Below are 144,179 nucleotides of genomic sequence, written 5' to 3' on the forward strand. Positions count from 1 at the left end.
TCCACAGAGCCAAGATGTTGGGGTCTCAAGTATAAAATCAGCTATGTTGCCTGGAAATTTTAAAGCCCCCTATTCATAAATTGTTCTTTCCTGATAAAAAATATGAATAGAAGGCAATATAATAATAATTAAGCAAGTGTTTTTCCAATGGATGAGCCCTCTTTGTATGAATGTCTCTGTTTGGTAGGGAGATAATTGATCAAGATAGATAGATAGATAGATTGATTATATATTAGGTTTTTTTTTCTGCATGGGTAAGTGCTACTAGATGACGGAAGATAAGACTTTAAAAAAGGAGGTATATCCACATTTTGCTTAAAAAATATTTTTATCCTAAGAGCGCAGGTTTATTCCTTTCCATCTTCTGAATAACGTGGTGCTGTATATATTCATATTTAAATATTTACCTAGAAATATTCAGTAAGATGTTTTATTTGATCCCATAAATTTCAGTTATCTTAAATTTGAGACTTCCATATGAAATCGTTCCTATGGCTGCTATCTCTTCTGAAAACTCAAAATATTCCATCTGTATTTTCATAATACTGAAGAACATGGACAAAAGTAAATTTGATAAACGCTAATCTTCCTATTCCTTGTTTTATCCTGTTAATCCAAGATAAACAACCTTCACTTTTAGCATAAAATCACTTCTTTGCATGGAAGTTTTAAAAGTAAGCAACTTACCAATAATATAGCGTGCATTGTATAAAATTACTTCCAATCTTCCATTATGCCAGTTAATGGAGAAAATGCTTCATAAAATGAGAAATGAAATTTTATCATTGCACTGGCCTTTTCAGCATCATTGCCACCCATGATTCCACTATACCAATTATTTTTTCATAGTAGGTTTACATGAAGAAAAACTTGTCCTTCTGAAGCATGATAATTATTCATAATCCAAGATCTAGAGTTTGCAAATTCACTAAGTACTGGAGGAATGTTCTATATTTGTATTTATTGAAATTAATCTTTGCCTATGTCATTCTATTTTTATTTATAAAAATTAACGATGGCTGAGGCTGAAGTTCCATTTGGTCCAAGAGTTGTTTTCCAATAACATGTAATGCTTTTTAAATACAAAGGTCAGAACATAAACAAAATAATTATTACTTGCCCCCAGCATATTATCAAATGCTTCTTTACAGGGGGGTTCCATTTAGAGATTTGTGCTTTTATCAATGGATAATAGCCATTCAACTTTTATGGCAATGATTCATCTATAATATTTTAGATACAGATTTAGCATATTAAGAAGCAATATATTTTCTAGGCTCAACTGTGTTACAGCTTTGTAATGTATTTCACTAACAAATTTGAGGCAAAATTTTCCCAGTATATTTCTGAACATTTACATTAGAATGTCAGTGGCTATTAATTCCTGTTCATGTCAGTTGAAGCTATATCCAAAATGTTTTATATTGTTCTAAGCAAGTGCCTTTTGGTTTAAAAATGGCCCGTACAGTTTCTTTGCTACGTTGCATATGTACTAAATGTATTGAAATAAACATGTCCTGATGAATGTAGATCATACCTTAATTGAACAGACTGTGCATGCGTGCACACACACACACACACACACACACACACACATACATGTATATATAATATTCAAGATACAAAAGGAAAGTATTCTGCTGCTAATGTATGTCCTGCTAATGTATGTCCTGCTGGACAGGACTTTTCAACACAAAGTGAAGATTTAACTTTTTTAATAAAATGGTTACCATAAACTGAACTGATTGTTCAGTTACAATCCTGTCTTTCATTTTCTGTTTTCAAAATTGAATGCTATTTATGGTGTAAGCAAATCCAGTAACTAGTGTTATCAGTAACAGCTGATTAATTGTCAGAAGCATAAAGAATACTTTTGTTTTTGTTTTCCATTGATCTTCAAGACTATTTGTGCTTAAGATGAGAAAAAAAACAATCACAATAAATATGTACAGACCGTATTAATTTGATCTAAAAACTGTATATTGGGCAAGCAGTATATGGATATTTATATGCAGAGATATGTTTTTTTAAAAAATTGCACACTAACTTTCATAGCAATGTTATATGTTAGCTTAATGTTAGCTTAATAAACATTTTAAAACAAATGCCTGATTTGATGCCTGTTTCATTGCAGATTTAGTTTTCACCATTTTAAATAAGCAATTATTATAAGGTAAGTCATCATACATTGTAATTTCAATTAATTGTTAAAAAGCCTAATATGCATATGAAGTTAAGTAAATATTTCCACTTTATATCATATGAACATACAAGCATTCTAAAAATGTATTTTTATCTCCTGCTTATATTTTTCTGTGTGTAACCCTTTCCAGTAATTCTTTGACAAGGGTAGTTGGACCATGCCAAACCGAATGAAGAAACTGAAAGCTGTAAGACAGCTACGTCCTTTTGAAGGCTGTCCATAGCTTTCTGCGCATGAGTACAGCCAGTGGAAGTATTCATGCACGCACTTTGGACTTGCAGTTAAGCTGCTATACTGTCAGGGTTGCAGTCATCTTTTCTTTACATTCTTTACAAAGAATGCAGCTGCTTTAATACTTTTTGAGTATGCTTCACTTGTGCCAACACATTTTGCAGAGTATTTCTCTCGAATGCTTTTCAGAAACTTATTGCATATTAAGGTCTGCAATAAAATTCTAATAACATTCAGCTGAATACAAATGGAATTGGTGATGCCAAGTAGTGTACTGTGCTCAAACAATTATGTGTAAAATTTTCCTGGTACTAATCAACATTGCAAAATCAGGGATCCAAGCAGCCAAGACTGGTCTATGCCGTCTGTTCTCTAGTTTTATGCACTTGGGATAATCCATGGATAAAATGTTTTTATATTTTATTGATACTTCTTCAAAACAAGATTGTTTCAAAATAGATTTATTGATCAAGCATTTTATTCTTCAAGAGCACAACAGACAGTACTAGATATCCTTTTTATGATTGCTGTCCTTTTGATATTTTATGGAATCTGGAAAGTTTAGGGAAATATCCAGAGAGTCTGATCATTTAAATGTAGAACCAGTGTGTAGAGGAAAAGTTAGTTGTTTGAATTTAGACACTGCTTTGGTTGACTACACATTTTACATGTCAAATTGTTCTAGTGTTTTTCTTATCCGGATTCCAAATGTTTTGTCTGGTGTACAGAAATACTGTAGGATTAACCCATCAATGATATTCATAGGATATGCAAGCTAATGGAATCAAATGTCTTATCCCTGCAATTAGCTGCAGTAACATAGATTTCATCACAGAAGTATATGAAGTGTATGTCACAAAATGTATTATGTAATAAATTCCTTTCTTGTTAGAATTTTGAGCAATAGCTGGATTAACTTTGAAGCAATGTAACCCAAGATATTTTAGTCCTATTTCACTTTCCAGGTCACTCCAATGTTTTACACGCATAAGCTGAGAGGTCTTTTAATAGCTGTATGGGAAAGTGCCACAAATTAATAAAGCTTAGCTGTACTATATTCAGGTTGTTCAGAAAAATGGTTGAAGTATTCAGAGTACTGTACTATAATGTTTAATATTAAATGTACATATAACATTTGACATGTCACATTCCAAAAATGTAAATAGTGTGATCGAATGCATCCTACTGTCTTTAATGCCTACAACAAAATATTTTCATATGCTACATTGTGCTTGTTCCAATGTATTCTACTGTCTTAATACCTACAACAAATACTTTCATATGCTACATTGTGCTTGGAGTTCTCTCTGCAGGCATATCCAACTCCATGATAGGAAATTATGTCTCCATCAAACTATATATTGTATTAAAGTTTTCAGCCTCTCAAAAAAGGGTGTGAATGGTTATTTTATTATTATTTCATCATAGGTTCAGTTGCTTTAACTCCACTTTTTTTAAATAAATAATTTTTATTAAATGTTTTGATCTTTAAAAACAATAGGGAAGACACAGCAAAGAAAAAAAACACAATAGGACAAAACAAAACGCAGAACATACATAACAATATACAGTAATTTTATAGCTTTCTCTATCAGCTTTCCTTCTTAGCTTTTATAATTCTCCCTTCTGCATTGCCTTCCTCTCAGTATAACCTTGTCCTATAATTTAACAAACATAGTATTAACACTTATAATAGTATTCATTATTTATATCTCCATATATTTGTATTCTCTATTTTCCGTCTTGGCTTCTGTTTTCTAGCCACTTGTTCATTTTATCCCATATTTTATAGAAGTCTGATTCTTCTCTTTTAGTTCTATTGTCATTTTATCCATTTCTGCGCATTCGAGTATTTTCCTGATTGTAGCTTCATCTGAGGATGTATTGATTTTTTCCCAATTTTATAAAAATACGTGCTAATAATTATTGGAATCAATTCAAACTTCAAATCTTGTGGCTTTTCCACTTAATATCTGAATTGAGCAGGCTTTAGAAAAGCCTACATTATTAACGTTGAAACAGGCCACAGCTTAGATCTGCAGGAAAAAAATTCTAAGCTACAACCAAGGAATATTTTAAAGATGAGTGACCTGCTACTTTGGCAGCATTTTTTACATTAACCAGGTTGTTTATGCTGACTTCATCAAACATAGACAGGCAACTGAATGCCTGTTCCTTTGCAAGGATACCTTTTACTCTTACCTGCTTAATGTGAGCTAGTTGCTCGTACCCTTCTCCTTTGCCCAATTTATTCAGTCTGACTCAAGGAGTTTGAGTTTGAACAATGCCCTGCACTCCTTCAGGTTTGTTTTATCCATTGTAAAGACAAAGCAAAGCATGACCAGACTGTCAGATGAAACTGCAAACCTTTGGATTGCTTGCATTCTGTTCGTACAGGTAGTCCTCGACTTACAACAGTTTATTTAGTGACTGTTCAAAGTTACGCTGGCACTAAAAAAAGTGACATGACCGTTTTTCACAGTTATGAACTTTGCAGCATGGTCACGTGATCCAAATTCAGATGCTTGGCAATTGGTTCATACTTATGATCGTTGCTGCATCCCAATGTCATGTGATCACCAATTGCGACCCTCTGACAAAGTCAATGGGGAAGCCAGATTCACTTAACTGGATTACTAACATAACAACTGCAGTGATTAACTTAACAAATGTGGTAAGAAAGGCCTTAAAATGGAGCAAAACTCACTTAACTGTCTCACTTAACAACTGAAATTTTGGGCTCCGCTGTTGTCATAAGTCGAGGACTACCTGTACTTAACTACTACTCATCTAAGGATTGCTGATTCTACCTGTACGGGGATGAGGCCTGTGATGAGATGAAAGAGACAAAGCCAGCTGAGTTCTGGCGCTCATTTGCCACCATACTCGAGATGGAAGCAAATTGGCTCAGCTGCCTGAGGATCATGGGGAAACGAGACACGACACCAAAGTCTGAGCTGAGCAGACCTGCCTTTTTTGCCACACCTGGAGGGTGATGAGGGTGGGTGGGTGGGAGAATCCTGCAATTTCAGGGAAAGGGCCTTCCATTGGAAAGTGGTTGCACCTGTGAGCAGCTCAGCTTTATGGAAGCCAGGCTTCGTGTTAAGAAGATCCCAGAGGTGCTTTTTTTCCCCCAGAAGCAACTGGACTTTCTCTCTTCTTTGAAGACATTTTGCTTCTCATCCATTCTTTACATCTGAAGAAGCTTCTTGGATAAGAAGTGAAATGTCTTCAAAGAAAAACCATGCCACCTGAAAAAAGCACTTTTGGGACAATCATGACCTGGATGACTGAGAATCTCCATAGACACTAAGAAGACAATTTGGGCTGAACACTCTTTGAATGGTTGGGAGTAGGAATGGATTTCCAGAAAAATTGCAGAATATAGGAACTAGGAGCACTACTCTGGTGACCCTGAGGACACAGATAAACCTCCAAGTGTCCCAACCACCCTCTAAAAGGATGCAAATGACCAGCTGTCTGCAATTAATATAAATCTTTCCATTCCCCACCATTCAGTCACAGCTGAAGAAGCTTCTTGGATGAGAAGTGAAACGTCTTCAAAGAAAAACCAAAAAGTCCGGTTCTTGCCTCTTTGTTTAAAAAAAGCACCTTTGGGACAACCACGACCTGGATGACTGAGAATCTCTATAGACTAAGACGACGAAGTACCTTTACTTCAGAACCAAGGAACCGGCTTTTTGAAGGGGACGCCCGGCTTGTTTGGTTTTGCAAATGTCTTAAGGAAATTGAGGAAAACGCGGCACGAAACCTCGCTTGCCTTTTCTCCCTCGTTGCTTACCCCCCGCCCGGCCCTGCCTCCGTTGCCGCCCTCTGACGTTTTGGCTTCGGCTCCCAAGGAAAGTTGGCTAAAGCTGTGAGGTTGCCGTGGAGACGAAGAGCCGCCAGTCGGTTGCATTGACTTTTCCTGGAGAGCTGAACTTGCTCCAGAAAGGTAAAAGAGTTTCGGTCCTTTTCTGTGCCTGCCACTGCCTTTCCCTTCCCTACGCCGTCCCTTCGTGGTGTTGAGCGACCAAGAAAGCGCTCCAAGAAAACAGCTCCCTCCTTGCGGTTAATCGCGAGACAAGCCTGCTTCTGCTCTCTCTGTAAGAACTCATTGACGTCCGTGCCGAGAAAGTTGTGTCGTTAGCAACTGTTAACAAAACGAACCCTCTCTGAATCCATTTTCTCGTGCTGGGTTTAAACAACCCCACTCGTCCATCATCACCCGTGATTAACAAACCTCAAACAAACCGCAAAGGAAAAATGGAGGGTGCAAAATGCGCACGGTTTACCACAAACAAAATTATAAGCCACTTTAAAGACTGAAGGGACTGGCCCGGTGCTGTAGCTTAAATGTAGCTTAACTACTGTGGTTTGTAGGCCAAGGGTCGTGCATTTGCATCTGTGGGAGCCCAGCTTTCTAGTAATTGTGTTGCAGTGATTCAATTTGTGTCTTGTAACCTTTTCCCCCCCTGCAAGAGACCTTAAAAATATAATTTATGGTCGGGGCTGAAGTACTTGGGAATGAAATAAGAAAGGGTCTGATTGCAGGATCAATCCTGATGGAAAGATTTAAAAGTGGATCATCATTTAACTAGATTGGTATTAATTTATTGCTTTAAATTAGCCTGATTTGACTTGTAAACCTTCCTCTCTTTAAAAGACATATTCATTTTGTTTGATAGAGGATCAGCAGAAATGGAGACAAATTACAATACAATACAATACAATAGTAGAGTTGGAAGGGACCTTGGAGGTCTTCTAGTCCAACCCCCTGCCTAGGCAGGAAACCCTATACCGTTCCAGACAAATGGCTATCCAACATCTTCTTAAAGACTTCCAGTGTTGGGGCATTCACAACTTCTGGAGGCAAGCTGTTCCACTGATTAATTGTTCTAACTGTCAGGAAGTTTCTCCTCAGTTCTAAGTTGCTTCTCTCCTTGATTAGTTTCCACCCATTGCTTCTTGTTCTGTCCACAGGTGCCTTGGAGAATAGCTTGACTCCCTCTTCTTTGTGGCAACCCCTGAGATATTGGAACACTGCTATCATGTCTCCCCTAGTCCTTCTTTCTCTTAAGCTAGACATACCTAGTTCCTGCAACCGTTCTTCATATGTTTTAGTCTCCAGTCCCCTAATCATCTTTGTTGCTCTTCTCTGCACTCTTTCTAGAGTCTCCACATCTTTTTTACATCGTGGCGACCAGAACTGAATGCAGTATTCCAAGTGTGGCCTTACCAAGGCATTATAAAGTGGTATTAACACTTCACGTGATCTTGATTCTATCCCTCTGTTGATGCAGCCTAGAACTGTGTTGGCTTTTTTGGCAGCTGCTGCACACTGCTGGCTCATATTTAAATGGTTGTCCACTAGAACTCCAAGATCCCTCTCACAGTTACTACTATTGAGCACGGTACCACCTATACTGTACCTGTGCATTCCGTTTTTGTTGCCTAAATGTAGAACCTTACTCTTTTCACCATTGAATTTCATTTTATTAAATAGTGCCCAATGTTCAAGTTTGTCAAGATCCTTCTGTATCTTAAGCCTATCTTCTGGAGTGTTGGCTATTCCTGCCAGCTTGGAGTCATCTGCAAATTTGATGAGTTCCCCATTTATTCCCTCAAAATTAAATTTTGAAAAAAAATTGCAACAGCAGGGTAGTATAAAATATCAGTACTATAAGGGACTGGCTTAACTTCTTAAATTACCAATAAATTTAAAGTGAATAATCTTGCATTATTTTTAGTAAAATGAAAGATTTTTGATAGGGTTATTGGCTTTTAACAAAACATCTATAGTGAAAATGTCCAGAATGCAAATTGGGAGCATTTGTATATGTCCAATTAAAGCAACAACAGCAACAACAACTTATTCTCTTGTATTGTTGAAAGAAATGTCCTTCTGGGTTCGGCTCCAAGTGGGGAAAAAGACACTGGAGACATGGAGGCTGCTTGGAAAGATGGTTTAATGGTGGACAGGACCACATGGCTTGAGTCCTGAACAGAAAAGGTGATCACATGCTTCAATGTTGGGAAGAAGAAGAGAAGGAAGGACAGATGCTGGTTTTATGCCCTCTCTGGCCTTTGATCTTGAACTTGTCTTCTGATTGGTTGTCAAACTCCCATGGGGCCATGCAGAGGCAACTCTCTAGGCTGCGTTTTGAATCCAGGTTTGGTTGAGTTCTCAGATGCCATGTGGTGAGTTGGGTAAAGGGCCAATATTATCATGCCTTAATCCCATCCCCCTGGAGCTGAAGGGGAGACTCTTTATTATGTAAAGGGACTGGCTTGGCCTTCTTAATGGTCCATTGACAAAGTGGGTGGAGGCAGGAAGCTACAGGGAGCTATTCTCAATTTAAAACATGTTTCTTCCTTTTCACACCCAGGGAAATATAATATTCTGCCTTTTCAATACTTCCTACGATATTTCATTTTTCTGGGAGAGGGCTGGGTCATAATTTTCCACAGTACTTACTAAGGAGAAAGCCTGTGGAACTCATTGGAAGTTTCTTCTCAATAGATATAGAATTTTACTCTGTTTATTCAGTTTATATTACCACTTCCTTTTAAAGAAAATATCAAATATTCCAAAGGGACATTCATAAATTTATTGCATAATGAAACCATTTCTGCAAAGCTGCTAGTGGTTGGACATGATTGGAGATGAAGAGTGACAGATTGGAACCTGGCACATTCATAATCAGTTTCTTATTTGGGCAAAAAAACTCAAGTGATAATTTTGCGTCAGTCATTTAGCAATATCTCCCCATCCATAAAAGCCACCATGGCATTATTTTAAAAAATACTAATTTGGGGCAGATGGGTTACAACTTCAATTCGAAAATGTACATTTTATAAAATGGGGGAAATCATCTTCTGATTTTATTTTTTATTATTTTAATTATTTTGTGAACAATGGATTTCCAATGATAACTTTTATTAATGAAAGGATTTTTTTGATTGCTGGAGTAAAGTGGCTTATTTTCTGCTCTTGTCAGTCATGTCCAAGTCTCAGAGATTGCCGGAACAAGACCCTGCAATTTTCTTGGCAAGATTTTTCAGAAGCCTGAGAGAAAGTGATTGGCCCAAAGTCAAGTGATTGGCCCAAAGTCATCCACCTGCCTTTGTGTCCAGAATGAGACTAGAAGTTACAGTCTTTTGATTTCTATCCTGATGCCTTAACCACTACTACACCAACTGGTTCTTATTGAGTATATTTCTAATACACTGTATATACCACTATATAGATGGTGACATATGAGTATTGTATGTTGAATTCTAGAAATCCTACTGAATTATATGGAATGGCTTGAGAAAACTTTGGTAAAACTAGACTTTTGTGAAATGCCTAGTTTTTGGACAAAATGTTCCAAAACTGACTGATACTGTCTTTATCAATGGCAGGGAATGTTGCATATGGGCATGGGTTGTATGCCAAGGTGGTGGTTGCAACTGTGCAATGAAAACCCTGCCCATTTTTTTACAAGAATCAGGATGTACGTAAAAATCCATGGTTATCATATGATTGTGGTCATCATCCTGACTTTTGACTCCCCCTCCCCAAATTCCTGATTCTGAATGAATGTGATGGAAGGGGATTTTTCTCTTAGATGACTTTGATAAATAAATGTACATGATTTGGCCATTAAGGACTTAGAATTAGGTGGGTTAGTTGATACTTTTGTAGGGGAAAAAATCTGTTTCTTTCAAATGTGAGTTTCAGTTCATACATAGACATGGCAAGGGAGTGAATATAACAGAATAGCAGAGTTGGAAGGGTTCTTGGAGGTCTTCTAGCCCAACTCCATCCTCATGCAGGAGACCCTATACCATTCCAGACAAATATAGATTTAAAGCATGGTTGATTTAACTGTTTTGAGAAAATTAGTGAAGGATTCAACAGTGATGAGAAATTATGACCATAGAACAGGTATTTCTTTAGGAAAAATTTGCCTTTGTACAAAATGGGATTAAATTAGAATGACTGCAGAAAATGAAAGGATAAATCATTTCTACTTTTTAAGTCAAAATTTTTTAAAAGACAGATTAACCTCCCAGATGGAAAGGAAATAGATTTAGAAGCTGTTTAACATAGGTGAAAAGCATTATTTTACATAATGCCATGGAAGTCTGATAAATTAATTTGGAGTATGAAAACGACTGCTTGCTGGCATGATGTAATAAAAAGAAATTGTGTATGAGAAAAACATGTGCATAGAAGATTGATTGTTGGGAGCTAACAAGAAGCCTCCAAAGGAATGGCATTGAAAATAAAAAGGGGAAATAATTTGAATTTGAAGTGACAGAATTCTGGAATAAGTATATTAGAGATTGTAGTGATAGGTCAAAGAGAAGAGTTGACATAAATATTAATGTTCTGAGGAAAAATCTTTAAAATATTTTTAAGTGCTGTGAGAATCTAGAACTATTGTGAAGCTTGGTTGATGCAACTTGAAAAAAATTATTGGAATTTTTTTTTAATGCAGTGGTTGCACAATTTACTTAATATCTGGTAAGGATTGTAGCTTGGGCTCAAGGATTAGAAGATGCTGCTGATTTTTTTTTTAATATAGAGGGGAAGAATAGTAAGGATGGATACAGAATTACATGGGGGTACTTTAAAACACCCATAACAGTGTTATCATTATTTTACCTTCTTTGACATCCTTCCTCCCCACCCCCATGAATGCTTTGCAAATAGGTAAAAATAAAGTACAATAGAGGCTAAAATTCCCTGTTGCACATCATTGGCTTATCCAGAGCATCGCATCAAAATGGTTGTCTGAGAACTCTAGAAATATAGAAAACTGATGGCAGAAAAAGACCTAGCAGCCCATCAGGACTGCCCTTTGAGGGGGGGTTGGTTGTCTTATTTTATTATTTATTATTGTTTTTATTTTAGTATTTATTTTTCTAATTTTTATCAGATGATTGATGTGTGTTTATCCCAAGCATATTTAAACTCAGTTACTGATGATTGTCCCACTGAAAATTAGTTCCAAGCTTCCACTACTCTTTCTCTAAGTAATACTTTCTAACGTTACTTTTAAGCTTCTATCTATCCTGTCCCTGTAAGAATTAAGTACAGTATAAGAGTAAAACTTTTTTTTAACAAATCAAAAGAAATACAACTTTATAAGTTACATTTTATTTTATTTCATTTTGCTTTTAGAAATGGAAAATACATCACTATGCATAGAATCTGAATACATCAAGAATCTTCAACAGCAAATTTATTTCCTTGAATTGGAAGCTAAGTTTCTATATCCTATGCATTTCTGAGTATGGTTAACTAAAACATACGACTTAAAGAATTATAGGGGTAGGATATTCAAAAGATTGTTTGTAACTTTGGACTCAGATATTTTGTTAATGTGGAACCGAATGAGAATTGCTCAGTTATTTTCTATTTAAAATTTTATTTAAAGTTATTCAGTTGATATTTCATCCTTTTGCCTTAACATTTTGTTATTACTCGGGAGCAGACTAAAAAAGCAATTAATACTCAGCCTCTCCTTGCATGTGAAATGGAACATATGCTACAAAACCTACAGGTAATTTTTATCTCTGTTTGACAACTAATGGCAAAGTAATTCTTTGCATATTTACTTATACTTAGTGGGTTAGTAATAGAGGAAAGTGAAAGGACTAATCTATTGTGAATTGAGGACTTGCTAACAAAAATGAAAACACAAGGAAAACAGGAGACTAACTACCAACTAATGCATTTGAAATATATGTACAGGTGCTCAACTTATGACCAGTCACTTAGTGGACCATTCAAAGTTAATGGAACTCTAAAACATACATATAATCCACTTCTGAGGTTATGATGTGACCACATTTTAGATGCTTGGCAACTGCCCCACATTTAGAGTTGTTTGCAGTGCCTTGTGATCACATGACCACTATGGTATTTTTTTTCCTGGAAGCTGGTATTTACATTTTGTTGTTGGAAAAAACCCACCATAGTGAACAATGAGTTTGCTTAATGTTGCACGTGGTTAACAACCACCACAAAAAAGGTTGTAAAATTGAGTCTAGTTATTTGATGATCCAACTTGTCTGTCAGAACTTACAACTGGAATTGCTAGGCTCAATTACAGTCAAAAGTCAAAGATTCCCATATGAAAATATTTTTCAATATTTTTCAATATTACAGGAAGTCTGAAATCCAGTTTATTAGAACATGTATTTAAAATGAACTCAGCTTCTCTGTTATTTCAGTGTAACTATAATTTTATAACTATAACTCACTGTATTTTTATTGTTCTGTAGACAATGCAGTGTAAGGCTGATAACCTTGATCTGGAGCTGAAGCGAAAGAAAGGTGGTTTAAACATTTTGATGATGGAAAGAAATCAACTTAATAATCAAATCAGTATGGCCAATGGTAATCATTTTTTCAGCATTATCAAAATTATCTAGATTTTCCCATGGTACTATTTTTTGGATTTTTTTGTTGACTTCTAATTTTGGTGTGTGTGTGTGTGAAGGGCTCAGAAAATTTTATTCCAAATCATTTTCAGTGCAAAATAATCTCCAAACTCCCTACTAAAAGGAGGAAAAAAGGTGTTGCATATGTCCAGCTATGGTATTGTTCTTTTGAAATAATAAAGAATAAGAAACTTTACTAAAACCATTCAAGATACTTAAACCTCTAATAAATTCTAATAATTACTGTGCTTGGGGGGAAATTCTTTTTTAGATAATAGTACTATAATCATTATTTTCTCTGTAAGATGTGCAGCATCGTGAATTTATCACCAAGGCATAGCCTTAGTAAAGACATACTAAAGATTATTTTAAAGAACTACTGGCAATATTTTCAATATCTTTCATATGCTTATGCTATTTAGCAAATAGAAACAATTATTTAAGCAGACAAGAAAGCCAAACAGCAAATATAGAAGGAAAGACAGACGAAGACAGATTTTTAATTTCATTCTAAATTCATAATGAATATAGCTTATTGAAACTGTTGACTGCTGACAATGCCCATTTTAAAAAAGCCAAATAATATTTCAGTTAAGCTTCAGGTGACACTTTTTTTTTCAAAATAGCACCATCCTGTGGTAAATTTGTATATTATTGCTGCAAATGGTATCTTCAGGAGATAGTAGTATGTTTTCTTTCTTACTTTCAATTAGGCAGACCAAATTCTAAAAGAAAATATGGATATGTTGAATAAGGATTGTAAATTAGTCTTCAAAGGGCAGTTCAAATACATGAAGTGGAGATGAACTAAAATCTGCTCCCTTGATCTCTAAATAATACAGTCTTGTTTGTTGAGTCTTTGGGTTTAGAAAAGATAGAGCCTTATTAATGCTTTCCACTAGAGGGTGCTTAGACAGAATGAATCTAGGAGAAAATCAGGTGTTACTATCAATTGTATACGGTATGTCAATTTCAGGAGAAATGGAGAAAAGTAGCGTTCTAAGTAGTGGCATTGTACAGACTTCTGTTGTAAATCAGTAGTTGTTACAGTAAATCTGAAATACTTATTTAACCATGATTTATTAACTAATCCACAATTATCAGAACTTAGATATCATTCCAAGATACAAATAGGCAAACCAAATGATAACTTGGTATGATATATAGATACTATATAAGACAGCAGATGAATAGCAGCTCTCATTCACTAGCACATTGGCCACCAGCCCTTGCTTACCTAAAGACACTTAAAAAGAGATGGAACTAAATCACATTTAGGGTATTAATATTACAGAGAACAAAATCTTCTATTTTGTTGATATTGTTGAGTCACCAATAGGTTCTGGCCTGTTAATACAGAAAATTTGCATCAAATAACCTCGTGGTTTCCATAGTTTACCAATTATCCACAAACCAGCATGTATGAATCATTGGTTAAAACCACCACAGTTATTTTTCAGATGTTATAGGACCTTTGTTTTTTGCTGAAGCAGTCTACCATAACCATCCCCATGACATCAATCAGACAAAACATCCAGCTTAGTTGTTTATTTCCCTATGAATAGATAAAATAGATAATGCACAAAATAAATTATTTATTCATGACAAAATGTCCTTTTCCTCATTTTTCCTTGGATTCTATATCTAATTTTGTGCTAAAGGTTTTGAAGTTCTGAGTTAATTTAATCTAATTTTAATCTACAACTATGTTAATTTGATCACAACCGAAGTGAGCTTTTTATTAAAAGTATGAAAAGCATTAATTATCTCATGCTGGCAAGAATTTCATTATAAATTCTACTTTCAGAGCAGTATTTAAAAGAGAAACAGGGTTTGATAGATGAAATCAGACAATGGAAGAGAAAGAAAGCAGAGAAAGATGAGCAAATCTCTGTAAAACAATTTGAGATCTCATATGCTAAGCAGGAACTGGAAGAACAACAAATGAATCTGAAAAACAAAGAACAAACTATCCTTATGCTAAAAACAAAGGTATTGGTTATTTTATAGTTTATCACATTCTAATATGATTGATCTCTTTTTTTCTAAAAACAGTAATATATACACAGAATTATAGAGCTGGAAGACTTTAATTTATATTTCATTTGTCTAATAAGTGGATGCATTCATAATGGCCATCATTGTTTCTGTACATCGGTCAAGCGCTATGAGGCTGGCAAACTTGGGAAACAGGAACCAATTGGATTTCTGAAAAAATGTTTATGGCTAATAGAATAATGTCATGAGGAGTGGGATGCTGGGATGCTGAGGGAGCAAGCTGGACTATTTCAATAGCAATGGGCAGAGTGAGATATGATGGAGATCTGAGTGTGAATCTCAGACACTGGTTTTGCTGTTTGTTGGTGTGTTGTCCAGTTCTTGGCTTCTTATGTGGCAGACAATCAGATCCTAGAGTTCTGCTATTGTTTTTGAATGCCAGGTTGGTATATAACAAAAGCAAAAAAAAAACATTCCTTGGGTAGGATTCCTTCTATTTCATGTCATCAATGTTCAGAGACACTTTTTGACTAGGGAAGAAAAATTCCTCTAAACACACAAAGTTCCTTTACAGTCTTCTAAGACAATTAAGAAAAGACTTTCCTTGCAAAGCCATTGAAAGCAAATTCTGACATCAGTTGTGGTCCATCATATTCTATTGTTGCCACATTTTTCGTCCCCTGTATAAACAAGTCTATTCTTCCATTACTGCAAGTCATGGAACAAATGTTTTGAGAACTGTGACAAGAGAAGCAATATATATTCTGTTAAGTATTAAGTATTTTGCATATGTTAAGTACCTTGAATGCATGAAGTTTCCACCAAGGTCCTCTACTACCAGCAGGAACTCATTTAAATATGATTGACCAAAGGCCCTGCTGGACAGACCTTCACTATAGGTTCTACACTATAAAAGGGCTGCTGCTGGACAGAACCTTCACTGGATTGTAGGTAGCAGTCACTGAATAAAGACTGTTGTTAATGAGCCTGAGTCTGCCTTCTCCGTTCACCCGCCTTTTGTAAGACACTAATGGCCTCTTGAACACTCCCAATTCTTTCTCCAAATCATCATTAAGAGAGTTGTTAGAAGACAAAATCTTTTAATGCCTTGATAAATCAGATAGCATAAAATTTGTAGTATGCAAGAGCGCCTAGGATCTATGGTAGATCATATTACCTTATTTTCTAACCTGAACTGGGCATGTAATATCAAACATATCTTTTTGTGGAGTTTTATATAAACAAACAAGAACATGATCCTGTATTTTTCTCTCTCATTTTCAGGGTATCTCAGAGTTGTTATCCTGGAAAGACAGATAGCAATATGATGAAATCTATCTAGAAATTCCTGTTAAAAAGATCCTTCCTTCCTTCCCTCCCCCCCTCCCTCCTTTGGAAAAGTTATTTGTAAATATTTGAAAAACAAAAAAGCAAGAATTTCAAAGTTTAAGTTTAGATATATGACTAATTATTTCATGAATCTTGTTCTGTGATAAAATGACCCTCAACTATTTTTGAATTACAATTCTGTAAAATATTTATATGCTACCACATGTTATATTTAAATCAAGGGGACGCAACAGTTGGAGCAGCAAAAGGCAATGGAGTTGCAGCTTTCTGAAAAGAAAAAAGAATTCTTGGAAATGCAGTCTGCTGTACATGAAATGGAAGAAAAAATCCTTAAGAAAACAGCAGCAATGCATGATCAAATTGCTCGTGAATTACGGTACTAATTAATGAATTTTGGAGAAAATGAAGGCTAGATAAACTAATACCATATTCAACCTTGCAAGTATTTATAACTGGTGCGATCCCCTACTTAAATTGTTAATTTGTTATAGTATTAGTGCTAGAAGCACAGAAAAAATATTCATTCATAGTTCCTCCCAATAGATTTAGCATATTGAGGTTTTGTCTGGAGGCTTGACTAGGAAACTATGGTAAATGTTTGAAATGAAATCTTTTCAAGTAGAACCCTATAATTACAGAATTCTGTGCTGAGACTATCATGCTTTACATTTTTTTTAATGGTATTTATATGACTGGCAGAGGCACTGTTTCACGGGAGCTTTGAATCTGATTATATTATGTTCTAATTATTAATCTTCCATGAAGCTCTGTTACTTTATTTATTTTATTTTTGATTCCGATGTGCCTTTTTAAGTAATTCTGTGCATGTGTGGGGCCTATGGCATCAGAATGATAGCAAACTGTGGAAATTGTATTTTTTTTATTACTCTAGGAATGAGATATCTTTTCTGCACCATCAAATTCGTGAACGAGAGCTATTGGCAGAACAGGACCGTCTCTTACGAAGTAAAATAGCCGATGATTATGCAACTTTGACCAAGGAAAATAATCTCTTGCAATCCAGGTTTATGGAACTTGTCAAACAAACAAACATTGTAAGAAAAATATTAATCTCATCCACAATAAGAACATACATATTTAGTTGACAGTATGTGAGGAAATATACGGGCTTCTACTGGTTTTGATTTTTTTTAAGTGTGCTTTTTTATCTACCATCTGTATTCCAGTAAAATATATATTAATATAGGCTGTTCTATTTCTTGCTACAAATAGGCCAGTTGAATATTCATTCTCCCTTTTCCTCTCAAGGGACAAAATTTTGCCTACATTTTTTATATATTTGTGTCATGCCAATGATATTAATGCTTAAATAATTCTCTATTATAAAAATAAAGCAAAATATAGTAACTTTTAAATAAAAAGAAAGTCATGCTCAGAATGATCTAAACCCCATGATACAAGAAGAGCTGGTTAAGAATATGGGATGACTTGTATACATTTGAAGTGGCCTTGTATGTTTTCAAAAGACAGAAATCCTAAACTAGGATCTCAGTGAGAAGACTATTACACAGGATGAAGAATGCTCTCTTCTTTATTAATTAGTGTTAATTAGGAACTGTAGCGTAGATAAAGACTAGATGGGCCTGCCTAATGGAGGAACTGAGTTAAAGTTAATGTCGTTTCTCACATTCATACATTTCACTTTTGAAAAGGAAAAATCTTATCAGTGCATCTCCTGATGACATAATATATCACATTTTGGTTAGTGTCACCTTTTTTAAAACACTCTTTTGGTCAAATTCTGCCAAATACTTTCCTGAGCACAGTTAACAAATGTATTTTATTCAATTTGCATAACTGGCCATTTCAGATCAGTAAAATTAATCACCTTGTGGATTATTTATTAACTTTTTCTATATATACCCAAACATTTCTAATCAGCAGGGATTATTGTGCTGTTGTTGCAAATATTAAACAACTTACATAGCCATTCTATTACAAAACCAGATCTTTATTTTTATGTTTCTCCAAGCGCAGCAGCAGCAATCGTACTTTTTTAAAAAAGCATTTAGACTTTTTCCCACTATTTTGGGGGGCACTAGCATTTATAACATTTATTTCATTATTTGATATTTTATTATAATTATCATGTAAATGTTGAAAATACTGATTCCAGCATTCTCTCACTTCAATTTCATCTTCAATTATTTCATCATGTTATTTTCAATGTCATTTACTTTACTGGAAGCTCCTTTAGCCTTTCACTTCTTTTTTTTTTATTTCCATCAAAATTACTCTGCATTTTGTTTGCCTCTTCTACTCTTGACTCTCTTTGATTACATTCTTTGAAACTATATTTTTCTTTATAAACACATGATGCAGTATTGTACTTATTAATTTAAGCTTTCATCCTAACTTTTTGCATTACCCTGTTTCCCCGAAAATAAGACCTCCCCAGATAATAAGCCCAATCAGACTTTTGAACACATGTGCTAAAATAAGCCTTCCCCCGAAAATAAGCCCTCCCCAAAAATATTGCAACACAGCAGCAGCCATGAGGTGACCACGCTCACCGCCTCTTGTACCTCAAAAATAATAAGACCTCCCCGAAAATAAGGCCAAGCACTTATTTCAGGGGGGGGGATTCCGAAGAAAATAAGATCCAGTCTTATTTTGGGGGAAACACGGTAGGTGTCCTTTTATATGCATATATTTTATGATTTTATAGGTTTTGTTCATACACATCTTCCACCAAAATGGCCTTTCTCACATTTAGAAGTCCTTTGTATCATTTTGCCATGAATAAACAATATCTGAATATATTTATGATTGAACTATTCAGAAGAATCCAAACTCTTTCATTATCCTCATTTATTCTTGGATTTCTAAATGGTTCAATCACTTTTTATTCTCTCGCCATCAATGCATATCACCCATCTCTTTTTTTCTGGATTGCCATTCATTTCTTTATCTAACTTCATCTTACATAGAAAATTGCCTGCTGCAGGGCTTCATTATTTTATATAGCTCTAAATATCTTGGGTTGACGGTGTGCTTTTTAAAAATGTACATGTTTCCTTTGAAACTTCATGAATAGCTCAAATTTCCTTATTGTAGGAAAGAGTTCTCAAGGAAGAGATGTATACAACCCATTCAACGAGCATTGCTCAATTTCTGACAGTGAAAGATCAGGAAGAGCAACTGCAACTTGAGATTAAGACACACCAAGACCTTCTGGACCAAGAAATTAGCACCTTCCAGGAACTTGAAGATAAGGTTGAATGACTAAATAAAACATTGTTATATTGGCTGTTAAAAAATATCAAAATCACTATTAGACCAGTCAAATACCGCAACATGTTGATGATCTTGTGTAGGACTTAAAATACAACTTTATGCAACTACCAATCAATTCCTTACTTATTTGTGTAGAATCACAGGAATCATGCCTTGTGTCTTTAGTAATACTTCAGTGTGATGGGAAATGGCTGCCTGATATTTTGCTGCTACCAGATAAATGGCTATTATGTTAAATTATCACTAATTGGATGTGTTATAAAACAGACCAGTTTGAACTTAATGATTAACAAATCAGATCCTTATTCTATATTTACAGGTATAATGGTAGTACAGGAACATGATGCATACTAGTTAAGTACTTAAAGATAAAGTGTAAAGATAACTCAGCACTTAGTCCAGTGACAGTCTGTGCACATCAAATCCTGTACTAGCTGCTTCGTCATCCAGGTTCATTTTTAAACAAAATCCTTTTAAAGCAATTAGAAACATTTGCAGAGAATAACAGATGGGTGCAACTGAGTCAAAACATTCACTCCCCACTGCTGATTTTTCCTTTGCTTTTGTGTTATAAAGAATCCAGATGCTTGAAAACATCTAGTTCTCCTCTAAGGTTCAACCTCAAGCCAATATTCTTTACAGATTGCTTGTTTCTGATACTTAGTCAGTAATTTTTGATCTTCAGAAGGTCCATTATACTCAAGGTCAATATTCAAGCCCTTTGATGGAATGGTTCCTCATTCCAAAAGGCAGGCCTTCTGAGAGCATCACAGATATAGGGAAATTGCTTATCCAAGTTTTTTATTGATTTTTCTCTGGATGTTCCCTTATATTTTCTTGCTCTCTTGTAGTGATGTACCTCAACTAAACAATTATAGCATTTTTATATTTGTATGTCTTTCTTTTAAATATCTGCTCCCTGGTTTTTATTGTTTATGATTGCTGATTGATTCTAGATTAGCATGTTAGAAAAAAGAAGCACTACTGTTGATTTAAATATCGCTACATTGAATAGCCGAATAGCTGAAGTTAGAGCTATGCTAGAAAAAGAAGAACAAGACAACATTGAACTAAAAAGAGAGAATTCTCTGCTAATTGATTTTGCATCTAATCTAAAAAAACAGGTGATTTCTTTTATCATTTGTGTAAGAAAATTGTGGGTAATAAAGAACATCTGTAATCAAACTAGAATGCTTCTATGGAAATACTGTTCTTACATGTACATGTGCATGCACATATATGTATACACTTGCATTCACATGTACACACTATTTATAAATAATCTGGATATGTTGTGGCATGAGATATTTTATACCAATTCCACTTAAGAAACTATAGGAAGTAGATAATGGTATGTTGAAATTGCATGAAAATACTGAAATCACAGAGGAATTAATGAAGGAGCTATTATTATGTCAAATATTTCACAGTCTGCCCAAAAAGATAAAGGTATGAGTGCTTAAAAATAAAACTGGTATTTTGTATTGTATTTTAAACTTTTGTATTGATTCATATTTCATCCTTTTATCAAAATTAAATTTACCTGCAAATGTAATCTCTTTTCTTATGCTAGTCAATTGAAGAATAGAGCTATGCTTTGCTTTTTTGAGGTCTTCCTCTGAATCTGGGTTTTTGAAAACATCTAAAGTAACCTAGTTAAGTAAGCCTTCTGTAATTCTCATGAAAGTACTGAGAAAATATTTCACTGGGTTTGCAGATTTTTAAATGAGTATATGACAAAAGGGAGAAGAATAGAAGGATAAATTATAATTTGATATTAATTTATGAGAAGTTTACTTATTACAATAGGACCCAAGTACCCATTTAAGTTAAATATGCTGTTTATTAATGGAATTATAGCCAGGATCATCTCTTCTTTTTTAAAAAAAAAAATAGCATTTAAGGATCAGGGTTAATTTGAGGGATAAGAAAATAACCTTTTCCACAACATCTGACGGTATTATTCATCAGTTTAGCTCTTTCCCCTTGTTCTAATAGGCAGAGTTTGATTTCATATATACACGTATTGGAGTACAAATCTAACCCTAGATAAAATCCTGTCTTTTCCATTATTGCAAAATACTTTGGGAGAAATTCATAGGATACTTTGTATAAGTTACGACAGAACATAACAACTGACAGAACCTTTCCTCTTATACTGTTTATTTGCTGAAAATCATATATTATAATGCTGTTGTTGTATCACAAAAAGTGCTATTTGCAGTAAGAATAGCTGCATTTGAAGCAAATAGCAACTTAAAGACCGAATAATTAAGAAATATAGTGCAATCACTGTATGCCTTTTCCTTTGGCTAATAAAGTAGTTTGGCTTTAAGAACAATATCTTTTTACATAATTTTCACATTTTTCTATCTTCAGCTTGCTGGAAAAGAAAACAGTCTACTGGAGGCATCAAATAAGATGCTGGGCCTGGATGAAGCAATTTCAGCTTTAAAAATGAAGCATACATTACATCAATCTCTTCAATCAGAAAAATGGGACAAAATCTCCAAAATGGCAAATTCCATGATGAAACTCAGCAATTCAATGGTGAATATTATTGACAGAATAGGAAAAGAATAATTGAGATGTATTAATGAGCTTTGATTTCATATGAGAAATGTTGAATTATGTATGATTTCATAAAACCTTGAACCATGTCAATTTAATCATGTTAAATATTAATCAGGACTGTACATAGAAGGAAGATGCAGTGGTATATGGGAATGACTTTGGAAGATAGGAGGTTATATTGTACTGTATGTATGTGTGTGTGTGTGTGTGTGTGTGTGCATTTGTTTTTGTAGATTGTATGTATGTATATATATATATGTATGTGTCTACACACACACACACACACACACACACACACACACACACTTAGGAAAAACACTTTTCGGGCTGTGAAGACGACAAACACAACAACCATTACCAAAATAGGAAAGAAAACATCATCGAACCCAGCATCCACAACAAGATCCCTGTCAAGTCAACATTCAATAGATAGCATGCTTGGTGTGGAGAGATCAAGTTCCATGCTAAATATGCATACCATGCAGATGCTGCTGCTCATGATACAGGAAACTATGACAAAGACCCAGGAGTTGATAGTGAGAAATCATGAGGTGATAAAAAATGAGATGGAAGAAATGAAAGATGTCCAAAAAAGGGATGATAAAATAGGAAATACTCAACAAACAATAATCAAGATTGAACAGATAATACAAACGGTGGAAATAAAAGCGGAGCAGAAATAAAAATGGAAGCAATGGAACAAAAACTCATCCCTGCCAATAGGGAAGAGACCATCGTCTTTCTAGAAATGGAAAAGGCAGCCTTCTTCCTAAGGTTCCAGAATATAATCAAAGACAAGGAAGAGGATCTTGTTAGGATTATGACAGAACTACTAGCAGATACGCTACAGAAACATTAATGTGATATGCAAGGAGATATTGATGAGATATACAAAATACATACAAACTACAGAAGACACAGATTGCCAAGAGAGTTGTGAGGTTCACCAACAAGAGTTGAAGTATATAAAAGAACAAGGGATGAATCTATGATATATAAAGGGAGAGAAACAAACTCTAAGGCAGATACCCAGGAGCATCAGGGAACAAATAAGACATTGTCAATTTCTAACCTCGCAACTGATTAAGTACAACGTGATGTTTAGATGGCTCATCCCGGAAGGAATTATGGTTACATGGCAGGACAAAACAATTAAGATTGATACACTCGAAAAAACATACACATTTTTTGAGCATCACTTTACCACAGATGAAGAGCAAAAGAGTAGGGAACAAATAGAAAGTAAGGAATCAAGAGGATAGCAACCAGAAGAAAAAGAAGCAGATCGAGAAGAAAGAACAAGACTGGAAAAGGAATGAGTTGAATGAGAGGATGCAAGAACAAAAAAAAAATACAGAGAGAGACAAGGACTGAGACCTATATATAAATAACAAGATGGGTAAGGAAATCGAGGTGCTCTCAATCAATATTAATGGATTGAACTCCCCTGCAAAAAGTAAACAAACGTGATAAAACTACAAAGACTGAGTATGGACATAGTCTGCTTCCAAGAAGTTCACATTAAGAAACAATATGGTAATATATTAGAACATCCAAAAATCAGAAAGCTTTACATATCCTTAGCACAGGGGCATGGCAAATTTTAGAAGGGATTCTTTCTAGTTTGTTTAGATGTAAAGAGAAGGAGGGGTGATATATGTTCAGATTAACAAGATTCTGTAAATGTAACATTACAGTAAAGATGGAGTTAGTATTTCTGGGTATGCTTCTTGTCTGGACTAACCTTTGATTAAATGATTGTGTGTTATCTGGTCTTAAGTGTATCATGTTGAGATTCTTTTTTATAGTGATGGTGATTTCTTTCGTTGAAGATGTTTTGCACTTCTTGCAATACAGTATGTATGTGTGTGTGTGTGTGTATATAATCACACATCACGCATATACCGTATTTTTTCGGAGTATAAGACGCACCTTTTTTCCTCTAAAAAGAAACTGAAAATCACTGAATACAGCATTTTTTGCCTCCCAAAGCCTTGTCCCTTCACCAAATTGGTCGTGCATACCCTTATGGAGGCTTTCAGAGAGCTCCTGGGGGCTGGGGAGGGCAGAAATGAGCCCCCAGCAGCACTCTATAAACCTCCATAAGGCTATGCATGCTTTCGTGAAAAACAGGCCATTTTTGCTCATTTTTGGCTATCCCAACCCCCAGCACTCTGCAAGCCCCTCCAAGGCTATTCATGCCTTTTTTTAAAAGGGGGGGGGGCGTTTTTGGAAGGTTTGCAGAGTGCAAACACTTTTTTTTCTTTTTGGAAAGCTCTTTAACTGATTGATGAGAATTACATTGATCAAGTGCTGTGCCAGCAGAAACACCTACCTCTCTATTTCTCTCTATCTCGCTATCTCTCTCCCTCCCTCCCTCCCTACTCTCTCTCTCCCTATCTATCCACTGTATTTCTCTCTCTTTCTATTTCTCTCTCTATTCCTCTACCTACCTACCTACCTACACTCTATCTCTCTTTATCTCTATTTCTCTCTCTCTCTATCCCTTTATCTACCTACCTACCTAACTACTCTCTCTCCCTACCTATCTACTGTATTTCTCTCTATCCCTCTATCTACCTACCTACTTTTTTAAAAAAAATGCCTCTTCAAAACCTTGGTGCATCTTATATTCCGGTGCGTCAGACTCCCGAAAAATACAGTATATATGGTGTAGCATACAGGTTGATCAGATATTTTCTGTTTGTACTTCTTTAAAATAAATAAAGATTTATACTGCATTGTTCAAAACATGTCAAAGTATGGTCCTTAGTATCCAGATGGCTGCCACACTGCTAGGGTTTTAAAGAGCTTTGAAGACCTGACTGTTTATTTGGGCCTTTGGCAAAAATAATTGTGTTGTGTTGGTCCAATTCTTTTGTTCTTGTCTTCTGCTCTCTTGTTATTTTTAAGTTGCCTTTGTTTCTGTGTGTTATGTTTCTAAATAAATTTCTAAGTCTTTGCACTATGTTGCAATCACGTTTTCAATGAATCTTCCACAGTTGGTAATTTGCATCTCATTTCTAAGTATGGGAAACATCCACAACCTTTCTTTCTAAAATAATTTGCACATCATTTCTCTTTTGTGGCACAGAGGAAACTACTAACTATAAAAAGGGTCCACTCATCCAAGAAAGCCATTCATAATTCATAGGTAAATTCAGATTTAAAGCTAACCATTTCAGATGCCTAAAGTGAAGAACATTGGCTAGCTTAGAAAAAAAGAAGCTATGAAAAGAAAAATTATGACACCATATAAAGTTTGTAACTTGTTCTTTAACCTACTTGATCTTAGCTTTAAAAGTATTTGACTGTACAAAAGAAGTTAGAGGCCATATTTAAGGCAAACACTTATGCTATACTTACAAGATACCAATACAGTTAACTATGTACTACCAATACTACACTATAGTTTATATTTAGTAAACTGTAATATAGCATACTTGTTTGGGCGTTAGCATGATCCATCAATCCAGCCACTGTAGTTTTGTGAACCATGTTTTAGTATGATTTAGTATTAATAAGCTACCTAATTAATCATTTAATACTTACTGCATGTATGAACATCTGTTCCTTATATTCTGTTCAGCTGCTGAATCCCAATGGCCTAGATAGAAATTGATTTCTAGAAAGAGCTTAGATATACAATTTATGAAAAGGCAAGGCAATAACATTTGGGTATTTTTGCTGAAGAACTGCCACAGAGCAAGGAGGTAACTACATGCAAACAACAGCAGCAGCAGCAAATAAAACTTCAAACTGCCTAACAGATTTAAGATTGAAATAGCAGTAGCAATTCATATAACTGAGCAAGAGAAAGCTCCATGGAACAAAACTGCTCACTAAGCTCTTGAGTAGGTAAAGGCAGTGTTGAATTTAGATTTGGTGAGCCCCTTGTTAAAAAAGTCACACCATAAATGTGTGTGTCAAACTAGAACTTGTCATCCCCCCCCCCAATTGAAAACATGTACCTAATGTGAAAAATACAATTTTTTTCTGGGATCTGCTCTCAAAAGTTCTGTTCGTTGTAATCTCGAAATCAAGAGAGAATTTGGTCTCAAAATATTTATTGCAGTACACCTAAAAAGCCACGCGACATTGTACAAGCCAAACAAAAACCCCAACTCAACATTGAAATGTTGTGAGGCCCTTCAGATTGCAACATCCTAAATTGCAGTTTGCTTAGTTCATGCCTAAATCCGGCATCGGGTAAAGGAAGAAAAACAGATTTGCTTTCGAGAAACGCGTGACGATTTCCTCTGCCCCCCCCCCCCCAAAAAGCGTCCGCACAGGAAAAAAAAAACAATAAAATCCCAGAGGTCTTGTGGCGGAGCGGGCAAAAGGCCGACAGGTGGCGCTGCCTCATAGCACGGGCAAACGCGCCGAAGCCGGAGCCGCAGATGATCACCAGAAGCAGCAATCGCGGCGTTGAAGCGGGCGCGTTTTAGAAGCGGATCCCTCCGCTGGGTCTTCTCCGTGGCAAAGCGCTGCCGGTGAAGTGCCGGCGGGACGATGGAAACACAGGCGCAAGGTGCGTGGCTTAGCTGGTCCTACTGGGGAAGCCGCGCGCGTTTGTTTACATTCTTCTTGTCAGAGATTTCCAGCCTCTCTGTCGTCCGTCCGTCCCCTCCGCATTCGCTTTCCGCCTGGTGTTGTTTTTCGGAGGGAGGAGTGGGTGGCAACCCTCACCCAAAGCTTAGACCTCTTACTCTGGTTGCAATAAGCAGAGAAAGTTCTGAAAACAACTTTCCTCTTGCAAAACAATCGTAATCGATGAGAGAGAAAGACGCGGAGTTGTCGAATAAATCATTGCTTCTTTTCTGTGGCTCTTCGAAGGTTCGGAAGTAGAACCCGCTTCTTGTTTTAAGGTACATTTGGGGGGGGGGGGTGAGGTCCCTTGAATAGCTTAGTGCTGGGGATTTTTTAAAAGAAAGTTGAGAGTCCCGCAAGGCTCCGTCGGTTGCTCATGCCAAAGAACTACTAGCTTGAACCATAAGCAGTCCACTGATGGAAAAAAAAAACCTTGGAACTTGTTCTTCTGGGTCTCCTTCAGTCCAACCTAATGCCAGTTTTTTCGGCAGCAAGGACACGCTCTCGTTTGGCGCCGTGCAGCAGAAGCCCAAAGCCCTAAAATGGGGTGCTCCGTTACTTTTAAATCTCCCGTCAAGAGGCGCAGCCTGGTCAATACTGATTCTAATTCTTTGCTAATTAGATCCGATCGAAGCACTGAAAGGGCCATGGCAAAGCGCTGAGGACGCTCTCTCCCGTTGCAGTTTTCCCCTGAAAAGGCTCCGCGTATTCTTAAAACGTGCATTCAAATACAATCAAAGTTAATAAAACAACTCATTTTCTTCTTTATCACTTCGCGTTGTTGGGTTTTTTTTTGTCAGTTGCAAAGCAAAGCTCCTTTGTTGAGTTGGTGAATAGAATGCGACCCATTGTTTACCTAAGGTAAGGCTTTCTATGAGCATAGGAAAGGCCCTTACTTTAAAATTACCCTTTAAGTCTCCCCCACCCCATAATACCCCATGCATTATGGACTACAGCTTTGGTGTATTAAAGACAATTGTTTCCATAAGAGGTACTTACAACACTGTCTCTTAAGGAGTTTTGCTTGGATTGCGGAGTAACAGGTTTGGCAATAGAAAGTAAATGCCAGAATATCTCTTAAACTCTTTGTTCCTTGAACTGCTTGCTTCTTTTTGGTCAATGAACTTTATGAACCAGAGCTTACATTATTTGCTTTTTCTGTTTACATCCCTAATTTCATGCATTTTGTTCATAAATGCCTCTTATTATTGGAGAGAGATCTAGTTAAATTAGAGCTCTTCCATGGAGCATTTGTTTCGTAATGACCCCTGTCCTATTATAGAGACTATAATCTTCTTCTTGTGACTTCATTAGTTACATCAATATCACTTTCCAAACCTAAGAAATCATAGAGGAAGGCTTTTTATATGACTCTATTTTAAAGAGTGCGGTTCAGAAAATTTTAGCCAGTGCCAATTGCCATTTTGCATACATGCTTGAATATTTCTGAAAGAAACTAATTGTATAATGGTTTGCCAACTAATTTATTATAGGGATAATTTTACACTGCCATCTTGTGAGTAAAAAAATGAACATTGGAAACAAGTTTGCAAAACAAGAGAAGTTGTTTTAAGTGAATACATTCCCTCATTATTGCTTAGTTTTAATAAAGGGATTGAATGTAATTTTGCATAATATCACTGTTGAATAATTATTTATATTTCTACCAAGGGCTCGTTGTGCTGAGTGAGATTTCTTTTCAAGTAAAACATGCATTGCATCAAACTGAAAAAGTACCATTGATGCAGTTTAAACATGAATGTTTTGATAATGCATGTAATCTCAAATAATTGAAAAAAACTTGTTTCACTGTGTTTACCTCAGAGTCATTGTTAGTTGCAACTGTCAGCTTTCTAAAACTCATGGATTTGAGTGGGACTTGCTGGGAGAACATGCTTTGGGTGCAAACTTCTCAAATCAATCTTAGACTGTGATGTATAAACTGACATGATAGTGATCATCCAGAAAAAATCAGTTGCTAGTTTCTGGATGGGGTGGAGCCAGCATCTGGGTTCTGGATCCTCTAGAAAAGCCAGAGCCATTTTTTGGGCGCCTTCTCTCTGACAGGTTCAAAAAGCTTTTCCTCTCAAAATATTCACAGGTATGAGAGAGATTTGTGAGTGATCACACTTTTATTTTGGAGTTCTTCTCTGTGTGGCATTTAATTGATATTTATTAAGCTAAATAACTGATGATTAGGATACCTTCAGTTCACTTTTCTAATAGAAAGTTGCCAAAATGATTTCAATAGTTAAACTTTGTTGTGAAGGATTACCCAGAAATCATTTAATGCTTGTGCTGGCTGCTAATATGCTTCCCACACATTATGAGGTGTTAATGTAAAGCCTATAAAAGATTCTTTAAGGTTTATTGTTTTGAGTTATGAAAAGGTTGCAAGGAAAAGAAAACATTGTACAGTTCAGTGCCTCCTGAGGGAATAAGCATTTTGAAGCACCAGGCATTCTTCTGAAATCTTTTATAGAGTGTTGTGAAGGATTTTGAATAGTGATGAAAAGATTTTGAGCTGTGGGTTCTCAGTTTCTTGAATAATTCTTATTCAGACTTAACCATAATGGTATTTGGTTATCATTTTCACTTTCTACTCACTTAATATATGATATCCATCTAATATTGGAGGGTACTTCCAGAATAAAATAGCTTCCTTGCAAAAGATCATTAGAAATGGGTTCCAACATGTAATGAGTATATCTGCCTTTCCAGGAGTTGAATGTTCAGAACTCCTAATAGTCTATTTTTTAAAAAAACAGAATCAATAATTGAACAAACATTATTATTGATAATAGAGTTCAGAAGAACTGACTGATTTGGAAGGTGCATTGCTTAGAGAAGGGTGTCAAACAAAGTGGCATCACGTCATCACCTGTTGTATTGCAATTCCCCCCCCCCCTTTGCTAAACCGGGGGTGGGCCGGTCTCCTGTTTAGTGAAGGGTACGTGATCCACGAGTTTAACACCCCTGGCTTAGATGAAATAGTAGGAATACACATAACTTGCTGAGTCCAAGTTGATAACCTTTTGCATTGGTGACAAAGTTATCCAGATGAAAAAAAATCATCCACTCTTTTTAAGTATTAATAGCAATTGTCAAGGAACATTCAATCTATTGAATATAGTTTATGTTTTTAGGACAAATATACAAAGAGAGAACGAGAGAGATTACATCTCTAAATAATGTTAATTTAAGTAGAAAGGAATGTGGATTACAATCTCCAGAGTACATTACCAAATGGCAAAATATTGGTGGTGGTGGGGGATGTCCAAAGGGAGCAATTTTCTTGAACTTAGAAATTGTGTTTCTTAGGAATATATTAAAAACAGGTCATATTTCTTTTCTTCTATCCAGAGAGATCCTCTGATCAGACTGGAAAAATCAAGATGTCCCAAAGATGCTTTTTCAAGAGGCAACTAGACTTGCTTTTCTTCTAAGACTTTTCGCTTTTTATCCAAGAAGCTTCTTGAATAAGAAGCGAAAGGTCTTCAAATAAAAACAAAGTCCAACTGCTTCTTCAAAAAGTACCTTTGGGACAAGCATGACCTGGATCACTGAGATAGACAAAAATCAAGATTGCAGCCTCAACTATACAATCAGAGATCCACCCTTTTTACATACATACATGTAAATGTAGATAAACCATAACTTGGAATGCATGTAAAAAGGGAACAGGGCTTTGGATTGCATGGGTGTGACAGCTATCTTGAGTTTTTTAACACCATCCCTGTGGATACCCCTTCTCCACCCTCAATTAGTGACAAGTATTGGGCAGTGCTGCTATATGCCAGTGATTCAGCATTTCTGTCATTTATCCAAGTGGGCTTAGGAGAATTCTACAAGCTTTAATGGAATATTGTGCTTCATTACACTCAATGACTCCAAAACCACCACTATCCTCTTCTTGGGAGACCTAGTTGCATTAACCTCAGTGGTAAATCAGAAATAATCAATCTGAACAAGTTCCGGTTTTTAAATATCTTTGGCATAATTTCCCAACTTCCAGAAGCTAGAAGGAACAAATCAGATCCATCTTTGCCAAAGCTAACAGCAGTGTTAAGGCAATTCTAGGCTTTTTCCATTGTAAAGTGGGTAGATGCATGCTTGCCACCGCTGAGTTTTTAAAAGCTAAAATTATATCCCACATGTCCTACAGTCCTCCTATGCACATTTACAGTGAACTACAAGCCCCAAGACATTGTTCAGTCTTAAGTTTTTATGAGCACTTTTCCAAGCCCCCATGCTGGGTCTCAAATGCCTTAATCTGCATGGAAAGCTTTTGGAGGCGAGAGGCCACAGTTGCCTCCTCTTTTATGAGCTTTAACTTTTTGTTCTCTAATGGCTCACTGACCCTGTTAATTTTCCTTGATGAATTTTCATCAAGGTGGAAAGTGAAAACTCTTAGCTGACTTGTGTGGTTACAGCCTGTCTTTTTTCTACTTTCCCTGGATTTAAAGAAATCTGCCATGAAAAAGCTCTTGGAAAGTTTTCAATATCATGTGGCAGAGGGATTTGCGCACTTTAGCCAATCACCCAGTAGTAGGTTTCATTCCAAAACTACTTTATATTTCCAACAGCTTATTCATCCTTATTTATCCAGCACACTGCAGAGTGTTTACTTTTTCTCATTACAATGCTTTACCTTCTGCTGTACTAGAAGGAAGGTTCGTTCAGTAGAATCCCACTCACTAAGAAATGCAGCCCTTGTAACTTATATTTTCTTTTGTAATAATGTATGTCCTGGTAAATGGCAGAAGTCTTCATTTCCTGCTTGCAAAGAACCAAGAAGGAACCTATTGATTAATATGAGAAACAAAATGCTAGATTACAATGGACGCTGGCCTAATCCAGTATAGTTTATATTTGTAGACAAAATTATTGTGCATCTAAAACCTATTAGTGCTGAGTGAAATATAATAAAAAATACTATGTTTCTTTCTTATTTATTTGATGTATACCTCCATTCTTACCAATGAATAATACTCAAGGCAGCTAGCAGTAAAAAAAAGCCAAAAAACAAAAAAAATGCCTAATTAAATTTTGGATTCTTGTATTTCATAGAAAAATGTGAACTGATTATGTTTAAATCATTTCTGTTAACCTAGCTCATATGCTGTTTAATGTTTACTTCATTGGTTCAGCAAGCTTTGCCTAATTAGAACACAGTCCTGATCAGCTACATTACTTAGGGCCTTAGACCGGGTTGCGCCTTTGCGATCTCTCCTGTGGCAGCGACCCACCCGAGCTCCTTGGTATACCGAGGAGTTGAGGGTGATGAAGTGCCATAGGAGACGTCTAGAGAGCAGGTGGAGGTCCTCACACTCCGAATCTGATTGAACACAGGTAAGAGCCTATTTACGGACCTACCTTGTGGCATTGAGAGCGGCCAAACGTAGATATTGTGCCACTCTTATTGCGTCCGCTGATAACCACCCTGCCGCCCTGTTTAGGGTGACCCGCTCCCTCTTATCGCAGAGGACGCAGGGGGCACCCTTGCAGGGCAGAGCAGAGGAATTTGGGGAATATCTGCAGGACAAAGTCGCTCAGATCCGGAGCGGATGGGCCCCCTTCAGTGGACCAGACGGGCCGTCAACAGTGAGTCCTGTGAGACCATTCTGGGAGGAGTTTGATTCTGTTGCCCCCGAAGATTTGGACAGGTTGCGTGGACGGCTGCGACCCACCACATGTTTAATGGACCCGTGTCCCTCCTGGTTGGTACTGGGATCTTGGAAGGTGACTCGAGGCTGGCTTCTGGGCCTAGTGAATGCCTCATTGGGTGAGGGATCCTTACCAACTGCCTTGAAGGAGGCGGTGGTGAGGCCCTTACTTAAGAGGCCTTCACTTGACCCAACGGAGCTAGCTAATTATCGTCCAGTCTCCAACCTTCCCTTTTTAGCGAAGGTTGTCGAGAATGTGGTGGCGCAGCAGTTTCCACAACACCTTGACGAATCCGATTATCTAGACTCACGCCAGTCCGGCTTCCGACCCGGGCACAGCACGGAGACAGCCTTGGTCGCGTTGGTCGATGATCTCTGGAGGGCCAGAGATAGAGGTTGTTCCTCTATCCTGGTCCTATTAGACCTCTCGGCGGCTTTTGATACCATCGACCATGGTATCCTATTGCGCCGGTTGGAGGGGATAGGAGTCGGAGGTACCGTTTTGCGATGGTTCGGCTCCTACCTCTCCGACCGGAAGCAATGTGTGTTGACAGGGGGGCAGAGGTCGACCCTGAGGCCACTCACTTGTGGGGTGCCACAGGGGTCGGTCCTCTCGCCTCTCCTGTTCAACACATATGTGAAGCCGCTGGGTGAGATCATCCGTGGTTTGGGGGTTGAGTACCACCTGTACGCTGATGATACTCAGCTGTACATTTCAACCCCAAACCACCCCAACGAGGCTGTCGAAGTGATGTCCCGGTGTTTGGAAGCCGTCGGGGTCTGGATGGGGGACAACAGACTCAAACTCAACCCCTCCAAGACTGAGTGGCTGTGGCTACCGGCACCTCGGTTCAGCCAGCTGATTCCATCGCTGGCCATAGGGGGCGAACAATTGCCCCCTGTGGAACGGGCGCGCAATTTGGGCGTCCTCCTTGATGCCCGGCTGTCAATGGATGACCATGTGGCAGCCGTGGCAAGGGGGGCGTTCCACCAGGTTCACCTGGTGCGCCAATTGCGCCCCCTTCTGGACCGGGATGCCCTGCGCACGGTCACTCATGCGCTGGTGACGTCCCGCCTGGACTACTGCAACGCTCTCTACATGGGGCTGCACTTGGGACGCGCCCGGAGACTGCAGTTAGTTCAGAACGCAGCCGCGCGGGCTGTGATGGGGAGTACTAGGTACTCCCACGTAACACCTCTCCTGCGCGAGCTGCACTGGCTACCTGTGGTTTTTCGGGTGCGTTTCAAGGTCTTGATTACCATCTTTAAAGCGCTCCATGGCACAGGACCTAGTTACTTGCGGGATCGCATCCTCCCACACACATCCCTGCGGCCAATTCGCTCACACAGGGAGGGGCTTCTCCTGGTGCCGTCCACTAGGCAATGCCAGCGGGCGACACCAAGGAGTAGGGCCTTCTCTGTGATGGGCCCAACCCTCTGGAATGACCTCCCCCCCGACATCAGAACCACCACTGACTTCCGCTCCTTCCGGCAAAAATTGAAGACTCACCTGTTCCGATTAGCGGGCCTGGCATAATTACAACTGCTACCTCCTGGTAGACGTACTATTAACTGGTTATTTTAGGGGTATTGTTTTTAATTTAATTTGTGTGTTTCTTAGGGGTTTTAAAATTATATTTATATATACTGGCTAACTGTACAGTTCTTTTAACTCTATTTTTAACCTCCTCCATATTTAACTGTACATATTTAATTTTTCTATTTATTGTATTTTGATGTATTCTTTGCATGGACTGTACACCGCCCCGAGTCCCTTTTGGGAGAGGGGGCGGTCTAGAAGCACAGTAAATAAATAAATAAATAAATTACTGTGTGGTTTCTCTAAGCAACCAATAAATTTAGTAACAAGTCTCAAACTCCTTTGTCTATTTTTACTTGATTAAATTATTTGGATGCCATCAAGTTGGGCCCAGCCATTGGCAACTGTAAGAATCAATATCCATCATCTCAACCTGATCTGAAAACCTGTAGCTCTTCTAAGGGATAACACTGATCTCTTGATCCCACCCACACTTGTTGTCTTTCCTTTCTTCTACTTCCAAATCATACTTCTACTTCATCATACATTTGCATTACTTGCCCCCAAATTAGTTTCTGCATGCTACTCATCACTTCAAGGGATCAGTCAGTCTTTATTTAATCCAGGACTGATTGGTGGGTTCTTTTAGTAACTATTAATCCATTATTGAAAGCATCTGGGTTCCTTTTCTTTCTAAATACACAGCTTTTACAACTATCCATTGTTAGTGGGAAAATATTCCTTCATCTTCATTTTATCATCCTGATCTTTGTCATAGAAATATTCTTCTTGCATAATTTTGTTCACATTTACTGGTAGCTATTCCTGATCCAAGAAGACAATGCTGTCACTTCTTTGCCATGAACTACAGAGCTATTGCAAAAAAACCTGGGTAACTGGTAGATGGCAGCAGAGAGATGGAGATCAATTTGGGTTTACTCCTTCCCTCCTATGGATAATAGCACCATGAAGCCAGTTTGTTTCTATCCTTAGAAGTAAGAACTGACGTATCTTAATATTGACTCTTCTCTCCCAAAAATCTGTGTTCTGACAATCAATTGTGTTCTCTTTTAATTGTTCTTAAGAGCTGGTTCCATTTATATAGTTACTATTAGTCTGCTTGATCAGTTATAGGGAATTCGTCTTCTCACTGTTCTCAGTGTCTGGTTTATCATTGAAATAAAGTGGTGTTGACCAGAAAAAAGTGTTTTCAGAAGCATGATGTTGCTACATCCCTTTTAATATTAAACAACCATGCAGTAGCAGTTTGCTTTACAAGATCTATATTACTTTAAGGAGCAGAACAAGAAGTACAGTAACTTTGTATGATGTTGTTGCATATAATGACAGGAAATGATGTAATTGGCTTTAATTAACTTCCCTTAAGGTTGACATTTCAACCAGAATACACAAAGAAATGTGAAGGCATTTCGTACCAGTAACTACCTGAACTGAAAAGCTCTTTGGAAATTACACAGATGCTCTGTTTCCTTCCAAAGTTCCTTTGTTATTTCTTTTGAATATATTTTGTGCCATTTAAATCATCATAAGGTCTAAATTAATGAGCTGTACAAAGTAATGATTATGAGGGAAGGTTGTATATGTGATGTAGAAAAAATGAATTTTAGATCTGGCAGCAAGGAACTGAACATATGTTAGCTGGTCAGCATGTACTGTTCTCTGCAGAAAATTTGGATCCGATATATTACAGCATGTCTATAATCCTTTAAGCTTCATAAATTTTCACCATATCTCAAGAACCTTTGGTTCTATTTTTAAAATTATATTCAAGCCATCTATTATAAACTCTTCTTTATAATAAAGATGTCCAGTACATCGTCTTGAGTAAAGTAAGTCATAAAGTTAAATGAGTTGACAATCTATATGGAAAACTGGATATGAGAATTCTAAGAATAAGTCTTACCAGAGTTTGAGAATAATTACTGAATAGTCTTGAACAGCCTAATATATTTCAGATTGGTCACGGTCTCTATTAACACAAGGAGCATATACTGCACTGTAAATTACTTAAATTGCTTCTATTCATGTTATAAATTTACTTCCAGAAATCTGGATTTACATGCCTATTTATACTTTTAAGATTTATACACTAATGATTATTCCTTACAGCTAGACCTTGACTGACATCACCTCATTTACTGACCATTCAAAGTTCCAACAGCACTGGAAAAAGTGACGTGACCTTTTTCACATTTATGACCATTACCGTTTCCTCCCATGTGATCACCTTTTGTGACCTTATGGCTAGCAAACTCAATGGGGAAGCCAAATTCACTTAATAACCATGTTACTAACTTAACAACTGCAGTGATTCACTTAACAACTATGGTCAAGAAAGGTCATAAAATGGGGCAAAACTCACTTAACAAATGTCTCACTTAGCATCAGAAATTTTGGGTTCAGTTGTATCAGTAAGATGAGGACTACCTGTATTTGTGTTATCTTTGTGTCTCCTCATTATCACTTGTCCAGGGAGACCCAGGAATCAAGGTTTCTTTGAAGGAGCCCTTATGTTTTCACTCTTCTCTGTGTTATTTTCAAAGGTCTATTAGAAAAACAAACATTCCATGAGACAGATGAAGACACCATCACTGATGTTGATTTGACCAATGTGATTTCTGAAGAAGAGCGAGAAGAATTAAAAATTGAAGTAATCAAGGTAATTTTATTCGATCTTTATACATCATTTTAAATAAAAATATTCTATTTTTTTTAAGAATTCATTGCTTTTACTATTTTTTCACTTTTTATTATTTTTGGTCACTTGGTTGTGTGCAATTTCTGGATTATAATTACAAGCAGACCTGGTTAAAACAGAGTATTTGGATCATTAGGGTTTAGATTCAGGTCTGGATATGGGATCAAAATTGCAGTGGTTGCTCTTATCAAAGTTTATTGATAAACTTTGGTGCAACTGAGATAGAGCTATGTGGTTATCCCAATCCTCTTGGACACGATTAATCATGATATCGTCCTCCTAGATTATCTGTCAGAAAACGGGAGCTATTGTTAGTGGACCAGAGGAATGCCGTTGATATAGTTTACTTGGACTTCAGTAAGGCTTTTGATAAGGTAGACCATAACCTACTACTAGATAAAGTAGAAGAATGTGGGTTAGACAGCATCACCACCAGATGGATTGGTAACTGGCTGACCAACCGCACTCAACGTGTAGTTCTCAATGGAACTGCATCTACATGGAGGGAAGTATGCAATGGAGTACCCCAAGGCTCTGTTTTAGGCCCAGTACTCTTCAACATCTTCATCAATGATTTGGATGAGGGAATAAATGGGGAACTCATCAAATTTGCAGATGATACCAAGCTGGCAGGAATAGCCAACACTCCAGAAGATAGGCTTAAGATACAGAAGGATCTTGACAAACTTGAACATTGGGCACTATCTAATAAAATGAAATTCAATGGTGAAAAGAGTAAGGTTCTACATTTAGGCAACAAAAACGGAATGCACAGGTACAGTATAGGTGATACCTTACTCAGTAGTAGTAACTGTGAAAGGGATCTTGGAGTCCTAGTGGACAACCATTTAAATATGAGCCAGCAGTGTGCAGCAGCTGCCAAAAAAGCCAACACAGTTCTAGGCTGCATCAACAGAGGGATAGAATCAAGATCACGTGAAGTGTTAATACCACTTTATAATGCCTTGGTAAGGCCACACTTGGAATACTGCATTCAGTTCTGGTCGCCACGATGTAAAAAAGATGTGGAGACTCTAGAAAGAGTGCAGAGAAGAGCAACAAAGATGATTAGGGGACTGGAGACTAAAACATATGAAGAACGGTTGCAGGAACTGGGTATATTTAGCTTAAGAGAAAGAAGGACTAGGGGAGACATGATAGCATTATTCCAATATCTCAGAGGTTGCCACAAAGAAGAGGGAGTCAAACTATTCTCCAAAGCACCTGAGGGTAGAACAAGAAGCAATGGGTGGAAACTAATCAAGGAGAGAAGCAACTTAGAACTGAGGAGAAATTTCCTGACAGTGAGAACAATTAATCAGTGGAACAGCTTGCCTCCAGAAGTTGTGAATGCCCCAACACTGGAAGTCTTTAAGAAGATGTTGGATAGCTATTTGTCTGAAACGGTATAGGGTTTCCTGCCTAGGCAGGGGGTTGGACTAGAAGACCTCCAAGGTCCCTTCCAACTCTACTATTGTATTATTATTGTATTATTGTTCTTCAGTTGCCTACTTAAAAGTTCAGTTGGTCAGATTCAGCATATGTTTTGGTGGGGTGACACACAGTAGTTGGAGGAACCAGGTTTATCCATTCCTGGTCACTTGGTTATGTGTATCTGTATATTATTTATAAAATTGAGTCAAAATCAAAGAATTGTATGTTTAGCTCTATAAGATTTTATTCCCCAATGTTTTCTTCTCACCGATGTGAGGTGAGGTTAAGGCCTTTATCCTCAAAGCACATACCGCAGTGCAAATCATTTTGTAGTCTTCGTGATTGTGGAATCTAGGTCAATTCTGATCTTAGAACATTTATAACATTCAGATGCCATACTAGTTCATTGTTTCAGAGAAGTGCCTTGGAGATTTGCCTTCAGAAATACTTGAAACTTCTCCAAGTTTACTAATTTTCTGAAGAGTGAATGAATTTTTGCTTGTTTAGATTAGCGGTTACCCTTCCATTGGAAGCAATGGACATCTTGGTTCTCTGCACCTTTGCAAATAGTCAGTAGTTTAAGACATTTATTAAACATGATTACATTCTCCAAAAGTAATAAACACTGTAAATATTATACTCATACCAGATACTCTGTCTCCCCACCAACTGTACCATATTATAACACATTAAGTTGGGGCTACCAGATCAGGTTACAGAAATTAAATGACAAGCAGATTGCACCCTGAAGTTATTGCTCCAAGCTAGTGCTCATCTGGATTTTTGCAGGTCAGACTCGTAGATCTGGTTAAGCAGAATTCCTATCTATACCAGCTAGTTTTATTAAAACCCTAAATTTTGCATCCCATTCTTTCTCAGCTTAGATCTTTTTAAGACGCCTTCTTCTAACCATGCTGGTTTATAATGCATGAGCCAATTTTTTAATTGTTTATATAGACTGTCTTACCTAAATTCCCCAAACATCATTTCAAGAGACATGTGTATAAAGATCCCTGTATATAACAATCCATAGCTCACTAGTGCATGATTTCTGGATGTTTATAGAATATTTCCTTTAAATACATCAGTGATCAGCCTTTTTTCCCCCTCGATAGTTTAGGGCGGGTGTCAAACTTAAGGCCCGGGGCCCGGATCTGGCCCATGGGGTATTTAGATTTGGCCCATGGGGCCACCTTGGAAACAGAGAAGGACCGGCCCACAGTGCCTCTGCCAGCGAAAACGGAGCTTGGGAGCCTTTTTTTGCTGGCAGAGCCCTCGGCTCACCGCAGGCACCCCCTGGTTGGCCACACCTACCCAAGGTCAAACACAACCCTGATGCGGCCCTCAGTGTAATCGGGTTTGACACCCCTGGTTTAGGAGTTCCAAGACTATGGGTCCCTACCCTTTCGCCCCTAAATTAAGATTTTCATTGCTGAAATTCGCCATATTATGATGCATACTTTTAAAAATTATAATAAGCTATTTGACCACATCATTTCTGTATGAGTAGTCATATTCATTAATTTTGGAATTCTTTAAGTGAATATAAAAGCAATATATATTTGGTAGGTATCCAATTATTTGGCCTTATTGTACTTAAGGAAAGAGTGGTACTTAAAATTAATGGGCATGAAAAACAAGGAGTAATGATCCAAGCTTTTCCTTTGATTTATTTCTTATATGCAGCTAGAGGATGAAATTGCAACTTTACGCCAGGTTTTAGCAGCCAAAGAGAAGCACCTTGTGGAAATAAAGCAAAAGCTGGGCATCAATCTGATGAATGAGCTGAAGCAGAACTTCAGCAAAAGCTGGCATGATGTGCAAACTACTACTGCGTGAGTGCAAATTCACTCTCTTCTTTCCTGTAGCTATATAACTTGCATAGACATTCAATGAATACATCGTAGATAGATGGGCTTTTCTGAGTCCAAAGAGGTCTATATTTTAAAGACAGTACCAACAATTTAATGGATAGGAAATAAAAAAAATCACCATGAGATATTGCTTGCATCACTATTCAGTTTTTGCATTACGTCTCTACAAAGAAGCTAGTTTCATATACACTTTTGTAAAGCATGAGAGGCACCCAATTGATACACCAGACTTTGTTTTTCTTCAATTAGTCTTTATTAATTATAATGACCTATTGAAGTTTCTAGATTCATGAGCAGGTAAAGCATTTCCTTCTGCCTCTAAATGGTTTCAAACCTTTAATCAGCTACCCCAGTATTCATAATTTTAAAAAAAACAATTCATGCACCTCAAAACTTCTCTCTTCAAATTACTATTTTAGAAATGTTCATCGCAAATGTTAATATTCTGCAAACACTTAACTGCAGTACAAATAGTAAGGTTTAAATATGTTACATTCTTAGTTTCCTATTTAATCTAATCATCCACTTTCCATCACAAGATATAATTCTGATGATTAGTTTATTGTTGCCTAGAAACTTTTAAATGGATTAAGGCTCAGTTATTTAAGACTTTGAAATTAATTGAAAGGATCCTTCCTCGTGGGAGAACTTTCCTGCTTGCACACTGAGACTAATAAAATGATTTGAAAAGTTGGACACAAGAGGGCACTAGATGGCTATCTTGAAATAAGTGTCTGATATATGCATGTAAGAAGTTTTTAAATTATTCAATTTTATAGCAGAATCAGAAGATGTTATTGAAGAGGAACAATTCTGTTTCTTAAAACTGAAGTTGACTTAGAAGTGCATTTAAAAATTACAGCCTATGGGAAAAGGATGGAAATAATGGTTTACAAATTAAATTGGATGATGACTTAACATTACAAAAAGATAGACACCTAAAAAATCAGAAGAGTGTTGTGGAATACTATCCTATACTGGATTTGCAAAATGGTTTTGTTGACGTTATTCCTTAAAATTGGGAGTGGATTGATCAAAATTCATTAGAAGGAAACACAGCTGCCTAATTCTCAATGTTTATTTCTAGAGGTTCTGATCCAAATGTTTTTACTTATTTCAGGTTGCTTTCTAAATGTTTGAGTCATTGACAGTTATTTTGGGGTGCCCATTGACATAATCATGATCAAAGGGCACTCCATAATCACAGAGGATAAAGGTAATACAAACAAGACACTTTAGCAGGTTCTTTGTATTATTATTATTTGTTAGTATTCAATCCTGTTTCTCTTAATGATATACTTTTTAATTTCACTTTATTATTTTATTTCTCCATTCTTCTAGGTCACAGTTTTCATTTTAAGACTTAATAGAAAAAAAGAAATATATTGAATTTAATTATAATCAATGAACTGCATTTTACTGGGTTTGGTAAACCAACTGTATATAAATGCAAATAGATTGATGCCATCTGCTTGCTCAGTATTTTTACAAAGGGTCAGAGTAAAACAAAGAACAGTAGTAATAGTGTTTTAGTATGAGGGATGAGGTGGCTCAGTGGCTAAGATGCTGAGCTTGTCAATGAAGTCGGCAGTTCACTGGTTTGAATCCCTAGTGCTGTGCAATGGAGTGAGCTCCCGTTACTTGTTTCAGCTTCTGCCAACTTAGCAGTTCAAAAGCATGTAAAAATGCAAGTAGAAAAATAGGAGCCACCTTTGGTGGGAAGGTAAAAGCATTCCGTGCACCTTCGGTGTTTAGTCATGCCGGCCACATGACCACGGAGACGTCTTCGGACAGTGCTGGCTCTTTGGCTTTGAAACAGAGATGAGCATAGACCCCTAGAGTCAGGAACGACTAGCACATATGTGCGAAGGGAACTTTTACCTTTACCTTTATGAGCATATAAATTGTGAGATATGAATGAGCATACTCAGCAAATATAATTGACTAAAACTGACCTGCTGGTTTCTAGATTTTAAACAGTTTTGCAGCTGTACTGAAAAATGGAAACACAGAAAATTAAAGCATAACCTATAAACCAGTCGTGTAAATTTAAGAGGATTGTGATATGCATTGTGTGGGCTGTTTTAAGAGGAAAAGCAGAATTCCTTTCAATGTGAATCTGTTCAATCAACTCGGCAGTTAGTCAGCTGTAACTGAAATGGCTATTGGTGTTTTTTTTCCTATTGTAGTTGACATTTTAATTTTGAAATGATCAATGCAATAATCTTGATTAGCCATCAAATTTCCTAGCTATGTGCTAATTGTCACATTTTGGCATTCACTTTGCATACAAACAGAGATTCAGTTTGTTTGGTGAAAAACTTTTATCTCTATCTAACAAACTATGTGATAACTAGCACTAAATGACAATGATACAAAGGTAATCAAATCCAAGTCTGTTCTAACCAAGTTAACACCATCACCGTTACCCCACCCAGCTCCACCCACAACTCCATCCAGATGACACCCACCCACCATCACCAATCACCATGACCCACACCTCCAGCCACAGCCCCACTCAGTGTCATCATAGCCTCTTTCCTGATTAGCCACATCCGAGCAAAGAGTTACAGCAGAGTAGGCAGTAGCACCCGAAGTAGAAGAGCCACATGCAGCTACAGGCTCACTCCACATCAGAGAGGCAACATCAACGTCGCAGCGTTGAATGGTGGGCATGGTGATGGACAGGGTCCCTTGGATGGCAGCCTGAGGGCTGACAATAATTTTAACCAGTATAATGCTTTACCCATCTGTACAACACAGATCAATCTGGCTGATGTGCATCATTCCAATGAACTCTGATGGCCTGCCATGTACCTAGTGATACTTGGGGATGCATGATGTTGCTCACTCTTCAACCATTCACAAATTGCAGTATAAGACAGTAGAATTGTAGACTGTTTCTCTTTAGCTAAGTAATCACATTTTTACTGCCCTCCCCACTTCATTCATCAATATGTAATGGATAACTATCAACTAACATATTAAGGAAACTTAAGTTGTATATTATTTTAGTCAAAGGTCGTGAATCTCCTAAGGAAGTTGATGTTTAAGCTTCTTGATCTTTCTAGTTTAGAGCATATCTAGTAAAGATTGTAAGCTTTGAAAACCACTTGATAGTGTTTTGGAACGTGGGAGCAGAAGCACAGTGCTCTTAAATCTCTTAAAACAGTACTGTCTTTTTCAGTTTCCTGTGTGATTCTCAAAAAAGAATGTGGATGCTTTAATAAGTGACTCGTTAAAGCATTTATATCTTCATTGCAATTCATTAAAGTGATTATATTATTTTTGAAACTTGCATGGAAGAGCTGCTGTTAGCAATTTCAAACAATGCACAGCCATATTTAGGAGCATCATCATAATTTGAAAGAATGACTAACCCATTTTAGACATAGATACAACTCGTTCACCCTTTTTGTAACCCAGTTTGCACTTTGGCTCTCAATTCCTGTAATAGAATGTTGGCTTCTTGCTTTCAGTTTATGATATGCTGATACCTTAAGGGCACAAAAATGAATCTTGTTCTTAATTAGGATTGCTATTTACGCTACACTAGGTATAAGAAGACTCAAGAAACTCTAACTCAAGCAGGGCAAAAGGCCACAGCAGCTATCAACAATGTTGGAACAGTTATCAGCAAAAAGTTTGGAGATATGAGGTATGCCAGTATGGATTTAATTTAAAGGATGAAATTTAGTTCTTCCTGGTTATTCTTCAATTTACTAGCTTTGCAAAATTGAATCATAGTTAAATTAGCTTTCATTTTTCTTGTTTTATCGTAAAGTAAATTGCTACTTTATTAAGATACATTTCTGATTTAACTCCTAGAAAATTGGCAATGGAAACAAAGACCTTAAGTCCAGTTTGCTAATTCTTAGTAGTATATTTGTAGTTGGGCCACAAAAATTATATTAGCTTAATACTTTTCATGGATGGAATCTTAGAGGACAAGTATTTTGAAGAATAACTATTTATGGTGATTCTCAATCATCTAGGTCATGATTGTCCCAAAGGTGCTTTTTCAAAAGACAACTGGAGTTCAGTTCTGTCTTCAGTGCTTCAGAACTGAAGATGCTTCTTGGATGAGAAGTGAAACATCTTCAAGGAAAAAGCTAAGTCCATTGCCTTTAAAAAAAGCACCTTTGGCATGAAGAATAATGTTTACCTCCAAACTTTTAGAAATGCCACGTATAGTGATAACTGCACACATTCCTAAGCAATTAGAATGTTAGACCTTGTAAAATCGTCAGTATCTTCATCATTTTCACTGAACTGCTCCATGGTAGATCTTTTCAGTCAGAGTTGTCTTTCATAGAAAATCAGGTTTGATTATTAGACATTTTAAGGTTGAGCTGACTGATGAATCGCAAGGTGATCTGTTGCAGATTTATAAGCTTGTTAGGCAACTAGTTTTAATTTTGTATTTGCTTTGTTATTTATTGCCAAGGTTTTAGCAGTTTGGTAGGAATGAGGTGAAAGGCATTGGAGATAGGTCCGAGATGAAAGGATTAACAGCCTTTTTCAAAGAGATAGTTCCTAATTTTCAAAACAATAGCTGGCAGTAAAGCAAGTTGCCCAGGGCTTGATCTATATATTGCAAGTTATCTACCATCATCTTAAATGGGACATCCTATGTTGACTTTAATTTATATTGTTGGATCTGAGACTTCTCCAATTCAGTATTGAGGGTTGACACTTCTTCATCTTCAGCTCAAACAAAGCCAGTCTTGGGTAATTTTTGCCCATATTAGCTGTTGATTTTGCCCTAAATATGTGTGTTTCCCCCCACTTGAAAAAGAATTATTTGAATGATATAATATCTCTAATATAATTCCAACTAATAGTAGATACATTTTACCGTGGTTATTTGCCACTTGATAAATAATGTAGCACAAAATAGTTGTGTCTAATTTGTTCATAAAAAATAATAATGGAGATCTGATATTAATAGCAAGCTTTGAAAAAGTAAAGATAAATATGTCACATTAAAAGAATACATAAATATTCTTATATTAATGATAAAACTTTTTATAGCATCAGGTTCAGGAAATGATTTATTATATGCCATCAAATCAGTGTTGATTCTTAGTGATCACATAGTTTGATTTTCTCCATGTTTATCTCATCAGGGACTTAAGTTGATTCATTTTAAATCATCACTGTTTTCTGTTTCATTAGTTGACATAATTTAAGCCACTGAATTATATGTGCCAAATGTGCTGTCCAGCAAGTAAGCTCTGTCATTGAATGCTTTCATTTCTCACAGTGGAATTGGCTTGAAATTATCTTGCAAGTCCTGCTGAATTCCTGTTGGAAGCACAGCCAGATGTAGTTGATTAATTAATTCATTAATTAATCTAAGGTTTCTGTGCCATTCCATTCTAAATTGGCTCTGAGACAACAAATCTTGGTGATCCTAACTTATCCCATGCTTTTAATTTCACTTAATTTTATGCATACTTAACTGAAACTAACTGGTTCACCTATATATTTATGTTGCATATGTTGCAACTTATTTGATGTATAGATACAATATTGTTGATTTAAGGGATGACAATGCATCCTGAGCTAAGACATTCTTCTTTTGGTATTTAATTACCAGAGCTGATGATGATAATAATGGTCTATTAAATTTCTGCTCTCTAAAAGAGCTATGTTTAAGGAGTATTAAATTATTCTGAACATTGCAAACTCCAATGAAACAGACACAAATTATATGTAATGTTACAGTTTGACTCCTAGCCCCCTCTGGGAAAAAGTTTGCAAAATCATGTTCTTATTAGAAACATATTTGAGATTGCAAATATTGATAGTTATAGGATTGTATAAAGCATTGGAAAGGGGAGCTAAGCAGAATTCTACAAATTAGGTATCACTTTTCAAAGTCTGAAAGCATCTGGGTGGTACATTGACCCTGGTTGGAACGGATGGAAGAGTATTCATTCATTCATTCATTCAGCTGGTGCTTTGCATGTACTAACATACTTCATGAAGCAACATTTTCACATGCTTTCTGGTCATGAACAAATACTGTAAATATTGTTCAATCTCTCTTGGCACTGAATAGACTATGTTGGGTTTTGAAAGCACTTCCATAGCTATATACCCATGCTTAATTCTTCCTGATTTTTCCTTATGCTGCTGATCCAGGTCACATTCCCTTGGGTAAGGTTACTATATGTTGCTACTACTTCTTGTTTTCTCTCTGTCTCTCAGTTTCTTATTTGTAAGCCATCAATTGTGCATCAAGGAAACTTTGAAATTATATTTAGAATGCCATATATATCAATGGATAAACCAAGAATTTTAGATGGCAAAATACACCCCAAAAATTGCTTTGGCTTATCTGTGGATAGACTTATCCATGAGTATATGTAGTAATACTTTTTAAAACACACCATATTTCCCATACATACCTGTGGATAAATCCACCTGCAGATAAACATATCCTAACTTTTTGAACCAAAATACCATGAAAAATGCAAGTTGGCTTACTTGGTACATACATACTGTAAATATTTGGCAGTGTTTCTTCTTATAACAATGCTTTCCCTCCTTTAAGGAGAGAGGTTATTATTTATTTATTTATTTATTTATTTTATTGAACTTATTAGTCGCCCCCTCTCCCCACAGGGACTCGGGGCGACGTACAGAGCAATAATCAAGATAGCACCATAAAATCGTGCAGAGGAGGTAAAAATAAGTCCATAAATAAGCATACTTACAAAGTTTAAAACCCCAAAAATATTAAAAACAAAATTTCCCATTGTAAAATGACCTGGGGTGGCAAGATAGTAACGTTATGCCAGGCCGGCTTGACAAAACAGGTAGGTCTTCAGCTTATTGCTTTAACTAAAATATTTTTTTCAATATATAGCTAGATTAAACAGTATAGATATTGCTAAGGACTGGAAAAATATCTGCAAACATTATTGAGGAAGTTGCTAATATGATATGATACTTATGAAAATGTAAAACTTTAAACTATAGGTAGCACTTCCAAAGTAAACAGGCATGTATTGGTCTAAGTATAAATATCCATGATGCTCTCAATTATAGCTTGGCACTTTCCAGCTGCTGAAAGCTGGTTTCTTTCTGAAAAATGGAAACAATTGAGTTAGCTCTAAATCTGTCCTGTTTCCCATTTTTAGAATATTTATGAGCAGGATGTGGCCAAATTGTATTGATTTGAATAGGAGGTAGCTTTGTCTTCTGTCTGCTCCTTATTGTTGCAGTGTTTTTTTAAAAGAGGGTTAGACACAAGAAGTGTTTCCCCTTCCTCCTTCTCCTCTTCCTCTTCCTCCCCTTTGACAAAAGACTACATGAACTTTCATAGATATAAGTAAAAATCCAGGTAGCAAGGTCTTTAAAATAGAGCCCTTTTAGAGACAGGAGTTTTACTTTTCAGTCCCCTAAAAGACTGTATTTATTAAAGGCAAGCATTAACCGAAGAACTATTCATCTTATCTTAGAAGTAATGCATTATCAACCTTAACCAACTGAATGCAAGTGAATAAAGTATTTCCTGGTTTAGAACTATTGCTCTTCTTCTCGTTAGTATCTTAATCATTCCCTTCCTTCCTGCTGTTGTTATTGACAGTCCCTAAACTACTCCTGATAGGCACAATTAGAATGTTATACTGTACTAACCCCATCTAGCTGTAGTCCATCAATTAAAGCCAAATGAAGTAGATTTAAAGTGTCACCACGGAAGATCTTCCATTAGAATCTGACAGTGGAGTGTTATATTTTAGCGAGATTCCAAAGTAGCATTTCATCAGTGAGAGTGCTCTTAGAATATAAACTACAATAGTCTACTGCTAGATGCGATTAATGTGAAATCAATATAGCTGCAAACCTGTAATTGCTGTGTATTTTCTCTTTTTTTTTTCATGCTTTTGCAAAGCAGGTATTCTATCCGTCATTCCATGAGTATGCCTGCTATGAGGTAACTATGGTTATATATCCAATGGTATTGTAATTAGAAAAATATTTAATCCTACAACTTTTATATTGAATATTAGAAATGTTTTGCATAATTGTATTTTCCATTTTTTCCTGATACTTTTTTATTTTTTTATTTTTTAAAAGATTTTTTTTGGTTTTTAAACATTTATAGGGAAAGGTTAAAAAGTTACATAGAAAATTTTGGCAGCTCCCGTGCTAGTGGTAGAAATCCCCCCAAATCTCACAATTTTTACAATGTTAAAAATAACGTATAAAAGATAAGCATAAACAGAATCTTGTTTTACATTATGTCAACCATATGTTCAATCATCTCTTTCTTTGTCACTTTCTAGTATATCAACAATTACCATAGTATTTCAAATACATTTATTTTTGTGACCTGAGCCTTTTCGATATTGCTCCCTCCTCCCTGTCCCCAGATGGAGCCACACACACCCCTTCATATCTTGCACATTACTACCTTTTTCACCACCTCCCCTATTTTTGTCCTCTAGGAGAGAACTATGTTTTTTAACGAAGGCTTCTGCCTCCTCCACTGTATTAATTCTAATTCTATTTCTCTCGCAAAAAATCAACATTCCCTCTGGCAATAACCATCTAAACCAAACTCCTTTATTGTATAATTTCTTTGATAAGGAGGAATACTTCCTCCTTTTTTCCCTTATTTTTTTCAGAATTTGCTTAAGAATGGTGATTTCTTTATCTTTATATTTTAATGGTCCCTCCCTTTAGGCCCCTAGCACCTCATCCCTCGTGGTCCTCCTAAGAAACTTAACATGTACCTCCCTTGGAACATTGTGTGTTCTAGCATATGCTGAATTAATCCTATAAACCAGATCCATATCCCACCACAACTGTTCTTTATTTCTCTTAATATATTCTGCTAAAATTGTACTCATAATATCCTTAAGATCTTCATTTTCTGTCTCTGGTAGGTTCTGGAATCTGAGAAAAAAGGACATTCTTTCAAGTTCTATTTTTGCCATAAAATTTTCCAGTTCTAAATTTCCCTTCCGGACTGCCTTAACCTCCTCCCCCAATCCAGCTGCCCCCTCCTCCAACACCCCAATTCTTTGTTTATTTTCTGTTATATGATGTTGTATACCTCTGAGTTAATCTTTGAGATCTGTCACCTCTTTTTTCAACTCATTTTGACCCCTCATAATTTCCTGAAACATTTGGTTAACAGATAGTTCTTTTGAGCTCTCTCCAGTCCCTTCTTGGTGTAACAATGAAGTAATTTTCATCTGTTGCATGCTTGGGCTGGAGGTGGCAGAAGCAGGCACCGAGAATGACTTGCCCATTGGTGGTTTTTTGGGCCCCATTTATCTGCTTTCAGGGATGATAAGTCTTTTACAAAGAAAATGGCGTCAGAGGAGCGCGCAGCTATGCCAGTCCAAGGCGGCAGGCAAATCCAAAAATGAAAAGTTAGTTCTTCACAGTTCCAAGGCACAGAGGTAAACCAGAAAGAGGAAAAGTCAAATAGTCAAAATTAATCAGGAAGCCCACGTAACAGGAGAGGTCCAGAGCACCTTCAGAGGGGGTATTAAGACAATTACCAGAGATTTTTTTTTCCAAAGGTAGTTTCAAAAGGCAGACTTCATTTATAAGTACGAAGACGGAGGGGCGCCATCTTGGCTCCTCCTTTTGCAGGGAGAAGAACAAGGAGTTCCATAAAGTTTTTTCCTTTTAAGTCTTTCTCACATAGTTAGTACAAGTGGCAGGTCAGCCTTTATTCTCTCTCCATTCCGATATAGAGAGAGATAGTTCAAATGCCGCTTTGTCTGGGGGGCTGGGTAAAGAGAAACAAACACCCCCCTCTAATCTTTCAGTTTCAAATGGATTGAACAAAAACTTACAATAGTCTGCTGCTTATCTGTTAACGATGATTAAGGAGATTAGGGCGGATCTCTCCCCACCGGCACTTCAGCCGCTCTTCTTTCGCTTAACTCTTTCCTACCGGAGCCCATTCGGCGAAAGGACAGACATCCAGCAGCTGTTTCATGCCCCCCCCCCTCTGCTCCCCGGCTCCTGGGGCGAGGCTGGAAACACCCCCGCCGGCTGCCGCCGACTCTGGGGGATTTCAGCAAGTCGCCCTGTGGCAGGAGACCCCTCCAGGGCCCCCTGTGCTCCTAAAAGGAGCCCACCGGGGAGACGAGCAGCGGACAACACGTCCATCACCTACAGGAACTGGAAGTGATCTGCTGATACATTTTTGATTAAAGAGAATGTGTCAGGCTTGGAGTCATTAAGATACCCTCTTGTTTAGCTGAGATAGAAACTTATTTGCAAAGGAGTATTTTTATTTTATTTATTTATTATTCGTATTTATAGACCGCCCCCTCTCCCGAAAGGGACTCCGGGCGGTGTACAGTCACTAAAATGCGTTATAAAATACATACATAAAACAGTTAAATAATTAAATATGTAGGTGGAGGAGGTTACAAGACTGTATATAGAATAATAAATATAGTACATTAAAAACTCTAATAACCCAAGAGTTAAAATATTACCCAAAATTACCCATTAAAATATATCCATCGGGAGGTAAAAACTAAGAATGTGCCAGGCCAGCTAATCGAAACAGGTGAGTCTTTAATTTTTGACGGAAGGAACGGAAGTCAGTGGTAGTTCTAATGTCGGGGCGGAGGTCATTCCAGAGGGTTGGGCCCATCACAGAGAAGGTCCTACCCCTAGGTGTCGCCCGCTGGCACTGCCTAGTGGACGGCACCAGTAGTAGTCCCTCCCTGTGAGAGCGGATTGGTCGTAGGGATGTGTGCGGGAGGATACGATCCCGCAGGTAACTGGGTCCTGTGCCATGGAGCGCTTTAAAGATGGTAATCAATACCTTGAAACGCACCCGAAAAACCACAGGTAGCCAGTGCAGCTCGCGCAGGAGAGGTGTCACATGGGAGTATCTTGAGCTCCCCATAATCACCCGCGCGGCTGCGTTCTGAACTAGCTGTAGTCTTCGGATGCGTCCCAAGGGAAGCCCCATGTAGAGGGCATTGCAGTAGTCCAGGCGAGACGTCACCAGCGCATGAGTGACCGTGCGTAGGGCATCCCGGTCCAGTAGGGGGCGCAATTGACGCACCAGGCGAACCTGGTGGAACGCCCCCCTTGCCACGGCTGCCACATGGTCATCCATAGACAGCCGGGCATCTAGGAGGATGCCCAAATTGCGCGCCCGCTCCACAGGGGGGAGTTGTTCACCCCCTATGGCCAGCGATGGAATTAGCTGGCTGAACCGGGGTGCCGGTAGCCACAGCCACTCAGTCTTGGAGGGGTTGAGTTTGAGTCTGTTGTCCCCCATCCAGACCCCGACGGCTTCCAAACACCGGGTCATCACTTCGACAGCCTCGTTGGGGTGGTTTGGGGTTGAGATGTACAGCTGCGTATCATCAGCGTACAGATGGTATTCAACCCCAAAACCACGGATGATCTCCCCCAGCGGCTTCACATATGCGTTGAACAGGAGGGGCGAGAGGACCGACCCCTGCGGCACCCCACAAGAGAGTGGCCTCAGGGTCGACCTCTGCCCCCCTGTCAACACACATTGCGTCCGGTCAGAGAGGTAGGAGCCAAACCACCGTAGAACGGTGCCTCCGACTCCCATCCCCCCCAGCCGGCGCAATAGGATACCATGGTCGATGGTATCAAAAGCCGCTGAGAGGTCTAATAGGACCAGGATAGAGGAACAACCTCTATCTCTGGCCCTCCAGAGATCATCAACCAACGCGACCAAGGCTGTCTCCGTGCTGTGCCCGGGTCGGAAACCGGACTGGCGTGAGTCTAGATATTCGGATTCGTCGAGGTGTCGCGGAAATTGCTGCGCCACCACATTCTCAACAACCTTCGCCAAAAAGGGAAGGTTGGAGACTGGACGGTAATTAGCTAGTTCCATTGGGTCCAGTGAAGGCTTCTTGAGCAGGGGCCTCACCACCGCCTCTTTCAAGGCGGTTGGCAAGGATCCCTCACCCAACGAAGCATTCACCAGGCCCAGAAGCCAGCCTCGTGTCGTCTCCCAGGATGCCAGTACCAGCCAGGAGGGACACGGGTCCATTGAACATGTGGTGGGTCGCAGCCGTCCACGTAACCTGTCCAAATCCTCGGGGGCAACAGAGTCAAACTCCTCCCAGAGTGGCCTCACAAGACTCGCTGTTGACGGCTCATCCGGTCCACTGAAGGGGGCCCATCCGCTCCGGATCTGAGCGACTTTGTCCTGCAGATTTGCACTGAGTAGTAGCAGTAATTGATGGAGAATGGAAAACATCCCTTATTTTAGCAGTGCCTGAAAACAAAAATGTTTGAAAACATTTGTACTCAATGTATGTTGCATTTAAAGAAAATGGGACACATCCTTGAGGGGAAGGGCAGATATTACATTTTCTATCTTATTCTTTATTCTCAAACTTTCTAAGGCCAAAGTCCCAGTCAGATCATTTTAATTCAGAAACAAACTTGATTCTAATTCCTGGCTAGAGTGTCTGTGTCTCAGTTTCATCTACTAACATTGCCTACATGCCACAGTACTTTCATATCAACAATCTAATTCTACCAGAACAATGCCAGAAGTGAATGCTCTGCAAAAAGGATTTGAATCAATTTTAAACACTTTGTTATTTTGTACCATTGAATTAAAGCTTCTTTCATGGCATCAGCCTTCCAACTGAAGTGTTTGTTCCTGTGCAAAGAATAGAAAAACAGTACCCTCTGAATATCTCCAATACAGACTCTCAGTCCAAACCAAATTCCCATAGATTTGTGTCAAGATCTTCCTTCTTCTTGAAGAATGATATCTGGAATAATAGGGCCATAAAGAACTTGTATGGTGATGTGGGCTAAATAGATGTCCGAGTATTGCAGAATAATTCATGTATGTCATTCTTGGTGCCCCATGTAAGCATACTGCACTTTTCTTCTAAATGGGGTACTTTAAACTTTTAAATATTGACTAAGGAAATGAACAAGATTAAGTACTAACAAATACTGCTCTTTGTTTTATCCTTTTAAGGAATTCTCCTACATTCAAATCCTTTGAAGAAAAGGTCGAGACTACTGTTACGAGCATTAAGGTAGGGATAAGAACAAAGGGAAAAGGGATTAGGAGAGCCAGGTAAACCCTAAGAAAAACCTTGTGAAAAGTTGCTCTGTTAAGTCATTGTTAGCACTTGTGTTATAAGCAAACTAGATGTTCATAGGGTTCCTTCTGTGAAATCCCAGTGCATTTTTAATCCCCGAGGGTTTTTTTATCAGTTGAAATCCTTGGTTCAGGAGCAAGCCATATTTTCAATAGAACTTAGATCAACAGAACTTAGTTCAATAGAACTCAGTTCTTAGTTCAATACAACTCAGATCTATGGCCAGGTCATGCACATTTTTTCCCCAGGGTTCCTGGTAATTTCTGTTACTCAGATAGGTTCCTTGTTTCCCCATGGTATTATTTTTTCCAAAATGTAACATTAGATCTCTGTGAAGGAAAGCGGATGAATTCATAACCAACTTTGCATTTAAGAGCTATCTTGAATCAAGGAACTTCTGTACTGCACTTCAAAATACCTAATTTTTGATACAAATGGTCACAATTATATCACACAAAGCTTGCCTATTTGTCGACACGAATAAGCTCCTAATAAATTTTTGCTCTGGCACAAGCTTCTTGCATATTAAACAAGTCCTGCCTCACTTGCTGCTTTGTGAGCAGGGTCAATCAAAAGATAGAATGAGTTACTATGCAAGGTTGCCAAATAGTTCATGGTATGGAAGTGAAAATATGTAAACAGTCCAGAGGGACAAAGATGAAATTATTGATTTTACCAAAAAATATAATGGTTTTGTTCTTTCCAGACAAAAGTTGGAGGTACACCTCACCCTGGAGGAAACTTTGAAGAAGTTCTTAGCTCTGCGGCCAATGCCAGTGCTAGGAGTCCCATTGCGGGCAGCCGACTTTCTGAAACTGAAGAAGAGCTCCATTGCTAGGTGAGGGTTTCTTTGCCCTGCTGTTTGCATGACTGATACATAAAATGTTTCTTTTCTCTCCCCGGCTGAGTATGAAGTTGTAGGACTGCATTGAGAATATATCTAGATAATAGACAGTACTAAGCAGAAAAATCAGCTGGGCTGCAACCAAATGGCAGCTATTGCTGCAGAAGTAACTGCTAGCTGTCCTTCTATATTACCCATTTTAATCTATTTATGCTCATAAGTGATTTTACATTGTAACTGCTATACAATTGTGTCAACTTTTAAAATGGCATGTATTATCTTAAGGATTTTGTCCATGCATGTTTTAGAATGAATTTCAGAAAATAAGCTGATATTATTATTGTTCAAGCTATTACCTATTCTATTTCTCTTGGTATAAACAATGCTGTTTTTGCCTGTTCTTGGTGTATGTGCCTGTTTCGGATTGTTAAAAGAAAACCAACCTCTTCATTATTATATGTGCCATTGGGATAAGGATTGGAACATGTTTTTAGTACAAAGTAGTGAGGAAATAATAAAAGAAAAAAAAAGATAATTTTGGAATTGTCAACCAGTAAAAAAGTTGGTGTATATAAACAGTTCCAATTTCCTTGCAAACATGTGGAGATTTAATCTGATAACAATCTGAGCCAGATTATATTCATTCTTGCCTGCAATTGTTTGAATTGTACGGTAATAACATTTTTCTCTTTTCAGTTGGAGTAAAATAAGTGTGCCTATCTAAAAGACCCGAGCATATTTATACTTTTTAAAGAAAATACTTAAAATTTCGTTTCTTACTTTAGGGCTGGACCTTTAAACTATATTAAATAAATATAATAAATCTTGTAATTTATGACTTCTAAACCTGGTAAAAAACTGATATCTAAAAAATATGGAGCTCAATTAAATTTATGCAGCATTAACCAATTTGATTTGTTTGTGTTTATTTATAAGTTATGTAGAGTATGACACAAACAGTTTTTTTTCCCGTTTCACTTTTGTCTCCCTATCTTGCTGGGTTATGTGGTTCATTTAAAGAAGGTTACTGTTTCTATTGCAAATGTTCAGGGAAGCAGACCAAAAAGCTGACACATGGTTTAATCATTTGGGTTTTCGTGTTTGAAATTCAGTAACTGGAATTGCCCAAATGGTGAACGTGTTTTCTCACTTAATACAGACTTTTGCTGTGCAGAGTCTTAAGATTAAAGTAACAAAGTGGTTCATACTATGTCCAATTTTAATTTGTTGCTGAATATTCTAGGTACTAGTTGCTTCCTATAAAACTCCAATCATGCTTTTAAAGCAGCCACTTTAATTTTTTTACTCCAATGCTTTAAAAAATCTTTGCCTTCCTATCCCATATCACAGCCTCATTCATTTCACAGCCTACATTTTCTACAAATTATTTGATAAACCAACAGTCTTTATGTGTATTATACCACAAGATCATACACACACAGAGATGTTCAAATCATAAAATAATTTATTTTAGATCCAGCTAAGCACATTTCAAACGTGATTCAAGTTGGAAGACCACTGTTTTCCGCAGCTATATTTGCATTTCTTTCTTTATTTATCGAAGATACAAGCTGGACTATTTCTGGATGACTAAATTTTCCTGCAGAAAAAAGATTTTAGTTAGTTTACATACTCTTCAAATAGGCTAAGTGCAAGATTATGGCAGCAACTCTGGTAACTATAATTTTCTCTACAAGAACTGTGTTTCTACATTATGTAAGCTTTAATATTTGGTACTTATTTGTTTGCCTAGACTGGTTCCATTTTCTAAGCTGAGGTATTTCATCCTAAAATTACAATAAAGCTTGGAATGTTAGAAAAAAATGCTAGGCAGCTATGTTGTGTTATTGCCTTAATCTGCCACCCGAAATCAGATCAGATGAGAGGGGGAGAAAGTCCATAACACATCAACACAATTGGCTGAGCTTTTAAATGTCTTTTGCCTTTGAAATCAACATCACAGAGAGCTACACAAATTGATAGCTTTCTTGTTAGCCTTCCAAAATACAAGTAGACAAGCCAAAGTCATGGAAAACAAGGGCACCAACCATCAGAGAAATGGTTGTTGGCAGCAGCTTGTGTCTTTGAAAAATTCTAACTAGAATGTCTTGCAACTTCATGTCAAAGACTTTAATGGATGGATCCATTTCCTGAAGGACAAGATCCTACAACCAAAATTGAATTTCTTGGAAAATGTACAAGTAGCTAGACTTCTACAAGATTTAGGCTATGAATAACCCTCTGACCCTGATAGGTTTTCAGAGGCCAAAACAACAAGTCTTTTTTCCAGTCAGCAAAAGGGAGCAGCCCCCAAAAGGACAGTCCAACTCCTTCCCTTTTCCATCTTGGTGCTATTAGCTTCTAGTTTGAGAAATTTTGATACCAGAACACTTTGAAGGGGCGATCATGGGGATCCCAGTCATCTGCTTTAAATTAATATCATATCTTTATTTTATGAAGTGTATGACAATGTTACATTAGCTGGGAGACTACAATGCTAATACATACTAGTAGTTTGGCTGCCTAAGACTGCTGGCCCTGTTTGGTTCACACTCGTGCACTTTCCAAGCTGCGCCACAAGGGACGAGCTAGCTCTGCACCAGAAAGAAAGTCGAACGGCATCCTGCAGTGTCATCCCTCAGTAAAGAAGCATTTATTTTGTCTCATGAGTCATAAACATAAACTTGTTTAAAGGAAAGGATATTTACCAGCAGTAGTATCATAAAAGTCTTGTAATCTCCCAGGTCTTTTCTCTAACTCTTCATACTCTAAAGCTTGAATAATCATTTCACATTGGTCCAGCTGTTTTACAAATTTTGCTTCTGCAGTAGACTGATGTTCATATTCCTGAAGAAAATTATATAATGGAAAAGGAGTTCATTCTGTCACACTGGGGTCTGTAAGTCATTCCCAGCATTACTTTTTCTAGCAACTCAGACATGTAGAAACAAATGCAGGTTCTGCATTGTTCATTTTCTGATCTAAGAGACTCTAAACTATATATTCTCTTCCTTCACACATCTAAACATACCCTCCCAATGCAAAGGTTAAGTTTGAGTTCCAGAACAATCAAGGTGACCTACACAGAATGTTCCTTCTATGCAGCGGCTTCTAAGGACTACAGTGCCCACTCACTGGGTTACTCAAAGCATTTCTTTCCTCCCTTCTGGTACTTTTCCAGCAGAGTGCATTTCTTCCCTTAGTACACATGGAAACTATGCGCTTTGAGAACTCTCTTTCGTTGCTAGAGAGATACCTTGCTACATCTTTGTTAAAATTGTAATTCTCCACATGCAGCATAAGAAATCTTACTAAACAAATGTGGCCTGTTTTGAGTGAATCTTAAGTTTATTCATCCACATGCATACTGTTTAACAGATACACAATGCCATTGCTCTTCCCAAGCCATCAGTACTGTGGGATATTGCCTCACCTGAATAATGGGCTAAATGAGAAGGAACAAGCTCAAGTTAAATCCAGAGAAACTAGAGGTATAGATGGTAAGGAGAAAGCTTTACTTTGGGACTGAGCTGTAGCTTTTTCTGAATGAAACTGCACTCCAGAAAGAACACATTTGCATCTTTTGAATGATTCTTGACCTCTAGTGGTCATTTGCAGATTGTGGCTATGATTTGCATGTTTACTTTTCTAAGCCAGTTTATGTCTGGGATACAATCTGACCAAACTATTGTATTGTGCTTTAATAAGGGCTGCTCTTGAAAAGTGTCTGAAATTGCAAAGTAAAGCATTACAAGTAATCCTTGACCTATGAGCACAATTGGGCCTAGAACTTTCATCGTTAACAGATAACAGTCACTAAGTGAGACAGCCCAATTTTACGATATTTTTTGCTGTGGTCATTAAGGAAATAGGAATAGCACTTAGACCTATACACTGCTTAAGCAAACCAGGCTTCCCCCATTGACTCTGCTTGTTATGATCCCTGGGAAGGTTGTAAATGGCAATCATGTGACCCCAGGATACTGCAATTGTCAAATACATGCCAGTTGCCAAGCATCCAAATTTCTATTACCTGACCGCAGGGATGCTGCAATGGTAAGTTGGAAGATGGTTGTAAGTCGTTTTTTTTCAACACCATCATAACTTTGAATGGTCAGTAAATAAATAGTTGTAACTTGAGGACTATATATACATGATGCCTATGATGAAAGATCTGCACTGTTAACCATTTTAATGACTACAAAATGGTTTGTTAATTAAAATTAACAAAGCTTGGCAAAAGATAAGTTCTCTCCCCCTGCCCCCTCCTCTTTCTGTAGGGAATATATGCATATAATTTAAAATGTTCTTTTAACCTTGTGTATTTTACTTTTTTCTCAGCTTTTAAAATTACTAATTGTTTGTATTCTATCCTTCCTAAGCTTCTCTATAACTCAAAGATTTGGTTGATTGAAACAAGGGTATAATTTCAATAATAAATAATCTTTATGAAAAGGATTCTGCTCCCTATTATCCACTACACACATTATTTCATGAAATACATTATTTCCTCAAATTAAAACAAACATATTCTAATACAAACATAAGAACATAATTCACTTTCTGAGGCTGTTAAGCAAAAAACGAAGAAAGAGGTCACTTTAATGGACAAGGTACTACTGATCATGTTAAGTATGTATACTTCAAATTGCTAACCACTTCCTAACTCCCAATATCATGGATCATAGTTGCATGACAATTACCCTGAATCTTCTAATGAGCAGTAGAGGTTTTTTTTAATTGATGGTGGCTTTCATGCAAAAATATTTTAACATGTTTTTTTTTTTAGAAAAAAAAATCTGTGAATAATTTTATTTGCTGAAAACTTACTTCCCAGAGTTCATAAATCTCTTTTCCCATATCCTCTGACAGCAATCTGGTCAAATGTTTCATAGCTTCCTAAAAAGAAAGAAAGAAAAAACAAAACAAGATCTTATTGAAATGCTAACAAATGCCTTTATCCTATTCTCTACTTGTGGACATCAATAAGAGCCATAGTCTATTGCATTGCTATTCAAATTGGTAAGACCAGGGGATGTTAGCTTGGTTTTTTTTTAATCACAAGTAGTCACTGATGTACAACCAATTGCTTGGTGGTCTTTCATAGTTACAATGGACCTACCTGGTGTACTTATGACTTGGTTATGAAATTCCAACAGCTGTCTGACTCTGCAAATGACCACGTATACAGTTATTTGCAGCACTTGTCTTTATGATGACGCGATCATGTCTTTATGATGGTTCTGAAAACTGGCATTCACTTCTAGCCGCTAGGGAACCATTGGTTTGCTTAATGACCACCACAAAAAAGGTCACAAAATCAAGTCCAGCATGTGCTTGACAGTTAAGAAGCACCACAATTTATAACTGCTGGGCTGAGTCATTATGGTTGTAACTGAAGGACTAGTAGATTAGAATCCTACCTTTACCCGTAAATGTACAACAACCCACCATAATTGTTGAAAATAAACACAAATAGTTTAACAATCAAAAGTTCTATACCAGAAAGATGTTCTAAAAGTGTTTTTTAATGTTATTTTGGAATGTCAGTTCAGGGAAAGCTGCTACAGACAATCACACTACTCCCATCTCCATTCTGACCTTTTCTTGCCGATGTTTCTCTTCTTTGGAAATATTGTCAGCAGGAGCAATGTCACCAACTATGCATTCAGCCATATCATGAACCAAAGCTAATCGAATGCACCTGCAAGGAAAATATGTATAAAGATATGCAACAGAGAAGCACCACCAGCAAAATTTACTCTGAATATTAGTGAATCGTATATAGATCTCCAACAAAACATCTCTTCATATACGTTAATGAAATAAAAAACTTTGTCATACCAAGCTTCATAAATAGAGCTTTTAACAGTAGTCTTTGTTCCCAAAACACCAGTAATAATAATAATTTTAAAAATCCATTCTTTGATTAATGCAACCATTTGTAACAACATTTTGAGGGCCTAAAAACAAAAACCCTCACTTTGAAACTGATTAAGGTCTGGCCAGTTTCAAATAGGAAAACTAGCTAGTCAAGAGGGTTCTAATCTATTAAATAAGGACAGCAACTAACCAGTAACCTTCAGTGTCTCTGTCATGTGTTACCTTAGTGACCATTCTGCTTCTAATTTTAAGGAACAGATTGTGATAACTAAACAAGAAGGGGATGTAGTTTTGGGGTACTGAATTTCAGTAGCAGCACTGGCCCTTGGGAGTGGCTTCCCTCTGGATCTTCCACTTTTAACTGCATTTTAGAAGCTGAAAATTGAGCTCTTCTGGAGAGTATTTGGAATGACACTTGGATTTGGGAAGCTTTGGATTTGTATCATTTAGAATTATTGCTATTCTATTATTTTATTAAAACATATTATTTTAATGACGACTTATAACGAAATGTGGGAATAACCTTGAAGAAAGGGGGAAAGAATACTGATTAAGAAATAATCAGACAGGACAGGCATCTGAAGACATTGCCATGATTATGTGGCCAAGGGTGCACTGAACTGCAAGAAACCGTTACCTTTCCATTGAAGTGGTACCTATTTATCTACTTGCATTTGCATGCTCTCAAACTGCTAGGTGGGCAGAAGCTGGGGCAAATAATGGGAGCTCACCCAGTCATGCAATACTTGGATCTTGAACCCAGGCTGTCAATTTTCCAGCTGATAAACTCAAAGTCTTTAACAGATGAGCCACTGTGTCCCCATGTGATGTAATATAAATGTAATCAATCAATTAATCTGCCCTTATATTGCAAACAATGCTCATTTTTAAAGAGAACTAAAACATCATGAATTCTGCCTTATTTCAGTTATGCAGATCTAAAAATGTAATCCAACATGCATCCCATTTTAACACAAAGCCAATGTGATCAAATATGACCAGCTTTTGGGAAGGAGCATTTTAACAATAGCCACAAGACATAGTGCAACCATCAGCATGATTGGTGGCATTCATTTGAACAATTAGTGCTATTTCACAAGTAGGCTTCAATTGGTGCGGAGTGCAGTGTCACGGGCAATTCTTGGGGTCCCTAAGATGACTCATGTTACATCACTGATCCGTGATCACTACTGGCTGCCGGTTTGTTTCTGGGTACAATTCAAGGTTTTGGTTATTACTTTTAAAGCCCTGTGTGGCATGGGCCCAGATTACTTAAGGAACCATTTCATCCACTGGGATTGGTCCACCCCATCCACACTGGCAGAGGAGGCATGCTGCAGGCCCTATTTGTCAAGGAATTTCAGCTGGTGGGGTCCAGGAGAAGAGTCTTCTTTGCCAGGCTTCTGTCCTTTGGAACATCTTACCCCAAGATGAGATTGGCTCCTAGTTTTTTGTATTTCTGCAGGAGTCTGAAGACCTGGCTCTGCCATATGGCTTGGGACTCTAACAGGAGAGCATCACTTTGGAGGTGGTGGTTGAATTAAGAGGCAATTTAAAAGGCCTGTTCCTTCCCGCACCATTTTTTAACAATATTTTATCTTGTTTGGGATTTCTATTTTTACTGTTTTAAAGATATTTCTTAGGATTTTAATGTTTTAATGTTGGAAACCAACCAGAGTCATTTCCTTACAATGTGGGTGGTAAATAAATTCAATAAATATAAATTAAATTTGTTTAATTAATTTTAAAGTCCACTCACCTATCTTTATTAAGAGTTTTATCTTCAGTAACCATAGCCATAATTGCCATTCTGTACATGTGATCTGAGACACTTTCTGGATTGTTTACCTTTCTGTATACCCAGCCGGTCCGAGGTACTCTCTGGTTTCAAAAAAGGAAACAGAAAAGCCAGATCGAGAATTAGACCTACGGTCCAGGTAGCATGTTCATCTATTGTACCTCAGAAATATTTTGAAAAAATATTTACTGATAATTTTTTTTCACACACAAGTAAAAAGAAGGACCCGGTCATGTTGTTTTCAATATTATACAAGTACAATTAGGCGAAACCTGGCTCAAAAACAGTTCCTTCTATGAGAGGGACCTTAGAATCCTAGTAGATGATCACTTAAATATGAGCTGGGGGGGGGGGTAGCCAATACAATTCTATGTTGAATAAACAGAAGCATAGAATCAAAACCATGTGAAGCATTAGCACTGTTTAATAAAACGTTAGTAAGCCACACCTGGAATATTGCATCCAGTTTAGGTCACCACATTACAAAAAAGGTGTTGAGACTTTGGGGAAAGTGCAAAGAAAAGCAACTAAGATGATCAAAGGCCTAGAGACTAAAACATGAAGAATAGTTGCAGGATTTGGGTTTAGCTAGTTTAGAGAAAAGAAGGAGTGACATGATAGCAATATTGGATGGAAACTATTCAAGGAAAGCAGCAACCTGGGATTGAGGAAAAACTTCCTAACAGTGTGGAACAATTAACCAATGGAATAGCTTGCCTTCAGAAATTGTGGGTGCTTTATCACTGGAAATTTTAAAGAAGAAACTGGACAGTCACTTGTCTGAAATGGTATAAGATCTGCTTGAGTAGGGGGTTGGATTAGAAGACCTCCAAGGTTCCGTCCAATCAGTTCTATTCTGACTGATTGATTTGGCAACTTCATAAAAACATCTATGCAGGTCTTTTTTCACCACAACTCAATTATATTCAATTTATATAGCAGCAATCTCACAATAGCAATGCTGGGTAGCTCATAACTTTAAAAACAATGCAATCACGAAATATAAATCATAAGCAACAGCTGAGGTGTCCAAGCAGCCTAAAAAGATAATAGAAGAATAGAATAGAATAGAATAGAATAGAATAGAATAGAATAAAATAGAATAGAATTCTTTATTGGCCAAGTGTGATTGGACATACAAGGAATTTGTCTTTGGTGCATATGCTCTCAGTGTACATAAAAAGACAAGATACATTCATCAACAATCATAATGTACAACACTTAATGATAGTCATAGGGTACTAATAAGCAATCAGGAAACAACCAATATGAATATAAATAGTAAGGATACAAGCAACAAAGTTACAGTCATGCAGTCATAAGCTATGTTCCCTCTGAACTGCGTGGGTACGCGGCCGCGCACGTGGCAACAAAACACCATGCAGCAGTTTTCAACAGACGCGCAGTGGTTTTTGTAGTAGCTGAGAGAAGGAGTATGGGGGTTGGGAGAAGGCATGGGATGGGCTCCCAGCAGTGGCTGCTCGAATTTGCCATTTGTGCGCGTGAGAGAGAGAGGGAGGGAGAGCGCGAGCGTGTGTATCCCTCCTTCCTTCAGCCCAACACTCTCGCTGGCATCCCAGCCAGACGAGAGGGACTGCAGAGGGTCTCCTCGAGTCTAGGGCAGCAAGTCATTTGATGGGAAACTTGCCTCTTGGAAGGAATGACCCGGCTTGGCTCCCGCTTCGCCTCTCCTGCCTCTTCGCTTCTCTGTTCAGTTGTTAGGCGGCAGATAGAAAGGGGGAGCCAAGCCGGGTCATTCCTTCCAAGAGGCAAGTTTCCCATCGAATGACTTGCTGCCCTAGACTTGGGGAGACCCTCTGCAGTCCCTCTCGTCTGGCCAAGATGCCAGCGAGAGTGTTGGGATGAAGGAAGGAGGGTCTCTCTCTCTCTCCAATTAGCTGGTGAGCAGACTTAGCACTTTGTTAAGTTTGTTTCTCTCTATGTTGTGTATATAACATGTCTCCATGGATGCAATTGTGCAAGTATTTTTTTTCCTCTTTAAAAGAATTTTTGGATTTCTCCTCACCAAACCTTTAAGACTGAAAGAGTTAGAGTTAAAATATAAAGAGATTGTCAATCGCCATACTGTTAGATTGATAGGCAATTATGGACTATCTTGATTATATCCTCTTTAGAAAGAATATGCTACTGTATGGTTGACAAAAAGATCAAACTTCATTCCATGGAAACCCAACAAAGTTCATAGGGAGGGTTTCTTTCTACGATGGGCTTCTTGGGTCAACAGTGAATATCAAAAATGTAGGTAGAAAATTAAGCAGACAATAGGCAATTACAAAAAGGGAAGCCAACTTTCTGAATTGTTTCTTTGCACTTAGTGACTTATAAATAGACTAATGTTCTGAAAACCTGACCTAAATTACTATATATTTTAAATAGCTGTAAAGCTATGCTGAAAAAGTTGTTCTCAAGGTATTGTGATAAATTCAATAAAAATAAGGGAATTCTTTATGAACTTAAGGAGAAATGAGAGTATTGCATAGTAAATGGACAAATAAAATTACCAATCAAAGAGAATATTTGCACCTCAGGGTTGAAATGAGACGTTTTCTCTTACTCTTTCCTCTTCCTCTCTTCTCTCTCTCTCATCCTCTTTCTCCTTCTTTTCCATTCTTCCTTCACTTTCTCTCTCCTCTCTTCTCTCTCCTCTTTCCTCTGTCTCTCTCATCCTCTTTCTCTTTGTCTCTCTTCTCTTTCTCTCTCCTTCTTTTCCATTCTTCTGTCACTTTCTCTCCTTCTCCCTTCTCTCTCCTCTTTGACTCTTTCTGTTTCTCTCACCCTCTTTCTCTTTGTCTCTCTTTCTCTCTCCTTCTTTTCCACTCTTCTGTCACTTTCTCTCTCCTTCTCTGTCTCTTTCTGTCTCTCTTCCCTCGTTTTTCTTCCTCTCTTCCTCTCTCCCACTCTTTTATCACTTTCTCTCTACCGCCCAATCTGTCCCCATACTTATCTTCGACTGATCATGTTTGCAATAATTTACCTTTTCTAAATAGGCGCAGTTCTCTTACCGGACCCCTCGCTCACTCAAACACACACATACACAAAACCATTTTTCTCCATTCCAATTTGGATACGATAAATCAATTGCTCTGTGAAACATCTGTGAAAAAAATTCAGGTGCCCAGGCATGAAAATGTGCCGCTCAAACACTATACTTTTCCGCCCACACTGAAAAAAAATTAGAGGGAACATTGGTCATAAGTGGGAGGAGATGGGACGAGAAGACTAATAGTAATAGTAACGCAGCCTTAGTGAATTGTTTGACAATGGTGAGAGATTAATAATAACCACATCATGGGCTCTAAGTAACACTCTAACTCTCATGCCCAGAACCCATTCATGTCAAAACACCTTTAAATACACAAGTGGCTTGGCCTCCAGAAAAATTACATTATTGAATGAATTAGATCTGGGAAGAGCCAGGTTCAAATCCATCACCAGCCATGGAAATTCACCGAGTGGGCAAAGCCAGTTATGTCTCTCAGCCTAATCTGTCATATTAAAGGTGGCCATGGGGAAAAAAACTAGATTAGAGGCTGCCTTGGACAACAGTTTGAGCGAGCAGATTAAAAGCGGAATGGCAATATCCTTCCTATCTTTCTTCGTTTTAATTGCCGTTATTGCCATTTCCCGTTCCGAGCCGTTCAAGAGTGCTGGGAAGCCATGGCGAATTTGATGAAGAACTAAAATCTTAAACCCGAAATAAACGAATGTATTTCGGGTGCTTGGATACCACGACTCGCCTTCCAACAGGCACGGAAGGCCACGGATAAGCCGATCCTTTCCTCCGCAGGAACGCTCGGGTCGCCTGGCTGGGATGGCAGCCTTGTAAGCCCTTCCCGAGGCCCCGCTTATCGTGCGCGTCCTACGCCCCAAAGACTCGGCTTCGGATCCACGAAGAGCGGAGAGGGGCTTCCGAAAGGAGCCGGAATGAGTGAGCCAGGTCCGCGGAGGGACGGCAAACGAAGCCGGCAACGAAAGCCCAGCACGAGCGGGGAGAACCACCTCCATCTAAAATCCACCCACCCACCCAACCCGCCCCGCCCCGCTCGTTCCGCCCGGATTTCCCACCTTCAGCTGCCCCACCAACTTCAGAAACTGTAGCAAATTCCCCATCGCGTCCGCGACAACAGAGTCGGACCGCAGCAACGACAGCCAGCGGCCGAGAAAGAGGCGGGATCCGCTCGCCGTTTAGCCGCGATTTCCGGCCGCTTGCTTCAATCCGCTGGCCGCTGACTTTGTTCCTTGCCACGCCTCGTTGCTTGACTCCGCCTTCTCCTTCGTCAACGAAAGTGGCTCGCGGGAGCCCGTTTCCTTTACGTACGTGCTACGTGCGTTGCGTACATAACGGCAATGAAAAAAACAACTGCAGGAGGAAGGCAACTGGACTTTCTTGTTTTTTCTTTGAAGACGTTTCGCTTCTCATCCAAGAAGCCTCTTCAGCTCTGACAGGATAATGTGGAATGGAAGGATTTATATTCCTTGCAGACAGCTGGTCATTTGTATCCTCCTTTTAGGATCGTTGAAGCACTTGGAGGTTTATCTGTGTCGTCAGAGTCACTTGAGTAGTGCTCCTGGTTCCTATAATCTGCAATTATTTTTTCTCTGGAAATCCATTCCTACTCCCACACCATTCCAAGAGTGTTCATCCCAAATTGTATAGCAAAAGTCTAAGGTGACCGTGAGTACACAGCTAAACCTCCAAGTGCTCCAACAACCCTCTAAAAGGATGCAGATGACCAGCTGTCTGGAAGGAAAATAAATCCTTCTATTCCTCACCATCCAGTCAGAGCTGAAGAAGCTTCTTGGATGAGACACGAAATGTCTTCAAAGAAAAAAAGAAAAGAAAAGTCCTGATAAAGCATCTTTGGGGCAACCATGACCAGGATGATTTAGATTCTCTACAGAGTACTGCAGGAGGAAATATTTTTAGGGTCCTCATGTTAAAACTAGAAAGCATGGATTGCTTCGCTGCTGTTTATGTAAAAACCACAAGCAATTGCATTTTGGCAACATGCTAGGTGGTAAAGAGAGTCAGTTTGGTGTCGTGGTTAAGGAATTGGGCTACAAAATGAAAAACCTTGAGTTTTAAGCCAGCCTTAGGCTGGGTGATGGGCCCATCATTTTCTTCTCAGCCCTAGGAAGCAGGCAATGGCAAATCATTTCTGAAAACAATCTTGCCAAAGTAAACTTATCCAAAAAGTTGTCAGGAGTCAAAAATTAGCTTGAAAGCACAAGCACACACGGGCCATGATGAACAATTTCAAACCAATTGCCTCAGTTTACAAGACACAGTAAACCACCAAAACTACAATCAGAAAAAAATCCCATCTTTCCACCTTGTAGTGGTGATTCAAAATGGGAAGTTGCATTTTTTCAATCTTAGAATTTAGAATAACTTTATCGTCACTTTATACACTAATTGGCATTAAAATGAAATTTCATTGCATACAGCTCTCAAAGGGTCACCACCTCCAATATACACTATATAAAGATGCAAAACAAATGAATACATAAATACAAAATTATGCATATACCCACATATATTACATGACACAGAATCACATAAAACAACACAATCTTCTCTTAAGTTCCTCTCAATTGTTGTTAAGCCCCAGAATTCTATGCATGTTAACTTTGAAGAAGCCTATTTCTGGGGTGAAGAGTAATGATTCAACTCGTTTTCCAACATCCTTGGTGCTAGGAAATAGAATCCAATACTTGGATAGCTGCAATAAGAAAGAATCATGCAACACTTTAAAAGAATAACGATTTTACTCTGTTATATGCATTTGTCAATTCTAGTTGGTTGATTGCAGTTGTTCAGCAAAACAAGATTATAGTCGGCTGGGGATCTTTTCACAGCTTCCAATACTGTCAGCCATGCATTAGCATTGGATTTGGAGCTTAGGAGTTGGCACTGCCCTGCAATTATACTTCTTCCTCTGCGGCTGGTTCCAACTGGAGACCTAGGTTTCTCCTGTGTGGGTGGCATACTTTCCTTGATAGGAAAAAGGTCAATTCTGCCGGGCCGTGTCGTTAGATATTTGGTTATGGGAATGGAAACTTGGGGCATCTAACATTGAATGAGCTGCCCCCGGAGCTTCGCATAATCCCTGATCTCCGGTCCTTCCGCCGCGCCCTAAAATGTTGGCTTTTCCAGCCAGCCGGCCTGGCCTGTTAATTTTAACTCATTTTAAAATTTATTGTCTTATAAATTCGGTTTGTTTGTTTTTTGGGATATGTATTTAATTTCTTTTTAACTTGGGATGTGTGTTTTTTAATGTTGTACGCCGCCCTGAGTCCTTTGGGAGAAGGGCAGCATATAAATCCAATAAAAACAAACAAAAACAAAATTGAAGATTTAGCAGACTTATGTGTACCAACTGATCCTCTGGGCTGGAGAAACGGGGGATGGAGAGAGACTGAACTGAATCCATTGAACTCTACCAATAGAATACTCTGCCAGAGAGATTCATTTACAAAATCCCATAGACATCTCTTAGGGGTTTGTGTGTGTAATTCCCCATATTAAAGATTCTCTGATAGACGAAAAGGTCACTATTACTGTATGTTTTCCTCTCAAAAGGGAAAGATATAACCTGTGGATACGATAGAATAGCCAAGAGTGAGAGAGGATTTTGAGATGTTGTAGTAGCAAAAATTGCAGAATTGGGGAAAGTGAAAAGAACATATTTTGCAAGGCATCAGTGTGTAAGAAAAATAGGAAATCATTTTATTTGTATCAAAAAGGTAGGATAAATATCAATCCATAGCAGACAGCGTTCACATGTAGTCACCCATCCAGATAGAAACCAAAGCCTTTCCAGCTTAGCAATTGGGACATAGCATGCTTGCTGCCAGAGAGCTACAGATAGAACTAGGGAAGGCACCTTGCTTTTACCTCTTTCACTCGATTACAATTGCAGTTTCACTTTCTCCACTCAGATTAGAGCTTTGCAATCAATTCCCTCTGCTTGCCCTTTCAATTCATTACCCCATTTCACTCCACTTCACCTGCCTTCACCCACATACAACAATTTCACAACAAAAGTAACAGCCACCACACACCCAATCTCCCACCCACATGCCCAGAAACAACCACTCACACTGCCACCTAAACTACCCTTCTCTTAGCAAACAAGAAACTGTTGCTGTAAATATAGTCTTACTTGCATGTTCATGGTAAAACTGATCACCCTCCTTGGATTCAATCAGAAATCAATTGTGTTGCCCAGCTACAGAAAGCAAGATAGCAAACCTAAGGCAAAACAGGATGCGTGAAGCAACTTAAAAATAAAAAAAAAAGTTTTAAGACAATATATATTGGTATTTGGATTCTATTGATTTCTGATTCTGCACTTTATGATGTAATATGGTATCTCCCCAAAACAAAGGGTCTTTTTTAGTCCTCGGAGGCTTCAGGGAAGCCGCCTGAAGGTCCCTGAAGTCTCTGGAGGGCTTAAATCGACCCTACTAGCAAACCAGAAGTCTGTTTCCAAACTTCCTGTTTGCCCATAGGGCCGTTTTTTTGCGCTCCGGAGGCTTCCTTCCCCATCTTTTCGCCCTCCCCAGGCTCCTATAAAGCCTCTGAAGCCTGGGGAGGGCGAAAAATGGCTTTAAAAAAGACTGAACTTTTGTGATCTCCTTTTGCAATCTTTTGACAAACAAAGTTAATGGGAAAGCCAGATCCACTTAACAACCGGGATACTAGCTTATCAACTGCAGTGATTCACTTAACAACTGTGGCAAGAAAGGTCATAAAATGGGGCAAAACTTACTTAACAAATGTTTCACTTAACCAAAAAGTTTTTGGGCTCAATTGTGGTCGTAAGGCGAGGACTAACTGTATTGAATTATACCGAATAAAATGATTGACATTTATCATATCAAAGGTGAACATTTAAAATGATGCCCCCCCCACACACACACACCTTATATATTTACTAGGGATGACTGAAAAAAAAGAGACAGGTAATTTAAATTCTAGTATATCTTGCAATACACTTAGTGCTTTCCAGTGCAAAGATACAATTGAGAATAGAAGAATTAACCTGCCTGAATTATCTGGCCTTCTGTTATGGAAAGAAAAACTGTAAATATTTTCAAACAACTATAAATCATAAATGTTTCTCAATAAACTGTTGCTGTAAATATAGTCTTACTTGCATGTTCATGGTAAAACTGATCACCTTCTTTGGATTCAATCAGAAATCAATTGTGTTGCCCAGCTACAGAAAGCAAGATAGCAAACCTAATGCAAAACAGGATGCATGAAGCAACTTAAAAATAAAAATAAAAGGTTTTTTGACAATATGTATTGGTATTTGGGATTCTATCGATTTCTGATTCTGCACTTTATGATGTAATATGGTATCTCCCCAAAAGAAGGACTATTTGTTTTTCTCACATTATTTATATTTAAAATGGGAAAGTCATCTAGGAATTGTGCACAATGCAACAAAAGAGCACTTTGCCCCCAGTGTCTTCTAAAGAAAAAGCTTATTCTCAATTCAAAATTGTTTTCCTTTTGGGTAAAGGCAGTAATATATAATTTCCTTCACCATCAACAAGAAGGTAAAAATAAAAACAAGATAGGACATCCCTAATTCTCAATAACCTGGGACAGACAGCAACAAGGTTCCTCTTTTTAAGGGGCCAAACTTGCAAGCCCAGCCATTTATGAGGATGTCCCTGAGATTTCATGCATGAATTGGTCCAGCAGAATTTTCCACTGGCAGCTGCAGTTCGGGCCTGCCCCCAGTCTCACAGCATAGGGGGAAAAGCAGGGACTGTTTCAGCAGAGCAACAATCAGCAAATCGAGTAGACCTTATTCCCATTTAGCTTGGCCTCTGTAGGCAAATAGCTTCGCTGAAATTGAAAAAGCGCTGGAACTAAAGCGCCCTCTGGATTTCCTTTAGCAACGGCGGCGACGGCAGAGAATCTTTTGGTCGGCAAAAACCCGTTGGCTAATTCTGGCTGAAAGCGCCTCCTCTCTGAAGGAAACGGCATCGCTTCTAGATAGAATAGAATAGAAATGGGTGGGAGGAGATGAGGAGTCTGTCTTTGAGCTCTTGTAACAACAAATTTAGCTAAATCTGGGGGGAAAGAGCCACGACACAGACTCATCCCTTTTGCAAGATGTTGGAGGGTATGAAAAATTGGCTCAAATCATTTTCTTTGTTTCCAAAAGAGGGAGATATAGTATCCGCTTTTGTGTAATTCCTTGCAAACCAGCACTCGCATGTAGTCACTCACGCTTCATGCCAGAGAGCTACGGATAGAGCTAGGAGTGGAGTCTTGCTTTTACCACTTTCACTCGATTATAATTGCAGCTTCACTTTTTCTGATTCAGGCTTCACAATGAATTCTCCGTGCTTTCTTGTTAGTTTCACAGCTACATTTCACTCCCTTCACCTCCTCACCTGCCTTCACCCACATCCAACACATCCAGACAAAAAACACCAGCTGCCATCCACCCAAACCCTCCACCCACATGCCCAGGAACAACCACTAACACTGCCACCTAAACTACTTTGCTCTTAGCAAAAAAAGTTCAGGCATAACTTCCTGCTGCCCAAACAGAAAACACAACCTTTTGCACCTGCACTTTCCTTTTCCTCCTCTTATCTTGGTCTCCAGCACAGCAAGGCTCCACCTGGGCTGCTCCACTCCCTTGCACAGAAGGGCAGCAGAAATGAGAAAAAACAGCAAGAAACCCTCTCACCTCCACCAAATTAATTGCCGCCCCTGTGCCAGAAAGGGTTGCCTCTTTTTGCAAAGAAAACAACACAGTACCACTGTTAGATATTAGCATATATCGAGGCAAGTCTCCTCTCTGGTCCGCTGCTACAGCGGGAAACAGATATTGTTCTGATTGGTCGAGGGGCGTACCCGATCCCTATAAAAGGGGAACCTTCCGACCACAGAGCAAGCTGGATCACTACTACTATTAATAAAGAGCTGATAAGTCACTCCGTGTCCGTAGTCTGTTCTCTCGTTGCCCCGATCTAACATTGGCGCCGAAGGTGGGATCGAGAGACAGATAGGACGAAGAACGCTACCTCCAGAATCTCCGGATTTGATCCAGCCTAGGAATTCGGCAGAAATTCCGGCAGCCATCTCAGGTCACCGCAGCGCGGCAAATTCAAACGAGAGAAGATGGCGATGCACACTCCCCCCGCTCCATTCGACCCAGCGAACGACGAATGGGAAGCCTTCATGATTCGTTTCGAGTGTTTTCTCGAAGCGAACGAATACACGGGGATCACCGACGCCCGGAAGAAAAACATCTTCCTCGGCTACTGCGGAAAAGAAGTCTTCAACACGGCCAGAGACCTCACCACGCCTACTCCAATACAGGCAGTATCGTGGACGGCGTTGCAACAGGCTCTACAAACTCATTACGCGCCAAAACCTTCCCGCCATGTTTGCCGCAAGGAATTCAACACGCGGAACCAGAAGGCGGGAGAATCCATCAATCAATATGTTGCAGCCCTGCGTAAAGCAGCAACTCACTGCGAGTTCAGGGATCTGGACGAGCACATCTTAGCGCAGCTCATCTGTGGGTTAAGAGACATTTCACTACAAAAGAAGCTGTTGGCAAACCCGAATTTAACCCTACAGATAGCGCTAAACGAAGCAAGAGCGTCAGAGTCAGCAGAGAAATCATCGGTAACCATACAACGAGGTTTCAGCGTAAACCAGCCAGCACCAAGGCAGACCAGAGTGCACTACGAGGACACAAGCCCCGACTACAAGGATCCCGAGTTCGAGGACAGTCACCTGATGCAGAGCAGTCACTTGAGGCCTGGGGGGGAGACCCGGATCCCGTTTGCCGCCCTGCGCAAGCTGCGGAGGGAATCACCCCAGGTCTACTTGTAGGTTCAGGAACGTTGTTTGTTCGCACTGCAACAAACTTGGGCACATCGCACGAGTGTGCCGGAGCGGAGTCCCTGCCTCAGGCAGCCACCCATGTACCGCCAACAGAAGCCCAACCCAGGGGCTTGGCGGAATCAAAAAGGGCCCCCAGAGAGAAATCCACAAGTGTTTACCCAGAGAGAAAGTTCCCAAAGAGCTGAGCGAGCGTATCCCCAGAGAGATTACTCACAAGGAGCTGAGTGAACGTATCCCCAGAGAGACTACACGCAAAGAGCTGAGAGAGCGTTCTATCAAGACGCTCAACGAGAGTATTTTCAGGATATAGATGGTGAGATAGAGTTGACCCAGAGAGAGGAGTTATCTCACCACGATAAATCAGGTCCGCCCCAAGCGGCCCAAAAGGATGAGAGTCACAGTCCTCTTGGAGGGCTCACCTTGCGAGCTAGAAGTTGACACAGGATCAACCCTGACGATCATTTCATGGGCATCCATGAAACAGGCTATCCCTAGCCTCAGAAAGAGCCAACTACGCGCTCCAGACGTCCTGCTACGAGACTACCAGGGGAACCAAGTCCCCATCGTGGGCCAAGGCACATTCCAGATCCGTTTCAAGGACATCGTAGCCCAGCTGCCCGTAACCATCGCCAGCGTGCCATTACAGAACCTTCTGGGGCTTGATTGGTTTGAAGCCCTGGGGTTAGAAGTCACCGGAATCAACGCCGTGGAAAACAGCAGCGCTGAACAGATTTTTAAGGAGTTCGAGGATGTGTTCAGCCCCGGTCTTGGTAAGTATGTGGGTAAACCGATATCATTCAATTTAGACCCCAAAGTGGCGCCAATCCGACTTAAACCGAGACGAGTGCCTTTTGCACTCCGCCCAAAAATAGATAAGGAAATAGATAAGTTAGTGGAGCAAGGAATCCTTGAACCGGTGGATCACGCGCGCTGGGAAACACCCATCGTGACCCCAGTCAAACCAGACGGGTCAGTCCGCATCTGCGCGGACTATAAATGCACAATTAATGTCGCGCTACAACAGAGCGCATATCCTGTGCCTGTAGTCCAGCACTTATTGCACTCGTTGGGGCCAGGAAAGGTATTTGCTAAATTAGACATGGCACAAGCTTACCAGCAACTGCCAGTTGATAGCGCCACAGCGGAGGCCCAAACTATAGTGACGCATAGAGGAGCATTCAAATGTAACCGGCTACAATTCGGTGTGAGTATTGCCCCAGGATTGTTCCAGAGCGTCATGGAACGACTTTTGCAAGGGATACCGGGAGTCGTCCCCTATTTTGACGACATCTTGGTGTCCGCTGCAAACGAGGAGCAATTAAATAAAAGAGTCAGAACTGTTTTGGCCAGAATCAGAGAAAAGGGTCTCTGCCTCAAAAAGGAAAAATGCCAAATTAACGTGCCTAGCGTAGAATTCCTGGGTTATAGAATCGATGGTCAGGGAATACACCCCACTTCAAAGAAAATTAAGGCGATCCAGGACGCCCCCACACCACGAAATCAGACCGAGTTGCAGGCCTTCCTCGGACTATTTAACTTCTACAGCGTTTTTCTGAGGCAGAAGGCGACCGTTGCTGAGCCACTACACCGTTTACTCCAGAGGAACACACCATGGAAATGGGGACGATCCGAAGCTGCAGCTTTCGCCGGGGTAAAGCGCCTGCTCACCACTGACTCACTGCTTGTCCAATACAGCCAGACCCTACCGCTGGTATTGACCTGCGACGCATCACCCTTCGGAGTTTGAGCAGTCCTCAGCCACAGGATGCCCGACGGAAAAGAAGCACCCATCGCCTTCTACTCCAGGACTCTTTCATCGGCCGAAAGGAATTACAGCCAAATGGACAGGGAAGCGCTGGCTGCTGTAGCTGGAGTAAAACGTTTCCATGAATACCTCTACGGCCGCGATTTTGAACTGATTACGGATCACAAACCGCTGTTGGGACTTTTGGCGGGAAACCGCCCCACTCCAGTCTCCCTTTCTCCACGCATGACCAGGTGGACTGTTTTCCTGGCTGCGTACTCATACAAATTGATTCATCGACCGGGCTCCACTCTCGGACACGCAGACGCACTCAGCCGTTGCCCATTACCTGACATTCTGCCAGACCCCACTCCAGAAGTACCGGTATTGCTCATTGACTGTTTGGACTCAGGACCGGTTTCTTCATACGACGTTGCAAGGTTCTCCTCTAAAGACAATTTAATAAAGCAAGTTCAAACTTGGGTTTGGAGGGGGTGGCCGAAGGGAAACGTGGGCCCGGAATTCAAAGTGTTTTGGTCAAAACGGGACGAACTCTCAGTGTTACAAGGTTGCTTATTGTGGGGGGATCGAGTTGTTATTCCGTATGCTTTACGTAGGAATGTATTAGATGCTTTACATGTGGGTCATCCGGGGATTGTTAGGATGAAGGCGTTAGCAAGAAGTTACGTTTGGTGGCCAAACATGGACAAAGAAATAGAGGAGTGGGTGGCCACTTGCGACCCATGCCAGGAATCGAGACCAGCACCCCCGGAAGCGCCCGCCACAGAATGGGAGAAACCTAAAGCACCCTGGTCGCGAATACACATCGACTTTGCAGGGCCATTCCAAGGTCAGACTTTCCTTATAGTTGTGGATGCATACTCAAAATGGCTAGAAGTAGTCCTAATGACTTCAACCACGGCAGAGACAGTCATTAAGGTTCTACGGCGACTTTTCGCCACCCATGGCCTGCCCGACCTCCTGGTCTCCGATAACGGGCCCCAGTTCACGGCCATGCAGTTTGAGACATATCTAGCAGGTCAGGGAATTCGGCACGCCCTCGTCGCACCATTCCATCCGGCATCAAATGGACAGGCGGAGAGAATGGTGCGATTCGCAAAAGAGGCCCTCGCTAGGATGGGTCCAGGTGATTGGCAAACACGCATTGACCATTACCTCTTAATTCAGCATATTACCCCTAGCGCAACGACGGGTAGGAGCCCCGCTGAACTACTCATGGGCCGCCGTTTACGGTCTCACCTGGACCGTCTTCACCCAAATTACTCTGCCACAGCTCCTCCAGACTCCACAAGCAAAATTCGGTCTTTTAGCATAGGGGATTCCGTATACGCCCACAACTATGCAGGGGGAACATTGTGGATGCCGGCAAAGATCATTGGCATCACGGGTCCACGATTGTATCTGCTGGAGCTGGAAGATGGGCGGAACTGGAAAAGGCACATCGATCAACTTCGGGGTCGCCTAGCACACTCAGACCTTCGAAACGAAGACGAGATTTTCCTGCCTACAGAAAGTCAGCCACGCGAGAGCCCCATCATAGAAAACTACGACACCTGCGAACCAAGCTCGGAACAAGAAAGCAAGCACGAAGCAGAGCAACCCCCAGACAACGCAACCGAGCAGACTCCGGAACGCCCCAGCTACGAGGGCACGAAACTTTCAGAACGTGGAACAGGAAAAGCATCCGATCCTGCAACCACTTCTGACCAACCAGAACTACGACGCTCCTCCCGAGTAAGGCAACCCCCAACATACCTAAAAGACTATGTTACCTACCGCAACGTTCCGTCTAGGAGGGGAGGGGTGTTAGATATTAGCATATATCGAGGCAAGTCTCCTCTCTGGTCCGCTGCTACAGCGGGAAACAGGTATCGTTCTGATTGGTCGAGGGGCGTACCCGATCCCTATAAAAGGGGAACCCTCCGACCACAGAGCAAGCTGGATCACTACTACTATTAATAAAGAGCTGATAAGTCACTCCGTGTCCGTAGTCTGTTCTCTCGTTGCCCCGATCTAACAACCACAAACTTCATATTAATTTCCCCCCACCCCCGTGCCATAAAAGGGTTCCCCCTTTTTGTAGAGAATCCATAGCACACAGCACACACATGCAGTCGCCCTTCCAAATTGTGGCTGAATCTTTAGCAGCTTCAGCAGTGGACATGCTCTGCTCTGCTACTATTGAGCTATAGGAAGAGCCAGCGTTGCTGCTCTCTCTTTGGCTATTTCACTCCCTTCACTAAGGACATACTTAGTCTGCTTAATGGTTAATACACCACTGACTGCTAATATTAAAAAGGAGCCACTATGGACCCTGGTCATTCAGGCTATTCAGGCCCTTACATACTGGTGGTTCCTGGAGGCTGTGAAGGTTTTCAATGGTGCTCTACAAAACAGAGGTTTGGCCCACCTGGATCCAGAATTATCATCTTTGACTCTCAATGGTTTAGCCTTCCTCAAAATAGACCTGCTATATAATTTGGGGTTATGGGAATGGGAACTTGGCCATCTTAACATTGAAGGGCTTCTGCAAAGATTAGCAAGTGTATGTGGACCAAATGATACTCTGGGCTGGAGAACGGAACCTACTGAATCCCAGCAAAGGAATTCTCTGCCAGAGATATTCCTTTATGAAATCCCATAGACACTTTTTAAAGGGTTTGTGTCCATAATTCCCCAAGATTCTCTGATACAGGCAAAGGACATTATTACTGTATGTTTCCCACTCCAAAGGGAAAGATATTATCTATGGATACGATAGAGTAGAAAAGGGGGGGGGGGATTTTGAGGTCTTGTAATAGCAAAGAATGCAGAATTGGAGAGAGAGAGCTGCGAAAAAATCACATCCGATTTTGCAAGACATCAGTGTGTAAGAAAAATAGGAAATCATTTTATTTGTATCAAAAAGGTGGGATAAGTACCAATGTTGTGAATCCTCCATAGCAGACAGCGTTCACATGTAGTCACCCATTCAAATAGAAACCAAAGCCTCTCCAGCTTAGCAATGGGGACATAGCATGCTTGCTGCCAGAGAGCTACAAATAGAATTGGGGGAGGGGCCATGCTTTTACCTCTTTCACTCGATTACAATTGCAGTTTCACTTCTTCCTCCAGTTGGACCTTTGCGATCATTTCTTTCTGCTTACTCATTCAATTCATTACCCCATTTCACTCTGCTTCAGCGCCTCAAACCACCTGCCTTCTCCCACATCCAAAAATTTCACAACAAAAGCAACAGTCGCCACACATCCAACCTCCCACCAGGAACACTGCCACCTAAACTACCCTTCTCTTAGCAAACAAACTGCAGGCATAATGTGCTGCTGCCCAAACAAAAACACAAACTTTGGGACTTGCACCTCCTTTCCCCCTGCCCCTCTTACCTGGGTCTCAAACACAGCAAGCCTCCACCTGCTCTCTGACCTGTCCCACTCCCTTGCACCGAAGGGCAGCAGAGATGAGGAAATGAGGAAAAACAGCAAGGTACCCCCTCACCTCCATCAAATTAATTGCTGCCCCGTGCCAAAAAGGTTTTTCCCTTTTTGTAGTGAAAACAACTCAGATACTCCCTCAGAACCGCAAACTTCAAATCAATTCCCCCCTCCGTGCCAGAAAGGGTTGCCCTCTCTATTTGTAGAGAAAATAACAGGATACTCCCTCACCTCCACAAACATCAAATTCATTTTTCTCCCCCTGCAAAAAAAGGGTTGCCCCTTTTTGTAGAGAATCCATAGCACCCAACATACGCGTGCAGCCGCCCATCCAAACTGTGGCCCAAGCTTTACCAGCTTAGTCAGCAGACATGCTACGCTCTGCTGTATTGAGCTATAGAAAGAGCCGGTGTTGTTCCTCTCTCTTTAGCTATTTCACTCCCTTCAAATGAAATCATTTCATTCTTTCTCCCCCTGCATGTTTTCATCTTCCAAAAATTTCATATCTAGAAAAAACACCTTTCTTTCAATAACATCATCAAGCCACAAACACCGCTTAAACTGCCACACGTTGTACAAATAATAGTAGGACGACTATGACAAAAGAAAGCAAATACCGCATAGCTCTGATCGGAATAGGTGTATCCGGGGCCACCCCAAAACAACTGGAGCAACACCCGAATACCATCTGCCTTGACAAAATTACAACCACACAATTCTAAAAGGAAGCTTTGCTTTGAATAGCTTACATTTGGTGAAGATTCCTTTAAAAACTACAAAACAATATCTCTCTGCCTATTTCAGATCCTTGGGAAGGTCTTGACAGGTGGATAAAAATGACAAGTGCGGTTTGAACATAGGGATGACTCTGCAAATAACCATAACAATACATTAATATCCTGTAATCATTATCACAATTACCTCAATCAAACATCCAGGATTAATATCAGTAGATACACCAGTACCGTTATGGCCAACCCATGGCACGTGTGCCCGAAGTGGCCCACGCGGCCATGTCGCCTGGCATGCGTGGCATCGCCTGTTCCTCTTCAGGGTTTCTGGTGCGCATGCGTGCGCAACACTCAGTTGGCTTTCCTATGTGTAACAGTGCTGGAAATTGGAAGAGCTTGTCTTCTGTTTTCCGGCGTGAGCATGCATGCCTGCCAGCTGATCGTCGCATGCACAGGTGCACCAGTAACCGGAAGGCTAGCTGACCGCCATGCATGCCAAAAACCAGAAGTTCATTTTCTGGTGCGCACGTGCCCCCTGGGCAGCTCTTCTTCTGGGTTGCGGCCCAGACAAGTGCACACAGAACCACGCTCCCTTTTCATCACTCTGTACTGAAAAGGTTTGCCATCACTGCACCAGTACATACTGGTATCATTTGGATTCTTCGCTGTCCAGCTCCTTGCAATGCTGATCTGTCAAATTCTGGGAGTTGAAGTCCACTCACCTTAAACTTTCTGAGGTTGAGAAGCATTGAAATAATATATCGGGACAGTAAATATAAAGATCAAAGATATGATGCTGAATTATGTTCTGCAATTAATAAATGTATGAACGTATTTTAGTATGTGTTACTATTTTTCTATTCTCTTCTTTTCCAACAATAGCTGACATCATCGAGGGACACTTTTAATTTTTTCTATCCATTGGATAGCCAGTTTATTTGTTCATTTATTTAACAAATTTATATAGTCACCCAATCACAGATAGGTGACTCTGGGTGACTTACAACATTAAAATGGCGACAAATTAAGTCAACCACATTTAGTTTCATATTTTGTTTGCTTGTTTGTTATGTTGTTGCTGTTGCGGCTGCTGCTGCTGCAATGGATTGTGAGGCTTGTTTGAAAAAAAAAATCAATTTTCTATTGTGCAACCAACATGTGCTGAGAACATAGTGCTGGAGAACCTCTGCTCCAGAGAAGCTCTTGTACTCTGAGGGAAGCCCTAGCAGGCCTTCAGACAACCTCCTGGCCTTCCAGAACAAAGGTTGGATTGACTCTGGGCTGAGGAAAGTGATACAGTTTGGGAGTTTTGAACTCTGGATTTTATAGTTCCATTGGGAGTTTCATCTTCAGCTGGCTATGACTTGGGCCCAGATACAGTCATGGCTGGCCTATTTAAACCCAGAAGTGTTGTTGGTCAATAAGACCAAACCTATTCAAAGACCAATAACATTAAAGGAGAATATTTGTACCTCAGGGTTGAAATGATGGGTCTGTCGTGCTCTCTGAGCTTGTTTCTTGCAGACATTCCACTAGCCTAACTAGTTTAGTTTAGCACTGATGATGTTACCTAATTAGAGTAATGAAACGACAGCAAAAAAAAAAAAAAAAGACAAGCAAGCACAGAGAGCACCAATTTTAATTCCATTGATTTCCAAGGCTATAGTTTAGGTCTATCACAACCAATTGTGCATGATATCACTTGAAAAAAACTAAAAAGTCCTAAGTGAAAGCTATTATACTTTGGAACCTTTCTGTTCATTTTTCTGCAAAGGGCCTCTGGATTTGATTCCAAAACTCTACATTGGTGTGCCCACCCTGGAGAAATATTTATTTCATATTCTTTCTTGTTCGGTGAAGCGGAGCAAAATGGGGTAATGAATAGAATGAATAAGCAGAAAGAAATGATTGCAAAGCTACAATCTGAGTGGAGGAACTGAAACTGCAATTGTAATCCAGTGAAAGAGGTAAAAGCAAGACACTTCTCTCAGATATATCTGTAGCTCTCTGGCGGCAAGCATGCTGTGTCCCCATTGCTAAGCTGGAAAGGCTTAGGCTTCTATCTGGATGGGTGACTACATGTGAATGCTGTCTGCTACACACCCATTCTCCATCTTTTTCAACCAAAGAAAATGATTTTTTCTTACCCTCAACATATTGGAAAAGGGATGCATCTCTTTCAATGGTCTTTTTTCCAAGATTAAGGCAAAGTTTGCCATTACAAGAACTCAAAGGCTTCCCCTCCACCCCCACCCTCCCCCCGTAGCTATTCTATCCAGGGGCGATGCCTTTCCATTCTGAGAGGGGGCGCTCTTGAGCAGAATTTGCCAAGGGGTTTTGACCAACCAAGGGATCTTTTGCTGCTGCTGTTGCAGCCGCTGAAGACGATCGACTTCCAAGAGCGCTTTAGTTCTAACTAGCTTTCAATTACAGCCAAGCCATTTGCCGACAAAGGCTGAGATAAATGGGAATAAGGCCCGCTCTATTTACTGATTGTTGCTCTGCCTAAAACAGCCCTGCTTTTACCTCTATCCTTTCTTGAAGCAGGAGACAACTTTGAGGTTGAACTGCAGCTGCCAATGGGAAATTCTGCTGGACCGATTGATTCATTTAGGAAATCCCAGGAAGGTATATGCGTGTGTGTAAATCCTCATATTCGAGATCTTCAATAAAAGAAAGGGACCTATCCTTAAGAATCTGAGAATTTGCAGATTCCAGATTCCAACTAAGTAACACGAGGCCTTTCTATCAAATTGTGACATGGAATCCTTCTTGCTGTGGCTGATTGACTGCACATAGGTATTTTGTGTTGCCTATGGAGATTCTCAGTCATCCAGGTCATGGTTGTCCCAAAGATGTTTTTTTCCCCAAGAGGCAACTGGACTTTCTGGTTTTTCTTTGAAGACGTTTCGCTTCTCATTCAAAAGCTTCTTGGATGAGAAGCGATAGGTCTTTAAAGAAAAAAACAGAAAGTCAAGTTGCCTCTTGAAAAAAAATAAGAACCTTTGGATATTTTGTGTAGCTTTTTGACTTGGATTGGCTGGCTGCTTTTTGCTCTGCTGTGTGAGACTTACGGAAGGAAATGTCACAAATATGGTCCAAGCATGCAGCTGAATGAAGTCTTTTGTCATAAGAGGCCAAACTAAGTTTGGGAAGGGAAGGGAAGGAAAAATTGTCTCAAGCATCTTCTTGAGAAGTGTAATGATTGGTTTGATTTGTGAAGTTTCAGTAGATCAGACTGATACTTATTAAGTTATTTGTGGTGATAAAAATAATCAGAAGAGAAGAAACGTTAAAGGCATTTCTCTTTCTTTTCCCTTCCTTGTCAGCTGACACACACTGAATAAAAATGGATTGTCTCTTCTGTACGCGGAGGAAATTTCTTGTTCATTTGAATCACTTGATTTTGTCTTTGGACAGGCGATCACACAGAAGTAATGTCTTCTCTTTATTCTGTTCATTTTAAGAGACCGGTATGGCCATCCATCTTATATATGACATTACTGGGTGGGTAAATAACCATCACATATAGAAACCAACAATGGCAATGATACTAACCAGTTTTACCCTAATCTAATTTTTGTAGAAGAACCAATTTCCAATCAGAAGAACCAATGGTGCTCTACCTCATGCCTAACAAAAAAGTAGAGGTTTGGCCCATCTGGATCCAAAATTGTCATCTTTGACTCTCAACACTTTAGCCCTCCCCCAGATAATTATAGGAATATAATTTGGGATCCTTCCTAGACTCACAATTCTGGCTCAGGGAGCAGATGGTAGCTATGGCTTGGGGGCTTTGCACAAATCCTTCTTGTGCATCAGTTGTGCCATTTAGGTTTAGAGTTTTATTTTTAAAATGAATTACTATTAATGTAAAGAATTAAGAATCCCTGAGTTTAAGGGAGGTCAAGAAAGAATATGAAATAAATATTTCTCCAGGGTGGGCACACCAATGTAAAACTTTGGAATCAAATCCAGAGCCCCATTGCAGAAAAATGAACAGAAAAGTTCCAAAGTACAATAGCTTTCACTTTGGACTTTTTAGTTTTTTTCAAGTGATATCATGCACAATTGGTTGTGATAGACCTAAACTATAGCCTTGGAAATCAATGGAATTAAAATTAGTTGTGAGGGGTCCTTAGTGCCCTCTGAGCTTGCTTGTCTTTCTTTTTCTTTTTTTTTCTTTTGCTGTCGTTTTATTACTCTAACTAGGTAACATCATCAGTGCTAGACTAAACTTAAGGAAAGCTCCCTTTCTTTTATTGCAGATCTCGAACATGAGGATTTACACACACACATATACCTTCCTGGGATTTCCTAAATGAATCAATCGGTCCAGCAGAATTTCCCATTGGCAGCTGCAGTTCAACCTCAAAGTTGTCTCCTGCTTCAAGAAAGGATAGAGGTAAAAGCAGGGCTGTTTTAGGCAGAGCAACAATCAGTAAATAGAGCGGGCCTTATTCCCATTTATCTCAGCCTTTGTCGGCAAATGGCTTGGCTGTAATTGAAAGCTAGTTAGAACTAAAGCGCTCTTGGAAGTCGATCGTCTTCAGCGGCTGCAACAGCAGCAGCAAAAGATCCCTTGGTTGGTCAAAACCCCTTGGCAAATTCTGCTCAAGAGCGCCCCCTCTCAGAATGGAAAGGCATCGCCCCTGGATAGAATAGCTACGGGGGGAGGGTGGGGGTGGAGGGGAAGCCTTTGAGTTCTTGTAATGGCAAACTTTGCCTTAATCTTGGAAAAAAGACCATTGAAAGAGATGCATCCCTTTTCCAATATGTTGAGGGTAAGAAAAAATCATTTTCTTTGGTTGAAAAAGATGGAGAATGGGTGTGTAGCAGACAGCATTCACATGTAGTCACCCATCCAGATAGAAGCCTAAGCCTTTCCAGCTTAGCAATGGGGACACAGCATGCTTGCCGCCAGAGAGCTACAGATATATCTGAGAGAAGTGTCTTGCTTTTACCTCTTTCACTGGATTACAATTGCAGTTTCAGTTCCTCCACTCAGATTGTAGCTTTGCAATCATTTCTTTCTGCTTATTCATTCTATTCATTACCCCATTTTGCTCCGCTTCACCGAACAAGAAAGAATATGAAATAAATATTTCTCCAGGGTGGGCACACCAATGTAGAGTTTTGGAATCAAATCCAGAGGCCCTTTGCAGAAAAATGAACAGAAAGGTTCCAAAGTATAATAGCTTTCACTTAGGACTTTTTAGTTTTTTTCAAGTGATATCATGCACAATTGGTTGTGATAGACCTAAACTATAGCCTTGGAAATCAATGGAATTAAAATTGGTGCTCTCTGTGCTTGCTTGTCTTTTTTTTTTTTTTTTGCTGTCGTTTCATTACTCTAATTAGGTAACATCATCAGTGCTAAACTAAACTAGTTAGGCTAGTGGAATGTCTGCAAGAAACAAGCTCAGAGAGCACGACAGACCCATCATTTCAACCCTGAGGTACAAATATTCTCCTTTAATGTTATTGGTCTTTGAATAGGTTTGGTCTTATTGACCAACAACACTTCTGGGTTTAAATAGGCCAGCCATGACTGTATCTGGGCCCAAGTCATAGCCAGCTGAAGATGAAACTCCCAATGGAACTATAAAATCCAGAGTTCAAAACTCCCAAACTGTATCACTTTCCTCAGCCCAGAGTCAATCCAACCTTTGTTCTGGAAGGCCAGGAGGTTGTCTGAAGGCCTGCTAGGGCTTCCCTCAGAGTACAAGAGCTTCTCTGGAGCAGAGGTTCTCCAGCACTATGTTCTCAGCACATGTTGGTTGCACAATAGAAAATTGATTTTTTTTTTCAAACAAGCCTCACAATCCATTGCAGCAGCAGCAGCCGCAACAGCAACAACATAACAAACAAGCAAACAAAATATGAAACTAAATGTGGTTGACTTAATTTGTCGCCATTTTAATGTTGTAAGTCACCCAGAGTCACCTATCTGTGATTGGGTGACTATATAAATTTGTTAAATAAATGAACAAATAAACTGGCTATCCAATGGATAGAAAAAATTAAAAGTGTCCCTCGATGATGTCAGCTATTGTTGGAAAAGAAGAGAATAGAAAAATAGTAACACATACTAAAATACGTTCATACATTTATTAATTGCAGAACATAATTCAGCATCATATCTTTGATCTTTATATTTACTGTCCCGATATATTATTTCAATGCTTCTCAACCTCAGAAAGTTTAAGGTGAGTGGACTTCAACTCCCAGAATTTGACAGATCAGCATTGCAAGGAGCTGGACAGCGAAGAATCCAAATGATACCAGTATGTACTGGTGCAGTGATGGCAAACCTTTTCAGTACAGAGTGATGAAAAGGGAGCGTGGTTCTGTGTGCACTTGTCTGGGCCGCAACCCAGAAGAAGAGCTGCCCAGGGGGCACGTGCGCACCAGAAAATGAACTTCTGGTTTTTGGCATGCATGGCGGTCAGCTAGCCTTCCGGTTACTGGTGCACCTGTGCATGCGACGATCAGCTGGCAGGCATGCATGCTCACGCCGGAAAACAGAAGACAAGCTCTTCCAATTTCCAGCACTGTTACACATAGGAAAGCCAACTGAGTGTTGCGCACGCATGCGCACCAGAAACCCTGAAGAGGAACAGGCGATGCCACGCATGCCAGGCGACATGGCCGCGTGGGCCACTTCGGGCACACGTGCCATGGGTTGGCCATAACGGTACTGGTGTATCTACTGATATTAATCCTGGATGTTTGATTGAGGTAATTGTGATAATGATTACAGGATATTAATGTATTGTTATGGTTATTTGCAGAGTCATCCCTATGTTCAAACTGCACTTGTCATTTTTATCCACCTGTCAAGACCTTCCCAAGGATCTGAAATAGGCAGAGAGATATTGTTTTGTAGTTTTTAAAGGAATCTTCACCAAATGTAAGCTATTCAAAGCAAAGCTTCCTTTTAGAATTGTGTGGTTGTAATTTTGTCAAGGCAGATGGTATTCGGGTGTTGCTCCAGTTGTTTTGGGGTGGCCCCGGATACACCTATTCCGATCAGAGCTATGCGGTATTTGCTTTCTTTTGTCATAGTCGTCCTACTATTATTTGTACAACGTGTGGCAGTTTAAGCGGTGTTTGTGGCTTGATGATGTTATTGAAAGAAAGGTGTTTTTTCTAGATATGAAATTTTTGGAAGATGAAAACATGCAGGGGGAGAAAGAATGAAATGATTTCATTTGAAGGGAGTGAAATAGCTAAAGAGAGAGGAACAACACCGGCTCTTTCTATAGCTCAATACAGCAGAGCGTAGCATGTCCGCTGACTAAGCTGGTAAAGCTTGGGCCACAGTTTGGATGGGCGGCTGCACGCGTATGTTGGGTGCTATGGATTCTCTACAAAAAGGGGCAACCCTTTTTTTGCAGGGGCAGAAAAATGAATTTGAAGTTTGTGGAGGTGAGGGAGTATCCTGTTGTTTTCTCTACAAATAGAAAAGGCAACCCTTTCTGGCACGGAGGGGGGAATTGATTTGAAGTTTGCGGTTCTAAGGGAGTATCTGTGTTGTTTTCACTACAAAAAGGGAGAAGACTTCTTGGCAATTAATTTGGTGGAGGTGAGGGGGTACCTTGCTGTTTTTCCTCATCTCTGCTGCCCTTCGGTGCAAGGGAGTGGGACAGGTCAGAGAGCAGGTGGAGGCTTGCTGTGTTTGAGACCCAGGTAAGAGGGGCAGGGGAAAAGGAGGTTCAAGTCCCAAAGGTTGTGTTTTTGTTTGGGCAGCAGCACATTATGCCTGCAGTTTGTTTGCTAAGAGAAGGGTAGTTTAGGTGGCAGTGTTCCTGGTGGGAGGTTGGATGCAGTGGCGTAGCGTGGGGGGTGCAGGGGGGGCCGGACGCACCGGGCGCAACATCTGGGGGGGGCGCCCTGACTCGTCCCGCGCCGCCCTTTGCCGGACTGTGGCCGCCTCTTTCCGCGCCCAGCTCGGCCCGCGAACTAAGCTCCCCGGCCCCGGCCCGCCCAGGCCCCTCCTGCGCACCGCCTACCTCCCAGTGGAGCCGCCAAGACCGGCCGCGCCGCCCCCGCGGGAGCCGGAGAGCGGCGCTGTGCTCCGTCTGCCCGCCGCTGCAACGCCACCGCGTCCTCCCGCTCTGCCTGGAGCGCCCCGGGGAGCCGGCGCCTTCCCGAAGTCCCTGGTGCGCCTCCCACCCCCGCAGCACCTGCTTCCCTTCAGTCAAGCCTTTTCCCGCTGCCCTGTCGAGCTCCTCCTCGGGAGGAAGGCAGGAGGCCAGCATGGAGAGCCTCACTTGACTGATGCCGACCCAGGGGCAGCTGCAGTCGGGCCACCCTCGGGTTAGGGGGCGCAAATTACTTGCCCCGGGTGCTGACAACCCACACTACGCCACTGGTTGGATGTGTGGCGACTGTTGCTTTTGTTGTGAAATTGTTGGATGTGGGAGAAGGCAGGTGGTTTGAGGCGCTGAAGCGGAGTGAAATGGGGTAATGAATTGAATGAGTAAGCAGAAAGAAATGATCGCAAAGCTCCAATCAGAGGAAGAAGTGAAACTGCAATTGCAATCGAGTGAAAGAGGTAAAAGCATGGCCCCTCCCACAACTCTATCTTTAGCTCTCTGGCAGCAAGCATGCTATGTCCCCATTGCTAAGCTGGAGAGGCTTTGGTTTCTATCTGGATGGTGACTACATGTGAACGCTGTCTGCTATGGAGGATTCACAACATTGGTACTTATCCCACCTTTTTGATACAAATAAAATGATTTCCTATTTTTCTTACCCACTGATGCCATGCAAAATCGCATATGATTTTTTCGCAGCTCTCTCTCCCCAATTCTGCATTCTTTGCTATTACAATACCTCAAAATCCTCCCCCCCCCTCACTTTTCTATTCTATCGTATCCGTAGACAATATCTTTCCCTTTGGAGTGGGAAACATACAGTAATAATGTCCTTTGCCTGTATCAGAGAATTTTGGGGAATTATGGACACAAACCCTTTAAAAAGTGTCTATGGGATTTCATAAAGGAATATTTCTGGCAGAGAATTCCTTTGCTGGGATTCAGTAGGTTCCGTTCTCCAGCCCAGAGTATCATTTGGTCCACATACACTTGCTAATCTTTGCAGAAGCCCTTCAATGTTAGATGGCCAAATTCCCACTCCCATAACCAAATGCTCAACAACACACACTGCTGGCAGAATTATCTCTTTTCTTATCATACTCCCCCCACAGGGGGAACTGGGTCTCCAATTGGAACCAGCCACAGGGATCTATGCAAAGAAAAAGAAATATGAATAAGATCATAAACAGAATTGGGTTTCATTTTGTGATTGCTTTGCTTAACAACCAAGTTGCTGGTCACAATTGTGGTTGCTAAAAGACAATTACCTGTACATTACAGTAGTCCAGCTGTAAAGGTATCAAGGCATCAATGGCTGAGCAAGGCCTCCCAGTCCAGAAATGGCACAACTGATGCATAAGAGGGATTTGTGCAAAGCCCCCAAGCCATAGCTGTCATCTGCTCCCCAAGCAAGAATTGTGTGTCCAAGAGTAACCCCAAATTATATACCAGGTCTATCTGGAGGAAGGCTAAACCATTGAGAGTCAAAGATGATAATTCTGGATCCAGGTGGGCCAAACCTCTGTTTTGTAGAGCACCATTGAAAACCTTCACAGCCTCCAGGAACCACCAGTATGTAAGGGCCTGAATAGCCTGAATGACCAGGGTCCATAGTGGCTCCTTTTTAATATTAGCAGTCAGTGGTGTATTAACCATTAAGCAGACTAAGTATGTCCTTAGTGAAGGGAGTGAAATAGCTAAAGAGAGAGCAGCAACGCTGGCTCTTCCTATAGCTCAATAGTAGCAGAGTAGAGCATGTCCGCTGCTGAAGCTGCTAAAGCTTCAGCCACAGTTTGGAAGGGTGACTGCATGTGTGTGCTGTGTGCTATGGATTCTCTAAAAGGGCAACCCTTTTATGGCACAGGGGTGGGGGGTGGGGGACAATTAATATGAAGTTTGTGGTACTGTGTTGTTTTCTTTGCAAAAAGAGGTGACCCTTTCTGGCACATTAATTTGGTGGAGGTGAGGGGGTTCCTTGCTGTTTCTCCTCATTTCTGCTGCCCTTCTGTGCAAGGGAGTGGAGCAGCCCAGGTGGAGCCTTGCTGTGTTGGAGACCAAGGTAAAAGGAAGAAAAGGAAGGTGCAGGTGCAAAAGGTGGTGTTTTCTGTTTGGGCAGCAGGAAGTTATGCCTGCACTTTTTTTGCTAAGAGAAAAGTAGTTTAGGTGGTAGTGTTAGTGGTTGTTCCTGGGCATGTGGGTGGAGGGTTTGGGTGGATGGCAGCTGGTGTTTTTAGTCTGGATGTGTTGGATGTGGGTGAAGGCAGGTGAGGAGGTGAAGGGAGTGAAATGTAGCTGTGAAACGAACAACAAAGCACGGGGAATTCATTGTGAAACCTGAATCAGAAAAAGTGAAGCTGCAATTGTAATCGAGTGAAAGTGGTAAAAGCAAGACTCCACTCCTAGCTCTATCCGTAGCTCTCTGGCATGAAGCGTGAGTGACTTCATGTGAGTGCTGGTTTGCAAGGAATTACACAAAAGCAGATACTATATCTCCCTCTTTTGGAAACAAAGAAAATGATTCGAGCCAATTTTTCTTACCCTCCAACATCTTGCAAAAGGGATGTGTCTGTGTCGCGGCTCTTTTCCCCCAGATTTAGCTAAATTTGCTGTTACAAGAGCTCAAAGACAGGTTCCTCATCTCCTCCCACCCCTTTCTATTCTATTCTATCTAGAAGCGATGCATTTTCCTTCAGAGAGGAGGCGCTTTCAGCCAGAATTAGCCAACATGTTTTGGCCGACCAAGGGATTCTCTGCCTGTTAGATATTAGCATATATCGCAGCAAGTCTCCTCTCTGGTCCGCCGCTACGGCGGAAAACAGGTATCGTTCTGATTGGTCGAGAGGCGTACCCGATTCCTATAAAAGGGGAACCCTCCGGCCACAGAGCAAGCTGGATCACTACTACTACTAATAAAGAGCTGATAAGTCACTACGTGTCCGCAGTCTGTTCTCTCGTTGCCCGAATCCAACACTGCCGCCGCCACTGACGTTGCTAAAGGAAATCCAGAGGGCACTTTAGTTCTAGCGCTTTTTCAACTTCAGCGAAGCTATTTGCCTACAGAGGCCGAGCTAAATGGGAATAAGGTCTACTCAATTTGCTGATTGTTGCTGTGTCTGAAACAGCCCCTGCTTTTCCCCCTATGCTGTGAGACTGGTGGCAGGCCCGAACTGCAGCTGGCAGTGGAAAATTCTGCTGGACCAATTCATGTATGAAATCTCAGGGACATCCTCATAAATGGCTGGGCTTGCAAGTTTGGCCCCTTAAAAGGAGGAACCTTGTTCCTGTCTGTTCCAGGTTATTGAGAATTAGGGATGTCCTATCTTGTTTTTATTTTTATCTTCTTGTTGATAGTGAAGGAAATTATATATTACTGCCTTTACCCAAAAGGAAAACAATTTTGAATTGAGAATAAACTTTCTCTTTAGAAGAGACTGGGGGAAAAGTGCTCTTTTGTTGCATTGTGCACAATTCCTAGATGACTTTCCCATTTTAAATATAAATAATATGAGAAAAACAAATAGTCTTTCTTTTGGGGAGATACCATATTACATCATAAAGTGCAGAATCACAAATCGATAGAATCCCAAAACACCAATACATATTGTCATAAAACTTTGCTTTTATTTCTAAGTTGCTTCATGCATCCTGTTTTGCCTTAGGTTTGCTATCTTGCTTTCTGTAGCTGGGCAACACAATTGATTTCTGATTGAATCCAAAGAAGGTGATCAGTTTTACCATGAACATGTAAGTAAGACCATATTTACAGCAACAGTTTCTTGAGAAACATTTATGGTTTATAGTTGTTTGAAAATATTTAGTCTTCCTTTCCATAACAGAAGGCCAGATAATTCAGGCAGGTTAATTCTTCTATTCAAATTGTATCTTTGCATTGGAAAGCACTAAGTTTATTGCAAGATATACTAGAATTTAAATTACCTGTCTCTTTTCTTTCAGTCATCCCTAGTAAACATATAAGGTGTGGGGAGGCATATTTTATATGTACACCCTTGATATGATAAATGTCAAACCATTTTATTCTGTATAATTCAATACAGTTAGTCCTTGCCTTACGACCACAATTGAGCCCAAAATTTCTTTTGTTAAGGGAAACATTTGTTAAGTGAATTTTGCCCCATTTTATGGCCTTTCTTGCCACAGTTGTTAAGTGGATCTGGCTTCCCCATTATCTTTGCTTGTCAAAAGATTACAAAAGGAGATCACATGACCTTGGGTTACAGCAATGGTCATAAGTATGAACCAGTTGCCAAGCATCTGAATTTTGATCACATGATCATGGGGATGCTGCAAAGGTCATAACTGTGAAAAATGGCCATAAGTCACTTCTTTCAATACTGTTTTAACTTTGAACAGTCACTAAATGAAGTGTTGTAAGTCAAGGACTAGTTGTATAAATGAACAATTTTGAGGTTAAGGATCTTTTTCTCCTTTTATTTAAAAATGCAGAAAGGGCTTTGCAGCACGGCAGCTGTTAGATAGGGCAACGAGAAGGCAGACTCATGTTTAACGCAACAACAGCTCTTTATTGCAACAGTCAAGTCTGTACAATCCAGCAGCAGTTAGGTCTGACAGCTCTCCTTTTATAGGGAGCTGTCAGACCTATCAACCAATCAGATTAAACCTCTGTTCCCGCCTGAACAGAGGACTGGAGTGGAAACCTCGGTAGCTTGTGTTAATATCTAACAGCAGCCATTTTGCATTTCTTTCCTAATGGATTTACTGGAAAATTACAGCTGTAACACATTTCTTTTAGCTCCTGAACAGCCATGCTCTCTAAAGCTAATTAGTTCTTAATTTGTAATTGATTATGCTTGTCTGTGTATTTTCCTGGTGTCATACTTTCATTCTGTGATACCTGAATGAATTTCTTAAGACAGAAATGTCGGGGGGGGGGGGGGGGCGTGCGTATGGGGGGGAAGTCACATGGTGGCTTCTGAGGAAGGTATGGTGAACAAAAGGCAGATTTGTCAAAACAGAGCCGATAAATATGGCAAAGACGAAGGAAACATTGAATAGACCAGTTCCTTGGAACTTCTCCAGATAAAAGAGAGGATGGGAGATCGCCCACATATGCTCTGGATGACAGCTCCTTACAAGGGGAATGCAGGACAGTGGACCATCTTGCTTGCAATTGTGGCAGAGACTTCTAAAAAACTTTATATTTGCAAGCCTCACTTTCTAGCCACTTTTGGAAATTGCTTATTAACTGTTTCTAAGATATTACACAGTTTTGGAATGAAAAATTTAAAAATGCCAGGTGATTCTACCTTCAGACCCGAATGAAATCTAATGTTCATTTTAAGTTTGGGGATTTAAAAATCTGCAAATAAATAGCAAAAACTTAAATAAGATTTTGATCTTAGAAAGCTATAAACAGGTTGAGAGTCCAGATAAAATTGAAAAATTGAAGCTTACAATAAAATTTTGGAATCAATTATAAAGTAAATAGTAATGGTCTCATGGTATATAGAGCTTGTCTGGTGTTTTTTTAAGGCATAACATAGATTAATAATTTTGTGATTTCAAAAACTGGACACTAGAGGGAACTAAAGATTTTAGGTAGAGGAAAGATATACAGGCTTGCAAGATGGTACAAAAAGTTGTGACAATAAAGTTACTGAAGGATAATTTTGAAGAATGGAATCAGAAAATAGCCACAATCAAGTATTAATAATGATGTATACTTCTATGGATAATCCAAAAGATGTTGAAGAAATGTAGGACAAATTTTATCTGACAAGATAGATATGATATCAAAAGAAGGTTTACAACTGACAAGCCAAGAAAATTATTTAGAAAAGGATGTTTCACTGGATCTACAAAAGAAATTGGCTGAGTTTTTTAAAATTTAGAAGGGGAATACAAATGACTAAGAGAGTGGCCTGCATATGTTTTTTCCAACAGCATTTACAAAAGAGGCTTGTTAAAACCATGAAGAAAACTGTGCAATAGGATAAAGCAGAAAGGAAGAAGAATAAAATCCTACAACAGAATTTGAATGAATTAAAGATTAAAATTTAGGAGGAGGATAAAGTTGGTTTATTTAATCACTGTTAAAATCATATATGTTGTTACTTCCGGTTACCCTTTATGGAGCATCTGCTATAATAATAATAATAATAATATTGAATTTATTAGCCGCTCCCTTTCCAAGCAGGACTCGGGGCGGCGTACACTAGAAACATATAAAACATAACACATGTGTACAAACACATAAACATACATATATACAAAGACATACATGCTGACACTAGGACAGAAAAGATAATATGTTATGGATTTGTTTCAAGATAAAAGATGGGATATTGGATGAAGGGGTAAATGTTTGTAATCTTAGTAAGGGATCAGAATAACTAAATTTGTTTATACTTGTGATGAAGATTGGAAGTCATTTTTTAATATATTTCTTTTTCTTTTCTTTTCTTCTAACTTTTCTCTTTTTCCTTGCACTTTTTACTCCTTTCTATTCTGTTTTAAGTTCCGTTATATTTTATATATTATGTATTATATTTTGCTGTTATAATTAAATATTAAAAATAATATTTATATCAAAGCATTATACAATAAATAACATTTTATTTATTATATTTGTTATTATAAAACAATATATAAATAAATATTTTATTTATGTTATATATTTTATTATACATATACATTCAAGCAGGTGGCAGCCACAACCATGCCAGTAAAATCATTCCGATTGAGAGCTTAGCTAGCGTATTATTTTTGGTGGTTGTTTTGTTTTAAGAACTTGGGACAGCTAGAAAAAAAATAGGAAGTAACAGAAAACTGCTATTTTAGACTTTCTGAAACACAGCTAGCAAACACGACTAAGTGAAGCATTGTTAAACTTGATAAAATGCCAATATTCTTGATTTGCTAAAGGATGGTATATATGTTGCAGGCTACAAGCAAATGATCGGAGGACAAACCTGTAAAAAAATATTTTTGAAACACAGCTGAGCTGCTGCCTTACAAAGACCATTGACCCATGCCCGTAAATCATACTTGTAAGGTCATTTCCTTCCCTGATTAGATTTTAAAAAGGCAACCAATATAAATATATCCACAACAAGGAGATTTCCTTTGGTGCTTTCTTTTCCATAGTAAATGACAAATTCTTAAAAAAAAAGGGGGGGGGGAATTGTAGATTTCCATGTCAGCTATTGAAACAGCTAAATTACAACAAAAGGACATTTTCAATAAAGAATATTCATTCTCCACCCCCACCCCACTAAATTTTGTCATACAACAGTGGTCTTATTATACTCTTATACCCCTTTCTCTTCTATTACAGATAGGATGTTTTTTAATGCAGATTTATGAATAAAAGCAAATTCTAATAGCATCCTCCTGAATTAAAAAAATTAAGCCCAGCTAGATGGCACCACCTAACCAACTTTGATAGATTTTGCAAAGCTAAGTATCCCTAACTCTGGCTTATTTGTGGATGGAAAGGGGGGGGGGGGGATAGAATACTGGCTAAGACATGGAAATTGAACACAGCAAGGAACTGGATTGGCTTCTGAAATCTGTGTCTGAAATTCATTCTTATATGGAGAAGGACAGGAGGTCCATATTTTCTTCTGTGTTAATATGCTGGCTTTGTCTTTGTGCTGTATCCTTGTGTTGAATCTCCAACCCTACATTTGACCCCACCCAACTTTTATTCCAATCAGACTGGATACATTGACATACCCACACCCACACCGTATGCAACTACCCATCAGATCCAGCCTATTTTTGAACTTGGATTTTCTATTCCCAGCTTCTCTCATGATTCTATACTGGTTTGGTTACCCCATTGATGTCCATTTGTCTGTAAGTCTGTCCATTTTAAGCTTCTTCCCATAACTTCTGTTCTATATTCTGATGAATTAACGAGAAAGAATAAAACCATCCTAGAGAAAGGCAGTACCAGATTGTTGCCAAGGAAAGATATCTAGAAGTTCCCAGGAGTCAACAAAGACTTTATTTGTAATAGGTAGCTGAAGTTGACAACTGGTAATATATTTCTTCATAGCAACCATACATTTAAGTATTAGTTTCTGTGCTGATATCAAACTAATAGATAAACAACCAAGAGACATAGCTATTGTTTACTTGCAACAATATTCTTGTATTTCCCACATGGCATATCTCTTTCCTATTTAGATCAAATGAAGGCTCAGGCACTGGAGAAGAAATCACACAACGTGAAAGTGAAGGGCTTTGGAAGACAATGTAAAAATAAATTCATAATTCAAGTAGGTTAAGATTGATTATAGACATCATTACTCCTTACCTGTGATTTTGATGGATTACATACCCTGTATCCCATATAACAAATTCAACAGCAATGGATGATCTTCTTGGGAGAAATACTATCTTTCTGCTAAATGATCTGTCTGTGTTTGTATGTGTCTGTGTGGAATCACTCTTGGCAGATAATGTTCTGAAAGCATCTGTAACCCATAAAAATTAAATTTTCTGCCCAGGTTGCAGAGAGCACAGTGGAACGTACTGTAATCTGCAGGTACAGAGAATTTCTGTTTCAATTTCATATGAAAATAATTAAAAACACTCTTATCAGCATTCATCAGCAATAAAATGGCAATGTTTTTGTATGTTACAGTCAAACAGATGATGATATGATATATATTCCCAGCAGCTAATAGAAAATCATCTGGAAAAATATTTCTTGAATGTGTTAAGATCTTCTCTTGCTTTGAATTTCTAACCAACATAAAGGAAAGAAGTGTATGAATCACAAAGTATCCTCAAGTTGTCCTAGATTCCAGAACAACTTTTTTAGAGGGAAAAGCTTTTGACTGTTCAGAATATAAGAACTTTGTAAAAATATTGGAATAACCCTCCGAGAAAATATCCACACAGTACCACACTGAAATGTCTGTTTCAAAATCCTAAGGCATTCCAAATAGACTTACAAATAAGCAAACGATTAAACACAACAAACGTGTGCTATACTAAGTTATTTTTCTGTGCCTGTCATGGTTCCTACTGCCACCTTACAATACCTGATCAATAGAATCCACTAAGGTCCCTAACTTTAAAATGATCAATATTGTTTTGAGTCTTCAATGTCATTGTAAAGAAAATTTAGCTTCTTTAAACCCAGTAAGCCAGTGGTGGATTGCCATTTTTTTTCTACAGGTTTGAGTGTACTCCTGCATGCGTGTGACTTCTGTGCATGCGTGTGACTTCTGTGCAGCGTCGGCTGGGTGGGCGGAGCCTCCCGCCGCCGCTACTACCAGTTCGCCTAATCCGGGCCGAACTGGGAGCAACTCAACTCTGCAATAAGCCCTTCCAGTTTGCTGCCTTCTTCCCCAGCAAAGGGGTATCACACAATTTGTAAGCGTTCTTTTTCTTTCTGAAAAGTTCCTTAATATGCCAGATTTTTCTTCCTACACATGCAGATCCAAGTATATTTTAGAAGACTGCTGGCCGACAAATGATTTCACCAAAAGGAATTTATATTTTGATAAACTGGCACGTAGAAGACCTGCGTTACAGACAGCCTCAAGTACTAACAAGTCACAGTGGTGACATTAGGAAGATTATAGCAATGCTTTAAGAATGATTCAATGTGAATCATATTCATTGCGTAGTACTTAACATATGGGGCAAAAAAAAAAGCACAAGATTCAAGCTGAAGAGCTTTTCAGTGGTGTTAATTGTTGCTGAAGATAACAGAAACTGGCTGACCTTTAGGCAAACTATTGACCTATCATGAAATATCTTTCTTCAGTTGATTCCTGGTTTTAGGAGTGAGACTTTCTACAAATCATGTCAATATATTTCTTAAATTAGTTCTTAAATGAAATAAAAATCAGTTTGTGGTAGTGGTTGAGGTAATGGTCTAGAAACCTGGAGAATGTGAGTTCTAGTCCTGCCTTACTAGCTATGAAAACCAGTTGGATGACTTTGGGCCAGTCACTCCTTCTCAGCCCAGCCCACTTCACAGGATGGTTGTTGTGAAGAAAATAGGAGGCGGAAGGAGTATTAGATACATTCACTGCCTTGAGTTACTTCTGAAGTAATAAAGATGGGATAAAAATTTAATAAATGAATGAATAAACAAATAAATGATGGTGATGATAGACATAAACATGTTGGATTGATTATGTTATATGGAACTAGTTTCCAAGCAAAATGTTTTCTGATTTGACAGGGCTCTTCTAATTTGCTTATCTTGGTTCATTTGCAAGGAACTGTGTTACTAAAAATGTAACTCACACTGAGCAACATCTAATCCTTTATATGGTGTAAGAAATAGAAGTCCCCTGATTCGCAATTCAGTAGTGTCTCATGTTATGTATTACAATAACAGTTGATTTTCTACAAACATTGAAATCAATTTAAGTTCAATTTGATAGGGTACAACACCAGTAAAGTCATTTAGAATGGTCATAGTTTGCTAAGTTACTTTTTTACAAATAAAGGAAAGAAAAAGAAAAGGATCGCAAAGCCCTCTCTGCAGTTAAGGCTGTGTATTCGGAAATGCATTTGAATATGTAACATGATTGCTTTAGAAGTGGCAAAGAGGTACAAACATCTCTTGCGACCTTGCTATCTCCAGCAGACTGGGATCCCTTCCAGCAACTGTTAGGGAATGTGGCATTACACCAATGGCTAATTTAGCAAAGTTCAACTATAGTGCAATTGGAGGTCTTAACATGAGCTATAAGTCAGTATAGTGGTGTGGGAAGCTCCCCCCTCCCCAGAAGAATGAAATATTTTGGGAAATATTAAAAAGGCAGAATATTATATTTCTTTATATTATATTTAAAGACAGAAAGCAGACTTGGTCTTTCTTAATAGCCCTACCCAGCAGACATTTCTTGCCCATGAAGAAAGACTTGTCCATCTTATCTACAAAACAAAAGACCTTCAGCTCCAGGTGATGGGATTAAGAACAGGACATGATCCTTCAGGACATAATAAGATTAATCCACTACCGTTTAGCAGAAGGCACCGAACTCACTACATTGCACAATCTCCTAAGGGCATTTCAGACATTGCACAACCCACTAGCAGCATCTCTGAAAGTTATAAAAATCCATCTACTCATCAAACCAATTGGTCAGCTCAGTGGTGTATTAACCATTAAGCAAACTAAGCATGCGCTTAGGGCACCAGGCCCAAAGGGGGCACCACAAAGTTGAGAAAGAAAAAGCAACAACAATGAAGATTGGTACAGTATGTACAAAGGTGGGGGCCACCAAGATTTGTCAGTGCTTAGGGCACCAGCGAGCCTTAATCCACCACTGGGTCAGCTGCACCAGAACCACAAACTCTGGTGGTTATGTTCATCAATAAATGGACCTTCCTTTCCAATCAGCCTCCAGCCTCTATGTTGTTTCCAGCATGTTTCTCCCAGTTGGAACTGAACCGGATGGATATTTCCTCCCATACCAGGAAAGAGAATTGCCAGGTTATCAACAGAACTCTTCTAATGTTCTCAAGCATCTTTTTTTCTAAGGACAAAATTATGTGTTATTTTTTAAAATAAAAAGCTCGGGGGGATAGAAGTATATTTTCTTACTTGCTCCCTTTCAGTAAAGGGAGCAAGCAATATATACTAGAAGATTGTGCTTTAAAAACATCTTTACATTCTCCCCTACCCCTCTTTGGGGGGTGGGTGGGCTGGAGAATGGTAGCTTTATTTATTTAGTGGATTTGTACAGTCGTCCATCTCATAACCAAGATTCTGGAAGCTAACAATATTTTTTTGAAAAAAAGATAAAAACATATACCAAAAAATAAAGTTCGTTCATAACAACTATGGAAAGTATCACCATCCAGAGGATGATCCTGACTTCCTGACTCTATTCCCATAAGGGAGGTCATGAGTCATGCAAATATTCTAATCAACTAACCTTAAATATTAGCTTGGAGGAGACTAGCAGCAATGGATCCATTTGGGACAAAATGTAATCCATTGGGTCCTTTCTGGTGTTTGAAAAGGGATAAAAGGGATAAAAGGATGAGCAAGTGGAACACTTGCTTTCCATTTCTGGGACAGGAATTATATTCTAGAGTAACGCAGTGAAGATAAGTTGATCAAGGCATCCTAAATCTCTCTTCTTTGCAACTTTCCAAAACCAAATGGAGGAGGTAAAAAAAAGGGGGGCGAAAGATTGGGGTGGGTACGTCCCCTTCCAGCTCTGTCCATAACGGTGCTGATCAAGATGGTATTATCACACATGTTCAAGTGTGAAAGACTTGATCTCTGATTGATTGGAGTTTTGGTGATTGGGCATATTGAGGTAAGACAGCTCATTGGATCATGTAAACACAAGTAACTTTCCTGCCTTATATTGTACAATACTTTTGTGAAACTATAAATTATATAATGAGTTCAATCGGTAGACAAATACTACATATTATAACACAGAGAGCCATTTTGATATACTGGTTAAGGCACCAGACTAGCTATCAGGAGACAAAGAGTTCTAGTCCCATCCTAGGCATGAAAGCAGTTGGGTGACTTTAGGCAAGTCACTTTCTCTCATCCTAACCCATCTCACAGGGATGTTGTTGTAGAGAAAGTAGGGGGAGGAAAAATACAATTCACCATGAGTTATTTAAGTAGTAAAGGGGAAATATAAATTAGATAAATAATTGTTAAATCCAGGTTCTTAAGCTATGCTCCTTGTGAAATGTTCAATAAGTCATGTCAAATGCCACCAAACCAACCAGCCTGAAAGCAGCAGGTTTTAACCTACTCAGGTTCACCATAGAAAAGATGGTGAAATGTAATCGAGTTGCTTAAAATACAATTGAAATTTTGTTTTAATATTCTGAGACTATGTAGTGTTCCATATTATAAAATACATGTTTGATCAATCTCCCATTCCACTACTAGAAAGAGATCTGTTCTTTTTTTCCTTTTTAAAATTTGGTTAATTTCTTTTCTAAAATGTAAGTCATTGTTTAAATTAAACCTTTTGCTCTTTGAGAAAAATCTTACATTTATCTTTGCACTGAAGTTAGCTATCACTTGTCACAATGGGAAAACATCACAAAGCCCACTAAGGATTATTATGAGAGTTCTACCATGTTTTGTTTTTCCCTTTCTCTGATCTTTCAACTTGGAATGTCTTGAGAACATCGCTATCTTAACTGTTGAGTCCAGTCAGGAGCAAATCAGGACTGAAACACTTCTTTGAACTCTTTTGTTGACAAAACAAGACTTGTTGTAATTTTCTCTTTCTCTGATTATCAAGAACAAGGTCTTCTTTCCTGTCTTCTTTCTGGCTTTTGAAGTAGTCAGAAACCATAGACTGTGCTTAATGAGCTTGCACTGTTGAAGTTATTTTTATTAACTTTGTTACAGTGCAGCATCTTTTCTATGCTGCTACATTCTGTGTTATGTGAGAGTGTCCATGTTTATTTGTAACTCTTTCCTCCTCCTATGAGATGTGTGAACTATATATGGCCTGGGAAATATGTGGCACTGTTGGTATTTTTAAACTGTTCTGGCCTCCGGTTTGAACGCTGGCATGACACAGATAAGCAACATTTGCAGTTTCTCATGGGAACCCAGGGATACCCCCATGGCTACTTGTAGCTTTGTTGTCATTTTGGAGTTACTTCCCCTCAATAATGCAAACCACTCCCAAAACAACTTGTGGGACTGCCCTCCCCACCTCTTGCCCAAGGCCTACACACACAAAAGTTAATTTTGTATTTTAAAAGAGTAGGTTTAAAGACAATGCTGTCTATCGAGCTTGAGTCATGAGCCTGTCGTGACTCGAGGGGTTACATATTTGATCTTCAGATGGCTTCCTGGTTTTGTACAATTGTACCATTACAATTGTTTGCAATTCCATTGGAATGATCTACCCGATCGGATTTCTAATTTTTTGCTTTAAACAGGAGGATACAACAACCATCTTGAAACAGATGCAGACTTTGCAGTGATCATTACCCTCTCTTGTAATAAACTAGGATTCTTGCTTCCTGCATTTTTCTAGGAACATTTATAATAATTGGATATTTTAATTGCTGCCATTCAATTTTATTCTGTTCATCAACCCCACAGGCTTCCTAAAGTGGGAAAATGGTAATGAAACAAAATGAAGCACGTAATAATGGTAAAACAGAAGAGAAGCTAATTAAAGTAGTGAAATCAGAACTTAGGGCATTGATGAAATCTGCATTTATTTTTTTTAAAAGAGCAAACTAGGTGCTGAAAAGATAACAAAATCAGCACCTCTCCTGGCTATTGCAACACAAGGGTCAGCTTTCGTATGGTTTCTTGTAGTAATCTCTTGCTATTCTGCAAGTAGCTACTACTTTCACAATTCTGTAGGAGGCTCTGTTTTTTAAGGAGGCTTCAATGGAAGTTGCTGCTCAGCTTTAGACTCCTTTGGTGGTTGAGTGGCCAGGTTTGGAACGGGACCCAGTGGGATGGGTCAGGAAGATAGATAGTGGTACTATAGCAACCCTGTGATCAGTCATAAGCAGAGGTGTTATTCAACAGGTTCTGACCAGTTCTGGAGAAACGTTAGTGGAAAATTTGACTGGTTTGGAGAACCAGTAAATACCACCTCTGACTGGCCATCTATTCTCTGCCTCCTGAGTCCCAGCTGATTGGGAGGAAATGGGGATTTTGCAGTAACCTTTCCCTGGAGTGGGGAGGGAATGGAAATTTTACAGTATCCTTCCCCTGCCACACACACCAAGCCATGCCATGCCCACAGAACCGGTAGCAAAAAAATGTGAATCCCACCACTGGTCATAAGGATGAACAACTGCAGGAGTACTTTGTAACTGTGTCTTAGTAGCTTTTGGTGAGTCTGTCAAAACTTTGAACCATTGCTAATCAGTCATAAGTCAAGGACTACCAGTAGCAAGTGTCTCTCCACCACTCAGCCATAAACAGTAAAAAAGATAACAATAAATATATATATATATATATTAAGAAGCAGAATAAAAAACAAAAACACTCCCACTTGAACAAGAATCACTACTGAGGAAGCCCATTGTTACATAAAATAAAATTAATTGCCTGGTTTCAAACTTTGATTTATGTCTCCCACCTTGAAAAAGACAGGGATAATAATTCTAATTGGCTTCCTTCCCAATCTCCAAGCTTAGTCTTCTATTTGGAATATAAGGAACAAGTTCAAGAAAAAAGAATTAAAGTGCATACTAATCCTGACCCTTATTATAAATTTATTTCTGAACATATCATGTGTAAACCAAATCTTGAATCCAGTGAATTTGTAATAGAGGAGAAATGAAGAAGAAGCAAGAAATCATCAAAGTTTCAAGAGTGCCAAAAAAAAAGTATGTGTCACTGTTATGAAGGGAACATATATAATCTATGAATTGTCTTTACTGCTCTACCATATTACTATATAGCTACAAGATGATTCAGCACACAGAGAAGAGATCCCTTGTGGTTTGCCACTCTACATGACTGCATAAATTGCATTAAGCCACGATTTTTAAGTTATGATTTATAAAGGAAGCTAAAACCATAATTGATAGGTTTACACATCATGCTGAATCATGGCACAATTTACCTATTTGTGACTCAACATGGGATTCAAACTCATTCATCATATACAGTACTTTTGAAGGATGGCCATCAGCAATTTAAATGCAGCAGCATCCGTTGAACTCTAGTTTGTAATGTAAGAGAACATAGATCACAACCAGCAGTGGGATTAACTTACCTTCCCTACCAGTTCACAAATGTGAGCGTGTGTGTGTGTGCCGCGTCTGCGCATGTGCACCACCTTTTCACCTGCTCAGTGTTCGTGCATTACGCAAAGGTAGATGGACGGAGCCTCCCACAGCCACCTGTTTGCCAGAACTGGAGAGAACTGGCTGATGCCACCTCTGATCACAACCATTCACATCCGTCCAACTGTTTGTGCAAACCCTTATTCACCTAAAAGGATGCTCAATTGATCTTTCTTCTTGCGGATTTGTAAGGTTGTATGATTCACAAAATGTCTGAAAATTATACATACACACATGCACACATATCACACACACACACACACAATATTTGTGTACTTCTCAGGTTTCTTTTGCTCCTCAAGCAAACCCATCTAAAGAAATTCTATCAGAACAGAGAGAGGCTGAAAATTACAAAGAGGGCTCTTCCTTAAACCCTGTTATGATTTGCAGAGGTGGTACAAGAGCTAATCCATCACTCCATTCCCACTCAGCTCTGTCCTTAAACTGAAGGAAGCAGCGGTGGCGATTGAGATTCTGAAGAGTCAGAAAATCCACTGAATCTTCAAAATCCACTCAACATTCCTCAGAAGCGATTTGAAGGCACTTGAGTCAATGCTTTAAATTGATGCATAGATTTAATTTGAGGATCCAATTTGACTGCATCCCTTTAAACTGAGCAACCCATTCAAAGCTTTGCACAGTCGTTCTTGGCTGAGCTTTCATCTGAAAGCGCCGTGGGATGTTTTCCCTTCAGAAAATAGAGCTCCCCCTTTCCTGTTTGTTCTCTGAACAGAGGAAGACTATAACTAGCAAACGTGACCAATAAATGAAGCAAAGGGTGAAGAGAAGGACTTAGCCGCTGAACCACGTGATCTGACTTAAATGGCTTCCTGCACGGATGCTGAGACCGTAAGCCTTAGCAGGAAAATGTTCAGGAAAGAGAAAGCATTTATAGTGGCAGGATTTTCCCCCCTTTTTTTACCAAAATAAATGAAAGGAAATCTTGCATGCTGGTAAAAGTTTAGAAGTCATTTTTAGGTCACCAGGCTTTATTCTGCGTGTCCAGATTCTAACTTCCAAAGGTCAGATACCATCTAAATCTGTAGAGTTACTGAAAGACTTTAGATCCGTTATCCTATTTTGTAAGATGTTTGGGAAAATGAAATTGGAAAGAAGTAGGAGCAGAGCATACATGTGTTCTACTACATTTATAAATAGTTGTCAATATCAGTATCAGTCCTGTATTACTGATACTGAACTAAATCAGTTTAGTTTGTTCCAGTCATGAATAATAATTATGAATTATTGTGAACTCATGTTAGATAATATTTAAGCCTTTAAGCCTCTGTTAGTCAATATTAGCTCCTGTTCCTCTAAAATCAGTTCAATTTTTCCACTGGCAGCATGACCTTATTAAACATGAGCCCCTGTAATCACTCGGGGATCTTTTAAATGTTGGCTTAGCTCAGTTTCTCTATTTTATGGAATCACACACACAAAAAAAAGCTTGAATTTACACATTATATAGAACTGACGCCATTAACACATATTTTTGAAAAGCTTTCTCCTTTTTAATGTTTGGCAATGCTCACTAATACCTCTGATGTGCCTTCTCCAGTTGGTTAATGTAACATTTGCCAATTTCCAGTATTTAACTTGAGTTTTCTCAGCATGCACAACTTAAGGCATCTTCAAAGCAAAAAAGAAAGGAGAATGCAGGCAAATGCATCCTTTTCATAATAAAATGGGAGAAAACACCAAACTCTTCCAATTCCTCTCTCCCTCCACATTTGAACATGTGCTCCTGTGAAATAAGAAGGCAGAAGATACTTATGACAATTAAGTCTGGAGGCTGTCTAGAAAGAAGCGGTTTGACTGTTGTGGTTTCTTTTCAACCACAAGGATTTAGTGTGATGTTAAGGCGAAGTTGCACGTTACATTATACCAGATGTTTCTGCACTTTGGGGCCTTTGTAAAGGAGAAAAAAGTGTGGTACAAATTTATCAGTTAATCAAACTATAGGAAAATGTATGCCTTTCATAGGAAATTTCTATATACCAGAGTAGTGGTATCAAGAAAACTCTGTACTGGACCATTGATGAGGAATTTCAGGATAAAGTTATACTTATAGTACATATGGCAAGTTATTTTAATTTTGATAATAGTGTCAATCCTGAAGCTGGCCTGAGCAATTATGGAGGTACTACTTGGAATCCTGACAAATAGAGCTACCATTGTTTTTAAATGAGAATTGCAAAAATGCAGCAACACGTTTCATATGTTTATTACAAAAAGTAATAATCCACCACTAACCAATTGTTTGATTAAGCGAAAGTTTTTAAAAGAGCTTAAAATGACAGAACAAATTTCAAATGTATTAACAAAAGGTCCACAACTAGTTCTTGCTATGCTATGATACGTTACCTTTATTAAAGGCATTTTTATGCAATGCACAGGCCAAAAACTAGATGTGAACACTTGCCAGTTGTTTAAGATTTTTCATTATTAAATAACTAGCGCTGAGAGATTAGCACCATATGGGAAAAGTAACAACCTTTCTTCTCACTGTGATAAGCTCGGCTAGTGCCCATATGGTTATTATCTGTGATGAGAAACAATAAATAATTCTGAGAACCACTAGTTTTGTTTGTCTTACTACTAATACTAGGAAAGCTTCTGATTGCAAAGCAGGATTTAAAACCGTCTGGTCCTCATATCATATGCCATATTAAAAATTATCACCAGGTAGCAGTATTTAGCATGCCAAGATGAATACATCATAAATGGTGGGAAGCTACATGTGCAAAAAAGCCCATTTTGTATCTGCTGACAACATATTGTGGAGGAATTAAGACCTGTCCTTGAAAATGGAAAGTGAACTGTTAAAGGGGGAAGGTTTTCAAAAAAGATTGCTCTGACTTGATAAGGGAAAAGGCATGAGAAAGAAACTCAAGATAAGATTGCCTTGATTTTGTTTGATACAAAATGGGGCTATTATACACCAAAACAATAAAAAGAGCTTTTCTTGAGTCCTTGCCATGCCTGTTTTTTTAATCTTGTCTACCTCAAACAGTTGACACATAAAAGTATAAGCAGAATGAACCTCCATCTTGGTCCTGTGGCAAGGTGAAACTAGGAATTTTGGTTTGAAAAATAGTGTTTTCCCTGACAAAGTGGAGAACTATCACCTATGCAAACATTTCAATGCTTATGAAAAGCTACTGTCCAATTGCCTCCAGTTACCAGAGCCTGTGGCTTCATGATGATTCGTGAAGATGATGTGGCTATTAGAAAGACCAGCTGCATCTCTGGCCCAGGTGTTATTTTTGTTTGTGTGGTTAGGCCAGGGGAAGATTGACCTTGTAGAAGACTGAATGTGGGCTTTCCACGAGGTTGACATTCCACTTGCCTTATCTTCCCCCACTATTTTGCAATGTTCAAAGTATGAATAATTTATACAGGGAAGCAGTGGAGTGGCTCTTTGGATGATTAGAATGGGTGGGAGGAGGATTCTCTCTAACCTTGATGACATTCTGTCAGGCAGCTACATTCCCAGACTCCTGGCAGAGACAGAATACAAGGCAGGCTTTGATGCCAGCAGTTCTTCTATTAACATACTTTTCCCATTTCAAGGATAGAAGGGAAGCAAGTCAGCATGGCTACACGGATAAGCCTTCAGGACTGTATAAGCATTCTTTTAGCTAGCCTCCAGGACTGAAAAGTTCACTGTTCTTTATATCTTAATAGAGTCTAAAATCTACACCAAACATCTGAATTCTTAATAGAGTTCAAATCAACACTTATTTATTGGGCTGTATATAAAAACTATTTGGACTAGTTGGCATCTATTTTGAAGTTATTACATTTCATAACCTGGGGGGACTGAGGGTTTTTAAAAATCTTTTCTTGCACTTTTTTCTTTTCGTTTTCTGTCTTTTTCTTTATATTTGCTTTTTCCTCTATATAACCCTAAAAAAAGAACACATTTGACACATAGCAGTCAATCCCAAATAATTAGAATTGATTGCAGCTCCAAATGTTGCAATAACAATATAGTAATAGTTATTTCTATTCTAGTGGACACAGCAGTAGCTGAAGATAGCAGGATAGAAAAGATGGATAAAATCACAAAATACAAGGACCTGTAAATAGAAGTCGAACAGCTGTAACAAAAGGAAGCAAAAACAGTGCTGATAGTAATAGGTGCCTTGGGCATCATCCCAAAATAGTTGGAGTATCACTTGAATACCATTGGCATGGACAATAATCATCATCAGTCAACTACAAAAGGCAGATTTACATTTTGTGATGACATCTTTGAAATAATGAAACATCTACTTATTGCAATTCCTTGTGAAAGACCCGATAGTTGAAAAAAACTGCCAAATCCAGTCTAAACCTCTCGCTAGGACAAATCGAGATCAACTGAATTAATACTCCAAATCATGAATTTCACATTTATTATCAATACAATTACAGAGATCCTTTATTAAATATTCTTGGAGGTGTCTAAAATATCCAAAGCAAGTGGATTTTTTAACAGAGCATTTACCTTGTATCAAATATATCTCACTCATCTTATCTAATATGCATCTTTTAATGCTTTTCAGTCTTTGATCAATATCTTTAAAGTGGGATTAATGATGATCTATTCACAAGTACATTTAGCCACCCATGAGCTTTTTTCTTCATATATTTCATTCATATTCCACTCTTTTTCTGAACAACTCCATTATTTTCTTTTCATTCCATTCTCAAGAGCTTATGGCGAACCTCACCATTAAAGAAGACTCTGGATCCAGTTTTTCTCAGCAGCAATCTACCATACAATGTGGGTTCTCTGATTATGCTGAACTATTGTTAGAAAAGTCAAACATTAAAACTTATTGCTTCATACAAAAGAAGACTTTGTCATATTAAAACAAACATATTTCCAGGGAGCTGAAGAAGCTTCTTGGATGAGAAGCAAAACATCTTCAAAGGAAAACCAGAAAGTCTAGTTGACCCTTGAAAAAGCATCTTTGGGACAACCATGACCTGGGTGTCCATAGACATTTATTCATTTGTGTGTTCCTTCAGGTTAGATTTCACTCCTGGCAATTAAACAGAGATATTTTCTTGGCAGCATTTTAAGAAGTACAATACAATAGTAGAGTTGGAAGGTACCTTGGAGGTCTTCTAGTCCAACCCCCTGCCTAGGCAGGAAACCCTATACCGTTTCAGACAGATGGCTATCCAACATCTTCTTAAAGACTTCCAGTGTTGGGGCATTCACAACATCTGGAGGCAAGCTGTTCCACTGATTCATTGTTCTAACTGTCAGGAAGTTTCTCCTCAGTTCTAAGTTGCTTCTCTCCTTGATTAGTTTCCACCCATTGCTTCTTGTTCTACCCTCAGGTGCCTTGGAGAATAGTTTGATTCCCTCTTCTTTGTGGCAACCCCTGAGATATTGGAACAATGCTATCATGTCTCCCCTAGTCCTTCTTTCTCTTAAGCTAAACATACCCAGTTCCTGCAACCGTTCTTCATATGTTTTAGTCTCCAGTCCAGTGGTGGGTTCCTACCGGTTCGCACCGGATCGCGCGAACCGGTTCCAGACCGAACCCGGAAGTAACCGGACCCGGAAGTAACCGGGAACCGGCACCGGTCCTGTCACTTTATCCCCCTTGCCATCCCAACGGAGCTCGCTCGCTCCCCCGCCCGTCCGCACTAAGCTAGCTAGCCCAGCTAGCCGCTCATTGATTGGCTGGAGTTCAGCCAATCAGTGAGCGGGCTGGAGGCGACCCGTTTAAAAGCGGGTTGTCCTCCATTTCAAAACTCCCTTCTCTTCGCTGGGAGCTTGCTGCTTCCTTCAGGTAAGCAACTAAGCGCGAGGGGGGGCGGGAGGCTAGCTTCGGCGAGGAAAGGCCTCTAGGCCTTCCCTCGCTGAAGCGGCGGGCTGGCGTGGGCCGTGCGGGCGGTGGGCAGCTAGCTGCGCCCGGGAAAGGCCGCTGGGCCTTTCCGGGGCGAAGCACCGGCGTCGCGTGGGACGCGCGACCGCCGGGAAGCTAGCTGCGCCCGGGAAAGGCCGCTGGGCCTTTCCGGGGCGAAGCACCGGCGTCGCGTGGGACGCGCGGCCGCCGGGAAGCTAGCTGCGCCCGGGAAAGGCCGCTGGGCCTTTCCGGGGCGAAGCACCGGCGTCGCGTGGGACGCGCGGCCGCCGGGAAGCTAGCTGCGCCCGGGAAAGGCCGCTGGGCCTTTCCGGGGCGAAGCACCGGCGTCGCGTGGGACGCGCGGCCGCCGGGAAGCTAGCTGTGCCCGGGAAAGGCCGCTGGGCCTTTCCGGGGCGAAGCACCGGCGTCGCGTGGGACGCGCGGCCGCCGGGAAGCTAGCTGCGCCCGGGAAAGGCCGCTGGGCCTTTCCGGGGCGAAGCACCGGCGTCGCGTGGGACGCGCGGCCGCCGGGAAGCTAGCTGCGCCCGGGAAAGGCCGCTGGGCCTTTCCGGGGCGAAGCACCGGCGTCGCGTGGGACGCGCGGCCGCCGGGAAGCTAGCTGCGCCCGGGAAAGGCCGCTGGGCCTTTCCGGGGCGAAGCACCGGCGTCGCGTGGGACGCGCGGCCGCCGGGAAGCTAGCTGCGCCCGGGAAAGGCCGCTGGGCCTTTCCGGGGTGAAGCACCGGCGTCGCGTGGGACGCGCGGCCGCCGGGAAGCTAGCTGCGCCCGGGAAAGGCCGCTGGGCCTTTCCGGGGCGAAGCACCGGCGTCGCGTGGGACGCGCGGCCGCCGGGAAGCTAGCTGCGCCCGGGAAAGGCCGCTGGGCCTTTCCGGGACAAAGCACCAGGCTGGCGTGGGCGGCAAGCCTCCGCGAGGCTAGGCCAAAAGCCCCCCACCCTCCCCTCTCCAGCCTCGCCTGGCTGGCTAAGCCCTAAGAGTCTTAAACAGTCTTACCTGTCCTCCTGCCTCTCTGCCTGTCTGCTGCCTGTTGCATCGGAGAGCTGCTGATTCTGCCTGCTGGTAAGTAACCTGGTTTTTTTTCTTTTATTTTTTTAATGTATTTTAAAATAATATTTTATTTATTGTGCATAGAATTTTTTAAAATATTTTTACTTAAAAGTATTGAGTGTAGAATATTTTAAAATGGTTTACTTCAATTTATTGTGTATGGATTCTTTTTTAAAATTGTCTCAGACTATTTTAAAAAAGATTCTATCCAAAATAAATTAAAATAAACAATTTTAAAATATTCTATACTCAATACTTTAAAATGTATTGTGTATAGAATTGTTTTAAATTGTTTTATTGTAATTTATTGTGTATTGAATGTTTTTAATGGTTTCATTTTAAATTATTGTGTGTGGAGTAGTTTGAAATGGTACAGTATAAATTATTGCTGGTGGAATAATGGTTACAGTTGGTACAATACCTTAAAATAGTTATAGTATAAATTATTGCTGGTGGAATACTTAACAATGGTTTTTAAGGATTTTTTTTATTTATAGAATATCTTTTTTAAATTATTGTTTGGGAATTTTTATGTTTTAATTGTTTATAAAATATATTTACTACAAGAAATATTATTCCTTTTTGCAAATGTTTTCTTTGTGGTGCAATATGTTGCTTAAAAGTGTTCAGACCAGGTTTATATATCTCAAAGTGGGTGCTTTTCTATGGGCAGGCCAGGTTGGTGCAAGGCAGCTTTGCCAGATTTTGTGTGTTTCTATGTGATACCTGGTTGTTTAGGTAATTGTGAGGTGGTTGCTGGTTCTGTGAGCTTCCTGGTACTGTCCTTTATAATTTCCCACAATGCCTTGATGGTTTTTATTCCAGTGGCTTTGTCTTTCCTGTCCTTAGGGTTAGGGGGGAAAAAAACACTGGTTTCATTTGCAGTCTTTGGGGGGGGGGACAAAAAGGAGAAAGAGGGAGGAGGTGGGGGAAAGTGGGATCCTTGCTGCTTTCTGAGCTTGGTGGTTTTTTTTACAGACATTTCACTACCAAACTAGGTAACATCATCAGTGCTAGATGGGGTTGTGGGGAAAGGAGGAGGAGGAGAAGTCGAAGGACAAAAAGGAAAAAGATAAGGAGGGAGAGGACTGTGGGGTCCTTTGGTGTTCTCTGAACCTGGTGGTTTTTAATTATTTTTAGGGAATTTTTATTTATTTATTGTTTATAGAATGTTTATTACAAGAAATGTTATTCCTTTTTGCAAATGTTTTATTTGTGATGCAATATGTTGCTTTTAAGTGTACAGGTTGGTGTATGGTATGTGTCTCAAGGTGGCTTCTTTTCTATGGGCAGGCCAGGTTGGTGCAAGGCAGCTTTGCCAGATTTTGTGTGTTTCTGTGTGATACCTGGTTGTTTAGGTAATTGTGAGGTGGTTGCTGGTTCTGTGAGCTTCCTGGCACTGTCCTTTATAATTTCCCACAATGCCTTGATGGTTTTTATTCCTGTGGCTTTGTCTTTCCTGTTCTTAGGGTTAGGGAAAAAAACTGGTTTCATCTGCAGTCTTTTGGGGGGGAATTGTTTTTTGTGTGTGTGTGTGTGTGTGTTTTCCTGGCACTGTCATAGTTTGTGTTTGTGGGTATGTAATGTCCTGCAGTTATCTACACATTAATAATGATCAAGTACTAATAATATTTCCTTATACATTTTAATGACCTTTCCTTTCATAATTGGTGTTTTCTTTCATACTTTTAGATTTCTAATTGCTGTTTCTGTTAGTTAGCAATTGATAAAACAAATTCCACGTGAAAAAGTATTCAAAGCCTTCTTGGTTTTAATTGTCAATTTATTCATTCTTGCACATTCTAATATTTATTCATTTTCATATCTTTGTTTTTTCCACTGTTGTGCAAACACAATTCCAACAGCTGTTAACATGTGTAAAATTAAATATGTATTTATTCCCTTCTGTAAGTAGCTCTTTTATTGTTTTGTGTACTTATTTTAATCTTATTTAAGTAGTAAGTGCACAAAATAATAAATTTCCTTTTTTATATTTTCTTTTTGTAGATCATTCATTGGGGCAAAAAATTCAGTGACATTGTCTTGGCCACTCCCATCCGGTCACATGACTGCCAAGCCACTCCCACCCGGTCACATGGCCGGCAAGCCACTCCCACCCGGTCACATGGCCGGCAAGCCACTCCCACCAGGTCACATGGCTGGCAAGCCACTCCCATAAAGGAGGCCACACCCACAGAGTAGGTTCCAAAAAATTTTGAAACCCACCACTGCTCCAGTCCCCTAATCATCTTTGTTGCTCTTCTCTGCACTCTTTCTAGAGTCTCCATAAAACAGTGATGAGACTGATTTTGCAAACTACAAAACTACACTTGTCAGAAAGAATATGCAGTATGTCTATGCAACAGTGGATTTCACTTATTTTTACCACTGGTTCACGTACATCCCAGTTATTCATGGACATCTACATTTCATTTCAAAAATTCCATAAATTTTACCATATGATACAAGTTTAAAAAATAAAAGAAAACTTGGCATTTTAAATTTGATTTTCCAGAAACTAGAAAGTCAGATATAAAATAAAAAAAACTGAAAGTGTCTAAGGACGTTTTACAGAGACACCTAGATTGAAACCTTATTCCAAATTCTCACATCAAACCAGAAATCTATCAGATCAGCATGCCCTTATCCACCCTCTTTATATCAAGTTCCTTCTGAATTCACAATTCATTTTATACGCTGTAAGTTGTATGAAAGCTATGATGAGCCATAATAGGCCATGAATGCACATTGTGAAAATATGAATCACTGGAATAACATATTCCAGTGGGACTGGAGACTAAAACATATGAAGAATGGTTGCAGGAACTGGGTATGTTTATCTTAAGAGAAAGAAGGACTAGGGGAGACATGATAGCAGTGTTCCAATATCTCAGGGGTTGCCACAAAGAAGAGGGAGTCAAACTATTCTCCAAGGCACCTGAGGGTAGAACAAGAAGCAATGGGTGGAAACTAATCAAGGAGAGAAGCAACTTAGAACTGAGGAGAAATTTCCTGACAGTTAGAACAATGAATCAGTGGAACAGCTTGCCTCCAGAAGTTGTGAATGCCCCAACACTGGAAGTCTTTAAGAAGATGTTGGATAGCCATCTGTCTGAAACGGTATAGGGTTTCCTGCCTAGGCAGGGGGTTGGACTAGAAGGCCTCCAAGGTCCCTTCCAACTCTACTATTGTATTGTATTGTATTGTATTGTATTGTATTGTATATCCAAAACTTTACATTCAAGAGCTCTAAACTTTCATTAAAATAACATTACAACTCCACCGTTTTTCAGCTAACTGAGTCTTTGGGCAACTTCCAAGAATTATGGATAGTTTAAAAAAGTTATCAAGCTATGCCTTAGTCAGACCAAATGCAATCCTTAATTCCTCTTCTGATGCAAGTGGCATCATCTGCACATGTCTCCTCAAAAATATTCTATGGGACTTTTTCCTAAGTGAGTAGACACTGAATCATATCCTTAAAAAAGTTGAATCAATGGTCAATCTTCTGCCGAAGAGCCAATCATAATACAGAAGTATATCTGACTAAAGAAAAAACTCTGCTCTCCATCTTCTGCCAAGAATTTGAGGGGCTCTTCAAGCAGACTCTTCATGTTATCATTCCTTCACTAACATCTTTTCAAATCAACAGATTCTATTTCATTCTAATCAAAATAATAGCCAAATTACTAGGTGTAGTCAATGTTCTGCTTCCAGCGTTGTAGGCTTGCTCGGGGCATGCAGTTAACTCCACACTTAGGAATCTCTTTCAGATCAAGTTTATTATCTTCCATTCTTAATAGCAAAACTTACAGTTTAGTGTTAAGATACTTCTGACTTTCCATGATCTGTCCCATCATGTGGTGTAAAAAGATGATGATTTCACTCCCATGCTGAGCGGAGATATAAAACACTACTATTCTGGTTCACAAAGGCATTCAAAACTGCCCGGCTATACACTTTGCATGTGGGCAAGTGGCCAATCATAAACAGAGATGTCATGGAACTACATTTCTCATAAGGCAGTCTCTGCCTACAATTCCCATGAGGTAGTTTCTTAAAGGAGACAGTTCTTAATTCCTACACTAGCTATATACTGCTGGGGCAGCACAAGGTTTTTACCACAGTAAAGCTGGTTATTCTACATATATTATATATGGTTATTCTTATTTGAGAATATTTGTTGCTAATTTATCTAGATCAGGCATTCAGCGAAGAGTACTGTGTTGTCAGATCCACTAGATAGACTGGACCAGGAAATCAATTTCACAGGAAAAATAAAATTGTAAGTTTCTCCGATTATAGCTAATCTCAAAATTACCTTTATTAATATTAGATATAATCAGAGAATCTTACAACTCTGATTGTGCTGTATCACCTCCTCTTTGCTACAATTCAATAATCAGGCAATGTTATTCCATTATCGTGGTGGCGCAGTGGTTAGAATGAAGTACTGCAGACTACTTCTGCTGACTGCCAGCTTCCTGCAATTTGGCAGTTCAAATCTCATCAGGCTCAAGGTTGATTCAACCTTCCATCCTTCTGAGGTCAGTAAAATGAGGACCCGGATTGTTGGGGGCAATATGCTGACTGTGTAAATTGCTTAGAGAGGGCTGTAAAGCACTGTGAAGTGGTACATAAGTCTAAGTGCTATTGCTAATGCTATCTTGTCTTTAAACATTGTCAGCCTTCTTTGCCAAGCAAATAGTTCCTAGTAATGATTCCTGCAGGTTTCCATCAATGTTGTATTCCTTACTCTCTGCAGATATATAGATATTTGTGGCTGCACTTGGATCCTGGAGCATCCACTGGGGGATGTGGGAGTGGGTTAAAATAATAAAATGCCACCATGGGATGCCACCATGTACAATCATGTGATTCTTGCTCTAAGAAAAAGAAGAAAAACACATGTTGACCTGTTGTATTTTTTTCAGTTCTTGGGCGCAGAGATTGAATGTTTATTTAAATTTGATTTAATTTGAAAACGGACCATTCTTTTGGGCTGGGACAGCCAGTAAATCTTTACCATTTCAATGGGAACTTCATAGAGCCCAAAGGCATTGCTGCAAATTTAAAAAAAAAGATCGGAAGCTGGTGCCCTGCTATTTGAATGCTAACTACTTGTTTATTTTTAATTAAAGCGATCTTTAAAATAGCAGGTAGAGAATGGAAATTGGGGGCAATTGGAGGTGAAGAGTGCTGGGGACAAATTAAGTTTGGCTTTTTCTTGCCCATTCCTAACTTGGTTATTCATCTACTGCCTGTGGGAGAACAAAGATGATCAGGCTACCTTCTGTACTGAGCCTTCTGTGAAGATTGAGGCAAGGAAAAAATCTGGATTATTCCTTGAGAATGCCCTGCAGTAGAAAAGAGATCTAGAAGTTTCCTGTTACAGGCTCAACTGTGGTAGTTTAAAGAGCCTGGCTGGTTGCTCTGTTTCCTAGACTCGTTCAGACAGAGGAAGCATCTCCTGAAGATTTACTAAAGTTTTTCTTTTTTTAAAAAAAAAAAAGAAATGCCCTTCAGGAGAAAGGCCGGAGAGAACTTCCTTTTGAAGACTATAGCTCCTTAAAAAAAGCCCAGTAAACAAACAAGTCGAAAGGAGAACGCACGAGTGTGAGAGAGATGGGAAGAAAATGCACACAAACAGCAGCAGACCATTTGACAGGAAAATAGCACCCTGACCTTCTCTGGTTAAAAGCTATCAATCAAGTTTAAATTTAGCTCCCCCACGGTCTCAGATGAACAGGAGGCAGCCAGGGCAAGGCAAGCTTAACGCCTGAGAATGTTTGTACTGTGTGGCAAGGAAAAATAAGAAAGAGCCACCCAAGCTTAAAGTCAACAAAGGCCAGCCTGTAAAAACAAATGGGGCCGATGAGAATGGGGCTGCCACCAGAAAGCTCATTAGCGGCCAGATGCACCCACTGGAGCCGTCTCTCTTCAGCTTCCTGAGAGACAATGCTGCCGTCCCGTTGATGCCGCAGACTCTTGGGCTCAAGAGCTCTTTCCCTCTGCCATCAGAGAAGAGAAGCCCACTCCTCAGACCACAGGAGTCCTGTCCTTCCCTGAAGTCCCCCTGGCTTTGGGGGATCAGTGGTTGAGGGCAATCAGAAGGACAAGACAGGGAAAACTTAGGATTGTCTCGGAAAGAAAGCTGTTTTTCAAGGGAAGAAATAAGTGCAGAGACTTGGAATTAGGGAAGGGGAAATCCACCCATGTTTGCTTCTTTTCCATCCATGTTGCTTATTTTTCATCACTCCATCACATGCCAATTTGAGATCCACAGGTATTCAGAGAATGAGGTCAACTTCCACAAGAACAAGGCCCTGCTTTTTGGCATATGCAATGCATGCAATGTCCACACACACACACAAGGGGCAGGACTTCAAACACAATATTGAACCTGACAACCTGCAGATTTTGATACCCCTCATGGATGCTGCTCTCCATTTTTGTAAACAAAAAAAAAAGGTTGCACTAAAATACATTTTTGTAAATGTTTGTTTCCTCTACAATTTCATTGACGGTGCACATTTCCCTAAGATAATGCACTTTTGCACATTATCTTCTCTTAAATATACAAACAAATATACATTTTTTAAATTGTTGGTGAGCTGCATTGACTATCTACCAAAACACAACCAATTATGCTTTCAAAACTAACATATCATACTGAAAAACATTTGGCTAAAACATTTCCACTTGCATTCCAGGATTGTTGTTGTTGTTGTTTTAAATCAATGTGGATCAGCATTCCAATATGGAGTCTTCACTGGCTATCCAAGTTAGTCTAGTCCAGTAAAAGGTTTATTTATTTTCATAATATTTTTTATAATTTCTGTCCCACTAAATCTCAAAAACAATTTAATTGAAAATCAACCACTTTGATGGCTCATGGTAGTATACAGAACATGCTTATTCAGCTGGTGCTTGAATGAATGATAATCACATTCTTATTTGCAATCACCATTTAAAGCTATATTTGTTGAGCAAATAAAATAAATAGGTAACCAAACCAACCCTAAGTTAGAATCAGTTAGAATCCGGCCAGAGTAGTCTATCAAGTAATCCGGGGAGAAATTACTCCTAGTGTCCCACTTTTAAGAAATGAAGGGAGTTGAAACCAGCAGGAAAAATTCCCAAGAGTAATGCCAAGTCTCTGGAGCTCTCTTGCTGTGAAGATCAGGCTGACCCCATCTCGGGAAGCCTTTAGGAGTTGCTCAAATCAAAGCTGTTCTAAAAAACATTTTCTTGAGTTGTTACTTTTCTTGTTCCTTGTTTTTATATCTTTAGGCATGCCATGGATGTTTTAGTTTTTTTTCTGTTGTGTAAATCAGTCAAGAGATGAACTGTCAAACTTACAAAGTAGGCAAACAAATAAATTGACAATAATCTTATACATATTATCAACGATAATATGCACTTTCTTTCAGAGATATTTGATAGACAATGATAGATAGATGACAGAGAGAGAGAGAGAGTGAGAGAGACAGAGACAGAGACAGAGAGACAAGAGAGAGATAGAGAGAAGGGGGGGAGGGAAGGAGATGTTTCAGTAGCTGGACATAGTAGAATAGAAGGAAATAAGAAAAAAATCACAAAATGCAAAGCCCTGCAAATAGAAGTAGAATGACTATGCCACAAGAAAACAAAATGATGTTGCCTTTGATACAATTCCAAAATATCTGGGGCACCACTTGAATACCATCGGCATTGTCAAAATTATCACTTATTAACTGCAAAAAGCAGCTTTACATAGTATTGATTGTGTCCTGCGACAACACCTTCAACAACAACATCTGCTTATTCTAGGTCCTTAGAAGGACTCAGTAATGCCAAATTGGATCTAAACATCTGGCTCATTGTGTAGCCAACCTTAATCATATATGCCTCCCACGTCTACTGATCCTCCTCCTCTTCCTCCTGCTGTGACACAAGACCTATTCCAGAGCCAGTCACCAACACCACACCACCACCACATGAATTTCCCTGAATTTGCTATCCTGAAAGTGGGAACAGTAAATTTTACCCCAGCATAACTTTTGCTGGTTCAGGGCTAGGAAATAGTTGTTTAAATCAGCCCCCCTTTATGTCCTTTGCTAATTAGGATTCCTCTTTTCTTCCTTTGACCCTCCAAACAGTTTCTCGTAATGTTTCACATGGATCTCTTTATATCTCACTCTCTTGTTTAAGACTACTATATCTTGGCTGCATACTGTAGATGTGAATGTCCACTAACTGCACTTTATCACAGATCATAGATAAGTCACACACTGCAAATTAAAAAAAAAATATTGTAACAATTTGGACACCAGTTTTGGGTTGTAAAAAACAATATTTCTAAGATCTTCTTATCCCACCATTACAAAATAAGGCAGTGATATGCTTTAACCAGAACAGATACTACACTGTACTCATTGCAGAACACCTACGGAGCAGCAATTCCATTTGGGAACAAATGCTGCCATACATGAAAGGGGCTTCAGGATAGAGCCTGACTGTGGATAAGCCTGACTGTGGATAAGCACAAACAACTTTTGTAACATCAGTTGTTTGCCTAAGAGTTGCCTAAGAAAGTTGGCCCAAGAAGACAGATGCATCTCTGCCCAGCTTCCTGATGCTCTTTGTAACCCCTGCTGGAAGGCTGAATGTCTGTTTGTCTGGAGGCTGCCTTTGGTGAACTTGAAGCACAAGGAGGAAGAAGGAACAGTCCTCCAAGCTTCACCCTGGCTGGGAATGTCACCTGGTCCTGCAGAAGGGCAGACCCTGCAGGCAGCAGAGGTCAGCTTCTCAAGTGGGATCAAATAAAAATGACAGGCGTAGGCCTTGTCCATAAAAGGACCTCTTTGAGGTCAATAAAAAAAAGCAATTCATTTTCTGTTCCCGTTTAGCCTCTTTAGAACAGGCAGTATGAGAAAAGGCCTGTGAACGGTTCTTGTTTGGAACCTGGCCAACCAACAGAAGGACGCCCAGCTCTTTTTCACAGGACCTTTAGCTGCCATTGCTAACCCATGAGCAGCTTCAGCTGCAAGTTAGTCCTCTGTCTTGCCTCCCAGGCTTCCGTCCTCCCCACGCACACATGCTTTACCTCCCAGAGACGTCTGCTCACCACCGTGCCTGACTGCCGTGCCAAAGCAGCTGGCCCTTTGCGGGACACAATCTTGAGAATCAGAGACAGGAAATTTAACAGAGATCCTCAGAGACAGGCTAGATATAATGAAACAACAATAACAATAACAATAGAAATGGATTGTTGTTGTTGTTGTTGTTGTTAAAACCTGGTTTTCTTCCTGTAACTCCCTATCTTTGGTTTTAAAGAGGAAACTATTCTCCTCGCATTTGGGATAAAAATGTCCCCTCCTTCCTCTCTCTAACAGACACAAATAGAATTGGGCTGCATTCTTGTTTCGAGTTCCCACCAAAAAAAAAAGTCCCTGCATAACAAACATATGATCGTTCAAAGAAATGAATGGTTGTACTGAAAAGCACTATCAAATGAAAAATAATCAGGAAAGGTCAGACGGTGGGTAACTTTCATTTTTGAATGTGGGAAACAGCAAAAGCTGGGGATGGGGGGAATGACATTTTTATTGTTTTAAAAATCCTAACTGACTCCCTGAATTGATTTGGATCTATGTGCTTCCCTAAAAGCAGGGATCTTTGAGGGAGATTTAGCTCTATTCCTTTTTAACAAGACAACTGGATTAATAGGTGACTACATGCCAGAAGAAAATTGTTTGGAAGGCATGTACAACTATTTGATAATCTAGCCAATTGTATCATCTCACTCAACTGGAAGAAATATTTACCACGGATCAAAATTCTACCTGCGCTATATCAAATCACCCATTGTTTTCCTAATTTATCGACCAAAATTATGTGAAGTGATCGTTAAAAATTACTTTGTCCATTTATTGAAGACTAGCTTTATTTCAGTTGGTTCGGCATTTTTTTGGATGTAGAAACTCTTCTCCACTTCTTGATTAGGCTTCTTACTCTTACCCTCAGAGCTGCCTCCTTTCTGAGATTTCTTGCTAACTGGAAATGACACTTGCTCCAAGAAATATAATATATGCAGAAAATAGCAAACGTATATAGATAATCATTAGGATGAAAGAGAAGGTTCATGGCAGTAACTCCACCCTATGAGTGGAGTGAGTTGCACAGATCATGTATAAGAAGCAGACAAGGAACTTCTCCTTGGCCACTGAGGTGCCTCATTAGCCAAGGAGCAGTTCCCTGTCTGCTTGTTATACATGGATAGGATATTGATGGTTCAGGAAGAACTTAAGTAACTCTGTATAAATATGTAGAATTAGAGTGAGGCCGTTTCTTCTTTGGTGGAAGACTTCATGGTGAGAACAATGTGGACTTGCCATCATCAGATAGGATTGGGAGGGTAAAAAAACCCAATCCTGCCTAAAATACTATAAGGTCCAATATATTAATGATTCTAGCTGAACAAGTCATCTGATTTCATATAGAGCCATTTTCTGGGTTCCATGCAGAAGAAGAAATAAAAGCCAGAGAACCAATCTGGGGTAGTGATCAAGATGCTGAACTACAAACTGGGAGACCATGAGTTCTAATCCTCTCTTAGGCATGGAAGCTGTCTGGGTGGACTTGGTTCTGGTCATTCTCTCTCAACCCAACCCACCTTATAGGGTTATTGTGGTGGGAAAATAAGAGTTGAGAGCATTATGTACACCGTTTTAAGTTGCACAAAAATCATTTTAGGATATGCATTTAAGAAATGAATGAATATATCAAAATTATCTGAGAAAGAGCGGAGAGTCCAACTATGATCGTTGGTGTCATAATAAAAGCAAGTAGAGCTGTTTCTTAGGTAGCAATAGGAATAGCACTTGACTTACATACTGCTCCATAGTGCTTTGACAGCCTTCTCTAAGTGGTTTACAGAGTCAGCATATTGCCCCCAACAATCAGGGTTCTCGTTTTACCAATCCTGGAAGGATGGAAGGCTGAATCAACCTTGATCAATGATATATATCTAAGCTTTTCTTTTAAAATATCACAGGGCATTTCCCTGTTCTACTAAGCCATAATGCTAAATAACATTTTTTCTGGCAGAAGCAGAACAATATTAACTGTGAGATGCCAAATTTAAACTGGAACATGTTTTAGAAGCTTGGGTAAATAAAATCATTTTCTGCTGGAATTCCCCCAAGTGATAAAGACAGCATCAAACAAAGTTCCTCTCCCTCAAGTCCAGTGGTTCTCACTGTGGGTCGGGACCCCTTTGGGGGTTGAATGACCCTTTCATAGGGGTCGCCTAAGACCATTGGAAAACATATATTTTCGATGGTCTTAGGAACTGAGACACCAATTTTATGGTTGGGGGTCACCACAACATGAGGAACTGTATTAAAGGGTCGTGGCATTGGGAAGGTTGAGAACCACTGCTCTAGTCATTACTCAATTTGCGTAAAGGTACACAGTAAAAGATCATGATAAGGAACTTGAAGATTCAGTAGTCCATATAGTAGGAATTGGCAGTCTTTGACCATAGAGTAGGAGTTGGCAGTCTCTGACTATGATTGAATGTGGTTTTATTCATTTATGTAACAACAAACTTGAGCTGTCTATATAAATTTCACAGGTCGCATTAACTAATCTTGACTCTGAAACATATACAGGTAGTCATCAGCTTACAACTATTTGTTTAGTGACTGTTCAAAGATACAACTGCTCTAAAAAAGTGACTTATGATTAGTCCTTGCATTTATGAACCTTGCAGCATCTCTACAGTTATGTGATCAAAATTCAGTGCTTGGCAACTGGCATGTATTGATGATGGTTGCAGCATCTCAGAGTGATGGGATCACTATCTCTAACTTCCAAGGAGGTTTCCAACAAGAAAAGTCCATGGGAGAAGCTGAATTTCCTTAATGACTGTGTGACTCACTTAACAGCTGCAATGATTTGCTTAACAACCATAGCAAAAAAAAGGTTGTAAAATCAGGCACAGCTCACTTAACAACTGCCTTACCTAGCAGTGGGAATTCTAGTCCTAATTGTGGTTGTGGCTGAAGCTTACTAGATACCAGTCAGTCTCACTGAATTTAGATCCTTCCTTCAAGTAAGGAAAGTTGGAGTATCTTATTTGACTATTTGGCAAAGTGGGAAAAACATCTCTCTCATTGGATACACCCCTGCTAGTGGAAGACAGCAAGCTGATCCTATCCTTCATCTGGCAGTCTTTATTTTTTGTAATGGAGACAAGAAATGATCCATAGCGAATGTCTTAGTCCTGCTTAGCCTGGCCCCAACAATCCTAAACATGTGTCTGTGCTGTGACATTGCGTGACATTGTTTGTATAATGCCATATTACATGAGTTTCTGGTGTGGCTTTTGGAATATCTCCACAGTTACCGCAACGGCTGTTCAGGCAGCAAATTTGCATCAAGTGTCTCCACAAGCCAATTCTCCTTCTTTTCTAATCAGCTGCTTACTGAAAAATGAGCTCTGAGCAAAGCGGAAGCTGCCTTCCCTTCCTCCATCCTCCCCCCCCCTCTCTCTCACACACACACACCATAATCTGGATGAAGAAAACCTAGCAGTGAAAATAATGAGCCAACTATGAATCATTTATAACAAAGAAAACAAACTTTTCTTGCGTATCTTGATGGGAGTCTCTTAAACCCAAACTTCTCCAGGATTCTTGAAAGATAAATGTTTAAATCCAACAAGGGTTTAAAGGCTTGGAACTATTGCAATACACTTGTTAAGGTATAGAAATTGTAATGATACATGAGAAAGACCTTGCAAGAGTGGCAAAGAGCTGCCAAGGAAATGGTCCAATAAGAGACAGCATAGCCCGCAACTGGATAGTGAACAAGACATATGGGTCAGAAGAGACCTTCCCTACGTTTTCAGGTTGTGAATGATGGTAGTAGGGGTGGTGTGGATTGTATTTTCAGACTTGCAAGATTCTGTCAATGCAATAGGTGCAGGGGTGAAATGCTCTGAAGTCTGCTGCCAGTTGGCTTCCTGCACCGCAGGCACTAAGAAGTCTTTTCTGAGTCTGCAAGGGTAGGTAGAACAGAGGGGGGAGGGGGGAACAGCTGTGCCGCACAATTTAGATTCGCTGGAAAGATTTCCTGCTTTCTAGCCAATATAAATTGCACGGCACAGCTGATTGTCACACAGGTGATTGGGTCATAGTTTTAGATTAGATTAGGGTCACGCTGGTTGCAACTACAACATCATATCCAAGAATGGCAGGTCATTCATTTGACAACAGAAACCAGTGAATCTAAACTAAGTATCTTCAGGAATGGTTTCACACTGCTGTCTTCAAATCCATACAAAACTTGCCGTTCTTCCAACACCTCTGATATGATTTAATCAGCTTATGTCCAACCACTTTTCCTAGTTAGAATTGACAAAAATTCAAAAAGGATAGTGTAATCCAAGGAATGTTATGGACATTTAAATTTTACTGATTTCAGTGGGAGTGGTAACCATATTCTTCAATGCCTCCCATGGGAATGGCTGAATTTTAGCAGAATTCAATTCATTAGTTAATCTTCAAATTAATCTTGTGTAATAATTGAAATCACATAAAATGATACCACAGGTAGTTTTGATTCTGACATTTGCTATTTCAAAATAAAATTTAATTAGATTTTTCCTGCAGGTCTTCCTTCCTCCTTCCCTCCCTCATCATAAGTGCCTCCCTCATTACAGAGTTTTGAAAATCTAGATTTATTTTATGAATGAAATGCAGCAGAAGAAGAATATAGGTACAAACAGCACATGAACTTTTAAAATGAAAACAGGAAATGTCTAATCATTACAATACCAACTTCTATTTATAATGAAGGGGCAGGCATAGTATTCCCTCATTCCCGGCACTTCTGCATTATAAAATAAGGATATTAAAGAAAATGCCTGTGGTATGTATTGCAAATGAACGGGAGATCTTCAAAAAGTAAACAGACTCCTCCTACATTAAATGTGATTTAATGCAGGTTATCTTTTTATTTACTTGGCTCTAAGGCCAGAATGTTACATAGTCATGTAAAATGTAGAATGCATTTTTCTGGTCTCTGCTGATATTTATCATTCCACATAAGATGTAATATGATGTGAGGAGCCAGACTGGCTGCTGAGACTCTCTGATGCTTGAAAGTAGTGGAAACTACCGAGAATACTTAAGGGGCTGAAACATCAGTGTTTACCATTTCCATCTGGACTGTTGGAAGTAATTCTAAAAGGGTTGCAAATGATTTGGGGATATAATACATCAGAGCATGTATTAGAGCAAATACATTCCAGTTACCTTCTACAGCACATGTTGAAATGGGGACAATGTGGGGTAGCACAGTTGGCTAACCAACAAAATAATAATTAAAAATCAAAGCATGGCTGCATTAATGAGACCTTTCTTTGAGGAGAGTGCTATTGGGCTCTCATGTCTATCATAATGATGAGGTTAAAGTTTTTTCAGGAGCAATTTAACCTTAAATGGCCTGATTATCATAATTATCTGTTGACATGGTGTTGCTGAAGAGACATTAGAACATTAGAATCACAACACTTCTGTGGTTGACTAGATCCATTAATGACAGGACTTGCTTAGCTATGGCTTGTTTTTCATACATGAGTTCACACCACATTCTGAAATAAACCAACCAAACCCTTTTTTAAAATTCAAAGTGCCTGCGAGTAGAACAAACAGAGACGATTTGTAGAGTGTGTTGAACATGGCTGTAATTGTTGGATGCTAGGACTAAGGAGACTCGGGTTCAAATATCATTTAGCCCATTTTGCCCAAAATTCTTAGTATTACTCTGCATGTCCTTCCATAGATCATAGCCAGAAAAGTCAGTGAATGACCCAGTGGTGAAATTCAATTTTTTTTTACTACCGGTTCTGTGGGCGTGGCTTGGTGTGGCTTGGTGGACATGTCAGGGGAAGGATACTGCAAAATCTTCATTCCCACCCCATTCTGGAAACAGCCAGAGGTGGCATTTGCCTCTCTGAACTACTCAAAATGTCCGCTAGCGGTTCTCCGAACTACTCAAAATTTCCACTACCAGCTCTCCAGAACCTGTCAGAACCTGCTGGATTTCACCTCTGGAATGACCTTAGCTAGTCTTCTCTTGCATCATAAAGGGAAAACAAGGCATAAAACAAACAACAAAATAGCCAGTTGTTTGGAATGGTATAGGGTCTCCTGCTAGAGTAGGGGATTGGTCTAGAAGATCTTCAAGATTCTTTCCAATGCTGTTATTCTGTTACTTCTGTAAGATGAATGAAGCAAGGACAAAACAGAATAGAACTATAGTAATCTGAATATGGGGAGCTGGGAGGGAGCAGAAGAACCTTAACATTATTTTTATTGTTATAAAACCAGGGGTGGACTTCAAAAATTTTAGAAAGGGGTTCTCCGCCTGGTTGCTGGGTGGGTGTGGCCATGGCAGCCTGGCCTTATCAGCCTCCTGCACCATGGGGGGGGGAGTTTTTGCCCTCTCTGGGTTCCGGAGGCTTTCCTCGAGGCTTCAGGAGGTCAAAAACGGCTTTCCCAGGCCTGTTTCTGGTCTTCCTGAACTTCTGGTTTTTCATCCTCCCTGAGCCTCTGTGTGCACCCGGGAAGGGAGTGGAGGGGTGGGCGGGAGCAGCCAGGAGTGGGATTTGAGGTTCACTGAACTGCATAGAATCTTAGTTATAGGTTCTCCCTAACCCTTGCGAACCCCTGGCAGTGAACCCGTGTATAAAACGATAGTTATTCTAACCTCCTAGACCAGAAGTAAGGAAGAAAGCCAGAAGGTGCATCCAAGTGATTGCAGCACATAAAAGCCCTAATTGATCAGTGGAAGATAAAGGCTTTTACTCTCCTGGCTTGCAAATCAAGCAGCTGACTTCCAGACATTCACCAATACAGAAAGAAAGACCACAGCCCTCTTCCCATGCTACTCCCTAACAGCCGATTTCAAGACATGCCACCTATGATTTTGAAAGCCACATGTTCTCCCCAAGACCAAGTGCCTGAGCCTTCCTGAATTCAGTTTAAATATGTAACCCAATTTAAACATGTAACAATATAATGTGCAAAATGGTATTTCTTTTTTTTATCAATACTTAATCCTCTCCACATTTACCTTTTACAAATGATCCTGAATTCAAACAATATGAAAAATCACAGCCCTATTCTATCCTATGAATTTGCCAATTCATATAATTGAAATATAACAAAATTTCATCAGTTCAGAAAGCAGGCGTGATCAATAAAAAGCAATGTTCCCATTTTTGTTTTTGTTTCCATTTTGTTGCACCCTGCACCATTATTAAATAGCATATCTGTAGCATTCTTTTGAATTTAGTGCATTCATTAAGAAAAAGCACTGTTTAACTTTTCGTCATCACACACTTTTAGATAAGAGAGTTAAACAATACCCTACGTTTAAAAAAAGAAAATAACCCAATTTCCTAGTTTTGAATCTTACATATTAGCTATATCTGAAATATGACTCAAAAAGGTCATTGTGGTGAACTTACTTAGTCCAGGAACAGATAACGCTTCCCTAATTGTGTGTTTTTTCCTCCTGAAGATAAACAGGACCAACAAAAGGGCAATTCTTTGTAAAGTTTTAACTGCGGACATTGATCAAATGTTGAGATCTAACAAGTCAGTGGCTATTATCCTAACTTTTATAAAGAAGGTTGTAGACAGGTGAATTTGGTGGCAGGAGTCCTGTCATAAGGCCAGAAGAACATGCAAACTCTTTCAGAGGCCATATCTACCTCACAAGGCTTTGCCACTGTGGTGATAAATAATTACCAAGACTTTGCATTGGTGACCAGCATTAACATAGAAGGCTTTTTCGGTGCAGAAAGTCAGATTGAGCTACGATGTCAGGCACCTATTGTTGAATTGTAGTAGTTACTCATTCAGTATTGGAATGCACTTCATAGTTCACTATAGAGCATCCATAGCATTTAGTAGAAGAATCATGTTCCGGAGCTCTGTTACAGTTACTTTCCACAGATCTCAATTCTGTGGCAAGAATTGGATTTTATAGCACTCAGCTACATAGAACGTGGCAAAGGCAACTCAAAACAGCAGAAAGTTGATGGATCAGTAAAAATTTGTAGTGTTTGTTTAGTAAAATTTCAAGTTGTACAATAATGCATTTCCTCAATCACGTATTTGCAAAGCAACTATTACTATTATTTCTGTACTGTGGATGAGAGAAGATGTGTTTAATTGGTATTTTGTGAGTTTATGATGAGGTTGAGACTGGAAATGAGGAATATAATTGTTCTTGTTTAGGTACTGTTCTTATCTATCTAGTAGACAGAATGAACTGAAATCAGAGGAATTTCATTATTGTAAAAAGTATACAGTGGACTTTAAGCAAGGAAAGAAGCATGGAATTGCATAAAGCCTCAGTTCCTGAAAACCCAACAGTATTTTACCTCAGCAAAAGGATGTTACATTGCTAATGGAATTACTTATGTTTAGTTGAAGAGCATTATATCTTCAACTAGCTGATAACCCAGCATTGTCTGGGTATTTATTTATAGGGGAAAAATGTCCAAACCAAACATAATGTCTAATGTTGGATTTTCCCCCTTACCAGAGGGAGCCCCCTTGTGGACTACTCTGAAGCCATTACCATGACAACTCCACTGTGCTTTACAGTAGAAGCCATTTTATGGCAGTACAGTAAAAGCCATTTTAAGGCACAACAGGTTGTATCTTAACAGAACACGCATTCCGAGGGGCATTAGGGGTGTCTTACCCCCATAGTATTTTTTCCCCAAAGAGTAAGTCATCTGTCTACCAAGTTTGATTGAAATTGCTCGAGGTGTTCCAGAGTTATCCTGGAACATATACACACACACATACAGCCATTTATATAATCTATATATAGATTATATAATGAGAAATACTGTATCAAAAATAAAACATAAAATGTTTAAAATGCTAAACATTTGCTCTTTCCTATTCTCTTCTAATGAAGCAGATCATAAGCGACTTGGAGGTCAACCATCAGAAGACTGGGTTTTTAAAAAAAATCAAAGCCATTCCTTTTAATTCTTTAAAAGGCAGCCTTTAATTCATTCAAACAGAAATGGAATGTTCATACTAAACCACTAAAATGTTCATAATTTCTTAAAGATGTTCTTTTATATGATATAGACTGATCTGACACAGTAAACCAGCATTAGGTTGTGCTTGTATGATTTTTTTTAATTTTTTTTTTTTGCAAAAGCAAACCAACAAACTTCCCACTTCTTTTTCATTTTGTTTATTTATGGGTGAATTCCTTCTAAGGGAAATATTAGAAAGATTTGCTGAGGTGTCTAGACAATATTGAACCAGACCATAGAATTAAAGTGTTTTCTTCACCATATTATAGCTCTTAACATATTAAAATATGCTCGGGTCAGAACAATAGTTTTCCATGAATAAAGCTTCAGAGTGAACTGAATGTTTAAGATAGCAGAGCTTATTTATTAGTCCATTTCTTTTAAAAAGAAACTCAACTGAAAGGTCTGTCTGTTTCAGCTCTACATTTACTATATTTTTCCTATAAATATCTGTTTATCGTCCCACTTGAGAAGAATAAATATGTAAAATATGCATGGCTGATGAGATGAGGAAGAGTTAGGTAACTCCATTATAGCAGATTCTCAAATGTGTTGAAAGAAAGATTTATTGGACCCTTGGAAGGACCCAATGGTAAGCCACACTTGGCTTGGTGGGTCATAATCTGTGCAATCCTTGTGCAAGGTATGTGTAGCACCAAGTCGAGGTGGCACAGTGGTTAGAGTGCAGTACTGCAGGCTACTCCAGCTGACTGCTAGCTGCAGTCTGGCAGTTCAAATCTCACCGGCTCAAGATTGACTCAGCCTTCCATCCTTTCGAGGTGGGTAAAATGAGGACCCAGATTATTGGGGAAATATGCGGACTCTGTAAACCACTTAGAGAGGGCTGTAAAAGCATGAATGAAGCAGTATATAAGTCTAAGTGCTATTGCTATTAGCAATAGCAATAGTAGTTAGACTTATTGTATATATCAGTGATGGCTAACCTTTTTGTTACACAGTGCCAAAACTGTGTATGTGCACGCTATCGTGCGCATGAGCATGCTCACCTTCTGCGCATGCACGAGCGAGCCCCCTGTGCATGCACAAGAGACCCCCCAGCACGCATGTACGAGCAACCTCCCATCATGGGGAGGAATTTTTGCCCTCCCCAGGCTTTGGAGGCTTTCCTGAAGCCTGGGGAGGGCAAAAACGGCCTCCCCGAGCCCTCTGGAAGGCCGAAAATAAGCTGGCTGGCACACACATGTGCGCTGGAGCCAAGGGCTACTGAGGGCTACCGTGCCGACAAATATGGCTCCGCATACCACCTCTGGCATGCATGTCATAGGTTCGCCATCACGGGTATATACTGTTTCACGTGTAACCAAAGAAATTCTGAACCTTGAAGCAGTTGAGAATATCCTGATAAGTTGACAGCTTTTTTTTCTTCCTAGCATTTTATCACAAGTGCAGAGACTTTTTTTTTTTAGATCTACTGAGTGTTGATTCACTGGTTGCAACAGGAATTAACCAACTGATTTGCTGCTTGAGCCTGAGATTGTGTGTTGAGAGAGTCACTGACACAAAGTCACCTAGCTGGCTTTCATGCCTAAGGCAGAACTAGAACTCACAAGTCTCCTGGTTTGTAGCCTGGTGCTATTAGATAACCATTAGGAGAAACTGGCTCTCTTATGAGTTGACCGTGATTTGTTTACATAATTCTGATGGATTCATTATCTTCCAAGCTGGAGTTTTATTTATAGAGTTTTATTTAGCAAACTCAAAGGGGAAGCCAGATTCACTTAACAACCATGTTACTAACTTAACAAATGCAATGATTCATTTAACAACTGTGGCAAGAAAAGTCATAAAATGAGGCAAATTCACATAACAAATGTTTCACTTAGCAACATAAATTTGGGACTCAGTTATGTCATAACTTGAAGACTACCTGTGATAGTCATTATATCCACACACCCCACCACTTTGCTTTCTTCCCTCCCTCCCTCTTTCCCTTCCTCTCTCTCTCTTGAAAGATGTCTGAAATGGGACAGAGTGGTAAATCAATTTCTTGCACAAGTCTTTAAATGAGCTTGAAGACTGCAAGTGTTCATATAATTATAGCAAGCGGAACATCTTGGTAAGCAAATGTCTCCTTTTTATGTGTTGGAAAATGACTGTCAGTGACTTCCAATTTAATTTGTACCCAGCATCTTCCCACTCGGTCCCTATATCCAGATCACAGCAAGCATAAATGCCACACTTACTTCAGACAGCTAAAATATAGTTTGAGTTTTATTTATTAAACATCAGCAAGTAACAAAACTATGAGTTTGAAAAATGGGATAAAAGGCAGGCTAAAGCAGGAGAAGTAGGACCTGAAGAAAAAGGAAGAGTTGAAAACAGATGGTGACTGAATCACAACAATCTACATATCTCCCTATCTGTTTCTGTATAAAAAGCATAACATTTTCCAGGCTGATTTGGAAATGACAGTATTAATAAATTAGCACGGACAGTCCCAAAGTCTTCCAGGTTTAGCCTTTTTTATTTATCTAACAGCAATAGAAGAAAAGTGGAAAAATAGGGTACCAAGTGATTCCCCCATCTATTATGCATCATTTCAAAAAAAAAAAAAAAACACCATTTAGTGGGTGGAAAAGATGCTTCCAACAATATGTTGATGATAATAACTGTACTTCATATGAATGTATTCAGTGGTGGGATTCAAATAATTTAACAACCGGTTCTCTGCCCTAATGGTTTCTTCCAACAACCAGTTCACCAAACTGCTCAGAAAGTTAACAATTGGTTATCCTGAAGTGGTACAAACTGGCTGAATCCCACCACTGGATGTATTCCTTTCTCCTTGAGAGGCTGATGATAATGTCTTAAAATGTCTCTGAAACAACTACATTACTGTAGATAATGTGATAGATGGCGCCACAGCTGAGGCCCAAACGCTTGTGACGCACAGAGCTGCATTCAAATGCAACCGCCTGCAATTTGGTGTTAGTATCGCCCCGGGACTGTTCCAAAGCGTCATGGAACGGCTTTTGCAAGGGATACCAGGAGTTGTCCCCTATTTTGACGACATTTTGGTATCGGCTGCAAACGAGGCGCAACTTTTAAAACGAGTTAGGACTGTTTTGACCAGAATTCGCGAAAAGGGCCTCCGACTTAAAAAAGAAAAATGCAAAATTAATGTGCCCAGGGTAGAATTCCTAGGGTACATGATTGATGGTTCTGGGATCCACCCAACATCCCAAAAAGTAAAAGCAATCCAGGACACCCCTACACCTCACAATCAGACCGAGCTGCAAGCTTTCCTCGGGCTCCTTAACTTCTACAGCGTTTTTCTCAAGCAGAAAGCTACCGTCGCTGAGCCCTTGCATCGCCTCCTGGCTAAAAATGTCAAATGGTCCTGGGGCAGAGCCGAGGCCGCCGCATTCGCCGGGGTGAAACGCCTGCTCACGGCGAACTCCCTGCTTGTCCAGTACAGCCAAACCCTGCTGCTGATTCTAACTTGCAACGCTTCTCCGTTTGGCGATGGCGCTGTCCTCAGCCACCGCATCCCCAATGGCGCGGAAGCCCCTATTGCCTTCTACTCGCGAACCTTGTCTCACACTGAACGGAACTATAGCCAGCTGGACAGAGAGGCTTTGGCTGCAGTAGTGGGAGTCAAGCGTTTCCACGAGTACCTCTACGGCCATGATTTCGAACTTGTGACGGACCACAAACCATTGTTGGGGCTGCTGGCTGGGGACCGATCTACCCAGGTTTCCCTGTCTCCGCGCATGACCAGATGAACTGTTTTCCTGGCTGCCTACTCGTACAAGCTCATCCACCGGCCTGGCTCTATGTTGGGACACGCCAACGCGTTAAGCCACTGTCCCCTTCCAGAACTGTTGGCCAACCCCACTCCTGAGACACCAGTCCTTCTTATTGACTGCCTGGACTCTGGACCTGTCTCTTCCACATTGCCTGCTTTTCCACCAAGGACAATATTATTAGCGAAGGTTGTAGAGAGTGTGGTGGCTACGCAGTTCCCACGCCACCTGGAGGAAAATGACTATCTAGACCTGCGCCAGTCCGGTTTCCGACCCGGGCACAGCACGGAGACGGCCTTGGTCGCGTTGGTTGATGATCTCTGGAGAGCTAAGGATAGGGGTTGTTCCTCTATCCTGGTTCTGTTAGATCTCTCAGCGGCTTTCGATACCATTGACCATGGTATCCTATTGCGCCGGCTGGAGGGGCTGGGAGTAAGAGGCACCGTTTTACGGTGGTTCTGCTCCTACCTCTCCGACCGGACGCATTGTGTGTTGGCAGGGAAGCAGCGGTCGACCCTGAGGCCACTCACTTGTGGGGTGCCACAGGGGTCGGTCCTCTCGCCTCTCCTGTTCAACACATATATGAAACCGCTGGGTGAGATCATCCGTGGTTTTGGGGTGGGATACCATCTGTACGCTGATGATACTCAGCTGTACATTTCCACCCCGAACCACCCCAACGAGGCCGTTGACGTGATGTCCCGGTGTCTGGAAGGCGTACGGGTCTGGATGGGAGACAACAGACTTAAACTCAACCCCTCCAAGACGGAGTGGCTGTGGCTACCGGCCCCTCGGTTCAACCAGCTGACCCCATTGCTGGCCATTGGGGGCAACCAACTGGCCCCCTTGGAACGGGCACGCAACTTGGGCGTCCTCCTAGATGCCCGGCTGTCTATGGATGACCATGTGGCAGCCGTGGCAAGGGGGGCATTCCACCAGGTTCGCCTGGTGCGCCAATTGCGCCCCCTATTGGACTGGGATGCCCTTCGCACAGTCACTCATGCGCTGGTGACGTCTCGTCTGGACTACTGCAATGCTCTTTACATGGGGCTTCCCTTGAGATGCACCCGAGGACTGCAGTTGGTCCAGAATGCGGCCGCGCGGGCAGTGATGGGGAGTACGAGGTACTCCCATGTGACACCACTCCTGCGCGAGCTGCACTGGCTCCCTGTAGTCTTTCGGGTGCGTTTCAAGGTTTTGATTACTATCTTTAAAGCGCTCCATGGCACAGGACCTAGCTATTTGCGGGATCGTATCCTGCCCCATACATCCCTGCGACCAATTCGCTCTCACAGGGAGGGACTTCTCCGGGTGCCGTCCACCAAGCAATGCCAGAGGGCGGCGCCGAGGGGCATGGCCTTCTCTGTGATGGGCCCAGCCCTCTGGAATGACCTCCCCCCCGACATCAGGACAACAACCGATCTCCGCTCCTTCCGCATGAAACTCAAGACCCACCTGTTCCGACTAGCCGGCCTGGCTTGAATTATAGCTATTCTAATCCCTCTGGATACAATTTTAAATTAGGTTTGACTCTGGGTGTTTTAATTGTTTTTAATTGCTTTTTTGCTGTTTTAATTAATTGATTATTTATTTATTGTGTGTGTATAATGCTTTTTGTATATCTCCTCCTTGTCATTGTCATCATTTGTTATGTAGTAAATTGTACGCCGCCCCGAGTCCCTTGGTGGAGAGGGTGCGGCATATAAAAATGATTAATAAAAATAAATAAATAAATATTAAGCAGGTGCTTAATTGGGTGTGGATGGGGTGGCCCAAGGGGCCTGTTGGGGCCAATTTTTAAATGTTTTCGCTAAACGTGATGAGCTGTCGGTTATCAAGGGCTGTTTACTGTGGGGGAACCAGGTGGTTGTTCCAAACAAACTGTGAAGGGCAGTATTAGATGTATTACATGTGGGGCATCCTGGCATCGTCAGGATGAAGGCATTGGCTAGGAGCTACGTCTGGTGGCCTAACATGGACAAGGAGATAGAAGAGTGGGTGGCCACCTGCACTCCGTGTCAGGAATCCAGACCAGCTCCCCCAGAGGCGCCCACTAAGGAGTGGGAGCGCCCTCAGGCACCCTGGTCTAGGGTGCACATAGATTTTGCAGGCCCCGTTCACGGCCTCATAGTTGTGGACACATATTCGAAATAGCTAGAGGTAGCACTGATGACCTCTACCACGGCAGAGGCAGTCATCAGGGTGCTATGGAGACTTTTCTCCATGCATGGCCTACCCAACGTCTTGGTCTCTCACAATGGGCCCCAATTCACGGCCATGCAATTTGAGACCTACTTAGCTAGCCAGGGAATTCGGCATGCCCTAGTCACGCCATTCCATCCGGCCTTGAATGGATAGGCAGAACGGATGGTGCGATCAGCAAAAGAGGCCCTCGCCAGAATGGGCCCAGCAGATTGGCAAACACAGGTTGATCACTATTTGCTAATCCAACACATTACGCCAAGCACCACCACCGGGAGAAGCCCCTCCGAGCTTCTCATGGGTCGCCGTCTAAGGTCCCACTTAGACCGGCTACACCCTAACTACTCTGTCACATCGCCCCAAGACTCCACAAGCAAGATTCGGAACTTTAGCATAGGGGATTCAGTATACGCCCACAACTATGCCGGGGGAGCTCTGGATTCCTGCTACGGTGATAGGCATCACCGGGCCTCGCTCCTACTTACTGGAGCTAGAGGATGGTAGAAATTGGAGGAGGCACATTGACCAACTCCATGGTCGCCTCTCCCACTCCAATCTTAGGGTACCAGACGAAACTCTGACACCAAACGGCCAAGGCCCTACCCAAAAGGAGCAAACATTCACTCCTTTCACAGACTACTCAAACCCGAGATATCCGGCAGACTTATCTGAGTTTGTTGCAGGCCTACAGTGAGCTCCGAGCGAGCAAGCTCAAGAAACTCCAGCCGCGGCCTGGGGTAAGTTCCAGCAAGTTCCACCAAGTGGAGCTGGAGAGCACACAGGTCCATCCGACCTGCCTGAAGATCCGGTTCCAAATGAACTGCGCAGGTCTGCCAGGGTTAAACGAAGACCCGCCTACCTAAAAGACTATGTAACCAATTGGAACACTCCGACCAAGAGGGGAGGGGTGTTAGATATTTACACAGGCTACTGTGGTTTCCACTCCAGTCCTCTGTTTAGGCAGGAACAGAGGTTCAATCTGATTGGTTAAGAGGTCTGACAGCTCCCTATAAAAGGAGGGCTGTCAGACCTAACTGCTGCTGGATTGTACAGACTTGACAGTTGTAATAAAGAGCTGTTGTTGCGTTAAACCTGAGTCTGCCTTCTCATTGCCCTATCTAACAACTATCATTTTGGCTTAAGCAAACTCCACATCCAAAGTGCAGAAAGAATTGCTCATCTTATTTCTACAAGATAATGTGCAAAACAGTTCACTCCAAAGACTTGGAGGACAGAGATCATCCCTCTTGGAGAATTACAGGCTGAAAAATGAAGCAAAGTTGATGGCCATAAATGGTATTTGGGGTACTTCCAGATGAGACCTCTAATACGGGACTGCCTTGCCTTAGACACTTAACATGCCCAGTTTTTTATAATGTTTCAGGCAATTGTTCTTACCAATTATCCAGACTAATCAACGGCTTTCCAGTTATATTCTGAATATTTAGTCAGATTTAGTCACAGTGTTACACAAAGTACTATGTAACGACTTCATATTTTACTGGTTTCAGCTGAAAACTTCTAAGGATATCCAATTAAAGGAACATTAGCATTCAAAAGTTGAATGTAGGTAAGAGCAATTTCAGTTGACTTGATTGATAAATATTATCCATGCCTTGAATGCTAGAACATTAAGGTAGAGCGTGAAAAATTAGACAATCTTAACCACTCCTTACTTTAAAATAAAATATGATTTCAAGCAAAGCAATTCTAATAATCAAATTTACCACAGGAATATTACTACAGATATATTAATCTGCGCAGAGGCAGATTTTTAAAATTGGTTTTAATCCCCCCCTCCCCCACTAGGACTCTGAGATGGTCTGTCTTTCTCGACTTCAGCTTCAGATGTTTTTTCAGAAATTCTTCAGAAAATTCACAAAAACCCAAATTTTAATTACTAACTTAAATAAATAAGACCATCTGAAGCAACAAGCAGGGATAATGATACCATGCATAGCTGATCATTTCACTATGCAATTCTATGGGCCTCCTGCATTCCAGTTAGGGTGGATTTATATTTTATAAATTTCCTGCCAGGCTATGAAGAATCTCCACGATCTCCACTAGCCACATTTTCACATTTTGTTTGGAGAGTCTAGGAGAGCCTTACGAAAACAACACACAAACATCAGAAAAAGAACCAAGTCAGATGAGTGGCAGAGACCTGAACCAATCATTCTTCCTGCTTGTGCACTGCTTGTATTGAAGTAAAAATTCAGGAGCATAATTGATGGACAATAAAAATTTATCCTGCTTCTGAATGCTTAGCGCTTAGAAATCTGGGATCCTTTCTTCTCAAAAGCCCAGCAAGAACTAGTAACAGTTCTTGTCGGTGTTTCTTTTATTCTGATTGGAAGAAAGATGAGAGCATAACCTCTGTCAAAAAGGGGATTAAAAGAATGGATTGAAGCAAAGAAAAATTATTCTAGAAAAACAGTTGAGTAAGTGCAGAGTCTCCAGGAAACGGGAAAGGCTACTGAAAGTAGCAGAACTTGCCATTTAATAATGAAATTGCCTTTTTCAGTTCCACCATTTGTAACTCTCTATATATGGAGGTGAAGACGAGGGAGATTCCTCCCCCCAAACACTACTATGCGAAATATATTTTCTTCCACCCTTAAAAGATTTTTTTTGTGATTTTTTTTAAAAAAGCTCTTGCTTGAGTGTAAATGATGGCATTGCAAAGTTTCTTGTGAGACTTTTTCTGCTTCCACTGATATCTATTTTATGTAGCACTGAAATGGGGTTGGCATTAGACCAGTTCTCCAATATAGGGAAGTATCAAAAATGCTTGTTGATCCCAGTTTTAAAAAATTGCCACAAAACTGAAACCCAGGAGTGTCTTGATCCTGGGAAATAGGCTGTCAACAATGACATTACCATAAAAAAAATAAGGGAGGGCACAAAAAAGGTAATAAAGTATAATATAAACTTGGAGACTGAAGAAAAGGACTGTATTCCACATCTTAAATTCACACAGGAAATATCACAGAGTGTTTCATAATTACACTCCCATTCCTAACTATGCTTCTCTGGTTTTGCCACAAAATACAAACTCTCTGAAAACTGCTTGTTGTAAATGTTGCTAGTTTACAATGTTCTCATGTCTTGTTTGTGGCTTTTAAAAAGAACAATAGTAAGGTACAGATTTTGGAAAGCAAATATTACATTTTATGTTTTGCATTACTATTAAGAGTGTCCATTCATATAATTGAGAAGAGCTAACAATTAAACACTCTTGGTGCAGATGTGAACTGGCCAGATCTTTTTGGTGGGAGAGGTCTGCCTTCTACTTTAATCTGCTGGAGAATGAAATCTTTTCTTTGAAGCAAGAACAGTTGATGGCGTTCATCCATAAAAGCGTGCTAAAGTCCAATTGTCTTCTTTGTCTTCTTAATGCCTTTGTGACTGAGGTCTGTCCTATTTGGACAAGTACCTTGAAGATTTGTCAGAGAAAGATCACAGAGAGAAGCACTAGAGATTACTTGTATCCCCTATCTTGGGGGACTCATCCGGAAATTTTTGAATACCAGTGAAGCTTCAATTAACTTCAAAAAAGAGCTTGAGGTCTTTTGTTTCAGGTATGTAAACATGGAATCTACAGATACGTCTCATTGTTTACTATAGTGAGGCTTCAAATCGTCAATTAGAAAAATAATGCCATCTTGACAACAGGAAAGAATGTATTGCTAATTATAAACACACTGTGCAGTATTGTTTCCCTTGAAGTCTCTGTTCCCAACCTATATATTACATATCAGATGGCTCAACATTACATCCATTGTGCCTTCCTTAATGTTAATCCAATCCTGTATTTTGTGAAGACTTTATTATACCAATGAACTATCCAAATATCCCAAATTCTAACATAGTATTTTCAGTTTTCTGATCTGTCTTAGTCACCGTATGCCTTCTCTTCTACCTGCACATTCTAGTACCCTTGTTTTAGGCGAGTCCCAATGTGATTAAGGTCCATGCTGCATCTTTGTACGTTTAGGACTGTATTCCACATCTTAAATTCACACAGGAAATATTTTAGTCATCACAATGTCCAGCATGTGCTCTCATGTGAGTGACAGCATATGCTGGACATTGTGATGACTAAAAACGCAGGTAAAAGCAATTAAGGACTTCTGTCTAAAAATCCAAGGAAGCTACTTTGGTGTTAACCTTGATCTTGAGAACGCTTTGCAGAAACAGAATCAGAATGCATACCAAAACAAAAGCATGTGTTAAGCCCACAAAACAGAGAAAGTGTGAGAAAAAAACCGAACTCGAATTCATTGGTATATAAAAGGGAAGAAAGGACAAGCACACACTTTGACCAGGGAACCGGTTTGGGGGCATGGCCAGCCTGCAGTCTCTACCGGTTTGGCGACCCAATCCCAATTTCCAATTTCCCAATTTCGCCTGAACCGGTGCAAACTGGTACAACCCACCTCTTCCCTCTAGTAGGGGTAACTTTCTATGAGTCTACTACAGCAGTACCACAATTCTTTGAATTGTGTTGCTGATAAATTAAATCCAGATTTCTTGATTAAATCAGAATTATTATGGCATTAAAAAAAACAAATAATATCCATGATTGCATTAGATTCTTAGGGAGTTGACTGATCAGTTGCTAGATGGTGACATTTTATGGAGCTTTGTGAAAATATCTTTTAAACATGTGAACATAATAAGAGCATTGATGCGTTTGAGAAGACTAGATGAGACAAATTGTGATGGACTGCAAATATAAAGCCTGCTTTCTTTCCCCTTTCATTGCCACATCATCAGCACTCCTTTGTGTCACTGGTTAACAAAAGTATAGCTTTCCATGTTGACTTCAAGTCTGAGATTATGTGCCTATTGAATGCCATTTTTGCCTTATCTAAACCTTTCAGTCACTTGGGAGTAGACAGGAAAAAGCCACCTCAGAGGAAAACAGAGGCCGTAGCTTAAATGGATCCGACAGCTTTGCTCAAAGAAAAAAGATATTTATCCCTGTTTATGGACTCCCCCTCCAAGGTCTTAGGGCTGGTGTGATTTTTTACAGAGTCTTTGTTTGGGAAGGGGAACTAATTGGTCCCACATCGTCATTGAAAGCAATCTGAGCAGCTGAGAAACAATTACCTAAGATGTCCATTTACAGAGGTCTAGGTTCTCTGCTATAACATTTCCATGATCCCCTAGAAAGCATGGTGATAACCTGCCTCTACACTTATTGAAATTTCACAGTCCTTTCCCTTCAACTTTGCCAGTAACTGGAGCAAGCCTTAGTCATGAGAACATGAAAACAATAAAAAATTATATTGTTTTGCCTGCAAACATAATCCCCATCTGGCAGAGTTAATATGAAAGGTAGATTCATTGATACATGGAACAGGCAACTGTTTTAGTAAATATGAATACAAATGTACAGATCAAATATACCTGCATTCTTTTAACGTGGAGAGCATGCATAGAATCTCGTCCTTAATTTTTTTTAAAAGACCTTTAAAAACTTTCCAACATTTTAGAAAATTCTTATTAGTTATTTCATTTGTTCCCATTTATTTTACTATTTCTACTTTAGGAAGTGTGTTGGAAGAGTTCACTGACACGGAATCATCTTGGAATGATTTGAACTTATCACACTGCAGAGCTTCCCAAGCTTTTATTTTTTTATTATTGCTTAGTGGTTCTAACAGGTCCATTAAACAGGTGAGTGTCAGGGTTCCAAATAGCATCCAAAAGTAAGTCAGAGTCCAAGGCAAAGTATTGCTTAAAGTTCCAATTTATTAAGAGAGCTACATTGGCACATCTGGGAAACCCCAAATCTGATGACTTCCTGGTTTTCCCACCCATTTGAAAGTTCAAGATCTTGCCCCCCACACCCACAAGTCCATCACATGGTCCAATCTTCCAGTGCCATGCTGGCAGCTTGTTCTGGTCAAATACAGAGGTGCAGAGACAAAGGATGACCTTGGCTTTCTAGAAAGAATTTTGTTTTGGCTGCATATCATCAAACTCCGTACAATCCCCCCTCCCATTTTATCACAATAGAAAATGCATAGTAGAATAATAGAAAGTGTGGCAATTCTGAGAACCATAAGAAAATATGGCTGCAGGCCTGACAGTGAGTCTTGTTGATCTACTGGATATGGAAGACAGAAAGTGAATGATGACGGGTTGGGTCTAAGACAGAATTCAAAGCAGAAGCAAAAAGAAATACCAGGATTTTAGCTTCAGTCACAGCTTCCTTGCTTGCATGTTTTACACCATTGTGTTACATACTTTTAAGCTTCAATATTAGACACACATACATAGAAAATTCATACGGAAGGCAAAACCTATAATTTGCAGAAGCTATACTGTTAAGTGATGCATATGGCTAGGTATCTCAGGAACAATGGCTAGAGGAGAGAAGGCACCCAGTTGTAATTGCTCTTTTGAACATCTGTCACTTGGGATAGGAATGACCCTGATTCAGATGGCAGCATCATTTGTCTGAAATGATATGGGGTTTTATGCCTGATCAGGGGGTTGGACTAGAAGTCCCCAAGGCCCCTTCCAACTCAGTTCATCTGTTAAGTCATACGTCATAATTTTCTTCATAGTTTTTAGCTTCTAATCCTAGCCAAGGTTTGAGGAAATTTCTCATTAGAAGGAAACATGACATAAAATTCTCTGGAAACCAAACATAATAAACTTTAGTAGCAGATTATGTTCATTAATGCAATGAAGTTCCAACAATCAAAATTAAAAAGCCAAGTCATTATTTTATTAGAAATTAATATAAGCCATCTGAAGGAATCCAGTTCAATATGTGTTTGCTTATTTGATGATAATGCTAACCATAGATTTATTTTGCAATGGTTAATTACTCTTCTATTCAAATGAAGAATGCCTCACTGCCCACCTGAACTGCCACTTGCTACTAAAATTAATTATGATTCTGGGTTTTAAAAGATTCAATTACAGCAATGACAAAAAGAAAGGAAACAATCCATGTTTTTGTGAAGCTGAGGAATGTTTGGTCTACTACTGCCTTCCTAATCTATACCCACCAGATATAGTGGCGAAACCAACACTGGTTAGGAATGTCAACAAAGTTGTCTGGTGCAAAGAATCAAGACCACACATGAAGTTCCAGTTAAACTGGTTTATTGCTCATGCTTATGCACAAGAATTTACTCAACTAATGGTTAACATCATTTTGGTGCTAGGTAACAGTTAAGACAATTCAAAGGGGGTTGGACTTAGTCCATTTAATTGTTACATAGAGATTCTAGGCTGATTCCTCTTTTGATTCCATCTGCAGGTTCTACCACTCCTTCTTCTACAAAATTCTACATATGTTGAAATTTAACACAGTGAGATAACAGAAGATGGAGAAGGTTGCTCCACTCCTGAAGTTCAATACCAACATGTTGTCTTGAATAAACTTTGATGTTACTAGAATATACATAATTTTGTTGGGCCATTACTGGACAATGATCCAGTAGAAGCAAACAAATAAATTCCACTCACTACTACATTATTTATAATTGACACTCTACTTGAGGAAATTGGCTGATAGAGAATCGTATTATGATTCTTTGTAATTCAACACAATCTATACAGGGGTTCCCTGAACTATTCCCCTTGAGGTATATTTGATTATAATTCTCATTATACACAGTCAGCATAGTCATCTGTTCAATAGTTTCATGTTCCCATTATGAAGATGTCCCGGCAAAACCCAAGGCCTTATACATATAACATCATGTAAGAAATGGTATCTTGTAAGTCAGGGTGTCAAACTCAAGGCCAGGGGACTAGATCCGGCCCACGGGGTGCTTAGATCTGGCACATGGGGCTGCCCTGGAAACACAAAAGGACCGGCCTGCAGTGCCTCTGCCAGCAAAAACAGGGCCCGGGACGCCCGTGTGTGGCCCTCCCAAGCTCTGTTTTTACTGGCAGAGAGTTGCAATAGGCCGTCACAGCTGAAGACAGAGCTTGGGAGCCTGTTCTTGCTGGCAGAGTGCTTGGGCCACCACAGGTGCCCCCAACACAAGTGATGTCGAGCTAGCCATGCCCACCCGGGCCATTCCATCCTGGCCCCCTGATGATGTGGCCCTCAATGAAATCAAGTTTGACACCCCTGATGTAGGTCATTTAGTCCAACCCCCCACCCAAGCAGGAGACCCTACACCAGTGATGGCTAACTTTTTCTAAAGGTGTGCCAAAACTGTGTGCGGGTGTGCTACCGCATGCCCACCCACCTGCGCATGCACAAGTGACCCCCACGTGGGGTGGGGGGAATTTTCACCCTTCCCAGGCTCCAGAGGCTTTCCTGGCCCAATGACCCAACTGGAAGTTCCCAAGCTTCCAGTTGGGTGTTGGGCCTGTTTTTCACCCTCCCCAGGCTCCAGAGGCTTTCCTGAAGCCTAGGGAGCATGAAAACAGCCTCTCTCGGCCCTCCGGAAGGCCAAAAATCAGCTGTCTGGTGCACGCATGTGCACCACAGCTGAGGGCCAAGGCCTTATACATGTAACATCATGTAAGAAATGGTATCTTGTAGACTGCCGTCCCGGCAAATATGGCTCCGCAGGCCACCTGTGGCCTGTGTGCCATAGGTTCGCCATCACGGCCCTACACCATTTCTGACAAATGGCAGTCCAATCTCTTCTTGAAAGCCGCCAGTGATGAAGCTCCCACAACTACCAAAGGCAAGCTGTTCCAGTACAGAGAAGTAGACTTGCTATTTGACTATGAGTTGATTGGAAGTCCATAAGCTGATAGTTATACCAACTCTTGAAGCATTTGGTGCAATCCTGAAAAATGGCAATGACCAGACTGGCAGATATATCATTCATTGGAAATCTCGATGGAATCTAAACAAATGTCAGTGCAGTGCAGTGTTTCTGAAACGACTGGCCCAACGTCCCATTTGCCAAAGCAGATCAAAGGCAGTGAGAACAGTCCCTGTTAGCTGAGCTGCAGCTGAATTCAGATCCTGTCCACACCCTTCCTGCTTCTTGCAGCAGCTTACCTCTGGATGATTAGGTCCCTGCAGGGTGATGATTAGCAGTCTTCCATTCCCTCCATTCTCTGGGGAGGGTGTTACATTGGCACTGGCACTTGTCTTGCTGTCTGCTTTGGTTCCTCATTGTTTCTTTTTGCAAGGTGCAGATAGTGGGCTAGACATGTCTTTGCTGCTTGTTAAGATAAGGCTTGGGAATGGGTGTATTTGGTTACACAACTTTTTTTTTCTTTTTTAAACCTGAAAAATAGGGTTGATATTTGAACACACTGAAAGCACACTTAGAGAAAGTGCTTGGAAAATGCAAAAGGTTATTATCTCAATTCTATAGCAGAAATGTAAACTTCAGGAAGTGTTGATTGTTATAAATCCTACACCATTTCACAAATATCCCTTTCTTGTTCATTAACTTTTATTACAATTGCTCCTTATTAAAGCAGAACATCTCACTCAAAGAAAGAGAGGACAGTGTTGGTTGCCCAATTTCCCATCACAGAGTCTACTATGTAAATGGAAATGACCCGAATAGCCTGTATAATGCTACTGATTCATTGTATGTAAAGATGTTCACCAACATGCAACTGAGCTACACAACCTCTGTTGCTGATAGAGAACATACAGATTATTACAGCAATGTTGTGTCTTCATTAGGACAGATGGGCAAAGTTCCATAACTGTAATGAGTTCCAGTGCTTAACCTTTGGCCTTTCACAATTACATCTTCCATTCTTACTGCACCAGAGTCATGATAGGTACCATTGTAGGTTGAAGTGGATATTTGGTTTGGTTGTTATACATGACTGTGGAAACATTTGCATGGTCAGTCACCAGATAGGAAGGTCAATTCAGTGCTTCTCCCTATTAGTTATGTTTTCCTGTTACAGATATGCAAGGCTTAGTATACAGCTGAATGTAGCACTTTCTCTTCTTTCCAAGTTGATATTGTGCCAGTTAAAGATATAAGGACCTTTGGGAAATATCAGTCATGCAGGGTATAGGGCTGGTACTCACAACAGCATGGATAATTGTTATGAATCCAGCTTTGGGGTATTTGCGTAGTGTCCTGTGTAAGACCAAATGTTCACTTATGGTAAGAGCCACTGAATGTTAGTTACCAACTCAATTTATCTTCTTTCATGAAGAAGTCACCAGTATATTCAGTCCTAGCATCTTCAACTAAATAGCTGGAAAGGTTGCTATGCAAGGTTGCTTCTGAGACCAAGATAGTAAGAGTATCAGTTAAACGGAGTAAACAATACAGACAAACAATCTTATCTGGCATTACACAGTTTCCTATATATCTAATAATTAAGTTCAGTTTGCTTTTGTTGTTTGTTCAGTTATTTTATTTGTTTACCTAGTTAGGACTTCCCCCATTAAGTGTCCATTTGAGAGAGAGAGTGTGTATGTGTATAATTGTCCTTTCCCATTTCCTCTGTCTCTCCTGTTTCCTTTGATAGTTGTTTCCTCTCCCATCTTTGATTAGGGCAACACAACATCTGTGGGGCTGCAGTTTCCTCCCTCATTTTCTTGTCATTACAAAGTGGAACCACCAAGGAGGTGAGACACCGAGTAGGAAGGCCATCCTGGCTCATAAGCATTCTGGCACCTCGTGAAAGCCCATTGTTAAGCTGTGTCCTGTCTCCGTAGCCCTTCTGCTCAGTGGTGGGAGAATGGGCCATGCGAAATAAAGACATTTTACGAAGATCACAAGAAAGAGGATCTTTTCATCTGGAAATCAGTTCATGGTGTTCAAAGAAAATAACATTAGAAAAAATTAAATAGCCTGAGAGAGTGAAAGAGACAGATAGAATGGGAGCAATGGATATCTTTTCTACTGTGTACTTAATTTAAATTCAATTTACAAAGGAACCAGATCAATGCAATAAATAAATTTGCATGTGTCAATCTTTGTGCGAAAGCAAGGTAATACAGCTCTTTGGAGTA

General features: G+C 39.9%; 3 protein-coding genes across 6 annotated transcripts; 2 read left to right on the plus strand and 1 right to left on the minus strand.

The window, feature by feature from the left end:
• The first annotated feature begins 6,211 nt into the window (after window positions 1–6,211).
• LOC309386746 (uncharacterized protein) lies at window positions 6,212–22,220 on the plus strand. Of its 2 annotated transcripts, none has more exons than XM_081942498.1 (10): window positions 6,212–6,389; window positions 11,610–11,700; window positions 11,913–11,991; window positions 12,716–12,830; window positions 14,682–14,866; window positions 16,444–16,598; window positions 17,115–17,277; window positions 19,301–19,459; window positions 20,437–20,604; window positions 21,860–22,220. In XM_081942498.1, exons 2-10 carry the CDS (start codon window positions 11,612–11,614, stop codon window positions 22,061–22,063), a joined length of 1,317 nt encoding a protein of 438 aa, XP_081798624.1. In that variant the 5' UTR covers window positions 6,212–6,389; window positions 11,610–11,611; the 3' UTR covers window positions 22,064–22,220. The 2 variants fall into 2 exon arrangements, with proteins under 2 accessions (XP_081798624.1, XP_081798623.1); XM_081942497.1 differs by lacking the exon at window positions 6,212–6,389 and adding an exon at window positions 8,602–8,635.
• A 4,188-nt stretch (window positions 22,221–26,408) lies between these two features.
• Window positions 26,409–54,730, plus strand: TPD52L1 (TPD52 like 1). 3 transcript variants are annotated; one of them, XM_081945591.1, is made up of 8 exons: window positions 26,409–26,585; window positions 36,415–36,530; window positions 39,690–39,838; window positions 43,434–43,535; window positions 46,028–46,042; window positions 47,787–47,825; window positions 52,860–52,920; window positions 53,693–54,730. In XM_081945591.1, the coding sequence occupies exons 1-8, from the start codon at window positions 26,567–26,569 to the stop codon at window positions 53,822–53,824; spliced, it is 633 nt and encodes a 210-aa protein (XP_081801717.1). In that variant the 5' UTR covers window positions 26,409–26,566; the 3' UTR covers window positions 53,825–54,730. The 3 variants fall into 3 exon arrangements, with proteins under 3 accessions (XP_081801717.1, XP_081801718.1, XP_081801719.1); XM_081945592.1 differs by lacking the exon at window positions 46,028–46,042 and having other exon boundaries at window positions 47,784–47,825; XM_081945593.1 differs by lacking the exon at window positions 46,028–46,042.
• Window positions 54,731–55,277: 547 nt separating this feature from the next.
• On the minus strand, window positions 55,278–65,795 carry HDDC2 (HD domain containing 2). Its single transcript, XM_081945600.1, has 6 exons — window positions 65,598–65,795; window positions 61,473–61,594; window positions 59,432–59,534; window positions 58,661–58,729; window positions 56,539–56,677; window positions 55,278–55,430 (listed from the first exon to the last, which is right to left on the minus strand). Exons 1-6 carry the CDS (start codon window positions 65,640–65,642, stop codon window positions 55,333–55,335), a joined length of 576 nt encoding a protein of 191 aa, XP_081801726.1. The 5' UTR covers window positions 65,643–65,795; the 3' UTR covers window positions 55,278–55,332.
• Window positions 65,796–144,179: the final 78,384 nt, after the last annotated feature.

This window comes from Natrix helvetica (genome assembly GCF_964273705.1).
Source record: "Natrix helvetica genome assembly, chromosome: 2".
NCBI classification, from domain to species: domain Eukaryota; kingdom Metazoa; phylum Chordata; class Lepidosauria; order Squamata; family Natricidae; genus Natrix; species Natrix helvetica.

Excerpts from the sequence above, each read along its gene's own strand:
- LOC309386746 (XM_081942497.1), top strand. Across the intron at positions 11,701-11,912 it reads GAATTGGAAGCTAAGTTTCT|TCGGGAGCAGACTAAAAAAG; the intron begins ATATCCTATGCA and ends TTTTGTTATTAC. Across the intron at positions 14,867-16,443 it reads TCCTTATGCTAAAAACAAAG|GGGACGCAACAGTTGGAGCA; the intron begins GTATTGGTTATT and ends ATTTAAATCAAG.
- HDDC2 (XM_081945600.1), bottom strand. The coding sequence starts at position 65,642 with ATGGGGAATTTGCTACAGTTTCTGAAGTTGGTGGGGCAGCTGAAG. Across the intron at positions 59,535-61,472 it reads AAAACTCTTAATAAAGATAG|GTGCATTCGATTAGCTTTGG; the intron begins GTGAGTGGACTT and ends TTTTCCTTGCAG. Across the intron at positions 56,678-58,660 it reads AGATTTATGAACTCTGGGAA|GAATATGAACATCAGTCTAC; the intron begins GTAAGTTTTCAG and ends AATTTTCTTCAG.
- TPD52L1 (XM_081945591.1), top strand. Across the intron at positions 39,839-43,433 it reads GATGTGCAAACTACTACTGC|GTATAAGAAGACTCAAGAAA; the intron begins GTGAGTGCAAAT and ends ACGCTACACTAG. Across the intron at positions 52,921-53,692 it reads CTACTGTTACGAGCATTAAG|ACAAAAGTTGGAGGTACACC; the intron begins GTAGGGATAAGA and ends TGTTCTTTCCAG.